The sequence below is a fragment of the Ylistrum balloti genome, unplaced genomic scaffold (assembly GCF_031769215.1).
Source record: "Ylistrum balloti isolate Yb309-2 unplaced genomic scaffold, AGI_CSIRO_Ybal_v1 Utg370104, whole genome shotgun sequence".
Classification (NCBI taxonomy): Eukaryota; Metazoa; Mollusca; class Bivalvia; order Pectinida; family Pectinidae; genus Ylistrum; species Ylistrum balloti.
This window is the reverse complement of record NW_026782129.1, coordinates 1,137,926-1,261,067: the sequence shown is the minus strand read 5'-3', so window position 1 is coordinate 1,261,067 and position 123,142 is coordinate 1,137,926. Positions and strand designations below refer to the sequence as shown.

The window sequence follows — 123,142 nt, the reverse complement described above, 5'->3', positions numbered from 1 at the left end:
TTCATTTCTCTTTACTGAAATCAAAAATATTTCCCCACTTATGTTGACCTGTAATGTTTACATCAGTTTTAATGAGAAGTCGATGAAAGTCTTGTGATCCTTTTTTTCTCTTTAAAATCGATTCAAGACTCAAAGGGATAGAGGGATACATCAACAATCCACTTAGAGGAAGAACAGGCCTTAAGTATTTCTTTATACTTTGGATTACTCCATAGTACTGTAAATAATTAGTTACTAGACCATATACATTACAAAATTCATTAAAATCATAAATTAAAAAAATTCTAGAATCTTTTGGTAAATCATTTACTACCCTTACTCCTGCATTAAACCATTTTTCATAAAAAAAGCGGTCTATGTCAAAGATTTTTTAAGGGCCTAAATTTTGAAGCCGAGAAGGCGACTGAGGAAAATCCATAGTGATCGAAATCAAAATCTAGACAGGGAGGTGCTCTAGTCCTATAATTAGATAAGCTTCATACTTTTCATATATCATTTATAACAGCGTCAAGTGAATGTGTATATTCAAACAATATTAATCAAGCTGGAAACGATATTGATTGACGCAGGGATTTAAGATAAATTATTCACAAAGGTAGCAATTGTAATCGTGAAGAAGGTCTGATTCAAATTCAAGATTTTTATTTATTGTCCGCATATCTGCATACTGACTCATAGAAAACATAAAAAACATGCTTTTATTTAACTTCCTTTGTAAGGTATTATGATCTCGATATGAAATACCAAAATTTGTGTGTGTGGTATTGACAGAGACGTATATAACGTTATATACGTCTCTGGTATTGATAAATGAAAAAAAAATTAAGTGCTTCTGTTTTGACCCTGAATTTAACCGTGGAATATTTTTTCTGTATATCCCATGATTTAACATGGATACATAACTCTACAGTACACCTTTTAGCCTCAATCGTATTCATTGGAGATACACGTGAAAGTCAAGAACGACAACTAGTTATTAAATTCATGCAGAAAAATTAATGATACAAGACTGCATACATAGTTTTCATCAAAATCCGTACATATTTACTAAGGGTTATAACTCTACAGATAACAATCTAATCGGTCCCGTCGTCCAATATATTGATATAAGGCTGCATGACAAGGTTCGTAAAAATCCGCGCGTATTTAATCAAGTTATTGTGCTCATAGGAAAAAGTTAACGCACGTCGCCTGACGAAGAAATATCGCTATCGGTCACCATGGCGATCTAAAATCATCTCCAATATCACACAGGTTAATGAAGCCGGGGTATTTATTAATCTTATTTTTAGCATTATCTAGCTCGCGGTCTCAAGTAATGCAGATTGTGATAAACGTCAACTTGATCTTGACGCTAATGCCAGATGGGAAGCAGCTTGACTGATGGCATTCTACTCTAATAAATGTACCTCACTGTCACTCGCGAGAGATGTCCTATCAAATATAACATCACTTTACCATGTGTTGGAGTCTTTCTAATCTCGAGTACACCGTAGTGACATTTCAGTCGAACCTCACTTTGAACAATTTGCCTGAAAAAAATAACGCCTTCAAAGGCAGACTATAGATAGTTCTTCAAAGATCAATCGGTCCAAGCTGTTCTCAAACCCCTCCTACACTAAATTCCTCCTCTGCACATAGTTTTACATTGTTTATTAAATAATACAAAAACATACACATATTTTTCTGCACGTACTTTTAGCTAATCTTCATTGCTAAGAAAAGTCTGGAAGAAGAAGATTTTTTATAATTTTTCTACGAATTAAGACTCTTATGAAAACCAAGAACGTGCCAGCCAAGCGATGAACACCGTTTAACTTTGGACACTCCAGTTAAAACGCCGAGGAAGCTTTAATGAAAACCAACATTTCCGGAAAAGTGTTGTTTCTGTATTTATAAACTACGGTGGAAAAGGAAGTGACGTTTTACACATACGCATTTTGGGAACCACATGGGCATGTTGATATCTAAATAATTTCTTGTCTTCAAGACATTCGTCCAAAATGGGGAAGAAGTCAAAGACAGGAAAGTCGAGGAAGGACAAGTTCTACCATTTAGCTAAGGAAACAGGTATTTACGTTTTAAATCAACGAAGGAATGCCTCTTAAAATCATATATTTTGATGAACATCATAAGCTCGGCATGTCAGTGGGGGGGTTCCACATTGGAGGCAGGGGTCTAACTGGTTAATTCACAAATTCAAAGCGCAATGTTCTGCGGTTGTCAACACAACAGATATTTAATTCATCACAGTTTGTAACAAACCCGCATTCCCTTTGGGCTGAAAACCTGTCAACGGGTGCTAAAATGTCAACCTGGTACTTGATTTTGGAATGTTCTACTGTAGTTCAGAATTCGGGCGTTTTATTGGATAACTAGTTAACAAATATATGAATGGTACTTAGGGCGATATGGGAGTTTATGGACTGGTCAGTCAAACAAAATCATGTATGTGGTCAAAAACGATTGTCCAAAGAAACATGTAATATTTGTTTATACTGAATATTAACATGCTGTTGTATTCACACGGTTCTTGTTTTATACAAATATCACATTTATAAGACTATATATGACCTGAGAATGACAATAAAAATATTCTGCTTTTGTTTAAACAATTTGATGAAAACAAACAATAAAGTCAATTGTCAGAGGTCTCGCGGTATATACGATTGAACTTTCCATTTAAGGTAGGGTTTAATATCTTTGCATACAATCATTAAACAGGCAGGTGCCAGACTTTTTCACTGTATATTTCACTGCTTGCTTGGCGTTTTCTGGGTCCATGGTATCAGTAACTGTAACCAGTTCTGTTTTGTACGAGGGGTCAAATCATTCAGATGACATTTTGGGTAGGACTTTACAATATATCACTTTGGCCTGTTGTCCTTGACTCCCAGCCTTATATACTAAAATGTTGATCCTAGTAACTACTAGAATTATATAGACACTAAATAAATGAGTTATGATATTAGTGATTATGTGAATCTTGTGGGTACTAGCTTATTTTTGAGGGAGGCTTTTCTTTGGCTATAGCTCATCTTTGAATATAAAACTAGCAGTATGAGGTTCCAGGTTTGATCCCTAACAAAGACATTTAAGTATAATGACCTCTTTTGTCACATTTATGCCACTAAAATAGCTCATTTATAGTAAAAACACACTTAATTTTTTATATGTTGAATTCTTCCTATTGTAGTAATAACTATCACTTCAAATCTAAAGGTATTCTGTTTAAGTATTTTCATTTGTAGAGTAAGAAAGTTGATTTGATATATTAATATCTTTATTTGTGTTGTAACTTGAATTTACTCACTTGCAGAAATTCAATACCATCAAATATGTTTTTTTGACAATATTCTGTGAAAGGATAATTTGAATGACTTATGATTATATATTTTGATTGTTTTAATATCACCCAAAACTGTTTTCTATTTTAAGGTTATCGAGCTAGATCTGCATTCAAATTAATCCAGTTGAACAGGAAGTATGAGTTTCTTCAAAAGTCAAGAGTTGTCCTTGACTTGTGTGCAGCCCCTGGAGGCTGGCTACAGGTGGTGGCAGAAAACACACCAGTCTCCAGTCTCATTGTTGGTATGTATACCATCAGATATGTGATTTTTGACTGATGGTCATGGAAGAAGAAAAAGGCACAATTGGCAACATAAATTTGACCAAAGAAATTTAACGGAAAATATTTGTGTCATTTACAATTAGATACAATTTGTATGTAATTAGGGGATTTATAATTGACAAAACACTTGTAAAATATCTTGTAAATAAAACACAGGTGGATGTACATGGTTAAATTATGGAAAAGGTTTGAAATAGATATTTAATGAGAAGTATTAAGTTTTATACTTAAAACTTCACAGGCAATTTGAAACTTTACTCTAGTTTGAACCATATTTTGACCCTCCAAGAAATCAGTTTGCTCAGACAAAGTAGAAAGGTTTTCAAGCTACGGTATTTTACCCTGATTTGATCAAATGTATATGTGAAATGTTACTGCTTTGGAGCAATAAACAGTGCTTATATTGCAGGTGTTGACTTGGTGCCAATACGTCCAATCAGAAACTGCAAGACGCTGGTAGAGGATATCACAACAGAAAAATGTAGACAGGTAATCTTTGAACCTGGCTGTCAGTTGATTTGCTGGCACATCTTAGAATTTTCATTCTGATAGCTTTGTGGCAGTGATGTTGGAAACTTCATTGAAAAGTCTTGCATTTTATGAATATTTTCCCCTTAAAGCCTAATTTTGTTGCATCATAAATGTATAGGATACTTGTTTAAGAGCTGATTTTTCTCTATTTCTTAGAAATCTGACCTCATATCACTATTTCTTGGACGTCTCTATCTCAAATTTCATATGTAGATTCCCTTGTTGTGCCAGTTTGATTTTAAGATTGATCTGAAAGACAAGTAGCCAACAGGTGATCATCTTGGCTTTTCCCTGATAAAGATGGTTATTTCTATTTCTTGAGAAGTACAGGATAGATCCTCCTTAAATTTCATATGCAGGTTCCCTTTGGTCCCTGGTTGTGTTCATATGATTTTAGGACTGATCAGAAAAACAAAATGACAGACAGAAGGCCATCTCGGATTGCAACAAAGAAAGTTTTTATCGCTATTTGTTGAATAATGTTTGATGGGTCTTTCTCAAATTTCATATGTAGGTTCCTCTTTCTCCTATGTTTTGGAACTGATCAGATAAAAAATGGCAGAGGCGGCCATCTTGGATTTTGACAATGACAGTTTGTTTTCTATATTTTCCATAAAATGATGTCTTTGTTTGAATAATCAGTGGGTAGGTTTATCCCTGATATAAGTCTATCTGTATTTTAATCAAAAATTCTTTCTACTACACAGGCATTGAGAAAGGAACTACAGACATGGAAAGCTGACTCTGTGATTCACGATGGTGCTGGAAATGTTGGAAAAAATTGGCTCCATGATGCTTTTCAACAAGGTGACTTACCTATGACAATGCTTCTTATCTAATTCTTCAGTTCATGCTCACCCATTGTGCACATATAATTAATCAGTTAATGTTTCAGTTTATTTCCATTTTAGATGTATATTTGAAGTGAAATACTGATTTGATATGTGAATAAAAATAGTGTGAGTCTTTATTCAGCTTTCAAAATATCCTAATGCATAGCATTGATCTAAAGTATTTGTTTTTATATGAAATGTTAAATAGTGGTTTTTGTCTAAGAAATATGTTATATTATTATTATTATTTTGTTATTTCGCTTGTGTTAGTGATGAATTTCCCCTCCGTACTGACTGTCCTACTCTGGTTAATTTCAGCTCAGCTCACCCTGCAGGCTCTGAAGCTGGCTACAGAATTTTTGAAGAAAGGTGGTTGGTTTGTCACTAAAGTATTCAGATCTAAAGACTACAACTCCTTACTATGGGTTTTTCAGCAACTCTTTCAGAAAGTCCATGCCACCAAACCTCAAGCTTCTCGTAACGAGTCTGCTGAAATATTTGTCGTCTGTGAAAAGTTCCTGGCCCCTGACAGAATAGATCCAAAGTTCTTAGATCCTAAGTTTGTGTTCAAGGAGATTGACATGGAACCCAAACAAATGATTAACCTTATACATCCAGAGAAAAAAAGAAGGTAGGTGCTGGAGTGTGACAGTTTTAGACAATACCTCGGTTTTATATTTGTATTGTGCTAACAATATCTTTATTCTTTTTCACTTTTCTTAATGTTTAATCAAATATAATCAGATCATTATGAAATGAACTTTCTTTAGTATGAGAAGACATTCCCATAAATAAGTTCATTAACTGTAAGGAAATTTGGGTTCTCAATACATTTTATGAATTTTGTAAGTAAGTACATAAATAAGGGCTATCACAGGGCAGACAACTCAGGGAGGAAGGATAAAGCTAGTCTTGTACCAATTTTGTTAGACCTGTTGTAGTCGATTGGTTGTAAATACCATAAAACTCAATTCTATTTAAAAAGCCACTTGAGTCTCTCCATGTTGAGATGAATTGCTAATAGAATACTGCTGTGAAATTACATTTGATGACTTGTATTGTATTTGTGTCGTTGCAGACAGCGTGACGGTTATGCAGAAGGAGATTATACCTTGTATCACACACTCCAGGCCTCTAAGTTTATAGATAGTGAAAACTTTTTAGACTTGATGGCCCAGTCTAATGCCGTGAGTTAGATTTAAGTTTTCTCTGATGTTTGTGATGTTCTCTGAAGATTTTTGATACATATAATTGATTTATGATGTATACTATGAAATAGAACATGGCTATTACATGCTGAAGTCATGATTTTCACTTTCACAGAACTAAATTAGTAAGAGCATGTTTAAGTTTGTAATTTATCAGTACACATTTATATTATCAAAATTTCTCATTGTCAAATTTGTAATTTTTTAGATTAATCATGAAAAGTTTTCTTCAAAATTAAGTTTACTTGTACATTAAGAAAGATCTCTTTGTTATGATAAGGTAGTTAGAATTCTTATATTGTAGTTACTTGTTGTTTGTATTGTTAATAACAGTTATTACTTGATTGAATTAAGGACGAAGTTGATAGCATAAAAACAAAATGTCTCATCTAAAGCTAAAATTGTTTTGAAAAATTGACTTCCTTTATTAACAACAGGTGGTATTGGATGATGACAAAATTACTAAATTACCAGAGACTACAAAGGAAATTAAGGAATGTCTTGCAGATTTAAAGGTGCTTGGAAAGAAAGATATAAGGTATAACTACTGCTGATGAGACAGATACTTGGATAATTTTAACATTGAACAATATATTTATGTCCAGCTGTGCTCCGAGCAGTGTTGAAATACCGATTTACTTGATACAGTACAGGTATGATGGGAATTTCACTGTTGAAGGAAGGATATAAATTTTCAATGGGATAGTGATTAATATAGCTTGCATCAAAAGTATTTGTGAATTGTTTTGACAGATCATTTGTGTTACTTTGACAGATTTTTTGTGTTATTTTGAAGAATTACACAACAGTAATAATTTATTTGCATCATTCACCCTGGCCAATTCTCAAAATTTGTGTCAATTTCGAACTGAAATAAAGCTAACTAGCAGAGATGCTTCTTGTTAAAAGTGAACTCGATGATGTAAACCAATTTGAATTTCAACTTTATTCCGGTGAAAAGACCTTGAGACCTAAAATGTATGTAGTTGTATAATTAAGCTGCTTGAGTAATTAATATGTTTGCTGGTTATTTTCTTCTTGTCGCAATTCAAAAATCAGTTTTTCCCCACTTCACTTTTAGAAGTGCAAGTTAAATTTCCAACGCCATTCTGTGTACATTGAGAAAGTTTCTAAACAAGTAAATCCATATCCCTATGTTGTACAGGTCGCTGATCAAGTGGCGCACACAGGTCAGGAAAAGTTTGGGAAAGGATGAGGAGGCTAAGGACGGCAAAGGGGAGAAGTAAGTTTGTGCAGTAATATCATTATAACATACAGTCAATTCTAACAACAACCTGTTATAGACTAGCATGAGATATTGTCCATGAATAGCACATGTGTAAATATTACCTTTCTATAGAAATCACAAGTCTGTAAATATTACCTGTCTATAGAAAACACATGTCTGTGAATATTACCTGTCTATAGAAATCACAAGTCTGTGAATATTACCTGTCTATAGAAAACACATGTCTGTGAATATTACCTGTCTATAGAAAACACATGTCTGTGAATATTATGTACACAAGTCTGTGAATATTACCTGTCTATAGAAAACACATGTCTGTGAATATTACCTGTCTATAGAAAACACATGTCTGTGAATATTACCTGTCTATAGAAATCACAAGTCTGTAAATATTACCTGTCTATAGAAAACACATGTCTGTGAATATTACCTGTCTTTAGAAATCACGTCTGTAAATATCACTAATGTGTAATGTTTGCCTGTCTTTAAAGTTAACCTTGCATCTGTCTTTCCAGATCAGGTGTGTATCACCTGTCTTCTAAGGTCATCTTTCAATAAGGACCACATGTCTGTAAAACCATGACTTTAAAGATTATCTATCAGTAAAGACTGCTTGGATATAAGGATCTGTCTGGAAAGACCTTTAAAATACCAGCTATATATAAAAAAAATAAAATTAACTTTATTTTACAGCAGTTATGAAACAAGCTCTTGATGGGTAGGATGGATGAGCAGGAGTCTTGACAGCTTTTACTGCGGCCTATTCATTTGTGCTGACAAAGCTGTTTATTTGCACTTCAAATATAATATTTCAGGCATAAATCTTGATAGACCCAGATATATTGATGCAGACCTCATAAGGCATAAACTTTTAAAAAAGGAAGATATGTTCTGTAGGTCTGTCCTTACTTCATAAGAGAAATTCTTGGTCCAATTGGTCATATTGCTGTTGTTTTTGCTTAATCAGACCTGTCTTTACATGTAACTCTATAGGGTCGAGGAGGTGGCAGAGGACAGCGAAGATGAGGAAGCTCAAATAGAGGCTCAGTTGGCAAAAGCCAAGGATGAGGAGAGAAAGGTTCTGAAAAGGTAAGAGGTCAATTTCTGAGGTCATTTTTATCAAAGAGTGAGGGGTCATATCCTGTCAATCCTATTAAAAGGTGAAGGGTCACATTGTGAGGTCAATTTTATCAAAAAGTGGGGTCATATTCTGAATTCAATGTCATGAATGAGTGAAGGGTCACAATCCAAAGTCAATTTATTGAAGAGGTGAGGGATTACATTCTATACTTGTAATGTCAACATAACATTCTGATATACTGATGTTTGGCTTTTACAGGAAACTGAAGAAGGTGAGGCGAGAGAAGGCCCGTCTGCGACAGAAGATGGATATGAAAATGGTGATTCCAGGAGACAAACATGACTTCACAGATGATGTTGGTTTATTCAACTTGGACAAGATGAAAAGCAAATCGGTCAGTTGATTTTGTGTTGCTTTATAGATTATCTGATAACAGATATAGCTACAAAATAGCACCACCTGCTACAGGCCAAGCTACAAAATAGCACCACCTGCTACAGGCCAAGCTACAAAATAGCACCACCTGCTACAGGCCAAGCTACAAAATAGCACCACCTGTTACAAGTAAAGCTACAAAATAGCACCACCTGCTACAAGTAAAGCTACAAAATAGCACCACCTGTTACAAGTAAAGCTACAAAATAGCACCACCTGCTACAAGTAAAGCTACAAAATAGCACCACCTGTTACAAGTAAAGCTTCAAAATAGCACCACCTGCTACAAGTAAAGCTACAAAATAGCACCACCTGTTACAAGTAAAGCTACAAAATAGCACCACCTGCTACAAGTAAAGCTACAAAATAGCACCACCTGCTACAAGTTGCATGTCATTGATGCCTGATTTATTATGATGATTCTGTTACTTCTGGTCAGATTTGAACTCTAGCTTTGTGGGAAAGATATTAAACTTAATAATACTAGCATTGTTTATTGTAGTGGTATGTTATGGTACAGAAGATGTTTATCTTGAACACAAACAGTGATTGAAAATTGTATTCTTCCATCTGTATCTTCCATAAAAAGATGTCTACACTGATGAACCTCATTCCAAATATTATGTTATGTGTTTCAATTACATATTGATGGCACCAAAATGATCAACTTTTTCATTGCTACAGCAACTTGACAAGGTGGAAGCAGGCGAGAATCATTTTGCTGACGAGTTTGTGTTGGAGGAGCTGGAAGCAAACACTGAAATAACATCACACCAGAAACGGAAGACTTATGACCGAGATGGTCAGGATCATCTAGATGAACTGTACTCCTCATCTGAAGACGAAGAAAACCTAGAGGAGCCCGATTTAGAGGATTTGGAAGATGATGATGATGATGAAGATGCTGAAGAAGAGTGAGTTTTATCTTGAGCTTGGAAAAAAATTTTGTTTGAAAACATGGTTTTATAAAATTGTCAGATATAAGACATATATCCCTCTGTCTTTACTGATGTTCATTCATGTTTAAAATGATCTCTGTATTCACCTAGCACTCCTCTGTGACTGATTTTTGACATTTATTTCAACCAGCTTTGACCTTTCTCAGTCACCTCCTAGGTTTAGGCCTTTAGCATCATGGACAAGTACCAGAAGGACTAAACAGCTGTATGATACACTTAAATTCATTATTTGGTTCTACTGTATCTAATTTTAAATTTCTATTGAAAAAATGTTATCTACTTTTGTTGAGTCTATAAGCTCATGCCTGGTAATAAGCCCACCCATATAGTTTTTCTGTTAAGTTGAATTACCAACAAATGCTTTTTCATTATCCTGCAATTAGCCCATCCCTGATTGTGAGATAGAATGTCTTCTTACTCATTAAGATTGTAGCAGGATTAGAATGTTAAATCAGTTTAACATTACAGTGTCAAACACAGAATAATAGAATATGACTTAATCTGGGCTTGCTTAATGTTAAGACTTCCACATGTACTTCCTCTTTGATAAAATCTATGTAGAGAAAATGCTTTAATTTTTAGGTAGTTTGGTCATATACTGTATAGTTGGTAATATTTGTGGTGTTTAATTTTCCCATATTTCACAGTCATTTAAGACAGCACAAATCAAATACTAAACAAACATTTTTACTGGGAATGAAAATGAAAAATGCCATCTGCATGGACAAACTTTAATTCCTGTGAACTAGCCCAAACAGGGACAACCAGAAAATATTAGCGCAGAGAAATTAGATAACTATACAGTAAGACAATGTTTACCATAATTCTGAATGAAAGCTGCAGATGGAAGTCTTTGCTATTGATATGAAAAGATTTGAATTTATTTGGGTGAAAATAAGAGTATCGAATTTGAAGATGAGTGACTGACGTAATAGATGTAAATTAATTTTGGTGACAATAGGGATATGGAGTTTGAAGATGATGAACAGGTGAAGAAGGATGCCAATCCATTGATAGTCAACTTAGAGAAAGTCTCTACACAAGTGGAACGTAAACTCAACTCCTGGTTCAACAAGGTAAACAAAATTCCTCTCCAAGGATGGATTGGATTTATCAGTGTTAGTTTGTGATTTAGGCTTGTCGATCTAGTGATTATGTACAAGGTATGGGGTCACCTGCCAGATCATTTTAGTTTTCTTCAAATTTCTACTCTCATGAAGACCCCCAACATTTTTTCACCCAAGTCAACAAGATTGACTGGTAAAAGTGATTTGTAACAACTTTTTTGATAATTGCCTTTAAATAAATAGGGTCTATTTATCTTTGTCAGTTTTAGGTTGATATCATGACTATACTTCAACTTAACATCATCGCTATTTATTTATTTTAATTAGTTTTTTCGTCCACTTTTACGGCCTTTCAGTAGATGAGTACGTCCTTGTCAATCTTAGTTGTATAAGTGAGGTTTCTGCCATAGATCCAACAGCTGAGATCATCTTTTATAGCTCTTTTCATTGATTCTTAATCCTTTACTGGTCTAGGTGATGAAATTATTGTTTATTATTGGTAGATATGGAGGAATTGGATATTTTATGTACAGGAATTCTTTTTTGGATGAAACGGTGATAACTGTGTGTATCATTAGATATGAAGGAATTTGATATTTGGTGTGTGCAGGAATCATTTGCTGGCTTAGATGATGAAGTTGACGAGGATATAGAGATCGAGAAAATGATGGAGGACTATAAGCGACGAGGAGGCACCATCACAGGTAACTTGTGAGACCCTTGTTCTTACATCAAAACTTGCCATTTTCGGGTTTTAAAAGGCTTCAAAATTCACCCAACAGCTCTCAAATTTAGATTTCAAGGAAGCTGTTTTGCAAAAGCTGCTTCCAGTGAGATTGACAAACACTGATTATAATAGGTATGAAACATGCTGCAGGTTGCTAGGGGATTTGTAACAGATATATTGTTTGTTTGCATTTGAGGTTTTATTTATATTGAGATTTAAATGGGGCACATTAAGTTAGCAATTTCTAACTGTATAATTTGTGTGAAATATGTCACTTTACTGCTATCTGATTAAAATGCTTTCATATTTAACTTCATTTACATTTAAGTATAGCAACAAAACCAGAATTTTGTCTTTTCTTTTTTAAGGGAAGAAAGAGATAAGGAAAGAAAAAGAGGTAAAAAAGAAATCAAAAAGAGTTGACACTGAAGAGGACGATAGTGGTGTTGATGAAAAGCAGGACTCAGATTCAGATATGTCTAATGTAGATGACAGTGACAATGAAAGTGATGATGATGATGAGGAGGATGAAGATAGCGATGAAAGTGACAGCGATAGTGATGATAGTGATTTAGATACAGCAGAGATGAAGAAAAGGGCAAAACAGAAACATTCAGACACAGCAGGGTTTGAGGAAGTCCCTGCAGGTATGTATTCGCTCAAACTCAAAGTCACTCAGGATAGGTTCCATACATTACTAGTTATAGATTTGTAAAATTTAACAGTGATTTCATTAAGTACATGTCATTTATTCTTTAACACTAGCATTTGTGAACGTGTAAGATTTAAACCAGTTGTAGACAGAAGGATATTTAGAAACCCTTTCAGTCTCTGATATTTGATTCCAGTTTTGTTACGTCAATATTCTGTTTGTGTCGCCAACAAAAAATGTACTCTAACCCAGTAAAAGTGACCCTGATAGTTAAGGCGTTTGTTTTTCGTAAGTTCACTTTCAGATAGAATTTTTTGTGAAATAATGTTTGGTGGGTTCATGGACAAATATAGCTCAATAAATGTACATGTGTTTTGATTTAAGGACTCATGAATTTACCAAAAAATGAGTTCCCCACAAAAATAACTGATTTTACAGTAAGCATTTGAAAGCATACAACTGGTTGAACATAAGAAAAAAATAAAACAATAAAATTATGGAGAGATATTTCTCCAGATGAAAATACAGGTAAAAGTACAAACATAAAAAATTCATACGATTCATGTTATTTTATTTTGTACAGGTTATCTGGACCCTACAGGACTGGCTATTGGAGCTGCCATGGTGCAGTCTCGGAAACGTAAACGGGATATAATCGATGGTGGATATCACAGGTATGGTCCTAACAGGCCAGATTTTAAGAGACATTAAGATCAATGATACTGTCTTTATTCTATGTCATTTAATTCTGTTAGGATTATTTCACACTTTCAACTTCAAGTTTTCTTCATAAAGGAGGGCAGTTTTAAGATCGCAACTTTGTTTCTTTTGCCTTGTATAAAGGTGTTCGTTTATTTTTACCCTTTCTTAAATTTACCGTAGAATGCATAAAAATTTGTTCATTCTTATGAGGCAAAAGATAAGCTCTGGTTGAAATTTCTCCACACTGTATAATATGGGTACCTCCTTTCACAGTTTAAAGTTTGGGCATCATTTTAAATGTAAAAACAATGGTGATCTCATTTGTTGCACTTCATGATAGCTCAGTGGGTTAGAGTGTTGGGCTACATAACTTCAGGTGAGGATCCAAGGTGTACAGTTTAATTCTCTCTGATGGTTTGTGTTTCTTGGGAAGCTGAGAGCAGACTAGTCTGCTGATGTGGTTGTGTCCTTGGACAAGACACTTCACCAAGTAACCAAAAGCAACTTCACCTCAAAATGATCCTGGCTGTTGATGGTACAATAAAGCATACAAACAAACAAACATAAGTAACTTCTCATGTTATAAAGTAATTAAAAAATATCTTGTCACTTTCAGATACATGTTTGATGATGATAATTTGCCAGAATGGTTCATCAAAGACGAAGCCAAACACACCAAAAGAGAAATGCCAGTCACAAAGGTATGTTCAATCCTGGCTCATAAGGCGATACACCAGTTTAGCAAGCTAACCATGTTAGATAATGAAATTTTTAGAGTAATATTTATTGAAGGATAACATCACTTCTTGATCATGCAAGAATACATGCACATGTGTCTGTGAATGTCGTCGGTTGATATATCTCCAAGATGTTTTTGGAGGTCATTCTAACATTGTATTATGTGCACCATATGGTAGTTAGTGAATCGTTTTGCAGGTGCATATCCATAGTTTAGTTAGTGAATAAACCATAGCTACTCAATGGATAGTCCATAATTAGTCAGTGGATAATCCATAGTTAGTCAGTGGATAATCCATAGTTAGTCAGTGGATTATCAATAATTAGTCAGTGGATAATCCATAGTTAGTCAGTGGATAATCCATAGTTAATCATTAGATAATCCATAGTTAGTCAGTGGATTATCAATAATTAGTCAGTGGATAATCCATAGTTAGTCAGTGGATAATCCATAGTTAATCAGTAGATAATCCATAGTTAATCAGTAGATAATCCATAGTTAATCAGTAGATAATCCATAGTGGATAATCCATAGTTAGTCAGTGGATAATCAATAGTGGATAATCCATAGTTAGTCAGTGGATAATCCATAATGGATAATCCATAGTTAGTAAGTGGATAATCAATAATTAGTCAGTGGATAATCCATAGTTAGTCAGTGGATAATCAATAATTAGTCAGTGGATAATCCATAGTTAGTCAGTGGATAATCCATAGTGGATAATCCATAGTTAGTCAGTGGATAATCCATAGTTAGTCTGAGGATAATCCATAGTTAGTCAGTGGATAATCCAGTGGATAATCCATAGTTAGTCAGTGGATAATCAATAATTAGTCAGTGGATAATCCATAGTTATTCAGTGGATAATCCATAGTTAGTCAGTGGATATTCCATAGTGGATAATCCATAGTTAGTCAGTGGATAATCCATAGTTAGTCAGTGGATAATCCATAGTTAGTCAGTGGATAATCCATAGTTAGTCAGTGGATAATCCATAGTGGATAATCCATAGTTAGTCAGTGGATAATCCATAGTGGATAATCCATAGTTAGTCAGTGGATAATCCATAGTTAGTCAGTGGATAATCCATAGTTAGTTAGTGGAAATGAATCTTGTGTCTATGCTTTGAAATCTTAGCTGAATTTTGAGTTATTATTAAGCTCAAGATTAAACCAATACAGCCATTCTGTACTGTAATACCTTCAGGGAGACGTCCAGGAATACCTGATGAAGATGAAATCAATTGACGCTAGACCTATCAAAAAGATTGCCCAGGCTAAAGCCAGGAAAAAGAAGAAGGTAAAATATTCATCTTTTTATATATGTATTACAGAATGTTTCTTTTATTTGTATGCCATCATGCTTGTCAGTAAATCGATTCCTTTATAAAACAATTGTTTGTCTGTTTAGAAATGGAGTGTACTGACAGTAAAAACTGTTCAGAAATGGAGTGTGTGGACATCTGTGATCATCTTGTACTTTTGATTACTTTGTTAAGGTTCAGGATTTAAATAATCATTCAACCAGAACTCAAACTTTAAAATCAAACATTAGTTATGCCTTGCTCAGTGAAGTTAGTGGAGGATATTGAAAAGGTTTCATCCAGAACTACAGAATTTATTTAGAGCTCTCCAAAACCTTTATTATTATTTAAAGGAAATGAGGCGTCTTGAACGAGCAAGGAAGAAGGCGGAGGTGATATCCGACACGGCAGACATTACAGACAGAGACAGATGGCAGCAGATTAAACAGTATGTATTATGGTTTAAGATATTATTGAGAGCATACTGTAATGACTGTCAATAGACCAACAAATTAATAGGAACTCTACTTCATACCATTTTCACACATTAGCTATTTCCCTAATATGCTTGTTCAGAAACCAAATCTTTAATTATTTACCCTTTTATGAAAGTCATCATTCTGACTTCATACAGGACTTGGCATCATCACATCTGACCTCAATTCACTTAAACATTAGAAATTTACAGTAATCCAATATACTTTATATAGGAAAATATTTACCCTAGATCTGTATCTGTGTTCTGTATAACTTTAAACTTTTTTATTCTGTCTACAGAGTTTACAAGAAGGCTGGCCTGCTATCAGCTAAAAAGAAGGAAGTTACTTATGTAGTAGCTAAGAAAGGTGCTGGCAAGAGGGTCCGTCGACCTGCTGGCGTGCAAGGACCATACAAAGTTGTAGATGGCCGCATGAAAAAGGACATGAAAAAGAAAAAACAACAGTTGAAAATGCAAAAAAAGAAAGGCAAAAGCGCAGGAAAGAAGAAAAAATAAATTTTTGTTTTGATTCTTTTGTAGTTTTTGGTTATTGTGTCGATATTGCAAGGATTAGGTCACATGTTTACATGTCATCACTTCAATACTGAATACCTAGGTTGCTATTTTCCTTTTTTTTTTTATTGCTGATGGAATTAAATTTGCTAAGCATGGAAAATGTACCTTGAAAAAATGACCTTCTACTTATCCCATTTAAATTACAATCGTCAAAATCCAAGATGGCTACCTGTCGACCATTTTTGTTTTCCCTATCAATAATCAAGATACATGATTGTGACCAAGTGGAATATATGAAACTTTAAAAAGATTAATCTATTATTTCTCTCATTAGTCTCTAAATTGAAATGACATACTTGTGACCAATAGGAAAATTTAGGAAAGATACCTCCAGTATCTTTCAAGAAATAGCAATAACAAACTTTCCCGGTCAAAATTCAAGATAACTGCTATTCAGCTATTTTGGTTTCTCTGATCAGTCTAGAAAACTAAAAGCATAATTCTTAAAAGAAACAGTATTATACTGACAACGTGATCATTCTGTGATTGAAGGAGATAGTTCTAATTATATTGACTGAACTAGATGACTAAGGTTGGAAATGAAGGTGTCTTGATTATCATGGATCCACTGTAAATTTCAACAAAGAGATATCACAAATGATTTAAGGACAGATAGATCACAAGGACACATGGCAATTTAAACATTTCATTGAATAATGGTAGGCTGAAAATTCCTTTTGTCACAGTTTTTTGGTCATAATTAATGCTGTCACTGTATGTCCATGTTTCTCTTGCGTCTTGCCATTTACACATTTCCATCACAGTACTTTGCTCTGAATACCAATGGGCACAGATAGTCTTCTATTGCACACTCTAGCACCTACTTGGTCATAGGTTATGATCCTGCTCTGCTTATCCAGTCTTTGGGTGTGTGATGGGGATCAAAGTTGTGTTTGTGTTGATCAGTGCAAGGATAGTTTTGCGATGGAATATCATGTGGATCAAATAGATAAAATATTCAAAACTCCAACGAAAATATTCACCTATACAGATGCAGTATCAAAAATTGTATATATATTTCTAAATTCAAAATATGAAACGACTAGTTTTCTCTGTATACACACTCATATAGGTCAGTATCGTTATAGGTCTTGTTGTCAGTTCAGCTAAAGGTCTTTTTGTTGTCAGCTCAGGTGGGCTAAAATGACAAAATTGTAAGAACTGTAAATTTATCAAGAGGGGATTGAGAGCCAATGCCTCTTTCACAAATTTAATTTCAACCGCACTTTCAATATACTATGTAAGCTGATGCTTAAATCCACTTTTTCTCAAGTTTAACGACTAGAACACGTTTCAGAACGAAGTACGCTTACTTCATTCATAAAATCAGTAATTCAGAACAACCCATAGCATTCTATAGTGTGATGCCCATCTCAGAACCATCAACTATTGACATATGTAGTCCAGACTCAGTTCTTATATTCTTAGTTTAAAACGGACCAATAGTTTCAAATTACCCTTATATGAGAAAGTCTGATGGCTATCAGAGAAACATCAACTATATTTAATTTAAGACTAGACAACAGATACAACAAAACAAAGATAAAGATTTATCACAGATTTTATTGTGATTTCTCCATGCTTCATCATCAAGAGACATTACACAACAACTTCATTGCTAGTTTCCATTATGGGGTACAAGTGTCAACCATCCATTAGAAACAGCTAAAGTTTTTGTTCCTAATTTCATAAAATCTTGCCCTCACAGAAAACTAGCAAGACAAGTCATTGTCTGGTGAATCTCGACAACATCTTTCTTCATGATGGAAATAAATACAAATTATGCAATTTTACCTGTTAAATAATTCTCGCACACACATGCATTCAAAACACACACTTAAGACATGTTGAGAGATTATCAAACCTGAATATTTCTAAAGGAAAACATGTTTATTGCACATGTACATTGTGTAGATATTTAAATAGATAAAATTTCATTATGAAAATAGTAACTGATATAAAATATCTCATTTCTTAACAAGATAGAAAGAATTGAACAATCACACTAGAGCCTTCGTATCAAGACATTCATTCTAATCAATCCTTGTCACAGGTAGTGTAACAGTCTACTTTCAACTTCTAAATAAAACACATTCAGATTGACCTGTCAATGATAACAGCAAGTAAACTATGATTTTGAACGAAATGGAATGCCCTGTATTAAAAAATATAAATGTATTATATAAATACATACAAGACTTAATTTCAGTTTTGTTTTATGAAAACATTACAAATATACCCATTTATCCTGAGATAAGTCTCTGCCTGGTAATAGGTCCACCCATATATATTGGTAAATATTGCTATTCATTAAAATTACTAATAATTGCCATTTCAACATCCTAGATTAAACAAGCATAACTCTGACTTTGTCAGTGGTATACAAAAAATATGTGATGCTACTGGGCTTAATTCAGGATAAAATCATTTTGACACGTCAGTATATATAGCTTCAGTTGCCTCAGAACTCTTCTCACATGGGACTAAAATCAAAATCACATATATGCTTCTCGTTTTTCTACTGAATCTTATTTCTTAAAAAATTTTGTAACATGAATATATTGATGTTTACATAAAAATACATTCCATTCATTACTCGTCCTACCAGAGTATAAGTAATGATATGAATTCTAACAGGTTTCTCTCTAACTATGTAGGTTTTTACAAATCTTCTTTATCAGTTACAACAGATTTTTTTTCCTTTCGCTTGAAACCCTTTTCTTCCATGAGCTTTCGACAGGACTCCAAGTCATGACTTTCCAAACTGATTCTCTGTAAAACAAACATTTACAGATTAGATAACTTATGATACAACTGTCAAAATTTTGATATATTATTAAAGTTTAACTGTAGACTGCTGACATCCTGTGTTTAGGATATTGATTAATCTCAATCAGGGGCTGACTTTCTGATTAAAAATCTTTCAGAGTGAAGCCAAGAATGAAATATTACAGAATGTCAGCCCAACTCTGATATATCAATTACCTCCTACAGGCCACCAATGTACTATCTTTTTTCTATTTTTAGACATCTGAATCTGAAAAAATTATACAAGTAATGAATTCTATTTCTCGAACATAACTCAAAATTACATACAACTTTATCAGCCAGCTTCATTTCCAAACTTTTTTGATTCCATTAGATTACCACCATTTGCAGCGTTATGTTGGAAAAACATGAGAATAACGTCATTTGGCACCAAGTATTGTATTAAAGTACCCAACAGATCAGACACGACCAATAAATTTAGCATTGGGCAAGATAATCCCGGTCTCCTATAAGAGAAAAGTGAAATCCTTTTCTACTCTATAATGTGATCAATGATGTATTGTGAACTACAAATGTTATTTTACCTCCTCATTTTCCTCGCCCTCATCAAGGATCAACACTGGCGGAGCTCCTGACTTCCTGCGGAACTCAACACCTGGACTTCAGCTCTGTCAAGGAATTAATTTTATATAACTGTAGACTGTCCAGTCTACTCTCTAGGGTCGGAATGTTCAATATGTACACACGTATTGACGTAAACAGGAAAAGTAAGAAAATCAAAAGTTATGCAAGCGGACCAATAAAGGGAAGACAACTTTTAGTGAAGATATTTTTCATGCAACTTTCAATAATAGTTCAAGCTCATTCCCTTGAACTAAGAAAGCCCTACATCCTCCATGTTACAAACCAAATATCGCAACCTGTGCCTGTTGACTTTTGACATCTAACCCCTCAGACATTTAAAGTGCGTCGAGGTCATTTTAAAAGAAAAAAGAAAGATATTTCCTTCATCTACTTGCAATTTTCATACCTTATTTTAAGGGCTCAAGTTAAATTTTTCAAACCACTTGGCACTGTGTCTAGTGTCAGATAATATCCACACAGCATTCAGAATATTTTACTGTACACCAGGCAAGCAGATATTATATAGCAATATATTTCTATCTACAATTATCAAATGTATTGTGTTAATTTTTTCAAAGTAATATTTACCATAAAACGGGAAGCAGTATTTCATGGCCTTATTGTTTCTTTTAAAACCAAGTCACTTAGTACAGTATTTTATGGAGTATATACCTATTGTTTTCACAAGGTACTGGGTTGAGTGTGGTTGTACTTCCACTCCTTTTTTTCAATTCTACTCCATCAGTATGTGTGGTTAGCCAGTGTGGCTTTTAATTTGTGTTAAATACTGTACTTTTCTGTATTCGGGAATATTTCCAAAGCAGATCTGGTTAAATGCCTGCAGTAAGCCCTTGTGGCCAAAGCTTAAACTCTGGCTCAAAGTAGGGAGGTGGGCTCATCATGGATGATAAATTTAGCATCTGTTTACCTTACAAGTACAACTGAAGTAAGGGGGCTTATAATTGCCATACTTAGGCTTATAGGTGGAAAAATATTATACATATTCCTGAACACCTCTTCAAGGCAACATTGGCGAAATAAGTGACATATTCAATTTTTTTTCCAGTATTTGAATTTTCATAAAGTAGACTACATAATTTTATACTACTCAAAGGATACTATAATCCTGCATCAACATCTTCATATACAAATCTTTTTATGGCAGGAAAGCGGTTCAAACGTCATCCACTGCAACTCTAAAATGTAAAACAACATTCCAGTAAAAATCCAATCCCAAAAACAGCACAATATGATTTTTTAATTGTACATGATGACATGGTCTTGTCACTTTCCACATCATATAGATATTTTTCTTTTCATAACCTTCACTTTTAAAGACTCAAATTACTGTAAATGGTCAGTGTCTCAAAAATATCAGCTGTGGTGAGGATAAAGGATGTAAGGAACAGGCAACATTTGTCAATCAGATTTCTGTCCTGAACCAAAAAACTTTTTAAAAGAAACTGACCATGCATCCTGCAACACTGATTGAAACTTCACTCTGTTTTTGTGTTCAAACTGTTTCCCTCATAGAACTAGTCACCTTGACATACAAACAATTCAGTGAATTGCTCTGTGCAGAAATGTAGTCCAAACTCCTCTTGATACCATGGCAGTTTTGAGTAACTGTCATAAACTACGATAAAAATCACTTATTCAAACAATTTTTAAAAGTTATATGTTAAAAAACATTTTGATACTTCAGAAAGTCCTCTACATCCTACATTCATGGTGCTACAAATGTTGCAGTACCAGGCTGTCAAGGTTTTAAACTTCCATACACTTCAAAGGATTCAATAGAACTCTGATGCATACCTTAATTCAGAGGAAAAATTTCTCAGAAACACCCAGTAATAGTCGGCCAACCCCTTCAACTGTAGAAGTAGGGAGTTCAGATTGTCTTACAAGCCTTGGCTAGTGGAAATTTCCCTACAGTCCAGCAGTAGAATGTCAAGCTAGAGACCGAAGGGTCACTAGTTCCCACCCCAGTGGTGGCAGGGTGCTTTTTATTAACCCTTCCTATTCCACTCCAAGGGTAGAAGCTACAGGAGATTCAGATGCAAATATTGAACCTCTCTTATCGCTTTCTTCAGGATCAAAAACTTTTATGACTGAGGGAGAAGTGTAGAAGTTGAGAGTACAGGTAACTTTACTAGCCTCGGCTGGTAGGAATGTCCCTTTAGTTCAGTGGTAGAGTGTCTAGCTTCAGATAAAGGGTCACTAATGCAAACCCCACTGATGGCAGGCCTTGGTTGTTTTTCATTACTACTGCCTATTACACAATATCAATTTTGACTACCAACAGCTGTAGCCCACAATTTTATATACCTGTAATATAAACTTTATTCATTTTACAACAATTGTGAAACAAGTTATTTCAACTTAAACTAAACTCTTGATGGCCCGAATGTAAATGTGCAAGGGGTCTCATTGTGGGAGGAAACCAGATTATCCAAAGAAAACCCATGTGGTCGGACAGGTGACCCCTTACCATTTCAGGTCTGTTGCGGGAATCGAACCGCGGACAGCTAGGTGAAAGGCGAATGCATTACCACTGCACCATCCAACCACTTGTGTTGAGTCCATCTACCTCATTTCTGACTGAATATTCTGGTATATCTTAGCAGATGTGGTCAAAACCCAGATACTTCATCATATTAGTAAGAAATATTCAAATGTTTGACATTTTAATATTCGTCTGGGGTTCACCAGCACCAATCCCTAACAAAAATCATCTGTACTTATAATGAGGTTGTTCTTTCCAATGCAACCTCGCAAACCTCGTGATGTTCGAATTCCCAATCCGATGAAGAAGCGATTATCAGGTAAATCGGGGGGTGTATATTATAAATTTAAAAACGGTACAGCTGTACCAATATAGGAATAAGACAAATAGGACACTGTATACGTTACTCCCAAAGGACGGTAGGCAGGTAAGTTTAACCACATCCATCTGTATTTGGAACGTAAACAACCCAAGCAAATATCCAGTCAACTAGGCACAAAAATATGCCTGTGATTACAACAGGCAGTAAAAGCTCAATCAACAGACGACAACGCAACAACGATTACCTTCTGTCTACAGAAAGTATATATGCGCTTTATAATTGACTACAACATATAGTACCTCAACCACAGCTTTCCTTGTTCCTGTTTCGCCATCCGACAAAACTGCCGTGATGAAAATCGGCAACAAGAGCAACGCCGCTAACTTCATGTCTACCATTTTCGTTGTCGTGTTTCTCGTGGAATATCGATCGTCAAAATGCTTGAGTACTAAGTTTAGGGCAATAAAGCGTGCTGTTCACACCGAAAGCCACGTTGCAATATTAGAACCAATCACGGATCGTTTGTTTGCGGTTCATTCCCCCCAGCTGTAATCTTTATAAGCTTGTAATGGACTAATGTAACTGACTTTTCCTGAAAATCTGCATTATATTTGGAAATTTATTCATAAAACTCTGTCACTTCCATTTTCCTTCATTAGAGTCTAAGACTAAACAAAGGACTTTCCTACGGGCTATAACAAAAAAAGTATCCAGCATAACACCATGTGTGTTTAAATGAAGTCAGATCTGTGTGTCTCTGGGAGAGAAAACTTTCTGAATATCTACATACATGAACACATATTGCTGAAAGTTTGTTCAATAAATTACCTTGACCTTGTTTAAAGGTCACATAGGTCATTTACAATTGTGAAAACAAATATCAACCAGTCACCTGAAATATGTAATGGGTTTGCATCTTTGATTGTGTGAATGTCTGTCAGTTTTGTCCAAATGAATATTTCATTAACTTTCTATGTTTGTGGTGATATTATGGGTGTTAACACACAAATCTGTATCAATTTTACAAATTATGAGGTTTAATATGATAATCTCATGTAGACCTAATAAATGTTTTCAATCTTCAGGTGCCTAATTCTTCCTTATATAGTTTTCTCTGTCCTGAAAAGTACTGTCCTCGATATTTCTTTCTGCTCTCACTAACTCCACTCTGTAAGTCCACTTCCTCTAAATCCACTTATTAACTGACTTCTTTTTCACAGCCCTCACATACAGCGACCCTCATGGCAGTTGGCCAATGACCCTCAAGAAGTCACCCCTCAAATATATGGATACCTACCTACATGTATGTGTGACCTTTTTACTAAACTTTAAACTGTTATATAAACAAAACTAGAAATCTGCAACCAGATGATAAACGATGGCATTGTCTAGTTTACAACAATATCATTAACGTTACAAATGTAATTACACACAATTGTAATTTTTTATTGGTATTACAGAATACTGTTTAACCAATTTTGTTTCAAAATTACTAAATGGTTTGAAATAATAAAACCAGCTTTGTAAACTCCTCATCCTACACAGTGGGTATAAACATTTTTCTAAAAAGATATCATCTATCAGAAAAAGTGAAAAAAACTTGTATACAAGTACATAGTGTACATATCTGCATTTAGTGATGTGTCAAGCACATCTAGGTCCCAGTGGGATATCGCCCAACTGACCATCACCCATAGCTATAGAAAGAGGAAGCTCACAAATGGTGACACTTCCAAAATGTCCATCTCAGCTTATTGTAGCACTTGGGTATTTCAACTGAATATCAGATCTCCATTTCTTCTTTGTACTTTAGTCTAAAAGGTTCTGATAAACAATTTTGGTTTGAGGTTCGACATTTACTGTGACAAAGTATTGCAGATTGATGTAACAGGAGCGGAAAAATGCGCGGCCAGACCGGGGTTCAAACCAAGGAACTTACAAACTCTAGATGGATGCTCTACCTACTGAGCAACTAGTCGCTGATGATCAAACCCCTCCAGTTCCACTACACTGATATTGAATACTTATGTTCTACATTTTCTTTCAACCATAGTTATGTAATGTATGGGGAGGAAAGGAGCAAAGTACTTCTTCTCCTAAAGCTAAAACATTTTGACTGTACAACAAATTGGTCAGATGATGATTAACTATATACACAAATGTAGCAGAATTTTTGTTGTTTTCCTATCATTTACAGTATACATATACACTCTCTCTTGATGTCTTGGACACACATATCCGACACCTGTTACCGTCAATCAATGCAAAGCTGGGTCAAATTTCATAAGTAACATTGGTAACATATGAGCATACTAAGCATGGTGGACTTCATATTTAAGTGTTATTTTTCTGGTCATGACTGTTTCTTATGAAGGGTGAGGTTGTCTAGTCACGACTGTTTCTTATGAAGGGTGAGGTTGTCTATTCACGACTTTCTTATGAAGGGTGATGTTGTCTAGTCACGACTGTTTCTTATGAAGGGTGAGGTTGTCTAGTCACGACTGTTTCTCATGAAGGGTGAGGTTGTCTAGTCACGACTGTTTCTCATGAAGGGTGAGGTTGTCTAGTCACGACTGTTTCTCATGAAGGGTGAGGTTGTCTAGTCACGATTGTTTCTCATGAAGGGTGAGGTTGTCTAGTCACGACTGTTTCTCATGAAGGGTGAGGTTGTCTAGTCACGACTGTTTCTCATGAAGGGTGAGGTTGTCTAGTCATGACTGTTTTTTATGAAGGACAATATTCTCTAAAATATAAGTATGGTTCTATTCCATGATTAAAAAATATTGTGTTAGTGATGATGTTTTTAGCTGGCAAGTCTAGCTGTCATCAGAGCATCACTATTTATACAATCCTCCCTGAGGTTAAAATTATGGCTCAAACTGAATGTTTGATAACCATAATGTTTGAAATGGAAAACTAACTTAAAAAAAAAACGCAACATATTTGTATGAATACATACTATATGAATAATATTATTCAATAATCATAACTATTGTTTGTGGCTTTGAAATACTGTATATACACAGTGTATTATGGAATAGTGCTGGACTCCTTTTGTGCTATTTCTATTTCACTGTTCTGGAGGTGCAACTTTGATTTACCATTTGAGTAAAAAGACAAACATTTTTCATTGGTATTCATCAACTTTATTTTCTTAACATAGTTACATTTTTAACCTGTAAATGATTGATCAAAATAAAATATACTGTAATATTTTTTATTTGATCTATATAATAAAAAGAGGGTCACAGGCCTTAACGGTCATCTGACGACAAAACTTTCAACAGGGAGAAGGGTTATTTTTTCTCCTTTGAATGTAATCTTACTAAGAACTTGTTTTCCGTGATGCAGATGGTAGTTTTGGTGAGAGTAGGTAACTGTTACAAGTGTTGACAGTAAAGCTTGAGCTCAATCCCACTGGTGAAACCTGAGATGTTTGAAATAGGCGTTGCACAGGAAAACCATGATTGCACAATCATGTTACAAAATGGCCTCCCTGACTGCCATGTCGAAGTTTTGACAAGGTCGAAAAATAACCACAATTTGTTGACTACCTTTCCTTAACATTCCCACCAACTTTTAGGTCAATGGCACCAGTGGAACTGGAGAAGAATTTTAAAAGGCATTTTTCAATATGGCGACTACATTAGCCATCTTGGATCTCAGATCAACCTGAAAAAACAACACTTAGTCAGGACCATCTCAGGATCATTTCATACAAGTTGGAGCTCAATCCTGGTGGAACTTGAGAAGAAGTTTAAAATGTCAAAAGTTTACGCATAATGGACGGCACATGACGATGGACAAAGCACAATATCTTAAAATGAGAGTGCATCACTAAGATCACAGGGGAGATAGCTCCTGTTTATTTTTTTTTCTACTGCAGTACAACGGCTGGTTTCATGAATTAATGCTGTACAAAACTTTTTATCCAACATCATAGTTATAGGTATTCCAAAGGTTTTATTGCCCTTTTAGAAAAATACGTAAAACTTTAGAAACCTTCAATACCACCAAATTTTGGTCCCAATCTTTAAAACAAATCACATAATTTGTGCGATTTGTTATACAGGATCTTTTGTGAATTGTAATTTCAAATGAAATTGATGAAATGAGTTAGAATTATTCAAATAAGCAAGATTCTGGTAAAATGAAAACTTTGTAACAAGTTTTATAAATAACAAGAGATCCCAGAGGGATCTTGGCACCCACCATTTGAGGATCTGTTTTCAGTTCTTGAAGATTTTTGTTTGTTTGTTACAGGTGTTGTAAATGTTCATGAACTGGTCTTCATTGAATGTACTCAATGATGGCACAAGATATTTTTATTAAGCACCTATTAGCAAATATCATTTGAAAAAGATCCCAAAGTATTATTAGATAGCAGTCAGTTACAGGTGGATAATGGACAATATGCTTGTGCTGTATTACTGTCGACATCCAGGATGGCTGCCTGTGGGCCACCTTGATTTCAAATCAGTCCAAAAAAGGTACAATGCACAACTAGGGACCAAGGGAAACCAATATCTATGAAATATCAGAAGGATCCATCCTGGACTTCCTCAGATATAGCAGTAACAAGATTTTACTCTCAAAATCCAAGATGGCTGCCTGTCAGCCATCTTGATTTCGGATCAGTCCAAAAAGGTATAATGCACAACTTGGAACCAAAGGGAACCTGCATATGAAATTGGAGAAAGATCCATCCAGTACTTTCTCAGAAATAGCGGTAACAAACTTTTACTTCAAAAAATCCAAGATGGCTGCCTGTCGGCCATCTTGAATTCAAATCAGTCCAAAAAAGGTACAATGCACAACTAGGGACCAAGGGGAACCTGCATATGAAATTTGAGGAAGATCCATCTAGTACTTTCTCAGAAATAGCGGTAACAATCTTTTACTTCCAAAATCCAAGATGGCCACCTGTCGGCCATCTTGAATGCGAATCAGTTCAAAAAAGGTACAATGCACAACTAGGGACCAAGGGAAACCTGCATATGAAATTTGAGGAAGATCCATCTAGTACTTTCTCAGAAATAGCGGTAACAAACTTTTACTTCCAAAATCCAAGATGGCTACCTGTCGGCCATATGAATTATGAGTCCAAAAAATGTACAATGCACAACTATGGACCAAGGGGAACCTGCATATGAAATTTGAGAAAGATCCATCTAGTACTTTCCAAGAAATAGCAGTAACAAACTTTTGCTTCCAAAATCCAAGATGGCTGCCTGTCGGCCATCTTGAAATCAGTCCAAAGAATGTACAATGCACAACTGGGACCAAGGGGAACCTGCATATGAAATTTGAGAAAGATCCATCCAGTACTTTCCAAAAAAGGTAACAAACTTTTACATCCAAAATCCAAGATGGCCACCTGTCGGCCATCTTGACTATGGACCACAACTAAGGGGAACCTGCATATGAAATTTGAGGAAGATCCATCCAGCACTTTTCCAGAAATAGCGGTGACAAGAATTGTTTACGGACGGACGGACGGACCACGGACGCAGGGCGATTTGAATAACCCACCATCTATTTGAATAGATGGTGGGCTAACAAATGAAGTGGAAATGAATTCATTTCCTTTTATCGTACGATCAATTATTTAGCAAATACTGTAGAAACCTAAGACTTGCAAAAATACAAATAAATTCTTAAAGACTCATTTCATAATTTCTGATATCAAACAAAAACTCATGTTAGATGCTATTTGTATCACACATATATATTCGCTGAAGAACATGGTATGCATGTGATAAATGAATATAACATAATGCCATTTCAGGCATAGCTCATAATACTCCTACATAAAGGTCATAGTTGCACATTTTATCAGAAGATGGAAGACAAGTTACTGGTTTCTATACTACTGAATATATTTGTCAAATAAAAAATTCAAAAGAAAAACAAGTCTTTAACATTTATTTAAAATATAACAAGAGGCACAAAGGTTTTAAAATTCACTTGACATTTTATGAATTCTATAAAAAACATGAACCATAGAATTCACCTATCTTGTTAACAAAAATAAATTAATTTGAACTATATTATAGAACATCAACTGCCATCCCATGTTTAGGATGTTTAGAACAAAGTCTGAATTAAAAGAATTTATGCTCAAGAATGTAGCTTTTATATATATACTAAAGTAAAAGGTATCCCTCGGAGGAAAAATGTGAGATCCTGGGGGCATGAAATTCAATTTTGGTAAAGTATCTTCAGACCCTTCCATCTATGAAGAAGAATATTTGATTCTACTGTATCTGGGTGTTGAGAAGAAAAGTTTCAAAACTTGAGTAAATTTTCTCCAACCCTCAGGTCCCTGGAGGGTTGGTTGTGAACCATACAATTCAGAATTTTGGATTACATTTGGCCAGGAAAAGTTTCTACAAAATTTCATTAAAAATGGTTCAGGGTTTTTTGAGAAGATATCAAAATGCCATTTGTTTACAGATGATGCACACAATGGCTTTTACAATAGGTCCCTGAAATCTTCGTCTCAGGTGGCATAAAAATCTTATTGGAATCAATACGTTTAAGTTTCACAAATAGTCAAAAATTGATTTTAAAGATAAGTTCTGAAGTATATTTTATCTTTGAAATGAGAATGATTTCTAAAATTACACTCTTCTACTTTGCACATCTGAGATACATATCAATATGAGATTTTAAAGATCTGATTTTTTTTCAGTTTTAATAAAAAATGTGTTCAGTTCTAATCTCACAATTATCCCATCACACATTCAAACATCCTGTTTATTCAAAGAATAACAAATCTTAATAAAACCTTAGCAAGGAATTTTCCTGTCGTCTATTTTAACATAAACAGAGTATTTTTCTCATTCCAACAGTCAAAATCAATTTACCAATTTAGAGAGATAATTTTATTCCATCTTTCCGGCTTTAATGGTTAAAAGGTTATTTCAGTTTCTAACTTCAAAACATCATTGCAACATATATAGACCAAATGCTGTGCTGTGAAACTTTGCATGATTTTGAAAGTGAAAATTAGACATTCCATTAGACAAGCGCTTATAACCAATTTGATCATTTCAACTGTGCTACCTTTTAAGCAATTAAGTATAGACAAAAAAAAAATTTATGTTAATTTTTCAGTTGATGTAGAAGAATATACATACAAAATAACATGTAACTGAAACTGAACATAACAATATCAATCAGGACGTTTACATGCTTTCACTCCTGATGGATCTTTCTTAGTAATGGCTGCCAGTAGGTTTATTTGTATAAAATCACATATATGTTTAAACTTTTAATTCAGATCATTATTAATACATTCTTACCATACATTCATATAATCCTTCAATACTAAATCACACCAATGAAAAACAAAGCTATGTATTTATATATATATAACAAAACAATATCATTATCATATATATATATATATATATTTGAAAAGAATAAAATCAACATGACATATATATATGTGTGTGTATAAGTATAAACAAGTAATGAAGAAAATGTCGATAAGGTTGTTTCGTTTAATGACTAGCATCAGCAACTTGTAGGGGCGATAATCCAATGATTACGGTAATGTCCGGCAGATGGAGTAGGAGTAAACTTTCGATTTATGAACCAATGAAAACGAAGTACTGATACTCAGGGCCAAGGGCGACAGCAACATGCTGATGAGCATTGAAAATGCTCTTAGCATAAAAATAAGTTTCTGATATCAAAAGTGACAATGTAAAAAGCTGAGAAAACCAACAACATCTGCAGACACTGCCATTTCTTCAGAACAGGAAATTGACAACTCCTTTGATGGGTCAGAAGGGCCGCAAAGCAGGCAAACAATATCATTAATACAATTAGGAACTAACACAGAATGAGAGAAGAGGGAGAAATGAGGGTAAACAAAATAATATCATTAATACAATAAGGAACTAACACAAGATGAGAGACGAGGGAGAAATGAGGGTAAACAAAATATCATTAATACAATAAGGAACTAACACAAGATGAGAGAAGTAAAACAAAATATATCATTAATACAATAAGGAACTAACACAAGATGAGAGATGAGGGTAAACAAAACAATATCATGTTTTTGGCAGTCACATTGAACAATACCCACTATGAGATGGTTTATATTCAAAGGCAGCAGTAATCATTATAAAAAAAAAACAAATTATATGTGATCTCTGGATGATGTAAGAATCATTGACAATTGAACTACAGTAATTGGTGGTATGTTCGTGACTTGTTAACTAAATGTAATGAATTTGGCACCAATGTTGTAATGTTATATAATTACCAGCTCTTTGATAAAAAAAATAAGCACATTCATTCATCATTATAATTATACAATTTGTTTTAAAAAGTTATGATACAATGGTTTGAAGAAATTGATGTTTCCTTCCTGTTTACTCAGGATTTACAATTTGTTTCTAGTAGTTTTACACAGCATAGTACTTCTCCAGAAATAGCAACAACAATCTAAAACTTTCAAATTACAAGATGGCTGCCTACTATTCAATCAAATTTTCTAAACTGTTATAAAAATAGACAATACATAACTAGGGACCAGGAGGAACCCACATATGAAATTTGAGAATGATCCATCCAGCGCTTCTCTGGAAAGAGTGCTAACAACAATAGTGTAAGGATGGACAGACGATGGATGAGGTACAATTTGAACTTTGACCTCTTATTTCAACCATAATATTTAGTTGCAGGTTAATAACGTATCATAGGCTACACACCACAAAACAGTGGCAAACATATATCTGAGTAAAAACTCGCTTTTGAGCAAACTTGTAAATAAAACAAAATTTTGTGATTGTAAGTGATCATGTCGTTGAAGGGATTTATATCAAGTCATCCCAAAAGTGACCTCTGCCATGCATACTGGAAGCATCACTCAATATACAGACATCTTTAACATACTGTTTGTTTTGATGGCAGTCAACATTCCCTATTACTGGTACATCAAAAATTGATTCCCGACATAATATTATATAATTTTAAAAAATGTACAACTGTAAAAAAAGTTCTTTAACTCTCTGTCTGTATATGTACAAAATTCAGCTTTTAACTCCATGCATGTCTGGAGAAGATTCAGCCTTTAACCTATATGCCTACCTAGTATAAAACAAATTCAGTCCAATATCTCTCTTTATACATAAAAGAGCTCATAAAGAATTTAAAAATGTATAAAAAATGCCCCAAGTAGGAATCAAACCTTAAACCCAAATCTTCACTGAAGTTGCAAACTTTGATGCTCTACCAACTGAGCTATCACAGTTTTTTTCAACGACAAAAAACTCATTTTAAGTGTCTTTGAATCTACGAAGAGCATTGCGATGAGATTCTTCTTGTTCTTATACTAGATGGACTACAGCTCCTACTGCGGTTAGACAACGAGACTAGCTTGGCTGCACTCATCACATAATCGTGCAAGTCTTTTTTGTAGTCCTCTACGTCTCCTTTGACCAAATCTATGACAGACACCCCACGATCTGTCAATAAGCTTTCCATGTAGTTTGGGTTTCCTTTAGCCGACTCTTCACATACGACTCGAGCCTCAATAGCTTTGTAGCAGTCCAGATTCCATGACAGAGCTGTATAATGGATACAGTGCATGCCAAATTTATCTTTAATGGATAAAAGAGATGGGTACTGTGCACACAAATACATACAAATAGCTTTGCTGCCAAACCAGCAAGCTCTATGTAAAACTGTACCGTTATAAAGACTTGTGACATTCTCCATGAATAATTCACGCTCCGAGTGACTCATACCTGCAAGAACCAAAGATTCTATATATTTGTAAAATTCTAGATTACCAGCCTCAGTTGTGTAGTGTAGACAGTGGCGGCCATTTTTGTCTCTCAGAGACAGCAGGGATGGATAAGTAATACAGAGGTATTTAGACAGATCCTGATTACCAGACTGACAAGCAACGTGTAGGACTGTTCGCCAGTCATTGGTCATCAAATTCGCCATGTAATGTTGACTCTCTCCTTCTGTCTGACCTTGCAGAACACATTTGGCTAATGCTTCAAAACAGGGTAAATCAGACGCCACAGCTGCAAAGTGAAGACTATGGAGTCCATTTTTGTCCCTCTGAGATAACAAGTAGGGGTGTTTGTGACATATGTAAGTACACAAATCTCTACAGCCAGACTCACTTGCCCAGTGTAACACCGTCCTCTGGTATCTGTCATCAACCAGTGCCACCAGGAAACTTTGACATTCTCCCTGTGTCTTGCCCCTCAGGGTCAATGCTGCTATATATTTGAAGCATTCCAAATTTCCAGACATGGCAGCAAAATGCAGACAATGACGATCATACTTGTCCATCTTTGACAAAAGTGATGAATATTTTTCGCATAAGTGTTCACACAGTCCCAAGTTACCAGAGGCACAAGCAGCATGGAGCAACGTTTTACCTTCAATATCTAGGAGAGATTCAATGTATTGGCATTCTGGTCCAGTGAAACCCTTCAACATGAGTGGTTCCACTTGCTTGTAAAGTGATGTGTTTCCTGTCCTTGCAATGAAATGGAGACTGCTGTAACTGTGCCTGCCATCTTCGTGTATCAGAGATGGATATTTCTCCAGCAAGTAATCAACAATTTCATCATGCTGGAACAGACAGGCCTCGTGAAGCAAATTAACGTCTTCTAACAGATAACCTGATCTTGATATTTTTGCCCTGGATGTTGCAATAATTCCATAGTGTTCTAATCTGCTTAGCAGGGTTATTTTGCCTCCTTCTACTGCAGAGAAGCAAGACCTGGAATCAGGGGTCACACCAGTTTCTAACAAAAGAGAAACACATTCTTCACTTCCTGACCTAAGTGCTTGGTCTAAAGCTTCCTTCAGTTGTTGAGCTGAGGCAAGACCTCTGTCAATTAGTTGTTTCAATAAACAGTAAGAGTTTACTTTGGCCACTACAACAAAGAAACTGCCTCTTTCATCTTCATTCATTTCCTCATCAAACACACTTTCACAGTCTTCAATCATTATGTTTCCTAATTTCCGACGAAAACGGAAATCTTCTGGCACATCAACTTGTTCATGGATCCAATCAAAAAATCCTGATACAAACTGTGAATCATTCCAGGGTATTAGTGAGGCTATAACACTGTACTTTGTACAGTCTCTCAACTTCAGCTCTTCAAATATTCGTTGATAAACAAATTCATAAATGTCTTCATCCACAATGATCTTACATGATGTTTCCTTACATTTTGGTGTCACAATGTAGCGTAAATATTCACAGTTACAATTCTTCAAGAAACCCTGTGGTGTTAGCTCTCCATACAGTATGGCTACTGCATCATGTATCGAATCATGAAAGAAATAAAACACACCTTTCTCTTTCCTTACAAAGGAACCGCACAAAGATTCTAACCCTTTCTTAATACACCTCAGTTTTGAACTAAGATCACCATTTAAGCTTACCTGATTTTTTTCAGACATTGACATACTGAAAACTTTTTCTACAGTTAATTTATCAATGTTTTCATTTTCAACATCAAGTTGTCTAACAGGTGCTTGTCCGTGAGACAGGAAAAGATATAGGAGTGCTTTTTGTTGCTCTTCATGAAACTTTCCTTTGATTATGTCTCTCATATACTTTAATGGATGTCTGAAAAAGTTTACCCTTTCTATGTGCAATTCAGAAGTAGAAGCAAAAACCCTACAGCACTCAGGAAATCCAATCCCTGGGGAAGTTCTTAAAATTTCAGCAATTTCCACTTCAGAAAACTGTTGAAAGTTTCTCAGTGTGGTTGTGTACATTTGTAAAATACTTCTTTTCTCATCCTCTAATAAAAATTCAGGAGAGCTCAGATCAATAATCTTGTCTGGAGAAAATAAACCCTGTCTATCAAAAATAGACCTGTGTTCATTATAAATGTCATTTCTCATGGTAATAATCAAACAATTTCCTTTCTCATGCATTTCCCCCTGTAAACAAGGTAGAACAAAACTTTCACGTTTTTTCCACCAGTCTATCTCTTTCTGAACGTCACATCCATAGCCAAACATATCATCAAACAATATGGCTAAGCGTGAATTTGGTGTTACTGTGGTATCCCATGTCATCAAGTTTGTGAGAGAAACAGGTTCTTTCAGTGAATGACTTGTTTCCTGACTTTGCCTGATAGCCATGTCATGTCTGTCCATCAACCAGTGCAATAGTTCTACAGCTAAACGTGTTTTGCCATCCCCAGAATTTCCTCGAACAATCAAGAATTTGTTCTTTAAAATTTTCTCTTTGGCAACTCTGATGGCTTTTGTTGGTACATAGGGATGCTTTGCTCTTTGATCCTCGATCCAAGCTTTTGTTTGGTCTAGAAATAAACGACAACAGGTAAGCATACTGATGGAGAAAATAACAACAAATAAGCATGCTGTGGTAGTTAATATAACACAGGTAAACTTATTGTTGTAGTAAACAACAATAAATAAGCATACTGAGGTAGTTAATATAACACAGGTAAACTTATTGTTGTAGTAAACAACAACATGTAAACATACTGAGGTAGTTAATATAACACAGGTAAACGTACTGATGTAGTTAATATAACACAGGTAAACATACTGATGTAGTTCAGAACAACAGGTAAACATACTAATGGAGCAAACAGCAACAGGTAAGTATACTGATGGAGTAAACAACAACAGGTAAGTATACTGATGGAGTAAACAACAACAGGTAAGTATACTGATGGAGTAAACAACAATAGGTAAGTATACTGATGGAATAAACAACAACAGGTAAGTATACTGATGGAGTAAACAACAACAGGTAAGTATACTGATGTAGTTAACAACCACCAACCACAGGTAAACATACTAATGCAGTAAACAACAACAGGTAAACATACTGATGTAGTAAACAACAACAGGTAAACATAATTATGGAGTAAACAACCACAGGTAAGTATACTTATGGAATAATTACAGTCTAATATGAAAGCAAAACCAAAATGTAGTGATTTACAATTTTGCTTTACTGGTCCTTGTACAATTTTGCTTTTCTGGTCCTTGTACAATTTTGCTTTACTGGTCCTTGTACAATTTTGCTTTACTGGTCCTTGTACAATTTTGCTTTACTTGGTCCTTGTTATTTCAGTGGCACAGTTTTATCATTGATCAATTTATTTTGCTAAGCACTGATTATCAGGTAATTCTTACAAAGATTTGAGCAACTGGGGACAGATCTTCTTACTTCCTCAAATTCAAACTACTTGAAACTCTAACCACAAATGTATAACAGATATTGATTTCTAATACAAACATACCTATCAAGCAGATTTGCTTAGATATATCCACATTTCTTCTATCTGTAAACAAAGCAAAAGGCACAAATGACTGATAAAGATATCTCACCCATGTTATAAATTAAGAGAAACATAAATGACTAATGATTCTAGGCCCAAACACTGAAAGCTACACAGATATCTGTATATATGCTAAAGTTTTTGTAAACTAAATAAATTGAAGTTTTTTTCTTCTTTGCGACATCAAAGGAATTTTATTTCTAAACCATCAACAACACTAAAGTTTTCATATCACTAATTCAGGCCATCTGACATCCAAATTACTTATAAAACTCATATTGTTATGCCCATTTAATAAAGCAAACATTAAATATAGCAAAACATCTGCAATATGTATTTACTAAAAATCAGGCTCTTTTTTAAAATATACTGTGTTTAGTGTTAACCAATGTTTCAGATGTGCTGTCAGCAAAATGTTTATTGTTTGTTTGGTATTGACCATAATCAAATTTATTTTAGTTTTGAATAAATGTCAACATATGCTATTTCATTTACTGTAACCAATAACCCAACATCCCATCTTAAATAAGCTATGGTCAAAACTGGATCTTATTGAATTTCTAAAAGTGTTTTACAAATGATTTTTGGGTACAAAGCAAAACACTCCCTTTTTTTTCAAGAAAGTGACATCTATAACATCATAACAATACTGAATATCTCCAACACACCTCCAGCATTGATAATACTGCCTCCCTCACCAAATACCAAATTTTCTGCATGGTCAAAGTTGAAGGTCATCTGGACATTTTCAACGCTTGAAGATTTTTGGAACACCTGGTTGGAAATCTCACCAATATTGATCACTGAAAAAAGTACAAATATTTCAGTCCATTTTTTTCTGGTTTAATCCTAACTTTCAGAAAGACATTAAAATTTAACATCTAGGATTTTTAGATCCCTATCTACCCTGGGAATCTTAGCCAACACCTCTTAATTTCAATGGATGGAATGTACCAATCGATGGTTATGGTCTTTCGTTATAAATGACAAGGAAACTAAAACAAAATATTTTTGATTTTCAAGAAAATTTATCTAAAGATGGAAAGACAAAATCTTCCATATATGAAATCTATGTAAAATATAAGTCACCGTGACAGAAAAACATATTGCTATAAATGAGTCAAACTACAAGGTTTCATTCATTTTTTTATACCATGCAATGAATTTCCTTTTTCTTGTACGAACATTGAACAAATTTACCAGTTTGTAAATGCTGTGAAGTTGATGATTTCCCATCTTTATGTTGTCCATTAGGAGCCTTCAGGCATCCATCGTCAACACCAGTCGTCTGGACTTCACGTTGTCCTTCAGGAGCCCTCAAGTCTCTGTTGACAACTTCAAAGGGTTCACCTTGTTTCGGTCTTTTCTTCCTACTGTCTGCCATTACTCATGAATGCTAAAATTGGGAAAGATTTCCTGATTTGAAATAAAATACATGATGTATCTATATGACTGACCCATCTATACTAAAGAATTTGTACCCGCACATTGTGGTCATACCAGGAAGTTGAAAAATTTTAATAAATAATCTACGAAATGAACAATTTACCTCTGGACATCTATAGTTTGTAAATCTAGTATCAGTTCAGTATCATTACACAGCCACATGACAGTGTTATGTATTCACTAGTCGTTCATTCATTTAAAGTTTAAATAATTTCTTAGACAATTTAATAAAGTATTGTTAACAAAAACAACACAGCAGCATGTGCACTCATCCAATAATTTGTTAAACAATACTTCAGGACTCTGAATATTGAAATTGTTCCTGGTATTTTCCTTTAAAGGATATTATTCACTTTATCCTAATTTGTATCCTGTCTTACACAAGTCTGTTTTTACCTAAGATTTATATTACATTGTATAGAACAACTGGTGTGTATCTCACAGTGAAGGAAAAACATTAAAATCAGGCTCCTTTCCTTTCTTTTCCACAACATTTACACAAGAATGCACAACCTGATACTTCAATGTCATTTATAAGGCAAATAACTTCTCAAGCCACATCACGTTCTCAAGTTAAACTAGGTATCAAATTACTTTCTGCAGTATACAAGCTGCACAAAGTTAAGTATAGTCTTGCCATATAGATATTTAAATGAAGTCGTTGGAGTTTCACTTGATCTGACTCATGTCTGTTAGAAAATGTAAAGGTTGAATTTCATCACAAAAATTAAGAACAATGGAAATTTTTTTATTATTTTAGACCATAAGAAAAAAATAAAACTCATCCACTGAATAGGTAATGATAAGTAGTATCAAACAAAAAACAGTAAGTTTATAAAGGGATACCATCTACATTTCATCCTGAGAGTTTGAATAGCATTTTAGGTAGGCATCTTACTTCCCTATTCTCTGCACACATTAAATTTCTTGTATCCTACAATCATAGCCATGATAACAACACTATACAGTGTAAGCTGCTAATAATCATGTTGCTCGTCACGAGAAAATGGGATATCAACATATTTATCTGCAAATAGGCACTTCCTTACAAATAAGCCTCTTGCACAATATTTTGCAGAATTATCAATATAAAAAAAGGAAGCCAAAAGTGGTTCATAAATAAGACTTTCACAAACTTTAATAGTAAATGATTACACTAGGTGAGGGGGCTTATCTGAGAATTTTTTTGACAACTATAACTAAATTGAGCTTCTTGATGCACCAATCTGAATTGTTTTTGAAATAAATTGCTTAAAGACAAAAGTGTGTCTGGATCAATTTCATGTGAGATGGCATTTAGCAGCATTGCCATGCAAATATAAATACAGGACAATAAATTATTATTTGTTAGTACAGAGTGAGCTTACAATCAGACATGGGCTAATTAACAGACATGATTTTTTTACAAGACAATGGCTAATTACCAAATAAGGACTTATTACCAAACTTGGGATTATTACCAGACATGGGCTTATCAACAGACATGGGCTTATCACCAGACATAAGCTAATCACCAGACATGGATTTATCACCAGACATGGGCTTATCACCAGACATGGGCTTATCACTAGACATACGCTTTTTACCAGATATGGGCTAATTACCAAATATGGACTTATTACCAGACACAGACTAAATACTAGACATTGACTTATTACCATACATGGCTTATTACCACACATGGGCTAATTACTAAACATAGGCTTGTTAAGAGAATGAACCCAGATGAATCATTGCTACAAATGACCAAGAAATGGGTCATTGAAAAAATCCTAGTCTAAAACAAAATTAAGAATTTAAATTTGAAATTCAGTGCTAATTCAGCATCTGCAGTATATGATCAATAGAAAAACACCAGTTGCCTCATTAATAGTAATATTATCGTTGTAACTTGATGTAAGCAAAACAAGGAGAAAACAGCATGCATTTCAGTATATAGGCAGTTCGTCAATAAATGTATGTACAATCCTTGTCAAATCAAATTTTGAACCCTCAATTCACATTACTTAACCATAAGTATATTCCATGTTATCAGGATTTAAAAGATAAATTTTGGGAAAATCGTCTTCAAAACTCATCCTTGATACTCCAGAAACTAAGCTCACTATCACTCTCTCCGCCACTGGAACATTTGATGGCAAAATTGAAGGCACGAGCAAAGTTGTCTGATCAGTCTAAATCAGGTTTCTGGAGACAGAGACTGACCAATCACAGACTCAAAGATTACAAAGGAATGACATCGAACTTCAAATCCATTACAACAAGCAGTGGTAACACACTCACTTTTTACTTAGGCTTCCGCAGTTCAATTCCTGGCATGGACTTTGAAAGGTATGAGGTCACCAGTTCAACCACGTGGGTTTACCCCAGGTATTCTGGTTTTCTCCTACAGTAATTTCCCCAATGCACTTCCATCCAGGCCAACAAGAACGATTAAGCTTAAAGCTTGTTTTGCAATTATTGTAAAATAAATAAAGTTCACATTTCAATGATTAAGCAACCATGAGATGTACATCAAAGGATAACAATATCTACTTATCTTATCCAAAAGGTGTTACACATAGAACCTTCAATTTTGCCATGAAAATTAATACTGGTGGGAATCAGTGAGTGAGAGTGAATGTAATCCCTGGAGTGTTGTGGATTAGTGAGTGTAACCCAGGAAGAGTTGAGAATGTAGTGAGTGTAACCTCCAGAGTATCGAGGATTTAGTGAGTGTAACCCCAAGAGAGTATAGAGGATGAAGTGAGTGTAACCCCGGGAGTATCGAGGGTGCTTTAGACTTTATCATGGATGTAAGTTAAATCTCTGTGGGATTAATGTTAATTACTCTACAAAACTTGACTATCCAACTGTATAATGATCCATTTTATGTTACTATCAGACCGCAGAATCATCAATCTTATGTTACTCTTCGACTGTATAATGATCTGTGTTATATTCATCATTTAGTTAAATGATTAAGACAAATAAGAAGAAAAGGGCCAAGTTAATTAGGTTAATCAATTTTATCTTTAAACATGCAATCACCAATTAGGGACCCAGGAAAACTTACATTATCTTTTATGAAATTCTAAAAAGATCCCTGCAGTGCTTTATAAGAGATATTATATACAAATTTTGAATAAGGTTCTGCTAACATCCAAGATGGCTGTCATCATAGTCTCAAAATTAAGCAGGCCTAAAATCAAATCCAGGAAAACCTATGTTAGAAATTTAAGTAAGATTCACAAAATACCAACAATAATATTCAACTTTGAAAATTGGAAATGAAAGTCTGGTGGCCGTTTCAATCTGAACACTCTGAAAATGTAAACCACATATCTACAGTCCAGAGAAACCTAAATGTGAAGTTTCAAACTCATATAATGCAGAGCCTAGATGAAATATTGAGATACCAATTAAATGTTAAGTCAAAAAGCAGACTGCTCATTCAATACCCTTGGCATCTTGCTTATTGAGCAGAAGTTGTTTAATTACAGTTTAAACATATTGGAATCCTGTGACCTTTAAAGTAGGTCAAGGTCGTTCATTTGAGCAACTTGGTATAATCTTAATATCAGCACCCTCAGCATTTTGGTTATTGAGAAAAAGTTGGATGATGGATGACAAATGCCGCATCATGGCATACGTACTTAACATAAACTTAAGCCCTTGGACTGGTGAGCTAATAATGGGATGAAGCTCAATCAACATGGCATATCGTTTCGTTTCTGCAATTTTCCTCATGGTTTCCGTTAAAGTCAAAACATAGTAATTTTCAGTAAGAATGAACTGAAGTGCTACACCTGTTTTCAGGCTAAATATAAATTGTATTTAATTGGTCAAGTAATTGTATAGATAAGACAGCAACTGTATGTGGTGATACTGATGTCTAAAATACTAGACACACCCACATCTAATTGTAATTCTACTCATATCTTTACGGCATTACTAATAGCTTTACATAGTAACATTGGAGCTGCAAAACGCCAAGAACGATAACTCTTGAGAGGCTGTCATCTACACATGTATACGACTGAATTCAGTAATAAAATTCTGAAATTTGAAAAAAAAATGAACCTACATAATTAATCAGTTTTGTTTTAAGATGTGCATCGTGGAAGACTAATTGCGAAAGGTACCATATTGTACTGAGGTAGACCATATATACTGTACCAATACTAGCTTTTATTGTACTTAGATGCGGAACTACTGAGTACTGAACAAGTTTTCGATTGTGTCACAAGATCTCAGGCGATGCGGTTAACAAGGAATTAATTCTCTATTCAGATGAACAACTTAAACGACTCACCGGACTGTTAACGCCAGACTTCATTTAACAACCTTATAATTAAGGTTAATTACAATCCGGAGTTATCCTGCTTTCGGTTCCCCTGTTAACATTATTGACAAAGTTACGCATGCGTAGTGGCGGACTTTCTTCTGCAAAACGAGTTGTGTAAATCGGTCTAGTAAGTACAAAATGTAGTCCACTACTTGGCGACAAGACTCAAGTGAGCCACATAACACGTGATATTGCTGCATCTACAAAAGTATATGTCCAAAATTTGCCCACTGCGAAGCAAGATGCACAAGAAAAAAATAAATTATGTGGCGCTCCGGTCACAACGGTTCTCAGTGATTGCAATATGCTTTATTTTTCGTTTCGGAAACCAAATAGCTTCTCTTTATATTCCATGGGTTACGATCTCTAAAGATCTCTTCAGAATGCGAAAGTGATCGTAACCCCAGGAGTATCGAGGATACAAACAGGCATTATCTTATTGTGAAATACCATAATAACCATTTCTCTCATTGGTTATTCAAGAGAATCTGTTTCTCATCACACTGGCAGCAATCTGGGATGGGCTTGCCATTCCAGAATAATTGACCCACTATTGTATGAAAAGTGATGAAAAATAAAAAAAAGTTTTTCTATTCAGTAAATGTATTTAAAATCGAAGTAGAGTATTACGGGAGTGATTTAACAAGTTTTCACACACACGATTCTTATCAATCAAAAAATATCTGAACCACACAATAGTTAACAAAATTTGTCGTTACGGAGGTTAGAAAAGATTTTATTATCCACTGGTGAGAAAAGTAATGGATTTATCGTACCTTTCTTTTCTTTAAAGTACTTGATGTGAATAAAGACTAGAAAACATTTTATACATATCGTTCATTATACACACTGTGACAATGAGAAATCGCATGAAACATTACAACATTTTTCATGTAATTTTATTATTCGTCAAAATAACAACATCATGCACGTTCATTATGCCATTATTGGCATCAATCAATCCATTATTTCACTCTTTGATATCATTGGGTATTTTAAAAAGTGTCATAATTGTGCAAAACGATTATTTGATTGCGCAACAAGTTTTATATACAGAAGGTAACAACACAACCAACCGGTAAAGAAACTAACGGAATAACATAAAGTTCTTTAGAACAACTGGAACGGAAAAAATGCATTTAACAGTAACTGGAATTTACAAATTTTCAGGAAAATTATATACGTTTCAAAAGGATATCTTAAAACGTTACGGAAGTCAGATTGACATTCGATAAAGACATTATATGTTCAAATTATATGCTTCAGAAACATACCAAAATCTTACTTTTAGTTCATATTTGTATATTTATGAGATTTACTTTCTGTATTCACACTGCAAAATTGTTGAAATGATTTTAGGCCAACAATATGCTTTCGTTACGGAAGTTAGAATTTGCTAATTCCTATACGAGGCAGATCGAAACCATGAAAGCGCCACAAAATCTCACGTGCACTGATTGGTTATATTTCAAATTTTTGATTAATTAGTTCCAAGTCAAGATCATGAATTTTTAGCGATCTCCCGCGACTGCCAACGAGGACTGGCGGCGTGCATGGAATATGCAAAATATTCTGCTTTTTAATCCATATTTGATCCAGTTTGGAAGGCTTTTTGAACGTGGTTGATACTGTGCCAGATTTCTCCAACAAGAACATCGCCGTAGTTTTCATCTACTTCGATGACCTGACCAATGTACCATGTTGTGTTGTAAATGGCAGCAACCCAATCGTCTATTGAAATTTCAACTGCCAAGTCGCCATCATGTTCACCATTCTTTGTAGACCCCCCTGGTAGGTCTTGCTCGTCCATGACTACATCGGCTTCTTTAGGTTCGTTAGTTCCAATTTTTGTATGTTCTGTTTCCTTTGTTGGTTTGTCGTTTGTTTCTTTGGTAGTCGTTTCTTGATTTGTCACTACATGGACTGTCGATGTTTGATTTCTGTTTTTTACTGGAGCAAGATTGTGTTTTGTGTAACCGTCACATGAGGTTGAGACAACGTCCGCTAGACATTGGTCACAATAGCAAGATATGTTCCTGGTATACACTTCCATTGGTACATATGACAACACATAGTGAACTTTAAAAGTTCCTGGGACTGCACGTGCAGTTGGACGTTGGGAGAGTAGTGCCTGGGCTTCGTCGTAGTCTGACTGCGTGTAGAGAACGTACAATACTTTACTGCCGCATTCCACAGCAGATTTTGACCATTTGAAAAAGTCATCCGCATTTTGGATAGAAGATCTGCCTTGTTTTATGGCGTCACCAGCAGCTCTTTTTACACTAGCTCCTAGGCCGTCACACGGCCCTTTCCCATGACCACTTTCTAGGTAGTTCCATCGTGCATTGACGCCAAATTCCTCTTCATGCTGTGAAATGAATTGAAATATTGTTTTATTTCTGTACTGACTGGTTGGAGAATCTGTCAGGAAATGTATGGTTTCAAGGTCTGGAACAAGTTCCTTTATCTTAGGAATAACCTTCAACAGTATAGCATAAACGGCAGTTGCGTTGTGGCACAGAACATCGGAAATTGTGACGTAACTTTGCATGGATTTGGCGTTGTCTTGCTGATTATCCGGAAAGTATACCACCATTGTGTGTAGGCTAACCATCGCAATGTTCCAATAGGCAGATTGAACTTCTTCAACTGAAGAGCACTGGAAGTTTTCTGCGAAGTCCATCCATACCACTGCATGCTTTTGGGGGAGGTTTTCTCTAAGTTTTCTAAGTTCGCTGTATTGATGTTTTACTCTTTCTATGTGATCTTTAAATTCGCTGAGATCGGTCTTCATTTTGTCTAAGAAATCGTCCTTCTTTTCCTGTACCCTCTTCCATGTTTTGTATGTTATTTCAGTTACATCCGATTCCCTTATTTTGGAATACATGCCCGGCGGAACCCCGATACGGCTTCAACAAATTTCTGTTACGGATGTCAGACGTTACGGAAGTCAGATTTCAGCATTGTTATTTCCATTTCACATATCATAACAAATAATATCAGGCCAGTTTCGTGTTTTTTGTAAACTGTACTTAACTTTAACTCAAATATATGCAAAACTTTTGCTCTCTGTAGTTTTATATTCAATTTAAAGCCGTTACGGATGTCAGGCCCTTAAATGCGACATTGCAATGTGTTGTATATATTGATCAGCAGAATGTGTTTGACAAACCTTGTTTTAAAATAAACGCAATGGCGATCGTAAGTGATGTATAACGAGTGATTTTAGTGAAGTTATTCAGCAACAAATCCAGAAAATATAGAAACACCGGTTATAGTTTTAGGCGTTACGGATGTCAGACCGTCTAAGGCGACAATGTTGCATTAGGTTTTAAAAACAGTAGCGTAGAGAGGGCTTGTAAAAAAGTATTTTGTTGTCATGTAACGTATTTTAGCAACCGAAACAGTACTTGATTTATGCATACCTCGCCACAACATTGTGAGCTTCAACTGTCAATATCAAATACAACTAAAGTGACATTGCAACATCGTTTATTATTGTCTATTTACCATAATATAATGCCATCCGCTTCTGAAAGATATAAGTGTTAGTTGTGAACAAGGTAATTAATTTTGTCAGACAATACCTAGAACAAATTGTAGGAACAGGAAAGTTGTTGTAAAATATTTATTTTGTCGAAACAGACACTGCGACACAAGGTAGTTTCAACCTCTTCTAAGTGGGTCAATTATTCTGGAATGGCCGGTGCAGCAAACTACATAGCTTCTTATCCTTACAACTTATCGAATTGTCCTGACCTCCAGGCATGGTATTGGGTCAAGGTCATTTAGAGTGAACAAACAAACTTCGAAGTCCTTCATCTGAGTGCATTGCTTAATATCCTCTGAGTCAGACATTGAATATATAAGTATTTATCAACATATATTTTACCCGGGACGTAGTTTTACCCAGTAACGTATTTCTTCCGCATTTTGATTCATCATTCACAGGGATTACGAGTAGAAAGAAGGGAATGGACAAATACGTGCTTTTACCCTTTCTCACAAACACGCGTGCAAGAAGCCCTTGAAGTTCAAATGTAAAATTGTCCACATACATAATTAATAATACTACCAGTCTGGTTAGTAACATCGACGGTATGTTCCAATATTGGTACTTGATCGACAAGTCTAAGAGCTTGTATTAAAAAATAGTCTGTTGTCATACCGTTTGTGATTCTGTGATGCACGTCACGAGTTTCTCTGTCCTTCCAACTGCCGGGGTAGAGGTTGGACCGTCTTTTCCTTTACAAATAATGTACGTGTTAACAGATCGCTTGTTGCAATATCTGTCACTCGTCAAGCTTGGTTTCGATTTATTTCGGGTATGATACAAACTTCTCTGTTAAACAACAAATGACGCTGAATGTCACCTCAAAATAGTTGTCGTTTTGCACTCTTTCAACGGCCAAAACATTTTTAATAGTTTTTTTTATTGTTTTTTCTTTCCGCGCGAGAAAACGAAAGGTAAACATTACCGCTAGCAACCATTACAAGAGCCGTTATGACTATTTAAATTGTCTCCATATGTTTGCTTTCGTGAAATAGATACTACTCTGTATCCATAATTATAACAATAAGGTATTAATTGTGAGGCTGTTTTCATTGAGTTTGGTATATCTTTTTCGTACTCTGATAAGGTTTATGCTATTTTAAGCGTTGTTGGTTCTGTTTTTAATAAGTGGTTTCTATCGAGACACACAGCAATCACAGTGTAATTTATAATAAAAATGGATTAATGAGAAAGTCGATCAAGGTTAAGCAAAAAGAAATAAGAAACAAAAAACTAAGCATGCCTGGTAACCATGGAAATTCTACCAAAGCAATACCCTAAAGATATATACCAGTTAATATAGTTTCTCTAAACTGTAGATATCTATATATCTGTAAATCTCCGTGACAGATATCGGTGGGGAAAATACACAATCTCGAGGTTAGCGGAGTTAAGGAAATTGTATACTCACCAGTATGATCTAACTGGAAATTAAAAAAAAATAAGTGATTCTCGCATAATATTGAGTTAAATGTGTTATATGTTCTTTAGTCTCTGAGTAAATCTTTCATTTGTTCATATTTTGACCTAGTTTAATCAACGTTGAGTTAGAATTAGGATTTTGTTGAAATGTTAACGTTTTTTGGTACATGGTGCCTGTTAAAAGCACATCACCACTAATGTCGATACTGTTTAAGACATTTTTCAAGTGTTGATTGCTTATGTTGATATACTTTATACTGCTTTAAATACAATGATTTACGTCGTAACTATATAACGCTTGTAAGTAAACACTTTATATATTATAAATTTTTCAGCGAATTCAAGTACAATAGGAAGGCGTGATGGTTTATATACTAACACTACCATGAGTATGAAGAGATGACTAGGAAAGCTCCACTTGACCTCAGCTATTTACTGTTTAGTCCTTTGATATATATACATTCGATAGCTCATATCGTAACATTCAACATTCATATTTCCACTATATAACCTTAACAACTGTAGTTACGCAATAGCTCTTCATAACTGCCAACTGGCGTATGAATTTAACCCTAAAAGTTAAGGTTATGTTGATTATCTTACATGCCCAAAAATGGAAATAAGAGCATTTGTTCTCGTCCCTTTTGGAATACTTATCTTAACAGGCATTTAATACTAATTTCTAACCGAACGGTCCATATAAGCACTGTGCCAAAACCCTGTGATCCTCCCTCACATCATGTTTGATGGCAGGCAAGTGTTGTTTACTTGTTTACTATCCCCTACTAGAAAAACAATATTGTAAAATTGACAGTGCTGTTCAGACAGATTTCGTTCGTCTGTCCACATGCACTTGTCATCTGACATCGAAAACCGTCGATGAATTTTCACTTGAGTTGTTCAACACGAGTAAGTACCAGCTGGTTTCTCGATAACTTAATGAGAACATCGTTGTAAATAACTAACACAATACAGTTTTCAGAGTTTACCTCAAACTGGTTTTAAAGATAATATTACAAAGTTTCTAATCTTGGAAATAGAGTTTCCAGAATCATTTGTGTTTTCGCAAAATATTTGAATTACATAAACTTAGATTAGTTATAACTTCAGTCTGATTAAAATACAGATCTTAATTTAACATTCCAATACTTTCATTAAGATCTGACGAAACCCGATAAGAGGTCATGTCCAGTTGACCCCGTGTTACATATTGATAAATAAATCAAATCGTTTCTATCAGATTTCCCGGCGTCGTTCGGTAAATGAACGGAAAGTACTGGAATGGTAAATTATGAGATGTATTTTAATCAGATTGTTAAAACTTCCAATCTAAATCCAGTGGTCTAATAGTCTTCTTTGCTATAAGTGGTTTCCCCACTTCATTGAGTAGGGGAAGATATAACTTTGATTATTTATGCGTGTCTTGCTTGTGCTGTGTTCTGATGGTTACATAAGCAAACCAGAATGATAGTATTTATATAGGTAAATACATGTAGATGACTGGTTATTGGGGTCCATTTTCTTGGAAGGTCATTGGGAGTCTATACCTTATCCAATGCCACTAGTGGCACAAACAGGTAAAAACTTTGCAAGTTTTCCTGTTGTGCGTTTCAAAGTGATAAATTCTTCACCTACCCACAGTATTTCTGCAATGGTTCACCTTATCCGCTGCAAAGATATCTGTCCCTGTTTACCTCCTCCACCCCCTTCTCCTATAACAATTCTGTCATAGTTCAACTAATTCTGTCACAGTTCAACTCATCCACCACCAAGATTTCTGTCACTGTGTACCTCTTACAAGAATTCTGTCCTTGTTCAACTCATCAACCGCCAAGATTTCCGTCAACTTTTACCTCATTCACCTCAATGATTTCTGTTACCATTTTCCTCATTCACCTCCAATATTTCTATTACCATTGACTTTATTCACCTCCACGATTTCTGCCATCTCTGACCCCATTCACCTCCAAGATTTCTGAATGCCTTTTGAGATTTTTACCTTAATTAGTCTTAACTATAATTAGAATAAAATGAAATAAAAGCCAGACTTTAGAACTGGATCCATTTTAATAATTTTTCCAAAGCCAAAAAACTGATGAGCATGGACCTAATGATAGGTAACATTTCCATATTACCATCTATATATAATGAAATACTACTTCTAGTGTCATGAAAACCAAGCAAGATTACAAAGTTCCACAAAAAATATACATATATATGTTAAATTATACAAGGCTTTTGATAAAATAAACTTTAATTTTAGAACTGTTCCCCATCTTTCATCTAACTTAACATAAATAAAATCTAAGGCATATTATGACATTTTTTTTCAAGAAATCCTTTTTTTGATTTTTAAATGTCTTCATGTTTGTTTGTTGATTTGTTTGTAAACATTCTGATACAAGAAATATAGCTGATTGAAAATTTAAAAAAAAATGAAGTGATAGCATTTTGTGGTTCATGTTATACATGGTAAATATGTCAATCTAATTTAAAAGATTCTGACAAACAGTCAAAGAAAAAAATATAGATTCTTTTAAATGAGCAAAAGGGGACAAAAATCCAAATCAGCAAATATTCGTATTTTAAGTGAAAACATCTTAGCTAAGAATTTAGAATTTTAAGAAATAACATTTTGACATATTTTAAAAGTCAATGTGATATTTTATTTGCATGGAACATAAATACATGTAACACAACAGTAGTTAACCAACATTTGACTGACTTTTGTAGAGAAAAAAAAGATCATAATAGCCCTTATCAACTTATCATAGCAACAACATAAGCAAACATATTGAAAAAAAAATATCATGTTGATACAATTTAATGTCACAGAAAAGAAATTTGAAATTTAGATCTGTTTATACTTCTAAACCTGGAACACCACATTTCCTTCACAAGTAGTAATTTCAATGACTTCCACTTTCAGGTTTTAATAGATTACCCATTAGAAAGCTTAAAATGTATTTTTTTCCTGAACAGCCGATGGAACTTTCATAGATTTTTTTATCTTGATCACTCATTTATGCAGGAAAATAATTTGAGTTGTGAACTGTTGTGAAATATACAGATTTAAAAATAATTAGAATACTTCATTTTAAGCAAACATTTGTTAGAGAGGCAAAGATAGAAACAAAATACAACCATTAAGATTTCACTATCCTTTGACTTCTTTATCAAAGAACATGAATTGGGAAAGTCTTATCAAGACAACCTTTATTTGATCTTTGTTCATCACGTTTGATTTTTACCTTGGTAACAGCATTTCTATTAAAATTTATACATATTAATCTATGCCGAGGTAAAACATGCTTAACTGACCATCCCACGGAATGAAAAAGATCAAAACTGGCAAAAAAGTAAACATGTCATAATAAAATCATCAATACTGGTAAAACCAAAAAAAAATAGAAAACATACGAGCAAAACATGTGTTTATAAATTTTGGATTTACATCTTGATTTCTGAAACAGCTAATTCTAAATCTAAAATGACTACACCACACAGGAAACAGTTTCTAGTTTATACACAATACACTAAATACGATGATATTGTAAGCCCTAGCTACAAATTAAGTCACTAAGTGGAGTATATATAGATATATATGTAGTGGGGGGAATAAATGGATATTTATGTCGTCACTAAGTGGGGTATCTTTAGATAATTAAGTAGTCACTAGGTGTGGGATCTATAGATATTTGTCGTCACTAAGTGGGGTATCTTTAGATAATTAAGCAGTCACTAGGTGTGGGATCTATAGATATTTATCTTGTTACTAAGTGGAGCATACAAAGACATACATGTATTAAACAACACATCTTGATTAATCTCAACTACTGACATATACGCCATCAGATGATCCTAATACACTTGTAATGTAGGACTTCCATATACAATTCAGTCTATAGATGTTATTTCCTTTAAATACTAAACAATTCAAAAATGAGATACGTAATATTAAAATAGAAAACTACAGAACATATAAAACCAAAGCAGTATTTAATATTTCCCAAAGTGCACTGCTGTACCCTCTATATAAATTGTAATGAACAAAAGGTCTGGTAGATATTGAGCAGTGCAGTGTTGATGTAAAGATAGATAACTCTAATCACTTTATCTCTGATTCAAAATTGATCTATAAAAAAAAATGATCTGGTAGTTGTCAACACCATTAATCACAAACCTTACACGAGAAATAAATAAGAAACCAGAGGTATCAAAGGGTTTTGAAAATAAAACATGGCCAAAAACAATGATAGCTCAAAATTAAAATAGTGCAAAATTTATCAAAAATTCAAATACTTTTAATACTGCCTTCTAACAATTCATTTTTTCTGTAATTTATTTTTCTTCGTATTTGATTGTGACACAGACAATGCATTAGTGTTTCTTTTGAGTTGAAAATTGTTTTTACAACTATGTGCAATTACGAGAGGCCTAGCGGCCTTGACGGTCACCTAATATAAGCAATATAGAATATAAAGGTTAAAGGAAAGTTATCAAGTGTCATGAAACAGAAATTCTGACACTGAATATAGACAGGGTCAATACATGCATTCCATCAAAACTGTCATCCTATACTGATAATTCTTATAAAGTTATTTCCTTTGGGAACCAACATTATGCTGAAAAATATAATTTTTCTATGAAAATTACTGATCATCAAGGGATCACCCTTCACTCTTAATTCTAATCAAGTTTGAAATATACCTGGGTCTTGAGAAAAAGATTTTTCAAATTTAAGTCAATTTGACCACTTTTGGCCCTGCCCATCAGCCTCTGGGGGTCAATCAGGATCAAAATTGGCATACCATCAAGCTGTCACTCATAATCTAATCAAGTTTGAAATATTTCAAATGGAAATTAAACACATCTTGCTTTAAATTCTCGTTTTCCTATATAAACTATTGTAAACTGTACCCCCTCGAGACCCTAGGGCCATGAAATTCAGAATTTTGGGAAAGCACCTTAAGATGCTTCCATTCATAAAGAGTATTTGATTCTACCATACGTGGGTCTTGAGAAGAAGATTTCAAAAATAAATTTGACCTCTTTTGGCCCTGCCCCTCAGGGCCCTTGGGGAGTGGGGACTGCAAAATTAACAGTTTTTGTTCATCTTAGGCCTGGGAATTTCTGCAAAATTTCTTTGAAATTGGATCAGGGGTTTTTGAGAATAAGTCAAAAGTGTTAAATTGTGTACAGACACACCATGCACAACGCTGATGCCAGATGAAGGGTATTAGAATAGGTGACCATGAGACTTTGTCTCAGGTGACATAAAAAACAGAATCTAAAGCTTCAGTGTATATATTTTGTCCAAATTAGGTGGAATCACAGGTGAAAATGAAAAATATTTGGAAGCACAAGTATCAGAATATGGAAACAAAGAGAAAGAGAGAGGGAGAAGTAGCCTACAAATGGTTTTTAATTAATTGATTTCACAGGTTCTCAGTGGTCTTTGTGTTTTTCAAGAACAATAGATAAAATCTCCCTTTTCACTTCGAAGTTCTAAATATACATGAATTTCCATAGCAATACTGCAAACAAAGGTACATAATAGAAGTAAGAGACTGTGGTTCTTATCAAAAAGTCTATGCATGTCTTTCAGGATTCAGTGTAAGCTATTTGGCCTTTCAAACACCTTAATACAAATTCTTCCACAATAGTGTTTATCTTTTCTGTGAAGCTACATTATAAAATCACAGCAATCAACAGAAGCTGTGGAGCAGTGAGTTTAAGACTCTTCATGGTCCCCTTCAAGATCCTCAACTCTCTGGCCCTCTTGTTCTACAACAGAAAAACTCTTGTCAGTGCAGTTATACAATGCTGTCATATGATTTATAAATTTAAGGAGTGTATAGGGGAATTTCACTATTTGCCCCTGCAACAATGTCAATTTCCGAAACCCTTGTTATGTCTTTTTTTGTCTTATCATGTGTGTAGGAACATAACTAAGCAAAGATTACAAATCAAATAAAAACAATCAATTAAAAACAAAATATAAGGTTTAACTCTCTTATACAAAATTCAGCAATCAATTGAAAACAAAATATAAGGTTTAACTCTCTTATACAAAAACAATCAATTGAAAACAAAATATAATACTCTCTTATAAAACAAATTCAGCCCAATGTCTCTGTTTATACCTGAAAGACTCACAGAGCCTGTATCACTCACCTGGTTTAAAAAGTGCTTCATCTAAATATAATGAAAAGCATTTAAAAGATATCTATTTCCCCAACTGGGCCCTGCTCCTCTTTCCCCATGGAGTTCAGACCCCTAATTTATTCAAAACTGATGTCCCCTTTACTTATGAATGATTCAGATAATCTTTTTTTTTTTTTAATTTGCTCTATTTTCCCAACTGGGCCCTGCTCCTCCCCTTCCCCATCCCCTCCCCCTATTTTCCAAAACTGATGTCCCCTTTACAGGGAGTCCTTTGATTTTTTTTTTTTTAAATTTGCTCTATTTTCCCATATTGCAACCCCCCCCCCCCAGAAGGACTTAAAAGAATTTACACTATCTCCTTTTGAGGGCTCCATCCCTCCCTTAAAGATGATATTAAGTGTAAAGTGATATTACCTTCTTGGTTAGGCATATCTGTTGTCCATAAAGTCAAGTTGTCTCTCAAAAGCTGCATGATTAATGTAGAATCCTTGTATCTGTCGTCAGACAGGTCATCAAGCTGTTGAATGGCCTCGTCAAAGGCCTCCTTTGCAACTTCGCAGGCTCGCTCTACCGACTGCAAGATCTCAAAGTAGAAGACAGAGAAGTTGAGGGCCAGGCCGAGTTTGATTGGATGTGTAGCTACGAGAACCTTTGCACATTCAGATGCTGATTTGTATGCAACCAAGCTTTTTTCAGCAACTTGTTGTCGTTCATTTCCTTTTGTAAATTCAGCAAGATATCGGTAGTAGTCTCCCTGTCTGTGGAAGAAAGAATTAAAAAAATCAACAATGTATCAGAGTACAGGCTTTTCTCGATAAAAATAACAAGAGGGTCTTTAAGGCCCCTTGAGTTCACTAAAAAACTTTTGCTTTTGTTGTAGTAGGGCTGCATTTGTTGGTAGAGCATTGTCCTATACATAATCTCAGTTGAATTATGAGGATCAATCCTCCATGTCTATGGCCGTTTGCATTTCTAAGGCTGATGAGATACAATCTGGCCTGTACTGTCATGGTTGTGTCCCTGGGCTAATCATTTTAACCCAGGTGCTCTTGCTGACATGTGACAAGCCTTTCATAAGTTGTTCATTGTGGTATCCTTCAGCTCCTACAAGGAGACCCCATCTCAAAATTACCATAGCTGTAAATGAGGCAATAAACCAAACCATCAATTGTTGTGAGGAATTCCAAACAAATATATCTGCCCTGTCAAACATCAAGTATACTAATTAAGAACTAAAGAACGTTTGATTCTTGCATCTATGGATCTTAAAGAAGAAAGCTGTCAAGCATTAGCTTTCTGTTAATTTGACCTCTTTTGGCCCTGCCCCTTGAGTCTCTGGTGTCAGTCTAATTTAAATCAATTCCAGAGGAAATTCTTAAACAGATGTATTGAACAAAGGGCTCAATGGCTCTGAATGTCCTGCAGTCAAAACAGAAGACTTTGTCAGTTAAGTCAATTTCTATGCCATAAATACCATGAGCCAGGCCCTATTAGTTACAGAACAGAAGAAGTTTGATGTTTTATGATCCGTGTGACCTTTAAAGTGTGTCAAGTCATTCATTTAAGCCAACTTGATAGCCCTTCATTCCAGCACGATATTGGTCATATATATGAACCCTGGGCTATATGGGTATGAGAAGAAATTGTGTGAAGATTTCAAGACATTGAAAAGTGTCAAAGTCATTAATTTAAACAAATTTGTAGACCTTCATTCCAGTCTGCTTCAAGTGCAATATCTGTACTCAAGGCTGTTTAGAAGAAGTTGTTTGATAAAAGTAGGCACAAGTGACCTTGGAAGTAGGTCAAGTTCATTCCTTTCAACATACTTGAAATGTCCCTTATCCAAGCATGCTACAGGCCCAATATCATGACCTTTTGCCTCTGGGTTGATTAACAGATAAAAACATATTAAAAGTCATGGCATTATGATTTATATGTCATAGTCTATCCAAAATTATGCTAGATATGCGACTAGATGTTGGCACAAATTTTGTTATGAGCTACTATGGAAACCAGAATTTCCATCCGCAATACTAAAGGCATAACAATCACTTTCCCTCTCTTCACTCCTAGAACTTGAAAAAAAAATTGAAGGTTCCATGTGTGACACCTTGTGGACAGATGAAAAGTCTAGTTTGATCGTTTGATATTACATCAAATGAATCTCGAAGTCGCATAACAGTATATTGTAATCGTTTTGAAGTTGGGTGTCGCTCTTTTGTAGTCTTCAAAAGGAGCATATCAGCCTGTGATTGATCAGTTTTTTTCTACTGAATCAAGTCAAGTTACTTAGCTTGTGCCTTCAATTTTTCATGACCACTTCCTGGGTGCAGAGAGCAAAAGCAATCATAACTCATGGAGTATCGAGGATGATGCATAGTGAGAATTCTGGTTTCCATGGTAGCTGTTACAAACATTGTCAGCTTCTTCAAGTTTTTTTTCCATATTTGAATCTTGTATGAAATAGTTTTGCTGTTTATCTATAAAATACAGTATAATATTATGGTGTATAATTGTATATGTCTTCTATTGCTTGGCTGGAGAAGTCAGCAGCAACAATCAATTACCTTGTGCAGATAGTATTAATGCTGTCAAGCAACCCATGGGTCATGCTATGTAAAATAGAAAAGTGAAGGGGAAGGGGAACTAATGTTATACCACTCTCCAGGATTATTCCTTAGTCTGCTTACTGTAATATACATGGGTGGGCTTTACATCATATATGGACTTATTGCTGGACAAGCACAATGTTAGTTTGTTGAGCAAAGCTGGATAATTGGAAAAAGGAATTCATTATCACTTTAGTACTATACAAATTTTCTCCTATCAATTACCTTATACCTAAATGATTAAGAGAGTAGTGGTATTAGTTTCAGTGAAAATTGACCAGTTCAATAAATCAAGTGCAAAATAAAACAATGCAAAAAAACCCAACAAAACCCAACAAAATATGGACCAGTGTAACATAAACCTTTGGAGTGGAGATTGAACCACAGTAACATACACCTGTGGAGTGGAGATTGAACCACAGTAACATACACCTGTGGAGTGGAGATTGAACCACAGTAACATACACCTGTGGAGTGGAGATTGAACCACAGCAACATACACCTGTGGAGTGGAGATTGAACCACAGTAACATACACCTGTGGAGTGGAGATTGAACCACAGTAACATACACCTGTGGAGTGGAGATTGAACCACAGTAACATACACCTGTGGAGTGGAGATTGAACCACAGTATCATACATCTGTGGAGAGGAGATTGAACCACAGTATCATACACCTGTGGAGTGGAGATTGAACCAAAGTAACATACACCTGTGGAGTGGAGATTGAACCACAGTAACATACACCTGTGGAGTGAATACTGAACCACTTTAACAAAAGAGTTTTGTGAGGCATTACATGATACATCCGTCATAGGTTGAAAGAGCATTTTGCAACAAAAAAGTGATGCTTCATGTTCATTCATCTACAGACCGTGCCAGTTGTCTCATTGTGGAGGAAACCAGAGTAAACAACTGAGAGTCATTTATTCCTGAAAATACTCCACTTGTTTTTACATCAATTTTACAAAGGCCGTTACTCAATAAATAACTTGTTTGAAGTTTATCTGTCGAAGCTAATTGAGATATTGAGCAGAGACTGTTTAGGTAATTAAATAAATGGCCATGGTTGACACAGTGTTAACACATTACTAACATGGTTGGCACAGTGTTAACACATTACTAACATGTTTGACACAGTGTTAACACATTACTAACATGTTTGACACAGTGTTAACATGTAACTAACATGGTTGACACAGTGTTAACACATTACTTACATGGTTGACACAGTGTTAACATGTAACTAACATGGTTGACACAGTGTTAACACATTACTAACATGTTTGACACAGTGTTAACATGTAACTAACATGGTTGACATAGTGTTAACATATTACTAACATGGTTGGCACAGTGTTAACACATTACTAACATGGTTGGCACAGTGTTAACATTTTACTAACATGGTTGACACTGTGTTAACATATTACTAACATGGTTGACAAAGCATTAACATATTACTAACATGTTTGACACAGTGTTAACATGTTACTAACATAGTTGACCTAGCATTAACACATTGGCCTTTCAACAAAGCAATATTCAGTTTGGACATGAAAAGGTAACAGGTCACCTGCCTGACCATGTGAGCTTTCCCTACGTACTCCAGTTTCCTATTACCTCCAGATCCCCTATACACTTCCACCCAGGCCAACAAGAGTGATTAAGATGTGTACATATTGTTATGGTTTTTTTAAAGGTACTAACCTTGTCATTCACCGAATCAGTTTGAAAAACAAATTCTAAAGCCAGTCAGAAATGTGTATAATAACTATAGGATGCTTACTTTTGGTTCACATGTTTCAAATACATTGTAACTAAATTAGCTAAAGAAGGTCAGTTAATTTCTAAGTTGGTTAAAGCTTAAGGTGATGTTCTGAAGTACACGTTTTGAAGCTGTCTATCCATAGACGTTTGTTTTTTCTAAAGAAGCTGAGGAAATGGACTGGTCTGTGCTGACAGAGTTGTGTCCCTGGGCAAGACACTCCATCCTATCAGCTCTGGATGGCATGTGATAGGCTGCCATACATTGTATATTGTTCAGTGAAGTAGCCACCAGGCTGGAGCAATAAACACAGCACACACACAAATGAACAAACAGAGGGTAAAATAAGTAACTGAATGGTGTATCATATTGATAAAAACAAAATCCATCAGATTAATTTTGTAAGATGTTTAATATCCAAAGCAGTACAGACCTCGGACAGTCTAGCTAGTATAGTCAATTCACAGAAAATAATTCATTTTAAATATGGAAAGATAATTAGTTCATGTATGTATGTGCGAAAATCTTATATTAAAAAACTGATGATATTTATCCTTTATAGATAGAGGAAAGGGTAAACAAAAGCACACTTGATAAATCGTTCCAATTACAATGACAGCAAAATCATCTCAGTTATTTGTTTATTCCTTCAAAAGAAATACCAAATCTAGAATAATACCGACCACATTTTTATTGTCATCAGCCTTACATGTAAAGGTTTTCTGTTACCAAAGCATTGTTCATGTCAAAACATATCAGTTATTTAAACAAAAACAATAAAAGAATTAAAAGGTTTTTATATTACTGTTTTTGGACCAAATACCAGAAACGACTTTAGGTTTTAGAATGTTTGTATTCATTCGATGATGATTTCCCTAGTGATACATGTATTGATGAACAATCAAAACATCATGTATCAAGAATTTATTGTGCGCATCTGATTTTTGTGATTTTTAGCAACCCTTTAAAAACGAGGCAAAAAAAAAAAAAAAAAAAAAATTCCAAACTGCAAAATTTGCATGTTTTCTTCTTTATATCATAAATGCATGTGTCTATGTCTATAAAGTTAACATGCCTTCCTAAAACTTCTTTCTGATAAAAAGATTTAACAGTCTGATAAACTTATGAAATAATTTTAAATTGACCTATATCAATGTTTGAAAATCTCCATCTTAATCTTATATATTACTCTAGCTAAGTGGCTTTCTTGAAGGAAATTTTGTGATTGCTGATTTGTATTAATGTTATTTCAAAGATTTTTTTCTGCATTTTGTATTGAACAAAAACGAAAAACAAAAAAAATAAAAAATCCAAACATAAGAGAAATGTCTTCAACTTGGAGAAGGATGGGAGAATTTTATGCAGGTATACAAAAAGCAAATCTGTGATCTACACAAAGAGTATGATGTGCTATGAAAATAGCAATTGAAAGTATTTTCCTTATGGAAATAAATTTGTGTTCTAAAGTAACCAAATAAAGTAAAGAAAAAAAAATAATAAAAAATTATGATGTCACTATCTTTATATTTCCTATGTTGTTTGAGTTAACACACAGCAACAGGGTCTGCAATATTCTGATGAATTCTTTCTGTATCTGTAGCACAATCAATTTTTCATTTTTTTGTTTATTGGTGACAAAAGAATATCATTCATAGAATCCTAGAATAAAAAATAATATTCAAAACCATTCATGACTATTTAGCATAATTTTAATAAGATACAAAATATTTCACAGCAAGAAATAAATTGGATTTTCCTGATTCCTTATCCTGGCATTGAACAAGATTAACCATAAAAATTCAAACCAAAGTCAAAATGTTTTAAATCATCTCTAGAATTAGAAAACTTTCTTACTCTTCAAACTTACTAAGGCTACTTGTAATAAATCTAAATTCTGAAACATATTTTGTTTGTTTGATATTTGTTGTCTTCTTACTGATAAACTTATCATCAGGCCCATTGCAATTAGGCCATCATGAAAAATAGGTATCAAGCATCCCTTTCTCTTTAAGTAAATACCTAGATTTTCTACTGGATCTATCAGACTTTTAGAATAAAAGTATATGTAAATATCAGAACAGAACAACAAGAATACAACAACAATAACATGATTCAGTCATACAATAATGGAAAAAGTTGTGTAACACTCAACAGTGTTTACTTAAATACATTGTGTATGTCATGCTTTTTGTTTGAAATTCAGTGGGGGTGGGGGTGGGGGTGGGGGTGGGGGGAGGTGTAGTTGCATCAAAAAGATACATTGTATCTTATTTCTTTTCTGGTATAAAAGTTCAAACATATCAAAGCAAATTTTCTAACACTTTTAAATATTTTCAATTTTGGAGGTCTGGCAATGTTTGGAGATTGTGACATTTTCTGCCTTAGTGTTGAGGCAATATGTTGAATATTCAATTTTTCGCTTCTCAAGGGATCAAAACCCCAACAAACAATAAACTTGTACCTAATTGAAAGCAGTAGCCTGTACTAATTATGGCCAGTTACCTGTACTTCATTGTGGCCAGTTACCTGTACTTCATTGTGGCCAGTAACATGCACTTCATTGAGGCCAGTAACCTGTACTTCATTGTGGCCAGTAACCTGTATTAAATTGTGGCCAGTAACCTGTACTTCATTGTGGCCAGTTACCTGTACTTCATTGAGGCCAGTTACCTGTACTTCATCGAGGCCAGTAACCAGTACCAAATTGTGGCTAGTAACCAGTACCAAACTGTGGCCATTAACCTGTACTTCATTGTGGCCAGTAACCAGTACCAAATTGTGGCTAGTAACCTGTATTAAATTGTGGCCAGTAACCTGTACCAAATTGTGGCCAGTAACCTGTACTTCATTGTGGCTAGTAACCAGTACCAAATTGTGGCCAGTAACCTGTACTTCATTGTGGCTAGTAACCAGTACCAAATTGTGGCTAGTAACCTGTACTTCATTGAGGCCAGTAACCAGTACCAAATTGTGGCTAGTAACCAGTACAAAATTGTGGCCAGTAACCTGTACTTCATTGTGGCTAGTAACCTGTACTTCATTGTGGCCAGTAACCTGTACTTCATTGAGGCCAGTTACCTGTACTTCATTGAGGCCAGTAACCAGTACCAAATTGTGGCTAGTAACCAGTACCGAATTGTTGCTAGTAACCAGTACAGTACCAAATTGTGGCCATTAACCTATACTTCATTGTGGCTAATAACCAGTACCAAATTGTGGCTAGTAACCAGTACCAAATTGTGGCTAGTAACCTGTACTTCATTGTGGCCAGTAACCAGTACCAAATTGTGGCTAGTAACCTGTATTAAATTGTGGCCAGTAACCTGTACCAAATTGTGGCCAGTAACCTGTACTTCATTGTGGCTAGTAACCAGTACCAAATTGTGGCTAGTAACCTGTACTTCATTGTGGCCAGTAACCTGTACTTCATTGAGGCCAGTAACCGGTACCAAATTGTGGCTAGTAACCAGTACCAAATTGTGGCCAGTAACCTGTACTTCATTGTGGCCAGTAACCAGTACCAAATTGTGGCCAGTAACCTGTACCAAATTGTGGCCAGTAACCTGTACCAAATTGTGGCCAGTAACATGTACTTCATTGTGGCCAGTAACCTGTACCAAATTGTGGCTAGTAACCTGTACCAAATTGTGGCCAGTAACCTGTACCAAATTTGTGGCTAGTAACCTGTACCAAATTGTGGCAAGTTACCTGTACTTCATTGTGGCCAGTAACCTGTACCAAATTTGTGGCTAGTAACCTGTACCAAATTGTGGCAAGTTACCTGTACTTCATTGTGGCCAGTAACCTGTACTTCATTGTGGCCAGTTACCTGTACCAAATTGTGACCAGTAACCTGTACCAAATTGTGACCAGTAACATGTACTTCATTGTTGCCAGTTACCTGTACCAAACTGTGGCCAGTAACTTGTACTAAATTGTGGCCAGTAACCTGTACTTCATTGTGGCCAGTTACCTGTACCAAATTGTGGTCAGTAACCTGTACTTCATTGTGGCAAGTTACCTGTACCAAACTGTGGCCATTAACTTGTACTAAATTGCAACCAGTAGCTACTTGCCAGATTGTAGTGGCTTTCAGTTAAATATGTGAATCAAAGAGTTTAGAATGGACTATGAAATTCTGTATTAGTGTTGGGTTAGATCAAATTGATGTTATTTATATTTTTCTATAGACATTATTTATGTAAATACATTCATCATTAACAAAACAGAGTTTTAAAACATATTCTATAAACATTTTGAAACTGAAACCTACAAATACTGACTCACAACAATTAATTAACAGAACAACCAACTTAGATTAAAAAAAGTTTTATATAAATATTTCTTACATATAAATCTTACTTTTTTCAAGAATCATTTGTCATGTCATAAATGATCGCCTTACACACTACCAGTTACTTCAAAGTAATCCATTTAGAGCCGAATTACTTTTTTTATTATTGAAAAAAAACCAATAATAAATGTATACACATTATCACAATATGTCTTGTCAATTATCAGATCAGTTTTTCTTGTATTTGCACCTTTTGAGAGAAATTTTCCACAGAAATTCATTTGAGACATGTCTCCATTACTCAGCCTCATAAAGATGAAGATATTACACCAGCATTTTACTTTAAACATCTTTGCATTACAACAAAATAATAAGTCTCTTTGGAAATGGTGAAGAAAAAGGCCAATCACATTTTCAATTGTATTCAAACAAAAAAACACCCAGATATAGCATCAATCAAAATGTCTAAAAAATAACAAACTCTCATATTGCTTGGCAAAATTTCAAATATATAGCATGTTTATGAAGTTTTTGTTTCATTCTTTTTTATAAAAAAAGGAGAATCAGTATATATATATATATATATATAAAAAAAAAAAAAGCAATGTTGACTTTATTTTTTTCAAAGACAAGGAAACAAAGCACGATTACAGATCTGTGATTCCAGTATATCTAAAACTGTTGTTTGCCAGGCAGATACTGTTCTATCACGAGAATGGAGATGATGATAGGTGGTCCCATGATAAACTTTATCATAGTTTTGCAGGCAATCATTCTTCTTATTCAATGTCTTCTACTTCTACTTGTTCTTGCTGCTGCAATCCTGTGAACAAAAAGGAAAATATTTACAAAATTCTTCCTACATGAAGACATAAAGATTTTGATAACCTCTATCCATTGCCTGTTTCTTTAAACTTCACTGATAATGCTTAAACTAAACTTGTGTAAGTCCCTTTGTTATCCATGCAGTGTTGTAGAAATAAAAATGAATGATCAGGATTAAAAAATTTTGGAAGATTATGTTTCAAAATGATAACATACCATCTAATATGTCTTTGAAACTATTAATTTATTATAGGAAAGACACTAAAATTCATATTTAGCCCTATTTAATGATGCCTAAATACCATAAACTAAGCATACCTTATTTGGTAAACAAATGTAAAATTGCAGTTTTGTTTACTTCTTATGTTCTTATCACAAGGTGTTTCAAAGGTTCTCTCACAAAAGCAGAGACCTATAGCTTTTGGCACAAATAAATACCAAAAATATATATATACTACATTGAGCTTTCAATAGCTTTGAATTTCTAAACTTGAATTGCTGTCTCTAGATGCAACTTATTAACCCAAATGTGTGTAACGATCAATATCCACCCATGATAATTAAGCTTGTGCAAGAGTATACAGTCTTGTAATTACTTATACCAGTCGTAAATGTGTTATATTTGTTTACATCCCTTAATTTGATTATAAACCATATTCAAATGTGAAGAGACGTGTAAGTGATGTTATGTTAATTGATATATTTACTTGCAAATATATAATAAAAATGTCAGTTTAATCATTTATTCTTGGAACTATTATAAGAACCCGGTAAGATATGCAGCCACACCTATGCAAGTACACTTCGATGCACGAAGAGAAAGAATAATTCTTTAAATATGAGATTTTTTTTAATTATCTGGTTTCATTATGTTATTAACTCTCCAAGCAATTTTTCATTACACCATTAATTCAGAGGTACCAGAGTTTCAAATCTTTATTAATTAATGTTTAATTTTGTTTTTAAAATTTTATCTAAATAATCTACAATACAAGTCTTAATATAACCTGTAACCAAGTCTATATTATTTGATCTAGTCTAGCAATGTTTTAGAATCAATTTCTTTCATTTAATCTAAGCTTGCAATTCTCACCTTCACCATCATCATCATCCATTTTGGCATCTGATGTCCACAGAGTGAGATTGTCCCTAAGCAGTTGCATGATCAGGGTAGAATCTTTAAAATTTTCCTCCTGGAGGGTATCCAGTTCTTTGATAGCCCCATCAAAGGCTTTTTTGGCAACCTCACAGGCTTTCTCTTGCTCGTCGAGTATCTCGTAGTAGAAAACGGAGAAATTGAGTGCTAGCCCTAATCTGATTGGATGGGTCGAGCATAACGTATTACTAATAATGGTGGATTCCTGGTAGGACTCTTGAGCTTCTTGCACAACTTTCTCTCGTTCTTTATCTGTTGTGATCTCCGCCAAATATCTGTAGTAATCTCCTTTCCTAGAACAAACACAATTGAATACATTGAATTGTTATTTAGGAAATCAACACATATATCTCAATTAGTACCATACCAAAGCACAAATCTTGAATAGAAAAAAATCCATACCGTTGTATAGAAATAGATCAGACATACAACAAAAATAGCACACCCACCAAATCACTTGGTCTTTTGTTTGACCTCTGAGGGTTTTTGTAATCAGTCTGGTGTTCTTGTTTTGTTTTAAAGAAAATAGTGATTATAATACCAAAGGCAGAAATCCGAAATTCAAACACAGTTATCACAATAAAAAAAACAATTATTAGCAAAAAAAAATTAACATAAAGCAACAATGTGTATCTATACTCTGTCAAAATAGTAAAAATAAACATCAAGTGCATCACTAACTTGATGATATTGAAAGTAAAATTAAATGCTTTTACTTTACAGATTGGTAAGGGAGGCAAATGTAACAGCCAAATATCAGTGGTAACTTGTGTTGTTTCATGTTAGTTGAATGGATACTCTCTAAACATTTAACATACTCTCTAAACATTTAACATACTCTCTAAACATTTAACATAACTCTCTAAAAATTTAACATAACTATAAACATTTAAACATTTCAAAGGAAAACATCTTTGACCGATTTGTGTTTGTGTCTATTTTTGAAGTATCTCAGTTCTACTTCGCATCTCATTACAGGCATTCCAAATCATTCATGTGCATTCTTGCAACAAGATGCATTGAAACATGAAAGTATTACAGACATAGATGATCATACATAAGTTAACATTTCATACGAGATTTAAGAAACAACTTTTCATAGCCTCTGATTCAAGGTAAAATACATATTCTTAACAAGTTTCATAAATCTCGTTTGAAATGGGAACAGATGTCAGATTCTGTTCATCACATAACTTAGATACTTTTGCAAACATTGGTTAAAACATTACTTATAACAGTATTTTATTATACTGATACAAAATCTCAGTTGGAGATATTCCTACATTATGTCTCTGATGTCACAATGAATGGTGCCGTGAAAAAAATCAACAATGACCTTTACCATAACTATAGAACACTGAAATTAAAACTTATCTGACATATATTAATGGTCCTTTATTAGTTTATGAAGTCTGATAAAATCCCTCAAGAAATGAAGTCGCTAAAGAACTGACAAGAATTTTACAAAAATAGTAACAGTGAATATGACCTGGACTCTACAACCAAGAAACTCAAATCATGTTTGAGATACAATGTTCCTTTATAAGTGTGTAAAGCTTGATCAAAATCCTTCAAGAAATGAACCTGCTATAATACTGACAGGAATTTCACAAAAATAGTGACAGTAACCTTGACCATAAATGAAATGAAATGCTAAAGCACTGACAAGAATTTTATGAAAATAGAATAATCACCTTGACCTTTACCCTACAACCTAAAAAATTGATCATGCTTGAGATATTATGACCCTTTATCCACTGACAAAAATTTTACAAAAATAATAACAGAGATCTTTGTTCCTCAAACCTTGAAACTCAAACTTGTTTGAAATATTAAAGTCCTTTTAAAGTGTGTGAAGCCTGTTCAAAACATCTTTGAAAAATGAAGCCAATGACGTGCTGACAAGAATTCTAGAAATGGTGACCCTGACCTTTACCCTTAAACCCAGAAATTTGAACATGATACGAGATACATGATTTTCTTTTAGTGCGCAAAGCTTTACAAAAAATTCCTCAATTCCTCAAGTGATGATCAGTGTTACATGACATCCATGTGAATGTTGTGAAGGGATGGTTATACAAATTTTAATCACATAAACCGCCTGTTATTCAGCGAATTCTCCCATGGAATGTTTTTGTACATATCATTTGAGTATATACCCTGGAGCATTTTTCATTGACTTTGGCAGTCAGAAATCGATTGTGATGTCATTTTGCAGACACATCATGAATTGAAAATGGCACAGATAGCTTTGTGTTCAATTTTGTCCTCCACTTTTTACTTTGAATTCTATCAAAACAACTTTTCAGAGTCATGTGTAAGGAAAAAATCTTATTGTTTTAATTTCATATGAGATATTGCAAAACTTATCTTGAAATTTTAATTCCTGCAAAGGCTTGCAAAAAATTATGAAAAACTTCTCACTCATTCTAAACCAGAGAATGCTAGTTTGAGATTGACGCAAATCTCAATCTAATATTTTCATGCACACCTTGTCTGTCAATTTTGGGAAGTTCATAGTATAATACTTGATTGTCTGATAGCGCGAGTATGCATGCAAGACAATGTTTTGAAAGATGGTGGCATTGTTTATATAGTATACAACTGCCACTAGAGGTCACTGATAATCTGTTTGAATATTCTGACCAATCAGATTGGTAGTAACAGCTAGTTCCAAAGACTGTGTCACAAATATTGGTAAGCATATCACCAGTCAGTGCTTCTTGCGGGGAAATAACAATACCATTAATGCAGGATACTGTAAAACCATTTTTTTTTTTTATGGGGCTTAATTTTTGTGGTTCCTTTTTTTCTTTTTTTTTCTGACTGTTGATATAACATAGAGTTGGTTATTTTCACAGGGACAATATTTTTGCTATTTTCCTGTACATCAATATGATTGCAAAAATTGAATGCATTAAATAATGTGATGTGTGTATTTGATGTCCTGATGGCAAAATTTTGAATTCGTTCAAATATACATGTAATTGGATTATTTTAAAAGCATATCATGAAAATTTCAATAAGCGAAAATAAACAGCTATAGGGTACTCAATAAATCTACTCCTACTAATTTCAACAATTTTATCGATTTCGATAAAGAATACCCACAAATCATCAAAATTACATTTTGTACAAAATTATCTTGATCGTGTTAAAGATAAATTCTTAACATAGTTGCTGGTAGAAGACAAAATTATAATTCAATGTATCTAACGATGTTTATTGATAATAGATTTCAGGTACAACATTCAGTATCCTCTACACAAGATTAAAAAAGTAACTTGTTATAAATATGAAGGTTAATTGTAATGAGAAAACAGTTTGTAAATTGGCTGGTGGAGGGTGAATTTGTAAATCAATGTATTTGATGATGTTCAATATTGACAGACTTCTGGTATAAGAAAAAGTATATCCTCTACACAAGACTCAAAATACAGTAACTTGTTCTAAATATGAAAGTTAATTGAAATGACACTACACAAGTACATAAACTAGCTTTGAAGTTATATAGTAAGTTTACATATTACTATTGTTCAGACCATTTTTGAAACAGTTCTAATTATTTGCACACACAACATTTTCTACACATTATTCCACATTTTTGTGGATCTTAGTAGAAAACTACTTCGTTTCTTCATTTCTGTACACTGCCAAGGATACATTTTCAATGAATATCTATTGTTTTCTAATTGATTTTTAAATATCTTCCCATAACTTGAAATAAAACAACTACTCCATGGCTAAATCTTTCATGGATTATCATGAAGTTCAATAATATCTCCTCACTGTCTCCTGTAAAATATCTCCTGTGCACTGGTATTTAGAGACATTGGAAGGATGATGTCAAAAGCTGTCCATCATAAGTTAAGAAAATCCCCAACCATTTTGGTATTGTTTGATCAGTTCCATGCCTCGTAGATTTGTGACATGCATCAATAGAAATGGTTAAGAAGTATTGAACTTGTGAATCTGGAAACCGAGAGACAGAGAACAGAGATGTAAAAGTCACTTTAGGAACAAGAAACAGAGGTTTTTTTGGAGTGTTACGCTATTCAATACTTGAATAGCGTGTGAAGTCTAAAGATGCCTGTCTGATGCCAACTTCCCTCTTAGTGACTCAAGAATAACAATAATAAAGGACATGATCAATGGCTGAAGTATTTGTACAATTTGTACAGAAATGTCAAGGCGAAGAATGAGATCAGTAATTACTGATATTTCCACACGAACAAGTCCCAATTACCAAACAACCATAATTAAAACAGCAAAAGCATAACCACCTGAAGTTTTGATCATGTGCAACTTGTTGTGGTCTGAGAATCAATGCCTGTCATGCTGAATATAATACCAAAGGGACATAACTCCCAAGATATCATTGAATTGTAAAATATAAGGTAAACATAATGTATACAAGATTTAAATAGCTGGTCATCACATATATACCCAGTTTCATGTATAAGGCTGAGCAAGTTGGCAGCACTGTTAAGAATGATCAAGACAGATGGAAAACACCAGTATGTCTCCCCGGTTTGCATGCCTGATCTAACAATGTAATTTGGTATAATATTACCTCCGTGACCATGTGGGTTTTCAAAAGTTATTCGTTTTTCTTTCATTAATAATCTCTGCACTATTTAGCCTCAATGCCATAATGAGTAATTTGAGTGTTTTAAATTTTAAGAATTCATTTTAAAAAGAAATATTAAAAATATTTGTACAAGATTTCCTTACAAAGCAAGGAACATATAATCGTTCGCACAATGAATAAGTGACATTGTTGTAGTTTGAACTATATATTTGTAACAAGTAACATAGTCAGATGTTCTGTTGTAAGATTACAAGTATATCATTGTGAAAGAACTGGGAAAATACACATTACTACAGAATGCCTTCACCAGAAATCAAATCCCAGTTTCTAGCATAATCCATGACTCTACTGACTGAGCCTTCGGATAATATTCTGCCTGCCAAATGGCAGAGGCCATCTTTAACATTACCTACAAACCACGCTGACCCCCACATTTTACATAATAAACTGGCAATCAATCTGAATGTTGCTAGCAAGCAATTTCCATATCAAATTATCTTACTATTAACAGGTCAAATTCAGATAAGTGTTTTATCTTGAAAATGCAAGCTCTTTCTCCCATCTTTAAGTAGTTTCACTTTGCAATGCAAAACTATGATTTGTTTTTATAAATTGGTATATTACACGTACCCACAAAATGAAGGAAGACAAATCCCCACAAAAATATACTATCTTACAGTATATGATCCTTAATGAATTTATAGACATAATTCACACTTTGTGATCAATTGAACCTCAGCATTACAGCCTTGCTTCACACTGTGATCAATTGAACCCCAGCAGTACAGCCTTGCTTCACACTGTGATCAATTGAACCCAAGCATTACAGCCTTGCTTCACACTGTGATCAATTGAACTCAAGCATTACAGCCTTGCTTCACACTCGTGATCAATTGAACCCCAGCATTACAGTCTTGCTATACACTCGTGATCAATTGAACCCCAGCAGTACAGCCTTGTTTCACATTGTGATCAATTGAACCCCAGCATTAAAGTCTTGTTTCACACTGTGACCAATCGAACCCCAGCAGTACAGCCTTGCTATACACTCGTGATCAATTGAACCCCAGCAGTACAGCCTTGCTATACATTCTTTTGATTAATTGAACCCCAGCATTATAGCCTTTGCTATACACTCGTGATCAATTGAACCCCAGCATTACAGTCTTGCTTCACACTGTGATCAATTGAACCCCAGCATTACAGCCTTGTTTCACACTGTGATCAATTGAACCCCAGCAGTACAGCCTTGCTATACACTCGTGATCAATTGAACCCCAGCAGTACAGCCTTGGTTCACACTGTGATCAATTGAACCCCAGCAGTACAGCCTTGCTTCACACTGTGATCAATTGAACCCCAGCATTACAGCCTTGCTATACACTCGTGATCAATTGAACCCCAGCATTACAGCCTTGTTTCACACTGTGATCAATTGAACCCCAGCAGTACAGCCTTGCTATACACTCGTGATCAATTGAACCCCAGCATTACAGCCTTGTTTCACACTGTGATCAATTGAACCCCAGCAGTACAGCCTTGCTATACACTCGTGATCAATTGAACCCCAGCAGTACAGCCTTGTTTCACACTGTGACCAATCGAACCCCAGCAGTACAGCCTTGCTATACACTCGTGATCAATTGAACCCCAGCAGTACAGTCTTGCTTCACACTGTGATCAATTGAACCCCAGCAGTACAGCCTTGCTTCACACTCGTGATCAATTGAACCCCAGCAGTACAGCCTTGTTTCACACTGTGATCAATTGAACCCCAGCAGTACAGCCTTGCTATACACTCGTGATCAATTGAACCCCAGCATTACAGCCTTGTTTCACACTGTGATCAATTGAACCCCAGCAGTACAGCCTTGTTTCACACTGTGATCAATTGAACCCCAGCAGTACAGCCTTGCTATACACTCGTGATCAATTGAACCCCAGCAGTACAGCCTTGTTTCACACTGTGATCAATTGAACCCCAGCATTACAGCCTTGTTTCACACTGTGATCAATTGAACCCCAGCAGTACAGCCTTGCTATACACTCATGATCAATTGAACCCCAGCATTACAGCCTTGTTTCACACTGTGATCAATTGAACCCCAGCAGTACAGCCTTGCTATACACTCGAGATCAATTGAACCCCAGCAGTACAGCCTTGTTTCACACTGTGATCAATTGAACCCCAGCAGTACAGCCTTGTTTCACACTGTGATCAATTGAACCCCAGCAGTACAGTCTTGCTTCACACTGTGATCAATTGAACCCCAGCAGTACAGTCTTGCTTCACACTGCGATCAATTGAACCCCAGCAGTACAGTCTTGTTTCACACTGTGATCAATTGAACCCCAGCAGTACAGCCTTGCTATACACTCGTGATCAATTGAACCCCAGCAGTACAGTCTTGCTTCACACTGTGATCAATTGAACCCCAGCAGTACAGCCTTGCTATACACTCGTGATCAATTGAACCCCAGCAGTACAGTCTTGCTTCACACTGTGATCAATTGAACCCCAGCAGTACAGCCTTGCTATACACTCGTGATCAATTGAACCCCAGCATTACAGCCTTGCTATACATTTTATCAATTTAATAATATGGATTTCAACAGGACTGGAATTAAAAATAATAAATCAATGAACTTGCTACAACACATTTTTAGACAAGAATGATATATATTCTAAAAGATAACATAAAAACAGATGGCAGTATATAGTGTCTTTTTAATGTTTTACTGTTAAAAAAACACATTACAGAAACATATACTTCATGACATTCATTCTACAAAAACAGAAAGAAATTGCTTCAATTTGCTTACTACTTGTGTGACAGGAAAACCGATGTTGCAATCAACAACATCTAGAGAAAATGATGTATAATGTATTTTATCAACCTGGACTCTTCAAATAAGTTATTACCATATAATAAATACCAGCTATTAATCCCGTTGTTGTAAATTATCTCAATCCTGGAAGAGAAATACTGCTTTAACTTTTTTTTCTTCATTTTTGCGAATTATGGGTATACCGGTAATTAAAGCAACAAGGCATTGCCAAAAATACTCAATCCCTTGCTCTCATAGCAACAGGATGACAGAAAGGAAGAACAGATTAATATAAATTGTAAGGTGACCTTGACCTTAACCTGAAAATTGAAATTTGCTAATGGTATTCCTAAACATAACCATTGTGTGAAGTTTGATCAGAACTCCTAGAAATGAAGTTTCTAGAGGTCAAAAATGCGGGACCATGTATGTATGAATCCATATATGGTAAGTAACAGCACTATCTACCCGTTCAACTGTGAGGAGATTTGTCTATCCCATGTATGCACTCTGGGGTCAAACAGTTTTTAAAAAAAAACGAACACAATAACTGTAGTGTAGTGTTAAAAAAAGAATCACAAAAAATAGGACAATGTGACAGCTATAAAAATTTGGCTCTTTCTATGACTTCATATCAGGACATAGACTGTTCCAAATTATCTGAATGAAACCAAAAAGAAAATCCCTTTCACAAGAATGAAAAAAATTTTCGTTAAATGATGGCATGCATTTATTAAAACAATACAACCTCTTTTTTGTTTCCTTACCAAATCTTTATCACTCCTAGATTGTTTCCCAAGCCTTGTGATAATGGTAAATGGACATGGTGGATTTGTAAACAGTAACACATACTACACACAACAATGTTGAGCAACAATATTTGATCAGTCAATGTCTCAAGTTCATAAACATTTTTCTTTCTTTTCGGAATAAAGTGAATTTGGAAGTATCAATTAGCCAGGATTTGTTACATAACGTTGGTTATCAATAAATGGGAAATAGATCGTTTAAACAGATTCCAGGTGCAAAATGCTTAAGCTGTGGAAATTACAAGAAAATTTTTTGTCATTGCTTTTCTGCTTGTGGATCTTTACACCCGAGATTCTAAAGACAATGTATTACTACCAAAATCAACAATAATTTTACAGACTTGCCCATAAAATGATAATAGAGGTCGGCCCTGTCCCCATCACCGATATATCAATAAATGTATCCGAATTGTTTTAGTATACTAATATTGTTAAATCATTTACGTTCTACATTTTAGCCTTATATGATACATGGGGAATATTCTCAGTGGACATCAGGGTCCATTTCTCCTCACCAGTGTTCCATCTTTCACTCGCCAATACAATTCTAGTTAAACTAAATCTGGGGTTGTCTGCCCTTTACAGGGTCACTTTCTACAGGGCCTCAAATAACAGGAATGGTTACTATAGCAACAAATCCTCTCCATAATCTAATTTGATGTAACAAGTACAAAGTAGATGTAGGTATACTGTAATTTCAAACTACATACATGGAACAATTTAGATTGGCCATGATATATTTGAATTAAATCAGGAGCCGTAAATTATTTTTTAGAAAATCTACAAGATAATCTACCTCAAGGTCGTTAGAATTAAAACTCTTTTACAACAGTGCTGTTCTGCAAAATTTACTTAAACATGATACATGTACTTCATCTTGTATGTCTTTTAGTACTACATCTTGATAGAAAACATTGGACTCTGATCAGGAGTCCAAAGTTCTTGTGCCAATATGCTAAGTACTCGTTGCATCAAATGATTCCTTTGTTTTAAGTCATATAATAATTAAGACGTTGCTACTAAGCATCCAATACAGCCATATTGCTAGAGTCACACGAGGGCTTTTCCTCTTCCTGCTCATCAGGGTCCACAAGTTCTGCAAATAAAAAGAAAGAAGTTTAAATTTTCATTTGGAAATGATATCAATGTAGGACAGATACACCCTCTAATTTCTTATAGATTAATACCTAGAGTTACATTAGAATGGTGTCATGATACAATAAAGGTCAATGTTATGATTCATTCTTAAAGCTAACATTTCACTTTAACAACTGCAGAATTTGAGGAAACTTTGTACAAGATTCAGGAATGAAAAAATACAGATACAAGATTTATTTTGTATAACTGCAGGCAACCAACATACAAATTGGACTAAAAGTCAGGAGGTGGACTTGTTGCAGGACAAGAAAATTAAAGTATTTACTTGTTTTTCAATTCAACATCAACAGGTATGGGAGTGCTTATAACTACACATGGAATTATTGACGCATATGGAGACACCAAATGTCTTCACATTTAACAGAATCAAGCTTAAGGTCAAGGCAAGTTTCAGCAGAAAATAATTAGTCTATTAACATTCAAATGACTTTACTACTATTTCATATTAAATTTGTTTTTGTAGAATGAACCAAAATTGTTAACTTTCAATGAACTTAATGTAATGTAATGAAAAGGTTAATTCTACATGTTTTCTTGTCTACACTGGATGCTCAAGGACGACATCTCCAGGGCCGGATAGAGTTTTCAGTAATAAGTTGGCATTAAAATTTGACCTTATTAAGTAACCAGTACTGCTGGCTTTGGACACTAAACCATGTCATGATATGACAATTATCTCCATTTAGATCAACCTTAGTGGTATATTATGACAATGCTGTAAGGTTTAGTCCTACATTTTGCAAATGTTTTTTCAAATGTTTTTAGATCAGCATGTAGAATTTGTGACACTTATGAACTTTATCACTGGGTTTGGTTGGACAACAGACCTGAATCAAAGCTACTGAAATACTACTCATGACATTATCTTCAAGTTCCATCACTTGAAATCATTGTTAGCCATCTTGATCTCATTGGGAAGTATTCTGATTCCTTGTGCAATATGAAGTTTAACGTGTCAGATTATGGTATGAATAATGACATTTCTATCTTATCTAAATGAACTGAACTGTTTATTGGAAATGATCAACGATAACATGCTTTTTCATAACTCCACTTGGTATTTATCAAATCACAGATGAATTCCATAATGGAGTATATTCTTTCTACTTTAGTAACTTCCCATGAAGACAATAAAGCATTCTGAGATGGGATTTCCATTTGGACAATAATAATGCCTGGGCACTGTAATTGTAAAAGTACAGGACAGATGTAAATTAGAACACTGATGTTGTCCTTGACCTAAGGACTCATCTACTAAACCTGGGTCCGCTTGTATAAAAAATCTCAATTTGAGATTTCTTTAACTTGAGATTTTCCTTAGTTGAGATTTCCTCAAATATGACTTGTATAAAGATTCCTCAATCGACTTGAGGACGTCCTCAGCTGAGGAAAAGTTGAGTAGAATTTGCAACGGCGTTAGCGGTCCGATTTCGAACTCTTTTTGAAAAGAGGTAAATAACGCTAATACTTTTTCGTGCTTTTTCCCGTAAACTGTCAAAGCGCGAGCCGGGGTGAAAGTAAGTTTCACATAGTCGTCTGCTTGTGATTGAAACTGAAATATGGCTGAATCAAGTAAGAGAGTGAGGAGCGCTAACTGGACAGAAAGAGAGAAAATTTTGTTGATGGAGAGCGTGCGTGAGAGAGAGGAAGTGTTGTTCGGGAAGTTTACCGGGAGTGGCGTACAAATGGGTTTGTCAAATAAAGCGAAGGACAAAGGATGGGAGGATGTGGCTGCAGCTGTTAATGCTTACGTATATATAATTACCGGTACAATTTTGTCTCGATAGTGTGTTCAGATCTGTACCAAAACGACTAGAATTCGCATTATAAGCATAAAGTTATCTGATTAATTAGACGTCAAGATTACGTACATGTATAACGTGTGCATTACAAACACTGACAAATACATCCAGTAGGCAATACAGTGTAGGATTTACACAGAGCAGTTGTTTTTGCTTGGAGTTACTCAGATTATGACCATTTTGATAATCTTCTCGTCTTTCACAATCATTGTTTATGCAGACGACAGGTGTAACACTAATAAACAATACCAAATCCGGAAGCAGAGCCATCCAGAGTTATGGATAGGCCTTTGTTAGATTATTTTTCATGAAACAGCGTACAGTCATTCACTTTATTTGTTTACAATAAAAGCAGACAGCAACATAAACAGAAGTGGCAAAATCTGGAAATTTGGGAGGGGTGTGATATCAATTTCTTGGTCTGTCATGACTCCTGATCAGGGCCAATATCAATCATAGTCCATTCTAAGTCAAAGTTGATACCATGTATATATTCACAAACTTTATTGATAAAATAAACCCATATAGACACATTTTCAAACAATGTATTGCAAGTAAACACAATGAAAAATTATCCAATATCCTCAATGAAATTACATCTGTATAATTTCACTTTTTATGTATAATGAGATTAAAAAATCACCACTGGATTTTAGTATGGATAATTCCTTGGATGTTTAGGCAATCATGCCTAAGGAAACAATTGTATGTTGTGTGACACATTCATCAATATAACTTTAAGTGTGATTTTTATTTTTGCAACATTCATAAGGTCATGATAACATTGAGTTTCTGACATATTCATCATGAACTGTAATAAAGAGCAGTGTTAACAAGCTGACAGTATGTTGCAACTAGGATCCCCAAGGTTATATCTGTAAAATATTTGATTACTTGGGAAAAAGACATGTATAGGTTGCCTAAATGTGGGTACATGTACATTTAATTTGACTATTATGATTTTTCCAGGAAAATTGGCAGCCAGAAATAAAGGGTTTCTATAAACGATGGGTGGATCAGGGAGGGGACTTTTTTTTGCCAAGCATGAACAAAGTGTAACATTTCACTGTATTATTTTCAGTGTTGGGGTAAAAGTCTGATCTGTGTTCCAGATTAAGAAACAATATGACAACATTAAACAGAGAGGTATGAATGTCATAATGTACTTACAAGATAATATTTTTTTTTTTTTTTTTTTACGTACCATGAAAATAAAAAAGAGTTTTAAAGATAAATATTAACCATCTTCAACTTTGAAATATAAATATTGCAACATAAAAATCCTTCATTATATTGTACATATATGTGCAGAATTGTATTTATTTCTAGCAAATAAACGTCAGAGTAATAATTCTAATCTAAATATATATTATGATGAGTGTATATACATACATTGGGCTGTGGTTGGTTGGTGTTTGTGGTTATGTGGGTGCCTGCAGGATAGGGGTGGGTTCAATAAAGTGCATTTAGCACCTCATGTTGAGTTTGTCTGTGTCTGTATCCCATGAATGCCGACCGGGAGCAGTCCAATGCTTATATATATGTGCATATTTCAATGCTTATATTTATACCTTTTCAATTTTCATAAGGAAAGACATACTCAGTTTCTGTACAGTACTTGCAATATCATATGCTGTTGGCAGGTCATAAGCTGGTAATACACAACTGATGTTAGTAATGTTAAGTTAGCATTGTCATACAATGGTTATTGTACATGTGCCTGTCTGTTTAGGTATTTAAGGTGTATTACAATACACTTCTATAATTTCTGGTATTGTACTGTATTTACTATATATTGTAAAGTTTGTAACACTTTAATACCCAGTGTAAGGGTGTATTCAAAAGTAAAATTTTAAGTAAATGAGACGTTAACCTAATCTTGTTTTTCACAATAAAAACTTTATTGCATAATACATCGATAAATACTAAAAAAATGTATTGTGCCATTATTCAAAACTTTTCAACATTAATTAGTCTATCATTGTTTTAACTGCCCCATGTGAGCCTCAAACACGTGACCCAGAGGTGGAGGGCTACAGTGATGAATGGCAGTAACCACTCTTCCATTACGGCCCCTTTGTTTTTTTCTTTTTCTCAGTATTTTACACAACGTATATATATTGTGAGCGACATTGTAACAATTTTGCTCCTGAAACTGTAGATTTCTCTTTAATTCTAGTCATTATTTCCTAAAAACAAAAGTAAATAATAATAATAAAAAATTATGTTTCAGTTTTTCAGTTGATTTCTGGAGAATTAAACAGTGCACACCTGACCGCTACGGACAAAAGTTGCGGCTATATATAAGCATTGGACTGCCCCCGGTCGGCTTTCATGGGATATGAATGTCAACCGAACACAGACAAACACAACATGAGGCGCTAAATGCACTTAATTGAACCCACCCCTATCCTGCAGGCACCCACATAACCATAAACACCAACCAACCACAGCCCAATGTATGTATATACACTCATCATAATATATATTTAGATTATAATTATTACTCAGACGTTTATTTGCTAGAAATAAATAAAAATTTCTGTCCAGTTAGCGCTCCTCACTCTCTTACTTGATTCAGCCATATTTCAGTTTCAATCACAAACTTACCTTCACCCCGGCTCGCACTTTGACAGTTTACGGGAAAAAGCACGAAAAAGTATTAGCGTTATTTACCTCTTTTCAAAAAGAGTTTGAAATCGGACCGCTTACGCCGTTGCAAATTCTCAGCTGAGGACGTCCTCAAGTCGATTGAGGAATCTTTATACAAGTCATATTTGAGGAAATCTCAACTAAGGAAAATCTAAAGTTAAGGAAATCTCAAATTGAAATTTTTTATACAAGCGGACCCAGGTTTTCTTGTAGATACCTTGTTTTGATTTTCTGTCAATCTATCATGATTCTTTCATACCATGAGAGATTGTATGCAAAGTGAAAATTTATTTAGTGTCTATCAGTTTATAATTTTTTCCTATACAAGCCATGTAAAAAACATTTCCCGATCAGCAGAAATGGTTTGACCAAGCTGTGTGTCTATACTAGGTGGCAAAATTAACTATCAAGTAAAGATTCCCCCCACCCTTCCCAATCCACCTGTGTATCATACATGAGTGCACGCATCCCCTCCACCCTTCCCAATCCACCTGTGTATCATACACGAGTGCAAGCATCCCCTCCACCCTTCCCAATCCACCTGTGTATCATACACGAGTGCACGCATCCCCTCCACCCTTCCCAATCCACCTGTGTATCATACACGAGTGCACGCATCCCCTCCACCCTTCCCAATCCACCTGTGTATCATACACGAGTGCACGCATCCCCTCCACCCTTCCCAATCCACCTGTGTATCATACACGAGTGCACGCATCCCCTCCACCCTTCCCAATCCACCTGTGTATCATACACGAGTGCACGCATCCCCTCCACCCTTCCCAATCCACCTGTGTATCATACACGAGTGCACGCATCCCCTCCACCCTTCCCAATCCACCTGTGTATCATACATGAGTGCACGCATCCCCTCCACCCTTCCCAATCCACCTGTGTATCATACACGAGTGCACGCATCCCCTCCACCCTTCCCAATCCACCTGTGTATCATACATGAGTGCACGCATCCCCTCCACCCTTCCCAATCCACCTGTGTATCATACACGAGTGCACGCATCCCCTCCACCCTTCCCAACCCACCTGTATATCATACATGAGTACAAGCAATACACAAATATCTATAGTAAATGTATGTTACCCATGATGTTATATAACTAATCAAAGCTACCGTTAAAAAGTTAGTTTTTTGCAGGAGTTCTAGTTTTCGCTGATTTAAAACCACATTAAATTGCATTTAATGGATAATTCTGAAATGAAAGATACATCTTGTATGTTTTAGGTGAAAATGCATCCCTCTTGGTTCAAACCTAAATTTTTCATACAGACATCACTGAATTAACTGTGAATTTGTTAAAGGCCTGTTGTATTTTCAGATAGATCATAAATTTACCATCCTGATCTATCAGGTCAGTGGTCCATAGTGTCAGGTTGTCTTTCAACAGCTGCATGATTAATGTAGAGTCCTTGCATTTGTCTTCTGGCAGGAGTTCTAGCTCTGCTACTGCTTCATCAAAAGCAATTTTCGCAATTTTGCATGCCTTCTTTGGGGAGTTGAGAATTTCATAGTAAAAGACTGAGAAGTTGAGAGCCAAACCAAGTCGAATTGGGTGGGTGGTTTCTAAATCAGTGGCTTCATGCTTAGCCATCTCGTATGCCTTTAAACTTTCTTCAGAGGATGTTATCTTGTCTTCCCCTGTGGAAAATTCTGCTAGATAGCGGTTATAGTCGCCCTTCCTGTAAACAAAACCACAACACATGAATCTGTCACAGCCTTACAGATTTTTCACACATAAGATTTTGGAGAGAAATATATTGAATCTCTCTCGTCTTTCTATAAAACAATTTTCATGCTGAATTTTTCTATACTCAAAAAACAAAACCATATACAGAATTTTTTTCATCGAAACTGTCCCATCAAGGACATGTTATAGGTTACATCTACACAGTACAACACTTAAAAGCCAGAAAATTTTGGCTGTAACATGTTGATAAGTGAATCAACATGCACAGAAGGAATGAATGTTCACTGTACAAATCTATAGAAATAGTCATTAGTTAGTAGATATTCATCTGTCAGCAGAAAAAGCCAAAGCAAAAATGCCTTGATTTACCATTAGTTTTATTCATCAATTAGGATAGTACAGTGTGTTTTAGTCAACTGCAATGTTGTTTTAACGTGAAAGAGACCCTTGAATTGTGGACTACATACTTTTTTCCTGGTGCTTTGTTTCACTCTAGATGTAAATCTTTTAAAATTCCATACTCCATCACATGTCCAAAATAGAATAATTATAAATCAGCTCAAATAAAAAAAACAGGAATCACATTACGCCTACATCGCTGACCTGTTTGCTGTTTAGTAACATCCAGATAATCAGTGGAAAGGGTGCCATCGTAAGATGTTATGAGACATCCCAATTAAAATTACCACATTGAGCTTTGGAATGACTACAAGATCCTGCAGCTCAACAGAAAAATTACAAAAGGAAATAATACTCTGTTTACATCACATCCTACTCAACCATTTCAAACCAATAAGTTTCTGTCCAAATTTGACTTCTTGTGCACTATTTGCTCCTAATGAAAGCCACACTCTTTATTTACAATCTGAATTCTCGCCTGGGTAATGAGGTTTAATTTATAGTGAAAGTAATCAGCACACAACTGATGAGTAGATTTTTAAAGATTTTTCAAAGATCTTTATCTATGGGAATCACCACTAGGTCCCAAATCTTTATTTATTCTGTATAGAGTATCAAATCCTTAACAACAAAGACAGATTTCATCTAACTTAAGCTCAGAATAATAAAAAACAAATGTTCATGTTTTTAAAACAATAAGTTATCTTGACCCAAGGATACTTATAATCAAATTGATCATAATTTTTTCCAGCCCTGCGGTTTAATCCCTTAGACTGAATAGTGTTTGCATCATAATGTTACAGCTCTAACTGCAGATAGAAATCTATTGATAGGGGTACACAATTTGCAAATTTGCAAAATAAAGCACATTGTTTGGCCACCATTTTAAGGTGCTTGGCTACCATTTTAAGGTGTAACTGAATCTTCACTTCTACATTTCAGGGAAGAATATGTTTTGATAAAACCAGAAATATGTATTTTGCAGAAGCTATGTTATCCGAGAATCCAACTAAAACAGTTCTCCTAGCTTTGCATATATAAAAAAAATAAACACCAATGATCTTAGTTTCAGTCCAAGTGACCTGAAATATCTCAATATATATATAAATACATATGAATAGTGACCAAGTTACTGAAACAATGGAAATTTCCAACAAAAAAACCTAAGCAAACCTGCAGCTACATCTACATAAGGCTAATAATATTTCAGGTTAGCTTTTATTGAAATTTGTATAAAAGTCTACAAAAAGATTCCTCTAATCATGGGTCATATTTTAGAACGCAAAACCTTTCTAGGTATAAGGTATGGTAGAGAAAAATATAACACTCAAGTTGTGCGTTTATAATCAAAATGATGGTTGTATTTAAGCATTTGAAACATACATGTTAACACTGCAAAGCTTTCTTTGTTGTATCACTTGTCTTTGGGCTAACTTGTTATCAATTGGTATTTTCATTCAAACTTGTCAAGATGAAATTTCATGGCCATTTGTTTTCTGTTCAATTCATTTGTACTTGCAAGAAAGACAGATACTCTAGAACCACTAATTTTGCATATATGTACAGTAAACTCACTTGTGTTGGACACACTTGAATCAATACATCAGATAAGTCAAATGTTTTCTTTGGTTGTGATTTTTACTCTTCTTGGTCTTAGTAAATTAAACACGAGTGAGAATGTTCACCAGTATGTGTTTACGGACATTTATTTTAAAAACATTGTTGACGTCACTTGTTACTCTTAATGAAACTATAGCGGAGGAGCCAACGTCAGGTGGATCTCGGAGGGTATTTGGGTGGGTAGTTCGCTTTGAGTATGGATACCTGAGGTATGCAGGGCAGTTATAGACAAATAAACTAATTATAATCAAAGAATAAAAACCGCAACATACTCAAGCTTATATCATTAATAAGAAACTTTACTGTCTACTAGTTTCGACCTTATCGCAAGGTCTTCATCAGGACAATATTTTCAGTAAACATACCCCCTGAAGTACTCTTCGGGAGGATAACTTAGAATTATGACGTATGTACAAAGATAGAAATAGAACGGGTAGATAACTGCCTTGAATATAATTGCTTTTAACCAGTCTTTGTTGCTAAATAAATTGTAATGTAATAACAGTGTTCATTTCTCCTAGTACTCTTTCTCGTCTAAACAGATAGTGTGGGTTGAACTGGATAAATAGGCTAGGTCTCGGTGGTTCCGACTCCCCTGCTTTCCTTCTGCTTCTGACTCCGAATCAGATGAATCACTCAGAAAAAGATCTTGTTTAAGTTGATTTACTTAAACAAGAGTACTAGGAGAAATGAACACTGTTATTACATTACAATTTATTTAGCAACAAAGACTGGTTAAAAGCAATTATATTCAAGGTTGTTACTCTTAATGATATATTGTAAGTACAATATTTGTACTTCAGGTATCAATTTCAGTAATTTATGTGTAAGAGAATGGGTGTGTTTCAATGTGTGTGCTGCCATGTCGGGTGTTTCACATTACATTTTTCATTTTACATTCATCCCTATAACTGTTTATTTAAATAAAAGATATCATTAATGTATAAAATTAACATATTTTAAAGATATTATTAGTGTATACCATTAACATGTTTTTATTTATATTTATTACTTATTCATTACTGTCACTCCATGCTACGGGACAAATATCCGGTAAACAACCGATGAAAATGGGGTAAATCTCCGATACACGTTCTCGCTGTTCATAATAACACGGCCAGAATATTAAATATAGTGTATGTCAGCAAATTTGACATTATCTTCATCATAATATTAAACACAGCCTCTATCAGAATATCAAACACAATCTACATTAGAATATTAAACACAGCCTCTATCACAATATTTAATATAATCTACATCAGGATATTAAACATAATCTACATCAGGATATTAAACACATCCTCTATCAGAATATCAAACACAGCCTCTATCAGAATATTAAACATAATCTACATGAGAATATTAAACACATCCTCTATTAGAATATTAAACACAGCCTCTATCAGAATAATAAACACAGCCTCTATCAGAATATCAAACACAATCTACATCAGGATATTAAACATAATCTACATCAGGATATTAAACATAATCTACATCAGGATATTAAACACATCCTCTATCAGAATATTAAACACAGCCTCTATCAGAATATTAAACATAATCTACATCAGAATATTAAACACAATCTACATCAGGATATTAAACACAATCTACATCAGGATATTAAACACATCCTCTATCAGAATATTAAACACATCCTCTATCAGAATATCAAACACAGCCTCTATCAAAATATTTAATATAATCTACATCAGGATATGAAACATAATCTACATCAGGATATGAAACACAGCCTCTATCAGAATATTAAACACAATCTACATCAGGATATTAAATACAATCTACATCAGGATATTAAACACAATCTTCATCAGAATATTAAACACAGCCTCCATCAGAATATTAAACACAGCCTCTATCAGAATATTAAACACAATCTACATCAGGATATTAAACACATCTTCTATCAGAATATCAAACACAATCTACATTAGAATATCAAACACAGCCTCTATCAGAATATCAAACACAATCTACATCAGGATATTAAACACATCTTCTATCAGAATATTAAACACAATCTACATCAGGATATTAAACACATCTTCTATCAGAATATCAAACACAATCTACATTAGAATATCAAACACAGCCTCTATCAGAATATCAAACACAATCTACATCAGGATATTAAACATATCCTGTATCAGAATATTACACACAGCTTCTATCAGAATATTAAACACAATCTACATCAGAATATTACACACAGCCTGTATCAGAATATTAAACACAATCTACATCAGAATATGAAATACAGCCTTTATCAGAGTATTTAACACAATCTACATCAGGATATTAAACACAGCCTGTATCAGAATATTAAACACAATCTACATCAGAATATTAAACACAGCCTGTATCAGAATATTAAACACAATCTACATCAGAATATTAAACACAGCCTGTATCAGAATATTAAACACAATCTACATCAGAATATTAAACACAGCCTGTATCAGAATATTAAACACAATCTACATCAGAATATTAAACACAGCCTGTATCAGAATATTAAACATAATCTACATCAGGATATTAAACACAGCCTGTATCAGAATATTTAACACAATCTACAACAGGATATCAAACACAGCCTCCATCTGAATATCAAACACAATCTACATCATAATATCAAACACAATCTACATCAGAATATTAAACACAATCTACATTAGAATATTAAACACAACCTACATCATAATATTAAACACAGCCTCTATCAGAATATTAAACACAATCTTCATTTGAATATTAAACACAGCCTCCATCTGAATATCAAACACAATCTACATCAGGATATTAAACATAATCTACATTAGAATATTAAACACAACCTACATCATAATATTAAACACAGCCTCTATCAGAATATTAAACACAATCTACATTTGAATATTAAACACAGCCTCCATCTGAATATCAAACACAATCTACATCAGGATATTAAACACAACCTCCATCAGATTATCAAACACAGCCTCCATCAGAATATTAAACACAATCTTCATCAGAATATTTAACATAATCTACATCAGGATATTAAACACAGCCTCTATCAGAATATTTAACACAATCTACATCAGGATATTAAACACAGCCTCTATCAGAATATCCAACACAATCTACATCAGGATATTTAACACAATCTTCACCAGAATATTCAACATAGCAGACATCAAAATGGAAGTTTTGATGGTTATTTGCAAAATTTTACAAATCCTTTGATATGAATGCAATTTTTCAATATACTCAGCAGTCTGTCAAAACAAGTTAGGGTGGGCAGTGATTCAAGTTAATGCATATTCGTTTGAACAACTTTCTTTCAGATTCTTTATTGCAATTATCAATCAATCAAGGCACAATCATTCCAGTAACAAAACAAAAGACAAGACATGAAGAGATTATTTGTTGTACATTTTAATGGTTTCACAAGTTTGTTAAAACAATGAGAAATACATAAAGATTAAGTGGATATTGAGTAATTTAACATAAAACAAGCACAATCTATTTTACTGCCAGCTTTCACAAGAACTTTATTTGGTTTCAAATTGCTTTTGGTCTGTGTTCATGTGCAATTTCATTCCAAAATTCTTTGGCCATATTTTTTAATCTAGTCTGTATGCAAAGAGCTTAACCAATGTAAAAATATCATTCTTAATTTTACATTGAATTTGATCATAACTCCAGAATATTCAATAGTTTGTTGAAGCAATCGTGCAACCCCCGAGACCATAAAATCTGGAAAGTTTTCAGAATTCAGATTGTCGTATTTGATTATCATACGTGTAGTAAATTGTCATGGCCTGTGAAAATTAATTCATCCTTTTTGAGAAAAGGTGTCCCAGAAGTCCATCCTGTTGCAATGCAAATGTGTATTTCAATTAATGGCAAGATTATACCACAGTCACAACATTCAGATTGAAAACTGGAATAGCAAACAACACTACAAATGAGGATACAAATCTTTTATATTGTTCATAGACATTTCCAAGCATTCTACTTCTTCAGTGCCATCCTTCAAGTTCTGCACTAGAATACAATTTCGTATTTCTCGCTTTAATTTACTATTTCAATGTTTACACCTTCACAAAGACTTTCCTGCCATTTTGTAGTACGAAATATTCTGCTACTTGTCCAAAGCAGAATTATACCTGCCCATTTCCAATGAAATTAAATACTTTTGTTTTTCTTTTAAATTGTCAAAAGTAAAATCCTACAATCTTTTATTTTCAAATATCCTTCATTAATCACAATTTCTTAAGAAAAAAAAAAGAGAAAAAAAGGAAAAAACGATGGAAAAGAAAAAAGAAAGAAAGAAAAAGAAAAGATGTGGGGAGGGGAGTTAGATGAAATTTTGACATTTCAAAACTTAATGTGATCAATCCTGAAATATACAGAGAAACCCCTGCTCATCGTCTTTCGATTTCATAGGCACAACATTAAACACATTACAAGTTTTACAAATACCAAACAACAGTTTCCTGTTTGAATTATGATACACAAAGTTTACCTCATACAATATCAGACAATAACAAAACCATGGGATACTTGTAATTATTAGGAAAAGCAATGAAACACAATGAGAGGAGAATGAAGGGATTGGCAAAAATATTTCAGGTAGCCGAGATGAACATAACAAATGACAGCCATTTCATCCTAAAATAATGTTTTGTGCATTATTCATATGTACTAAAGTGAAGTATCATATCCCATTAAATAAGTCACATTTTCATAATTCCATGTACATAACAGATTTTAATTTCCCTTTTTTCCTGCATTTTTTTTTTATTACTGGGCATCTACTACCAATATACAGATGCTCTGTACTTTTAACATAAGACAAAATTCCACTCAAAACTTTGAATTTCACGTAAAATTAATTTGATTTATCTCACAATATGTAAACTTGTGCTAATGCTCAAGTTTTGTTCAGTTACTAAACGTAAACATTACATTCCCATTCCAAAATCCATATACTAGTCCTGTCTATTTGCTAGTTGATGAAGTGAATGTAATAAATCAGAAGTATCCTCAGCAATGAGGGATCATATGATGTCTTCCAGTCAATTCTGTTCTTGCTCTTGTTCAGCATCCTGCTCTTCTCCTGTTAACAAAACCAAAAAATGGTCAAAACTCTTCATATAAAGCAACATACACTATAGATATTCTAAAATGTTCATTCAATGCATATGGGTGCTTATGGTTTTGATCAAACAGTTGTTGCTTCCATCAGTGGCATTATTACTGAAATTATTGCCAAGGGTATAGACATGGAAGTTAAGTGTGCAGATCTTAATTTCTTACAATGAATTGGAAATAAGAGTGCACTATTGCACCAAGTTTTTGACAAAGACTTCGTGTTGTAATCATTGCAAATGCTTTTCCATTTTCTAGTATGGTTCTGTGAGACAGGTCTCTAAATGTGGCTGGTTAAAATACTGTATAGTTGGCAATATTTGCAGGGGTTTTAATTTCATTATATAACAGTGCGAAATCAAATACCATTTAATATGTTAACACTGAACCAAAATCTTAAAAGACGTATGTTATAATCTCTACATTAGTAATGATCTATAGACAATTGTGAAATTTGGATACTTATGAAACTCCCAAACATACAACATCGATGAAATTTTCGCAACTACCATCTATACTATACAAATTATATCATTAAACCAAATATTTGATACTGTTCAGATATTTATTCTTGAGAGAAGAAAAATAAAAGTGCTCTATATAAGGATTAATTTTTGTCTGGTAATTTTCATCATTTGCCAAAGAGGTGAAATAGAAAATGTGGGATAATTTTGATATCAAGATTTTAAAAGTGAATGAACATGATTCTTTCCCTGTAGACAACAACTCAAAATCAAAATAGGTAGAGCAAAAATGTTATTTCTGGGGAAAAAAAAAAAAAAAAAAAAAAATCTTTGCTTCAAAACTTTCAGTAATATGTAAATCATTGAAAAAATATCGTTTTATGGTATGTTTCAACCTCATTATCATTTATATAGTAATATTTCTTCCAGAAGAAGTGGAAATTTGATTTTGTCATCATCCAGAAGAAGTGGAAATTTGATTTTGTCACAAGGAGTTGAATACCGGGTAACATCAGAAAGGCTTACAATACTGTACATGATCATAACATTATTTGTTACCCTTAGACCATAAAATGATTGAATATACTATAAATCAACATTCCTTTCCATTTGAATTACTTGTGCAAGTTTCATGACAGAAACTTGCCAAAGGTAAATGTCACGTAAACATTATGACAGAAATATAATTTGTTTCATGAAAGTTTTTCACCACACACTTGATGAAATGCAGAAATCTTACATTAGCTTACATTATACCACCCATATTATGCCATTATCAGTAGTTCTAAAGACAATTAACAAAAGTCTGGGCTTTTTTCATCAATTTGGGAAAGAGTCTTTTTTTTTCCTTTTAGGAATTGATCAAATGGGAAGGAAATTTTGAGGAGAAAACTACCTACTGTATCTTCTTGGAATTTTATAAGTTTATAAAATAAATTCAATTGGGAATGGGGCTTATATTAATCACCACAGAGCCCTCCAAAAATGCCCTGAAGCTACAGAATAAGAGTGTGAGATGTAGATTCATTATGATAGATATATTCTTCTGGCAAGTTGCAAATATTTAAATCATTTAACTGCATTATTACAGTGTGATACAAGTTGACCTCCATTTCATTTTAACCCTTCATAACTTAAATACCAAAATTGACACATTATAAAAGTGTAAATCAGTTTTCTACAAAGTTCATATATAAACAAGGTGCTTGAAAACCTAACAAAAACTGATCTTTCCTGGACTACATAAAATCTATGAAAAAAATTATATACAGTATACTGTCGAACTGATCTACAGCATACTGCAGAAATATCTCCTCCCATTTTTAAAATATCTCTAAATTTTTCAAAGAATATAATTATAAGCATGGCTATCTGAAATACAGGTTAACCTATCAAAATAAGATGTCATACCATCTTGCTGATTCCAGAGTGTTAAGTTATCTCTGAGAAGCTGCATTATTAATGTTGAATCCTTATAACTATCCTCCTCCAGTGTATCCAGTTCGCTTATAGCTTCATCAAAAGCCTTCTGAGCAGTTTCTTGAGCAACCTGGTATTTCCCCTCAATTTCATAGTGAAACACAGAGAAGTTCAAGGCCAAGCCCAATCGGATTGGATGCGTTGGTTTCAATTCCTCTTTTGCTACTTCCACTGCCTTTTTATATGCCTCTTCACTCTTTTTTGTCACAGCAGCCTTGTCTTCTACAGAGATTTCAGCCAAGTACCGGTAATAATCTCCACACCTGTAATATGAAAAAACCCTCAAATATTCTACAAAACCAGTGGAAATCTACAGAGGTATGTTAACACTGGGTGCTATATTTTTTATTTACAAATTACTGAAAACTGGTGCATATCAGCAAAGATGAGTATTTCTCATTTGTAAAATTTTGAAACAAATACTTTTACATGAGTAACCCGAGGGGATTTTGTGAATACAAGAAATATTTTCAAGACCTTTTGATCAACAGAGTAGACTTGTAAGTAAGTAGGGATTAGTCACACATCTATGGATATCAGAAGAATCTAGATTTGTTTTTGGTTCAAGCTTATTTTTTTTATCATAATTGTCAGTTAGTATGACATGGTGAGCAGGTAAATGGTAGTTGGAACTCTTGTTGAAGAAATGAAATGGTGGGTAAAGTGTTATACAGTACACACGTTAGGTAAGAACTGCTACTAACACCAAAGTAAAGCCACTTCAGAACACAGCTAGTCATTCTACTGTCCCAGGACATATGACACGTACTTCTCTTAGTTGTCCCATCAAAATTGGGAAACATAACTAGCTATGTATTGGAAATGTCTTATTGCTTGCTTGTTTTTTGGTGGAAAAAATGTCCAGGCATTTTAAAATGTATATAAATCAGTTTGTCAGGAGAATTCATCAAGCTATTCCTAAAACATAAAAATTTGCATATCCCATTCCTAAAAAATTATTAATGGTGTGAAAATGCATACAATGAAAAGTCCATCCACATTAATAATCTGTAGAAATCTGAAGCCTGTGAAATAATATCAATCATTTTTTTTTATTGCATTCATCAACATGTATCAGCTATTTACCTACAAATTCACTACTATAATAGTTTCTGTAACAGATTTGCTTATAAATATTGTCCTCTGATATGGCTATAGAAACACCACAATTTGAGTTTAATGAAACTAGTAAAAATGGATGTATTAACTATAACTAGTACATTGCAGGTGGTCACCGATATTACCTTTCATCCAAGAAAGTTGGCCAAGATATCTACATGACTGACTTAAAACTGAGATAAATGTATTCCAATTTTAAATGCTTGTCTATCTTTAAGTAACTCTTTCTCTGCCAACTGAATCAAACTTGTTTACAAAAAAAAATGACTGAAGGCTTATTCAATTCATAAAGTGGTAAGAATGACTTCTTTGGACCATTAAGGGTGCTCTTTATTGCAATATGATTATGACTTAAAATCTTTGCAGTACATATTTTTGGTGGAGTCAAATCACTTTTTTTGGCCAAGGTAAAGGAAAGCCAAATCAAATTTCTCTAGAATTCTATTATCTTTTTGAATAAAGTTGCAGTTTGAATTTACCACTTTTGTTTACGCATCAGTACACATTAAAAAAAAAAAACAAAAAAAAAACAATGAACCCAAAAATTACTTCTTAGTTAGCTTTATCAAGCAGCTGCTAATACACCCTTACTGGACGTGCTGTCATGTTGCCACAATTGGATAGAAATGGTTTCAAAAAAGTGCTTTGAGCATGTGACCTTGCATAAACCTGTGAGCTGCCAAAGTCATTCATTTAAACAACTTCGATCCTGCAAGCTTTATGTACATGTCCAATATCATGACTTTATTTTAAAGCTTACTTTCTAACAAATTTACAACAGAAAGACTTAGAATATGTTGGGTAATTAACAATGGAGGTCCTTTTCCAAACTGGCTTTTTATGACAATGTATCCTGTATCAAGGGAGATACTTTATTTTGAAATATTTCTAATTTCCTCATATTAATCTTTAGTTTATCAAACAAACATTTACCTGTAGGCAATCTACTTTTACAGGAGTTGCCAAGAAACAAGCCAGATTGGACATTTGATCAAGGACTACCATTAGTAAACAAACAGGCTGTGCTTGCTAGCATTAGTGTTCAGTGCAAATATACACAGTGCTGCTGGTGACAGGTGTATGTACTAATATATGAATTGTGTACAAACTCAATCATATATTGACCTACAATGAAGGGTGCCGCTGATACAATCAAGCATACATAGGTAGTAAACAAATATCAAAATATTACAGGGGATAATTTTCCAATTTCCCAGATAGTGTTGGAGCAGTTGTACAGAACTTGATGAATGGTTGTCAAGACTGAATCATATGTGAAATGAACTGCTTTATAATGCAACAATAACCATATCTAGCTATGTGATACAAAGTGGAGGTTGTACTGTAGTATGTTTGTGAAATCACTGTTGTTGTATGCTTGACTTGTGGAGCAAGCCTCCTGTCAGTGTAACTACAGCTAGAACACTATCCACTTCTGATGTCAGCTTTTCATGTATTGATTTCTCAAGCTTGCAGTACAAGTCAGCCACACACGCTCTCAACATCACATTTAGTCAACTAGAGTATCACTGTTACTACCATGTTACAGGTAGTAAATATTATCAGACAAAGATCTAATTGGTTTTAGAAATGTAATGTTTATAATTACAGACGATTCCCTTAATAAGTTACTAGCATTATCAAATTAAAATATGCATGATTGAAACGGTTTCTTTCAGACCTTTTTTTTTTATCCATTACCATAATTCAATTTTGACTTCAAAACTTTTTCAGTGAGCATAAAAAATGTTATAAGCATAAGATGCAAGTAGAAAAATTGTCAGATTTAAAGTGATATTTATCGAAAAGTGAATGTCTGTGAATCAAGAAATTGTGGTAAAGTTTGTCCATAAGAAGTAAATTGGAAGAATTTGACCTAAATCTTCATACATGTTACCTAACACTGACAGCTAGCACTGACCACATTATCTTCAGTATTGATTTTGTTTCCAATTAGTACATATTGATTCTTCATTTACACATTATTGTGTGTGTACTAGAGAATTTTTACAAATCTGACAAAGCCAGTCCACTGTCTGTAGTTGGGAACCAATGATAATCCGACTCCTTTATAACCTCAATCGAATATTTAACTAATTGAAAGTATTAGCAACATAGTAAATCTTGATATTTGAATAGTCGGATAATTCTGTCGGATTAAAGAATCTCAGATTAACTTTGCAAATCATGTTAAATCTAACTGATACCTTAACTCCAAGCTAAGCTATTAAAGATTTTGTGACCCATATGGCAAAGGACAATGGTAAGGTATTTTGGTGCAGATTTGTAAAAAAAAAAAAAAAAAATGGTACCGTTTCATGTTCTATAAACAAGAGGCCCATGGGCCTTAACGGTCATCTGACATTAGATACAAGATATAAAATTTGAACTCATTTCACCTTGATTTAAGAATCAAGGCCACTCAGCCATCCCCTTGAAAGTGGATCAAGACTTTTCATTTCAACAAACTTGTTTGAACTTCATCCCAGCATGCTAAAGGTTAGATATTAGCACTGAACGCCTTTGGTTAGTCAGAAGAAGTTTCTTAAAAGATTTCAAGACTTTTGACCACTGTGACCTTGAAAGTGGGTCTAGGTCATTTATTTGAACAAACATGATAGCCCTTCATCCCAGCATGCCACAGGCACAATATCAGCAATCTGAGCCTTTTGGTTATTGAGGAGAAGTCGTTTAAAGATTTTAACATATTTGGCCCCTGTGACCTTGAACGTGGGTCAAGGTCATTCACTTGAACAAACTTCGTAGCACTTCATCCCAGCATGTCACAGGCCCATTATCTACACTCTGAGCCTTTTGGTTAATGAGACCCCTGTGACCTTTAAAGTGGGTCAAGGTCAATCATTTGAACAAACTTGGTAGAGCTCCATGCCAGTATGCTCTGTGCCAAGTATTAGCCCCCTAGACCTTCTAGTATTTGAGAAGAAGTTGTTTGAATGAAAAGTTTACGCACGGCGGACGACGACGGACGAAGCACGATGACTATAGGTCATCTTGACCCTTTGGGTCAGATGACCTAAAAATCTAATGACAAAAGCAATGTTGTTAGCATTAATGTGAAAATTTGATCTCGGGTCTATTGCTCCCCTTTCTCTATACAAGAATACAAACTTGCTTTTAAAAGATGCGAATTTGAATATTTAAAAGCTCTCATTAAAAACTGTCACCAGTCAGTTCATTAAAAAAAAAAAAAACAACAAAAAAACATGAAAATAAACATGACAAAACAATTCAATGAAGAAATCCTTATACACACATCAGACTACACCAACAGATTATTTGTCAGTAACTATTTGGATTTCCTGACAACAGTAGAGGAATTTGGAAAAGCATATCTATATGAATATAAGCATAAATCTAAAAAGCAGAAATAAAACAAACTGAAAGTCTATCGACAGGGAAAGGTCAGATTATACAAGCAAGAGGTAACATGCATTCATATCTAAAGTGATGCTGAAAACTACAACAGCATTTCAGGTATAGGATAAAATTTCCTCATTCTTTTTTAAAGGATTATTGAATTAGTATTGAAATTGTGCTGGACTTTATTATTAGTCACTGACTTCTAATACCAGATCAATGAAGAGCTACATGTATACTCAAACTGGTTTCACTTTAATTCCTGTGTCTGTCCAAGAAGTTGATCTAAAGCTCAAACATGACCAACAACTTTTACTAATAACTTGAACTGCCATCCTGACAGTAACTAAATTCTCACCTCCTTCCCCATGCAAATAAAATTAATTTATACATCATTTTTAATTTCAGTGCAAGTGCCCACAGCATTTTTTGTATTTAATGTATGATCCTGACTTTCCTTTGATATGTACCCTTTTCATGTTTCATCTCCTTACCATTTCTCCATGTGATGCAAAAGCTTTAGGTTATTAAACAGAAATCTGTGTTTAGTACATATGGCAACCACAATTTTTGCTAAAACCTGCATTGTTTCTATACTTAATGTCTAAAGCAGTGTTGTATTATCATCAAAATCACTGGATAAATATTTTCAGAATGTCGCAGACAAGACAACATCAACATTCAGCTGCTGTGACATTGACCTTTGATCTATGACCTTGACAGTAGAGGGGACCAAGAGTCTGGCATATTACAATCAGCTGTGACCATCACCTTGGATTTATAACCTTAACATAAATGGAACCCTGTATAATGAAATAGGAAAAGATTTCCATCAGAATTTTTGTTCTCAAATTTTCATATAACTGAAGGTACATTTTATATCCTAAAAAACAAAAAAAAACTTTGTCAAAAATGATAGAAACAGATTCACAAATATCAGGCCTCATCCATCCCTATAATGTTAAGTCTGAAGTCACTTTCAGTTAAACTTATCTGCAGATTACAATAATCTTTGTATCAAGCTGCATCCAATTCAATAATACCTCCAATGTCATGTATTACAGATTCAATACACAACCTATTTATATAATTCATGCGATCCAAGTATAGTACATCTGATTACCGACAGCAAAGTCCTTTATAGACTTAAATAATTCAGAAATCAATTATTTACATGATATCAGAAATGAATAAACTATGATGAGGTCAAGTGTTCTTTTTGATAATGTCATTTGCTAAAATTGCCTTTGAAACTGTTATAAGACAAATGATCTTCAAACTAAAAAAAAAAAAAAAAAAAGCAATCAAAGGCCTCACTTAAATTTGAAATATATACTTCCTATACCTAGTACCAAAGACAAAAACCTACTTTCTATACCTACTACCAAAGACAAAAACCTACTTTCTATACCTAGTACCAAAGACAAAAATCTAAGTAACAAAAATCTTTGAATATTTATTAATTCCTGATCAAATACTGTGCTCTAAAACATTTGCTAGTATTGCTAGTAGAAATCAAACTGAATCTTAATTTAGATACACTTGTTTGAGACGAATGTTTCATCTATCTGTGCATCATATGGATAATATAATCTGTAATTCATTTATCATTAATGAAGGTTAGAATAACTTGGCCTACTTGTATTCAGTTTCATCAACACATTGGTACATTGAAATTTGTTTAAAAAATTTGATCTCTAATAATATAAAGACAGTGAAACTGTTTACACATGATAACTACTTCATAAAGACACCTTGTAATTTGCAAAGTTGAACCAAAATATGTTCCTGGATTCAGAATTAAACAGCAAAGGTTATAATTATAATAACTGATCTACTTCAATTTAAACAAACTCAGTGATTCCTGGAAAAAAAGAAAGACATAACATAATAACAAAAAATCCTTACGTATTAAATTCTATGCAAAAGAGAGTTGGAAATATTGTGGATCAGTATATTTGATGGAAAAATGGTGAAATGTTTAAATTCATTTACTTTTGTTAATGCAAACATTATCAACATAATTATGCCATATTAATATTGTGCATGTGATAAGTTTTTGGAAGACCTTTTTTTGGTTTTGTGTGATGGTAGGTTGACAGTGAAGATGTTCATTCCCAATTCATTAAATTATGATCAATTCTTTTTCATATTCTCCCAACTAAACAAGTTTTTTAAACACTTTCTGATGATTTTCATTTCTACTGTTTCCATGAAGTTAGTATTACATGTTACAAATTAAAGATTTTTCCAAGACCACAGCAACATTTACCAGCAAATACCACAAATTAAGTAGCAGCAACAGGGCTTGATAATGACAAACAAAGAAGATTACATATAAATGAAATTAGGAAGACTAACACTACAGGCTTGCAACCCAGGAAACGTATGTTGTATATTTTGTCAAAGGAAAATATTACCTGCTGGACATGTGTCCACATCGTGTCAGCCCGACTCAACGACACGCGACATCCAAAACCCACGGTATTGTTGGTGTCTGAACGACCAGTTTCTACGATTTCGCGCATAAATGAAGTGATTACTGTTTAAAACAGTAAAGTCTTGTTTTCAATTGTCTAAATGAACAAAATTACAAAATTTGTCATGCCATTATCTTCATTTTTTGTAATCCTCTTAAGGATATAGCATCATCTCTAAGTTTCAAACTGGTGGAATTTAAGTTTTAACTGCTCACAATGAAATAAAATACTAATTATTATATTTTTTTTTTAAGGAATCACAATCATTAGATTAATTCCAATCGACATTGAAAACAGCACACAATCAGTGGTATTCTTTTAATATCAAAACTACATGTAATACAATTTTGTTGGAACACAAGACCTGATGTGCCTTATCACTCATATGGCTATTTTTGCAAAGCAAGTTTTTTTTCAATCTTGGCTACCTCTCAGTGTAGCTTTTGGACACCAAGCACAGGGAGAACAAACATCATGTATATAACACTTGATAGTTTGTCTTAAGGATGCTTCAAGACAAGTCTGGCTGGAATAAAACCAGTTGAGTAAGAGCTGGTCTTCAATGATTTAAACACCTTAATTATCACTGTTCCAGCCATGGCTTACCTCTCAATCACTGGGGGCACTTTTTTCTATCATTATTTAATTCAAAGGACATAGGATAGTCAAGATTGAGACTCTGACTCAAAAGTTTAAAGATCTGCGAACATGACAACATCAACACAAGGGCCTGAGTGGTGATCCCGAGATTTAGTTCTTCGTCTGTGACTTGACCTTTGATCTAATTCTGGTCACAGATTACATCCGTAATTGCGTTGGTCTCTTCAGTTGGTGGGGTCTAGAATTTTAGGCCTGAGATCACTACATATTCCATCTTAATGTTTAAGAATGAAGTTTCCACCATGGCTGCAGCAGAGTTTAAGGACCAAATATGGAATTTTTCTTTCATGTATAGCAATGATACATATAGCTTCCTTATAAGGTAAATATTACAACTGTTTCAATGTGATGACTTGAGAAATCTGTTTGGAGTGATCTCCAGTCTACCACTTTTATCATTTGACATCTCAAACCAAGAATAGATACAATCTATGTTTAGCTGAGTAGGATCAGATTTCAATTTAATGTGTTACAAACCCGATACCTGAGGCTGACAGCCTATAGCACCAACAACACATTCAGCTTGGCCAAAGAATATTCCATGCTATATTTCGTAAACCATCAGAGGAGCAGCTATTTCAAAGAATTACATTGATTTGATCTAGCCCTATCCTGCCAAACAGAGCAGACCCATACCCTCATTTTAAACTTTGATGCCCTCTTATTGAAAAGTTTATTTAGTCAAACCCTTAGTGGTAGCCTTTCAACTAGCAGGAGTTTATGAGAGAACAGATAGACGACTGCTGACAGACGAGGAACCACAGCATGAACTTTCTTGGCCCTAAGGAATCAGCAAGAGGTTCTGACTTAAACTGACTACAATCTATGAATTTTGTTTATTTTTCTTAACCATGTTACTTGAAATTGGTAGTAATAAGGTATGGATTGTAAGCTGAAATAACATGTCAAGATGAAGCAAATCCACTCTTTGTCTTTTGTTGAATGAAGCAGAATTTCTTTATTGGTAAGTTACAGACTTGCGTCAAAATTCAATCCAAAGTTGACGACAAATTACCATTTTTTAGCATTCACAACATGAATTTGCAATAGAGTACATTAACCATAATATACTTACCAAAATTACCTGGGATAAAAGATATTTTCTGTGTCTTCAATAATTCAAATGACAACTGGAAAGCTTCAAACATCCTGGTACTTTAAGAACCTGGTTAAGTCTGCCTTTTATAAACATCTCGCGTTTTTTGTGACGGGACTTTTAAAAAGTGTCGTCATTGAAGAACAAGTCCATAGATAATTTAGGTGCAAGTACCAAAACAAAAATCTTGCCAGAGAGGGATTCAACATACATCTCCCTTAAGTCTGGAAGTGAAGAGAATTGGGAACAAAAAACCTTGGCACAGTCACAAATTATTTGAATCATGCAATGGTGAGTGAAATTTTCCAACAAAACGTTATCGATGTAGAAATATCTATATTGATTACAAGCAAAGCAACCATTTCTGCAATATTCAATATATACCAAGACTTGGAAAGTTCTCATCTACCTTCACATGGTCTATGATGGCTTTCAGAGTTGGCAACCACTTTGTAATTGAACATACATAAACCGTAATTTCTTGCGTATTATCAGTGGACTATACAAATTAAAACTGTACAAAAAGATGTCTTATGCAGGCTATCTGGTGAAACGGGCTATATGATGAAATGTTTTCCAAAACCACAGAAAATTGTGGCCTTTACAATATCTATGTAATGCGAGAACTTTGAAAATAAGAATAACAAGCAAAAAAGGCTACAACATATATAAACAGAAACATTTAATTATCAAACACTTGGTTGCAATTTCATAAATCAATGATTGCAAAACTCTTGTTCCATCTGTCAAAATTGGATAGCTCTGGATCACTCATAAATAGTCCAAGCTGTTCATGATCATGTCTAGTGATTTCAGCCAGCGGGAGGTCGAAATGTCACTACTAATGAGTTCATCATTTCTCACACTATTGTTACACATCTCAGATTTCCAGAAATCATTTTGAATGATATTAGGCTTGATGTTGTCTCATGCAGTTTTCACCCACTATCAAGACTTCTGCATGCATAGCATGATGCATTTGACCCATTTTGGTGTAGGTGTGAATGTCTTCACTCATCAACCTTTCCCGCATTCCCAGTATTTCACCTGCAGCGAAATGGTAGTGTCAAAATATTTCACTGTTCACTTCCATACCAGACTGAAATACATATTGTAGTTGTATTTCCTAATAGTGATTAAACAATATAAATCTGATTTGGTTTAAAGTCTTGCCCTCAAATCAGCACGAGTTCGGGATATTATAAATGCCCGAACAACTCAAGAAAATAACTTGACTGGTCATAAGTGTATTTTAGTTTCATAACCAGTTTACCAGTTGTTGTTAAGATGAGGGTAAGCTTATGGTATCTATTACATGGTCTTAGCTTAAACACCCAGTTAACTGTGAAATCTATTAGTTGATTTCACAGCGATTTCTGTATCAATTTCTTAAGGTTGTTTACTTTTAACACGTCTTGTTTATGGGTGGCCCTACTATTCATTATAAGCAGGCTTTTTGCATCCTTTTTGGTGAAAAATCCCTTTGGGCATTTTTATGCCACGCCTTGTCAATCTTATGCTACACCATGTCAATCTTATGCCTCACCTTGTCAATCTGGATATGCCGACATTTCACATTCATTCATCCATGTCTTTTGATATACTTTACAACACCACCTGATGGGAATTTTTCTTTTGGAAATGTGAACCTCTTGAAAATCACTATAGAATTCAATTATGACCATTTCCCATACAAGATAAAAACAACAGTGAAACTAACATTGATTCTTCTCCCAACAAATAGCTTATTCCATTTCATAGAATGGAAACAACAAGTAGGACCGTCTGTAAAGTTATCAATATTCATTTCTTGCAAGAGATTGCGATTTCAGTCGTATCATAACAGATGAGAAACATTGTCCACTGCCTATTAGAGCTGTAATCCATTTCAAAAGTTCATTTTCAAAATCTGGTCACACAAGTTTTCCACATCGTTTAGCACATTTCAATTGGGGATATTGTGAAACATCTCTTATTTTTTTAGGTGCCATTGTCTCATCTATTTTCCACCAACTTCAAAATGTCGTTCTGCCTCCCGTATTCCATTTTCTTCAGCAAACCTTATAATATTTAATTTAAATCAGCAGTGACTTTACCTTTCCCTCTTTAGTGGACTTTCTCCACTTCCTTGCCGCATGTGCCATAACAGACTACAGGTACAGTTGACTTAACTTCGCTCGGTGACGACATGCCGATATCTCGTTCGCAAATGTTAGGGATACTAAACCTGTGTACATGTATGTACATTTCAGGTAATAACAACTCATCTACTGTTTAAAAAGGCATTTAATAAAACTATTCAAATGCCCATGTTATATAGGCGAAAATGTGACCGCTTCTTAGCTCGACAATCGCAACGTAAAAACACAATAGCCTAGTCCTTCATCGCCGACGTATAAGCAACGTATAGCAGATAAGCCAGAGAAAATACTACGGAGCGCGCGATCTGCAGAATTTAGGTTTGTGCAGGCTATCTACAGGGTCGGGCAATACGCAAGAAATTACGGTACATCACACTTTCCTAGTCAAAAAAGAGAAGTTGTTACTTTTTCCATTACATCAATTAAGGTTTCGCCTTCTCCCAAAACTTGCTTTCTACTGCTGTCCACAGCATGTCAAATTTGCAACAAGCTGATCATAACCTTACTAACTGAAATTGTAGTTTTATCCTATGCCTGTATTTATTTAAGTGCCTACTTCCCATTCTTGACCACAACTAGAAACCATGATGATAGCCACAATAGTGTGAATTGACAATTTCTTTTAGTTAATAACCTGTTGAAAACCCTTCTCAATAATGAGAGTTTAAAGACTAAAATGAAAAATTTATTTTAAAAGGATAATTTTGTTGAAGGTTGACTAAAAACATTCATTGATTCAACATGTTAAATTAAACAATTTTAAATAACAGTGAACTTTTAAAGAAAAATTGGTAGACAAATGTTTGGTACGTTTTTTAATAAACCTTTGGCAAGGAAATGGTTAATGTTCAAATATCCATGGAAATTATGAGAGAATGTATGTACATTCTGCAAAACGGACTCATCAATTACTTTTACTTATCTTTAACCTTGTGCAAGTTCAATTTCAAGTATAGACACACAGGAAACAGCTGATAATGAACTATGTTTTAGATTTTCACCTTTCATTACCTCATTAAAAATGTTATGGATTTTCTATTGATGAGAATGTATTCAACAAATGCATACAGAAGGTATAGGAACATGTAATGTTGGGGTGGGGGTTGGGTTGATCATCAACACTATCAAAAATGACATGTAAATAGCAGTGGCTTTATCAGCTTTTTATCATCTCTAGTATATCAGCTTGTTTCCTTTAAAAAATGTATGCCTTTATATAGAAATTTTGCTATATAATATCCAACTAACTACAAAGGTGGTTATTTGGATTTATCAGAAATTTGTAAAATTACAGAATGGATCTTGTCCAGTGCATACATGTATACTACATTGCCTTCAGGAGTTGGTCTTTTTTTTCATTAATTCCCTAGCATTTCCTTTGCATGCTGAAGCATATTGTAATGAAGTATTATTGCATTGAAAGAAAAACTGGAGAAAAAAGTCTTTTTAAAATTGAGCATTTTGTCTAAATATTTCAGTAATATATGAACAAAATGTCACAGAAACAAGACAAATCCTGAAGCAGGTACCTGTATGTGCACAACTGTTGTTAATTATGCAATAGTTAAAATACAATAGCATACCAATACAACAGTATTTTTAGAACCACAAACATATTTGCTAAATATACATCATATTTATCAGGTAATAAGCCCACTAATATAAATTACTTTAAAGTAATATCTGGGACCAATGTAGCTTCATTGTCCTGTCATAAACCCTAGCTCTGAATTTTAATAATATTTTGACCCTTTAGGCTTATTGCTGGATAAATACAGTAAGCTACAATTTTGTATCACTAAAATCCCAAAGGAAATGTATGAAGCAAAATTAACATTGTCATCATGTCTTAAGCATTCTTATAGGCACACACTGATCCATGATGTAGTTGGACAGTAAAGACTAAGCTTTTCCCTTAGCAAAGCTAGACTCTTTAAAATTCAGAACATGTACTTATTTGGAACAGAATATTTGGAAAAGAATTATATGCTCAAGCCCAATATATATTTCAACTTTTGCTAACAGGAGAAGCTCAACCATTAAAGTCTTCATTACATCATTGTGAAACTAATCATATACTTACCTTATCAACAAAGTATTTTCAAAGAAATTCTTCCGTATGTTTGTAATCCAAACTGGCTCTTTCTCCTCTGCAGCTATGCAGTTGCACGACTTAGTATATCCGTATATTTTCACGATATTATTTAAAAATGTAAATGCAAGTTTGTTGTCAATATTAGTTTTCAATTACACGATCACATTTTTTATGTTACCATAATTGATTTTATGACATATCAAGAAGAAATTCAATGAGTCTAGACAATCATCCACTTTCTAAGCTTTTAGGCAGTGAACATGTTAAGTATCGGTGGAACAACAACATTTTGTTGGCAGTCATCACTTTGAAAATGCCATATACTTTTTACTCAATCCCTATGATTTGAAAAACATTGCCAGGATGGCAAAAAAGTGGTTGTCAGTAATAGTCCAAGTACATGTAACTGATAATAGTGGTCATACCCTTGTCATTAGCAGCCAATGAATTACCATCAGTGGTCAAGATGATGTAAAGAATAGCATTTGAACTTAAGTGGTAAAAGAACTATTCAGTTAACAAGAGGTGAAGGGTCTTAAAGAGTCATATGACTTACAATATTTCTTGTAATATGTAACAGGAAATGATTTTATTAAAAATAGCAAGATCATTTTGTACACATATTGCAAATGTTCAAAGTGCATAACATTCACTGCTGACCCATACTAAGACTTTAAGAGAATTCCATCCATTATGAGTATCTGATTTTTTTTTTCTGGTTTTGAGAGGAAGATTTTTGTAATTTCAATCAATTTGGCCTTACTCCCAGACCCCTTGGGGTTGTGGACCATATGATTTGCAATTTTGGTGTGTCTTTATTAGCCAAGGAAGATTTTTGTAAAATCGGTTGGGGAGTGTTTCAGAAGAAATTGAGGCACCACAAAAAAGGATCATGAGACCTAAGATGTCAGGACAGGTAACAGTGTATTGGTCAATATCAATTTGTTAGTAAAGGTCCAGTGGTGCCATCTTCAGGCAGTGTAGTGGCCAATATTGGTTACAAGTGGTCTGGTAATACTTTGGTTAGACAGAGCAGTCAACATTGGTCAGTAAGGGTCCAGTAACACTTTCTTTAGTCAGTGTAGTAAGCAATTTTGGTCAAGGTGGGCCATTAACACCTTTTTAGGCAGTGTTGTGGGCTCTTTTGGTCCATAAGGGTCCAGTAGTGCATTTAGGCAGAATAGTGGTTAACACTGGTCAAATGTATCTTGATGTGAAAGTGTAGTGGGCAATATTACTAGTGGTCCAGTGGCACCTTAATGATATTTATCAGTTATGGCTCAGTGGCAGTGGTACCTTAGACAGTGCAGTGGCCAATATTGGTCAGAATGGGTCCAGTTGTGCATTTAGGCAGTGTAATGAGCAATAATATTGTTCAGTAGTTGTCCAGCGACACCTGGGTTAGAAAGTGAAGAGAGCAATAAATATTGGTCAGTAGTGATCTAGTAGAACCTTAAGTTAGGCAGTACATTGGTCCGTAGAGATCAAGTGGTGCGTTGGTTAAACAGTGTAGTGGCCAATATTGGAAAGATGCGGTCAAGCAGTGAAGGTAATGCGGATGAAATATTGAAAGGTTGTCAAGTAGTAAAATAACAAGGTCAATATTGGTCAGCAGTGATTTAAAAGTGTGGCAGTATGTTTAGTTAGTAGCAAAAACATTTGTTAATAGTCATATCGTGAACTAGATCTGCAATACATTCAATAGGGGTCTTACTTTCTTCCATCTACTTCCCATCCAGATGCTCCAATAGTGACACAAATTTCAATTGTATTTATATGTTGATCTTCTCCAAATGTTCAGACCAAGTATGGTATTTGTTCTTAATACTGTTCAAAATGATAGATTTTAAACCAAACCTCCAAAACCTGAAGCATTAGAATGCAAGTAATAATAGCATCATGTGATTCTCTTATTTCTTGGTTGGGCATTGTCTGAATATTTTGCCGTCAAGAAGAAAATTTCAATATGGCGAGTTTATGTGATGCCACTTACCCTGCTAAAGGGTACTTCAAAATGTATTTCTCTGTTCCTTAATTGCATTGCCTCGATGAGATTTTCAACCAAATTTGGTTCAAATCTATGCTAAGCCTTCCAACTGACTGTCTACATAGCTAAGTTGCATTAACTTTGTTTAAATAAATATCTTCAGCCAATGGTAATAATCTTTATTTTTTAACCATCTGCACTCTCTTTAGCAGGAGTCACATTTTAAAGAAACACTTAAAACTTCCCCTTTCTATCTTGGGTCTCCTCACCTTCAGGTTTTCAAAATAAATGCTTTTCTAAGGGATATTTCAGACAAAACTTCACTCAAATCTGTTTTTCTACTTTCAAAAAGGAGATGTTTAAACAAAAGTTGACGTTACATGTGGTAGATGATAACAGATGAATCAATAAGCATCAGTCATCCTGACCCATTGGATCACAATAAGACGAAGTAAAATAAATTTATTTCAGATGCTTGAAAATTGGTAAAATGACCGTTTCAACCATAATCTTTAATCTTTGTTATCTTTCAAAATAAGACTTTGTGTAGCAGACAAGATAATATACATAGAACTACATGCAGGCATGTGCAAATATGAAGTATAAAAAGAAAATAAACTAGCAACAAAAAGGATATTTTTTCGTACCACTGACTGGTTCCAGTCTAATGAATAATCAGTTTTGTAAATTTTGTTGTTGTTCTCTTGTATCTTATTCAACAAAACAAAGAAACCGATAGAATCTGTAAAGCAATGTTATTCTTCAGGATCCTTTCTAGAGCCTCATCATGTGATACACTGTCAATTTGTCTGCAATTTGTAATTTGGGTGAATTTCCTGAGCCCCTGCATAATCAAAGGGTGTTACTTTGTCTGTGCATGTGGTTGTCAGTGTTCTTTTAAACATAGCTAATGAGTAATTAATGTGTATAAACTTAGCAGTTCAGTTGTACAGCAAAAAACAAAGCAGTTTGACCACTGCTCCCTAGATCAAAACTATACAGTTGCTTTATTTATTTAAAAATGTCACTTGCCTGAAATAAAATCAATTTAATTTGCAATATAGATAAATTCTAAAAGTAAAAAGGATAAAACTCTTTATTGCATCCAAACAACACTATCCAACAGACTGTCTGCAACAATACCACAGAATAACTTTGCAGTCTCCAGATAAATTCATAAGCTGCTACAGAGCTTCATTCAAAGCAATTCCCCCCACCACCATCACCTGAACATTTAAAATCACTTTTACTTTTGTTTTTCAAATCTTCGAGGGGAATTACACATTATCAATCACAGAATATAACACTATTATCTATCAAATAATATTGCATGCAACAATATTCAAATTTTACTATTCCCCCAATTAAAACCTTCCAGTGTGAATATTTCACCGTGTGACAACATTGAATCTTCCATTATGTATAATCTATTAAATGCTACTACATACTCACTACAGACATTAAAAAGCGATAATTCAACACCGAGTGAACAGTCTGATTTTCACAATCTCTATACCATTATACATATTTTTGATGTACAAAATTATCTAATGAATATTATATATACACCTGTACATGAAATATGCGAATTAAACATGGTGGCAAGTCGGGTCTGGCCATTTAATAGCAATAGGCCTAAGTGTGTACTGTATAAGATGTGTTTGAGGAGGGGCTTTATACAAATCTCACTGTTTATTTTCCTTCCAGATACAATTGTTTCAAAACCAAATATAAAGTTGTACATAAAAATACAACTACAAGATCTGCTTTTGCTTTTGAAAAGTTTTGTATCCAACACAGACGACAAATACTTTAATGTATATCTACATACAAACAATAGCGAAAGCTATTGCATCAACATGAACCATGCTGTTCACAGTGGTAAAGGTTGTTCTTGCATGCTACATTGTACAACAATTGTAAGTGAAATAAACTTCTCTGTAAAAAGACATGTTTTTTGTAGCATTTTCAAAGTGGTTAGTGAAAAGAGTACTTACATTTTATAGTAGAACACTTTGGATTCTGAAGCATTAGAATCTTCCTTTCCCAAGATTGTTGTTAAAATATCTAACACTTCATGGCAGATATGTTTCAGTTCCCCCTCAACCTGTTTAATGAAAAAAATACAAACATTCACATTTGCCTTTTACAAAATACAGATGGATACAAATTTAGAATCAAATCATACTGAAATACTAAATAAGGCCACAGTTTTCTATGTTTTATTTATATGTTCTGGTGTTTTCAATGGTTGCATACATATGATGATCTAGCTATCTACTAAATCCAAATCTCATACATGACCTAGTATTAAAGCACAATTTTCGCAATATTATCTACCGTCTTTCCAATTCCTGATTTTATTGTAATTGTTTATTATTTGAATTATTTTATGTTTCTGAATACATCAACAACACAATTTGCATATAAATATTTCTACATGCTCAGTACTGTCAGGGTCACCTCAGCTTGAACTATTACGATGGATAGTTTACCTTGATGGAAAATAAAGTTTTTCTCATGAAAAATAAGATGCATCTCCACACTTGATGTTACTTAACATATTTTAAGCTTAAATTCATAAGGGAATATTATTGTTTATAATTTCTTTTAAAAAAAAATGGGAAAGAAAAGAAATTATTCTGACAATGACAAGTTTCTTCATGACTAAGTTACACCAAATATGACCGAAACATCTCTCTACAAACCTTATTTTGGTAAATCGCTTTGCATTTCTTTTCCTGGACTTTTTCATTTTTTTCATTTTTATCATTTTTATCACTTCCTTCATTTCCTTGTAATATTCTCCATGATGCTCTTTTAGCTCCAATAACATTTTTGTAGGCAACCGAGAACAAGTTACGTTCTTCTATCGACATAAGTGGATCCATATATGCCACCGTCTTCATAAACTTTACCATATCTATTTGAAAGAAAAGTAAATGGATTAATTCATTTTTCAAGAATCTCATCAACAGTTTACTTTTTGGTATGTTAACAAGGAGAATTCTAGAAAGATTCTGTATTGTGGCAGCCATTGTAAATATGCTGAAAAGCAAAATTGTTTAGGGAATACAAGTTCGAAATATTTCATCTAAAGCACTTAATTGCTTGACACATGTGCAAGTTAGTAGTAAAAATATTTATCTTCATCAGTACATGATTTGTAACTTTTGCACTGTTGTAGAGTTTATGAAACATTGCCTGAATGTCGACCATGTACAGGCAGGGCATTTATTAACCTCAGGTGAAATACACAGCAAAATATTTTGAAACATTTTCTTCAGGTTGGTAATGTCAATAGAATAGAAGTTCTTACGACTACACGGTCACCTTCATCAGACAAATGACCAGTGTGGTGTGATTATAGCACTGATGGTTCCATACCATCTCATACACTATATACGCCAGTGCTAGTACTATCCACACTGGTCATAGGCCTGTAGTGAAACATTTGAAGTGATCTTTCTAGATTAGTTTGAAATAGACAAAATTTGATTTCTTTTAATTTCAATTCATTTAATAAAAACCAACCCAAATCAAATGAAATTAATGCTGAAATATTTAAACTTATGAAATTTTTTAATCTCCAGGTTTGACATATGGACAGGCAGTATTTCGATTAATTATCAGGATTCAAGAGTTGAGTCATTGACTCCTTAAAGTTTGTATCCAACCGAATGCTCTGACAAGTCCCTAAAATTTGGCCTTATAATAGGAGTTATTCAGACAAAGACAAAAATAAAATTGCAGATCATCAGAACTCTTCAAACTAGTGCTAAAGGCAAGAAAAACTACACTCTTTATTACTATTTTTTTTTTACATTATGCTGTATTATTTAGGTCAATTAAGATCAAAATTTTATCATTTATCAACGCCATTTATATGGAATAATTGTGTTAACAGGCACTACTTTTTACCAAACATTACAGATATAGGGATTTAGAAGGAGAATTGTTTGATGCCACTTCCATTGGTTGCCTAAACAACTGGCCATCCAAAGATTATTCAGGTTACATAAATGATACGATTAATTATCATGTTCATATCTTTAAAATTGTTCACAAATTCTGAAGTTGATTCAATTTTGCATGTTGTTATTCAGTTCTAGATTGTTCCTGTTTTTTACTTGCTTTCTTTGATGTTTTCGTTGAATTGCATATGTTACTCATAAATATTTCAGGATGAATAACATGATCATTGATGCTCAGGTAGTTATAAAATTTCATATTAACTTAAAAACTTGATTTGAAACAAAATGTTCAATGTATTCAATTAACAAATATCTTTTATTATGACTTAATGTAAAACTTAAAGATGGACAAAAGTTCATTTGATCATGTATATACTAAATTAGAATAAAGTAATGTTTGCTACAAAACTGTCTGAACTGAAGATGAATTTTCAATTCTCTTTTATAATTCAATTATTTTAAATTGTTGAATAGACCAAATGTAAGTTACTCTGAAATCATCATAAGCATGTCACTTTATTACACAGATTATGGTGTAGAGCAAGTAAATGTGATTGTCAGCCATTTTAAAGAAACACTCCAAAAGGCTGGAGTGGATGTGACAAACATACAAAGAGAATGGGCACTACTCAAAAGACTTTGTACAAGAGGTAAGGTATACCATATAGATAATAAATTTGCTGCTTTACACTTGAATGCCTTGATTAGAGACTATGAATTACATAGTGTTAAACATGGATTTTACATTTTATTTAAGATTTGGCTCCAAGGATTCTGACTGGGGGGGGGGGTGGGGGGGGTATACACAGAACATTTCGGAATAGAGGTGTGGATAACATTCTGCATGTGATGGACCTTCTTCATAGCCTCCCCCCCTACAAGTGTGTCAAATGAATCTAGTTTCAATCAAATGAAGTTAATTAAAACTAACTGAGCGCCACCTCAACAATGCCACGTTAGTACGACTGGAGAGTCTGTCAGTATCGGAGTTTGATCCAAAGTCAGGGCTCGACGTTAACGGTTGCCCGATTGCCCGGGCAAGTAAAAATTGGTGTCAAACAACATGATTTTACCAGTAATTTGATCGGGCAAGCATAAAACATTCAGCCAGATACGTGATCAAAGTCCGGTAGAAATATTGTATTTCGCTGTTGACTATGAAGCAAGTATGCAGTATGTCGTTACATAAATTTTGGTTTACTAGGAAAAGGCATGCTGGCCACAATGTTGGCGATAAGCAAAAAAGATATACAGTATGATCAAACGACCATTTCATAAATTTGAAAACTTGGCTATTAAACACTCACGAAGGCCTAGTTGTTACTTGTTACTTCATTACCTTTTAAGAGACTGTAAGTAAAAGGCAATCGACAGGAACATAAGATAGTCTCTTTTTTTATTCAAACATATAGTGCAATGTTTACACTAGAGAAAAAACTTAATCATTCAATATCATTTGTATGGTCAAGTTAATTTCGGCAACGGGCATGTTGAAATTTAATAGCACTTGCCCAGCTTGGCAAGTACTAAAAAACAGTTAACGTCGAGGCCTGAAAATCAGCAATTGACGGATGGTATGTAATTTGTATTCAATTTCTTCATGATCAAGATGTATCTATTTACATGTTTTGTATCAGTGCTCACTGCTTGTAAATTATGACTGGCTACCATGTGTATAATCACAACATGATATATCAAATTATTTTTTCTTCAGATTTCACCTAAGGGACAGAGAAGGCACATGTACTAAAAGAGGAAGAAAAGTGGTAGACAAGAGGAAACAGATGGTGCAGATAGTACAAGAAGATTTAAATGTTTATCAAAAGGAGAGTGAAATAGTTCAAGAGAATGAAATAGAGAGGGATAGGGAGTCACAGAATGAATGTGAGAGTGAAAGTGAGAATGACTGTGAACTGCAGGACAAAAGAGAGAATGACAAATGATTATAGAATTTGTTTATGAAGTTGAAACAGAAAATGATTCAATGTAATGAAAATATCAAAATGGAGTTTATCTTATATTATCGCAGCAATTTTTAAAAAATTATCACAATATTCATATATTTTTGTTCAGACCGACAGATTTTCATCTGGACTGACAGAATGTCTGAAAGTTTTCAGCATCTCTGCATATTCCTGTTTTATCGTGACAATAAACTCAGTTATATGTATCTTTATAGTTTTTATCATTTGAATTTTGCATTTCTTGTCATACTTGCCTCCCTCAAAAATCGAAAGCAGAATTGGAGTTCACCAATTTCTACACACAACCATGCCTAACTGAAAAGTTACACATTCATGTTTTGTGATGTCTCGAGACACCACAAAGAAAAGCAAGCAGCGTTACTGTAACAACTCGAGATGTCATGAATATAGCAGGAGTTAAATGCAGTGTTGCTTGAATATTTATTCAAAACAAAACCATTTCACAGAACCTTATCGGAATGCTAAAATGCAATCAGTCCAGTATATATTATACAGAAACCAAAAAATCTATTAGGAAATTAGTACTGTTTGAATAACTTGGAAAACATAACATGGCTAAATTTTCACTATCATCACTGCTGAAAATGATATTTCTGTAGTGGAAATGCCGGTCAAGAACAAAAAGCAAGCAATGTAACCCTTTCATATCCAGAACCATCAATGTTTATAGCAATTATGATAATTTGATGTTCAGGGTTAGAAAAATCCACTCGTCTGCTCGTCTAGACGAGTCAAAGCTACTTGCCAGTGAGTGATTTGTTTCAGCTGCTTGTCCTGCAGGCAAGTTAAATTTGTAGTTCTGACTTGAATATTCCATAATAATTGACGTTTATCAACTTAAACACTCTTAAAACTAATTTAAATCCACAGATAGTCGATCAAATACATTGATGTAGTATCCTTGTTTACACCACGTGTCAAGACTTGGGCTGATCAAGACTACACGAAAACCTATTACATCACCACAAATGTTGTAAACAAGGTTGTTTTTTGTGTACGTAGTAACTGTCAAAAAGCTGATGTTCTCGCTCGCGTTAACAGTGAATTAGATATGAGTAAAACAATAAAAGCAAGTGTTTTGTACAAACATTTGATATAGAAATTGATAATAAGATTTGTGTTCCTTAATTTATGTTTTGCTGCCTTTTTTTCTTCCGGTGAGTGAATATTGGATTCGGGCAAGCGAATTTCAAGTTTCACTTGCCTGACGGACAAGTAGCTGAAAATCTTTTTTTCTAGCCCTGATGTTTGAAGAACAAACGCATACAAGACATAGAATGAAATTCCAAAGCTATACATTTCTTCAATGGTGTACGTAACATTTCTTAATTTTGCAAAGATACCAAGATTATGTTATTGGGTGTCTGCTTTAGTCAGCTTTACAATGTCCCTAGTTAACTGGCATCTGCTTTTTCTCAACATTACCATCTTCCTTGCATGAAGGAAAAGTAATTGTCAACAACTACTTTCTTTTATTATCTATTTATTAAGTATTTATTTTCTAACAATAGCTCTAGACATGATGAAAAATGTTACTGAAGAAAAATGCATTTAAATTACTTGCAATTTTATTTTGCTTACGACATTTTTCCTACTGCTAACCCAGATATGGATCTACACATATATACAACAGATGGAAGAGAATGTTATTACGATATTTAAATCTTAAACACATTTTCTTCCTATAAAACATAAGTTTTCAACTGGCTACGGAAGCAGGATCGAAGTGACGGAATAATGCGATAACAGCCCGACCGAAGAACTATCGCATATTTGAAGGATGAGTCAGAGCATGATTTTACACAAAGTCAACAGCGTTCAATTCGTTCGACGATACAAAATAAAATATTCACGGGGACAAGAAATGACGGATTTTAGAAGTACTGAGATCGAGAGCAATTAAAAGAAAATATGCGGGAATGTGTGTATTAGGACCTACTGCAAGTGCCCTTCCCATTCCAGCACCCCCTGCCCCCTTTCGATTTACCTTTGTATATTGTGATTTTCCAAGTCAATAAACAGAAATGTATCGCCGATTACTTAGAATATGTTCACCCCGCTACAAGACAATGATACATATGAAAATGAACAATCTTAAATGTTTATTATCCGAATTTGTTTTCTAAATTCATGAATGACAGTTCGTATACTCATTAAAGATGGTGACTGTCAGTTACCGTAATAATATTCATGGACACACCAATTTTAGACATTTGTTTCGAGAACAGTACAATGAATGCTAATAACGAAAATGTTGGAATGACACAATGGGTACAAATAAACGATTTTCAGCGTCATATTTGACAAGCATTTCTATATATTCTGTCGCTAGGCGGAGGACTAGGTTTCATCATGTCGCTCCTAGTTATGACATTCAACAAATCCCTCCGAACATTCTTTACCTTCATATCTCTCGGCCTGTTCAGCCAATTTACTTTTGTATACTAATTCTTCCCGTTCACCCATTTTGATGCTCTAAATTCCTCGATGAAGCTGGATTTCCGATGAAATCAACAGGAAGTTCGCGATTAAGAGGAAATGGCCCCTAAAAAGTAGTCCACCTGAAAAATTCAATAGGTAATGTATTCATGCGCACAGACGCAAGTCTGTTCATGATAGTGACGATTTGCGCCTAAATTATGTATCGCATATATGCACTGCCTGCCCTGTCCGGTATTTTCATTGCAAATTTTGCACAGTCGATGACACCTGAGAATGTATTTATTTGTTACATGATACGAAGCTCTCTTTGCAGAATTCTAACATGCGTCTAGGCCTACGCGGCCGATGTATTAGATAACATTGAATGTTAGACTTACTAACAATGTCTAATCGGTTTAAACTTTATTCTCTGTATTTTCCGGATGGAAAATTAATCAAAGTACTGAAAGTACTGGTATGCTAAGACCATTAAAAAATAAATTCTTTGTTATTAGCTTGCTGAAACCAACTATATGCAAGCAGTAAATCATTGCAGCCCATAAAAAATGACCAGCAGATATCAAAAATAACAAGCATAGTAGTATTACTTATGTAATACATGTCCCAAGTAGGCTCCAAGATGCAATGATAGGGAAGTTGTTTATTTCTTTGGATACATTGTAGGAAATGTTGATCTTGGACACCATATTATCACTTTAAAACCTGTGTATCTTATTGGTTTAAGACCATTAGTTTGACCATCATGCAAATAACATGCTACATACAAATATTGGGCAGCTTCATTTTCCAGATTGTCTGTAAATGACTGCATAAGAGTGCCAATTTCTAAAACAAACATGATATGTCACCATAACTTAAAATAAAAGATGCCTATTCTTTTGGAACACCTGGTCTTATTCTCCTTGTACTTTTTCAGGGAATCTTATTGTAGATATTGTCTTTGTTTCAATTTTACACTTGTTTTGCTGGTTCTACAATTCTGTTGACATGTTTATATATTCTTTGTTCTCTAAAACTTGTCGCAAGATATTTTATTCCTCTTGTATTATCATTTTTTAACATCCTAACAGTGACCTTGAACCTTGAAATTTGCAAGATGTGAAGATCTTTTAGGTTGTGAAATTTTATAGAAAAATGAGGGTAATGCAAAGAACACCCCCATGCATCTTTCCGTTTTTTGACTGTGACCTTGATCTTTGACATCTGACCCTGAATTTCTAAAGAAACCAACTTCTCATAAGGGATACATGTTCCAAATTTGATTAAGGTATACTGTCTTAGTCTCAATGCGTTTACAAGGTAATCATATAGTACTTGTGCAAGTACTGTGACCTCTACATTCAATCCTCAAAATCATTACTATATCCTCTCCACATTGCCCAGGGATAACTGAAACTGTAATCCAAATGATAACTAATACCCCCAAAACCCACAGCCTTAGCTATCTCCCCATGGTGACCTTTTGCACAGAAACATCCTCTGAAACACAGCGGCATGTGCACGTTCCCTAACATTCCTGCAAAGTTTTGTTGAAATTGGTCCACAGGTTTAGAAGTTGACTGACAAGCAAAACCCATCTATATTGACCAGTTGCCATGGCAATCAATATTTCGAGGGAAAATGGTGCATGCACATCTACACATTGTCCTGAATATTACTGAAAAGTTTCATTGGAGTTGTCCAGACAAGATGTGTCTACAGACAGACAAACAGATGGTGGACTGATAGACAACCTGATTCCAGTTTACCCACCCTTTTGGTGGTATAAGAATGCACAAGAGTGCTTACAAATTCCATGTGGACAGACATTATGGAAAAATAATAATAATAATAAAAAAACATGATACAGGTGCTTATATCTTGTTTTATTCAGTTTTTAGATACAGTATTCTTTCCATGCTTTGATCAGCAATGTAATCTTGTCATGTCAATATCCTAGTACAAGATTGCATACACAAAATTGTTGTAGGTAGACTTTTAAGATACATAAAAAAATACATGCCTAAGTTTAAATGAAGGTTTTAAACAGAAGTCGTATTATGTTCAGTATACAGTGATTTTTCTAGACAATTGTAAACTATAAACTCGGTATACAGCGATCTTTTCTACACATTTGTAAACAACAAACTCAGTATGCGGTGATCTTTTCTACAAAAAGTTTTTTTTATATATTGTATACACTAAACTCGAAAAAAAAAAATAAGTAAACCTTTCTATGTACACTACAAACTCTGTATACAGTGATCCTTTCTACACAAACTTGGTATAACTAGTGAATCTTTCTACTCAAGTAAATTGAAGATTGTATACAAATTTACTACAAATGCAGTATACAATGATCTTTTCCACATTTTTTTAGTTTCCGCAATCTGTTGATTCTTCTTTTGTGATGGTAAATATACTGCCGCCTTTAGAGAGTACTGTGACATTAAAAGGCAATATGGTTGTTAGCATCTCCTCAAGTGATTAATCATCTTCAACATCTAATTGGAGGCCGGAAAGAAGGACGTTTTTCTCCACCATAAGGTCCTCAAGTCCATTGTTGGTCACCATGGCCAATTCCAACTTAGAAGAATCAATAGAGATACATTCTGCCATTCCAGATTTCATTTCTTCAGGGACATCCACTTGCTGAAAGAGAGTAAGGGAAATAAATAACTATATTTCATTATTGCTATGATTATGTGCAAGAAATATACACTTCTGTATAAGCTTATAGTCTTCCCAATAGGAGTCTATATTAAATATACTGTAATTAATTACTTTGACGTTCAGGAAAGTCAAATTATTAAGCGATGGACAGCTAGCAAAATGATAATATCTTGACCATGGTCATACAGAGATTGAATCATAAAATTAAATTTGTGTGATAAATCTGTGCAGTATGATAATTTATTTTGACGTTTGTATTTCAAAAATCATTTTGACTTGAAAAGTAATGTGTAATTTAATTAATTACATTGGACCGTCATGTAATGGTTATTTAATTTTGAAAATACCTGTAATGGCAATGCCATTTTCATACTGTAATTGTAATTTAATTAATTACATCATCATGTAATTGAACCCATGCCTGTTACAAACAGTAGCTGTCCTAACTGATCCTAAAATTAACTTTGACTACGTCTATCACAAAATTAACTTTGACTATGTCTATTACAAATGCCTCATTTAGCTACAGTAGAGGTATTTCAAAAATGTACATCATCGTAGCTGAAAGGACATAATTAATGGTTACTTAACCAGAACTACAGTTCTGAACAAACCACTACAAAGCCTGGTTAACTGTACTAAGAAAATGTCCTCTCAATTAATCAATTTCATTGATTATCAACATCTTATTGTTGTACTTCCGGTCACTTGAGTTTCTTAAAGTTACAATTTGACTTTTAATAAGGCCCAAAGTGATAATACTGCAATGTCTTAATAAGCTCTCGAGGGGTATTGGTTAGACTATTTATCCCATTTCATTCCATTCACCATGGAAACAAAACTCTAAAACGCTTAAAAACAGTCGACAATTAATGACAAACATTGAGCCAAGGGCTGTGTAAAATTGATGAATCAAGTGTTGAACTGACAGTTGATGCAGTTGACATAATACTGAAATTTCTGAGATGAACAAATACAGTACATATATTAAAAGTTCAGGCATAATAAGAATTGTACCAATTACACTTTACACATTCACACTGGGACCTTACACTTTACACATTCACACTGGGACCTTACACTTTACACATTCACACTGGGACATAACACTTTGCTAGGTTTATCCTAATCTTCATTAAAACACTTTCCGGGATTCAGATGTTAATTGACATCTTCATCATTCCCAATCTTCATATTGTAATTGTTCACATGCATAACTCTTCAACAGAATCAACAAGCCATCATGTCAGAAAGACAAAAACTAAATTTAAGCTAAAACTATATATATAAACTTCATATGTAAACCTTACAATTGGCATAGCTGTATAGTTCCCCTGGCCTTGGGGTACTTATAAATTATCTCCGATCAGAAATTTTAAAGTAAAATCGATATATTACACAGATAGATTCCTAGATCTATTCACGGTAGCGTAAGTAGTACAGAACAATATTACGGATAAGTTTTTTTCTGTTTAATTTCCGATCTGTTGGGCCACGGACAGAAGTGACTGCGATGAGACCATTATGAAACGATCATTCAAAAATAAATTCATTTCAAAACACTGAAATACTTTACGGAAGCAACAAAAATGTGCTAGATGCTTACATAACATTTTTCAAATGCATACTGCTTCAAAAGAAAAGTGCCCACCTTGCGCGTCGCCGTCGAGCCTAAATTCAATACATGCGATAGCTCATTTCAAATGAGTATTTTGCAAAAAATGCAATTGCTAGTTCAGTAGAAGTATTGACTTTAAATTCAGCTTATATATATATATATAGTGATACTTACTTACATCAAATACCCGCCATCGTCTTTCTACCGCCGTCTTCTTTCAGGGTCCAGCAGCAAAGAGCACCCCGGCTGTTTCCGTCAAAATTTTATGCTACTCTAAATCATTCTTATTTTAGTTTCATTCTTATTTTCAACTACATATTTCAGTATTTTCAAAAGTTTTCAACAGTATTAAACGGGATGAAAATTTTCGAAAAAGAAAAAAAAATAAAGATACATGACACCCACAATGCATCGCGCGGAAAAGAAAGTTAAGCCACCATATTGGCATCGCCTCGCAAAATTCACCACCATAAAACGTGAGTCTTTGTCATTGTATTTACAAAATTCGATGTCTGATTATCATTAATACAAAACACAAAACGTTTTCTTGATGTACAAGTAATGAAGAAAATGTCGATAAGGTTTTCATTTAATGACTAGCATCAGCAACTTGTAGGGGCGATAATCCAATGATTACGGTAATGTCCGGCAGATGGAGTAGGAGTAAACTTTCGATTTATGAACCAATTAAAACGAAGTACTGATACTCTGGGCCAGGGGCGAAAGCAACATGCTAAGAGCATTGAAAATGTTCTTAGCATAAAAAAATCAAAATAGATTTGGTAAAAAAATTGAATGCTAATCGTACAATCTGTACACTAATTAAACCTATTTTTTTTATATTTCTTTCATTTTTCTTTCACCAATCATCCTTTTTTAACTGTACATACACAGTGCTGCTTAGGCGTCAATCTGTTTATGGCAACGGAAACCCGAGTTCGATTCCTGGCTTAGCGCTCCACAGGAATGCTTCCACTTACCTCACTATTCTACCTTAATTCGGTGCCCATAGTGTTATTACAAAAACTTAATAGGTGATATCCCCCAAATTTTAAGTGATATCTCCCTGACAATTGGTTATATCGCCATAATAAAACAATTTCATGGTAATATCGCCTAATCGTTTTGTTATAATCTGGAGCGCCCTTTTTAAGTTCAATTCAAATTAAAAGAAACAGTAATCTTATTTTTGTCAAATATACAAGAATTACCTGTGACAAACTCTCATTCACACACATATATATATATATATATATATACGCCGAGCTGGTTGTCACTTTATGTTCTACATTGTTGTAAAATCGGTCCTTTTTTGTATGGAAGTTAATACTATCACTCCAAGAGAATAAAGATGATTAATTTAACATATTCATAATATTAACAGGTTACAATAAAAGACATCCACTGCCAATTTATGTATGAGTAAAGTAGATCTACAAAATTATTGCCAGAAAATGTTGACTATGAACAAAAAGAATTAATTAAATATAAAAGATTTTTCCACTGTGAAAAAAATCACCTATTGATATTGTAATATAATTTTCTAAATTAAAGGTGAGGGACACCAAATTGTATACAATCACTGAATTGTCTCAAGTTGTAAATAAATTGTAAAGTTAGCTAACGATTAATGTAAGTCCTGTATCAACGATGCAAATTACAAGCAATTTTACGTTATCGGATTGAGTCGAGAAGAGCGCGCGTTTAAATCGTGGTTAAAAAGGCATTCTTTCGGTAGGCCTAATTGCAATAGGGAGAGGAAATAGGAAATTGTGACAAGCTGCTACATATTTACAATATACAGGCAACTTTCACAGGTTAATTTATCAGCGTCACCATGGTAACAACACAGACTTGGTTTCATCTTTATCTATATCCGTGGTTACAACTGTCGTTACTTAAAAAGAGAAGACGTTACTACACTTCATTTCTGGATATGAGTTACATATCGTCTGAAATACACTATATTTCTTATCATTATTTCACGCCCCTGGTAAATAGCAATTTGCAAAATGCAATTAAATGTACTCAATAGTCCCATAAATCTGAATTATATATCCCTGATTCCGTCTCATAACTAAACATATGTTTTTTTATAGCTCTAATAATAAATAAGATTGTTTTCTACATATATGTTGGGAAACTAGCATGTATTTGTAAATAACAACGCACATAATACATAGATTAATAAATATATTACGACACGGGTAATCTTCGACTGAGATATTCTGTATTTCATATCTTCAGTGTTTCGTGACTTCGAAAATCAATATATCATCCCTGATTGTCAGTGATTGATGACGTCATCTTTGTCGCGGAAATATTTTCTGACATTCGATTATGCTTCACAACGTTGATTTACACGTAGTAAGAAAAATCACGCATTTCCATATGTACCAACATAACACACGTTAACAGAACATTTCGCAACTGTTGTAAATTTAGTAAAAATCGTATGTTTTATACAAATATATTTCGGTAGGTCTTTTCACTTACAACGAAATACATGTAGATTTCCATCCGTCTCCTTCACAATTAAGACGTACTGTGTTTTTTTCCAACATACCGTTTACGGATTTCTCCCGAAACCCCTATCACTGGACATTACATGTGTGTCATTTCTAGTGTTACAACAGCTTGCCAGGTGTCTGTCAACCACGACCGAAATATTCTACATACTACCTTGGTGTTCAGCGATCTAGGATTATATATCACTACCAATAATTAACTTCTTGTCTAAGTAATGTGTTGTGGAAACTTGCTTGAGTTTGAATTACTCGATAAATTTCGTCAGGTATTGCATATTTAGAAAAGCGTTGTAGGAGCCAGCTTCAATAGTTAAGCGTTAGGATTTCACTTGTTCTAAATGATGATTGTTATTTTTCATGGCAGTAATTTTGCAAGGTTATCTTTCTACTGGCGTATTATGTGTACTGTATCGGAAATACACAGAAGCATTACGTTTTGTAGATGAAAGATTTTATTTTTTTACGTCCTTAATTTCCGAGGCTTTTCTTTACGTACATTACATATAATCAATATATAATTTGGATGTACGCTGTACGGATGTCTGGACTTTGGTCGTTTGTTTACGAAACAAGGATGCATCGAATGATATTATTGTAAATGTCAGTAAAACACTAATGAGGACTTTCAAGGTATGTTTTAACACCTACTTAAAGAAATCCGATACCTATATATATATGCAGTTGATGTCTCTGAAATGTAAGTAAATGAGGCACGTGTGTTGCCAGGGATCACGTGACGTATATTCAAGGAAGGGATAAGGACCTAGTATTGGTCCTTGATGTATTCTTTTTTAACAAAAGATGTGTTTGACATGTTGTCACTTAACACCAAAGGCTCTACAAGTTTAGTGATATTAGCATTTTAAAACTAAAATAGAAATTGAAGAAGAAAAAATTGTTGGGTACTTTTTGATATATGGAATAATAATATATATTTTTATATATAGAATATTGTTTAAAATTCGATTTTGAAAGTCAAACTCAGATTTTATTTGATGTAAATCAAAGTATACTTCTGTACTAATGACGATGTTTAAATTTTTAACCAAAGCCTTTCATTGGTACTTAACCTTCAAGATATTCCATCTGTAGTATGTACTATATAAAAAAGTATCTGTTCATATATTTTATATACTAGAAATCCTCCCTCTGTATTTCAGCCTTTTGTTGGAAATCTTTGTACACAAATTCATACTCGGCATACAATGAAATATATAGAATAATATTGTATTAAAAAAAAAAAACATTTTCAACTACAATAGAATTATACTGCTCCCTCTTTGAATGGCTTTGGCCCATTTTATCAAAATTGGAGTATTTTGTTTCAAATTTAAGATTCTGTAAAATATCTTGATAAATTCTGGCAAAATATTTAAAATTTTGGTGAAATGTTAGGAATTTTGAAGTTTTTGAAAAAGGAAAATATGGATAATTTAGATCAATCTGTACTAATATGATCACAAATTACTACTTTACCTGATGCGCCCCATAAATTTTGTGGAGCAAATAATTGTATTTTGATCATATATCTGTTTACCCACCCATGATGCTTATCTGGGTCAGAACCTTCTGTTTTGTGAAAGAAGTTCATAAGTACTAGCTTGGTCTGGTGATACACTCTTTGTATAATGACAGTCAGGTTTGTACCTCTGGGTAGGTCAATATTGAGGTTACATTGATGCTTAAGGTCAAATTCATCATCAAGAACATATTGATGAAGTAAGGTCAATGAAATTCCATGGATATCCAAGGTCAAGGCCACATTAAATTAAAGGAAAAAAATTGACATCCATTTCACGGATATTTGTTGGACAAGTGTTGTGTACTTTTTTCAGGTCTGTGTAATATATGTCATACATTTGAATTCTATGGCAAAACATTGCAATTTGTGTGTGTGTGGTAGTGGGTGGGTGGCGTGCTGTCTGTTTTTTCTTGCCTTTTCACATCACATCAACACCTATTCATAAACAAAATACAAAGTCAGTTTTGAAAGTCAAGCTCAGATTTTATTTGATTTTTAATCAAAACACACTTCTGTATAATTGACAATGTTTAAATTTTTAATCAAAACCTTTCATTTGGTACTAAACACTGGCGTAGGCAAGGGGGGCAACTGCCCCCCCAATTGTCCCAGAGGTGATTTTTGAGAAACGTGTAAATCCGTTATTTTCCTTCAAAATACGCTCAAAATGCAGGAAATGGAGCCAAAATTTTCAAAATTTTCTGGAGAAGGGCCCCAAGACCCCTCACCAAAGCTTTGCACCTTTGGCGCTCGCGACGCACGGCTTCGCCGGCATTGCCAGATTTTTGCCCCCTCTAAATTTAGATCCTGGCTACGCCACTGGTACTAAACCTTCAAGATATTCCATCTGTAGCATGTACTATATCACAAAATATCTGTTTCATATGTTGTATATACTGTGGATTCATTTTATTTCGTGGGGGTCCAATTTTCGTTGTTTTCGTGGATGAGCAAATCCACGAATTTAAAAACACAACGAAATATGAACTACTTACTAAAGTAATTTTGAAATTTGACCAAGTAATCTTTGCCGACACCGGAAACGTCCACCGGTAATGACAGAAGCCCCATAATTAGTCGGGAGTCGGGTAGTCTGAGGCTCGACATGGATACGCTAAATTGGTGTCAACGATATATAATTATATATTATTAAACATAACAAAGGGTAAGTACCCATTGTGATGCTAAGTATGATGGGATCGCAGTCGTTAGCGACACTGTGGACATTAGGCTTGATCGGACCATCCTGTCGATTGAAGATTGGATCCGTATTTCTATCCGACTACAGGTTCACAATAATTATTAATAATGCAGATCTTGTTTACACACCTGTTTACACACATGGTCCAATCGATACGCGTGGTGTTTTCATATGACTGCGGTACACCGACTGATCAGCACACAATGTTTATCCACTGAAAACAATTGTTTCTGATAATTACCGATTGATTACACGCCAGGATATATACTGATTTGTGGTTTGATATTAATGCGAGACTGTTGTAAACAGCGTTATAAAAACACAGGACGCCATCTTGAAAAAAAACGTTCTTTTATTCTTGTCTTAGCCTTAATACAAACAGAAAAAATTTCGACTGGAAGCAAAAAGAGAAAATTCTAACGTTTTTATTTTTTTCCCACAGAATAAAAAATCCACGAATTTATGAGTCCACGAAACTGTCTAATTTGTAGAAACAACGAAAATTGAACCCAACGAAAATAAATGAATCCACAGTAACTTATTAGATACAATTTCAATACGTACCAATGCTGCTGAAGAACATAGTACTATATTGATAGAGGTGTTAGTTTCAGACACTATCTGTAGCTAAGAATAAGTAAATGGTACTAAGCCAAATCATTTGTCAAAATAATCTCACATATGCATCGTTAATGATTTCGGTAGGCCTATTTCTGTCGATGGATTTGTCACCTTCGGGACTTAGGGTACGCAACCTCTCTGTCTGTCTCCTAATTGGAAATCGAACCTGTAAATATGCACAAGTCGCAATCAGGAAAACCTGTGAACAGATTACACGGGGAGTTACTAACGACATTCAGACAGTGGAAGATAAACTAGGAGAGGTTTCAGGCTGTCCTTTGTTTTCGCCGTTGAAGACAATGATAAAAACCTATACCAGTTACGATGTGTTTTACGAGACAGTATAATTTGTGGTACGAAAGCACTGGATCAGATGTTGCTGTGTTCTTATCCACCATTTCCTGCGATAAATACATTACTCACTTAATTAATAAGAACATATCTATTCATAAATATTATTAGATTTATTCATTTGACATTGATATTTTGATATTCATTATTTCTAAACAACTGCATAGCGATTCCATATACATTACTTCAAAATAACAGGATATCCATTAATTTGATATATAGTGCAATAAAGTTTGTATTTGAGTTAGTGGCAACTAATTCAAACGCCAATCAAGTTTTTGTTCTGGGTAATTTTGCTTTGCTTTGACCTAATGATATTGTTTTATGGTAAGGATTTGTTTTTAAATGGTTCGATAACATTTTCCTTCAAAAAACTTAGATGTGTCAGGGATGTGTAGGGTTTGTTCTTGCGCTAATGACCGTAGTAATTAGAAATAACTTATTTAGATATTTATGTAAGTGTTAATTTCTCTGTGTTTGTGTTGATTTATAATAATTATGCTTATGTGGTAAAGGTCAGCAACTTTAAACAAATGCACAGTACAAAGCCCTTTGGAAGCAAAGGAAAAGAACAAGAGATGTACGTGTTTTGTTTATACGTTGGCGATAACGCTATATTCAACCAACTTTCATCATGAAAAGCTGTCCCCAAATCACAGATCCATGTGTAACGTGCAGACCTCACTGTATATACATAAAGAATACTGGAAATGCATCTGTATTGGTTTGCAAAGGAAGAAAGTCAAGAGAATATTTCTGGGATACACATAATGTTTCAAAATAAGCATTTAAAAAAAAACCCACAGTGTTTTAAAGTTAAAAGAAAATACAACTATTACCCTTACCCGTATGTCGATGCGATATCTAGACATTTAAATGTTACCGTTTCACTGTGATGATAAATCGCGAATATCATTGGCCAAAATGAGGTATAATGATATTCAAAATCAAATCCATCAATATTTATCGCTTTGATCACTTTGAGATAGTATCGCATGGACATTTATTAAATACTCAATACGGGTGGGAAAATAAAAGAAATAAATAACCTTATTTGTAATCAAATTGCCATAATAAGTGAAACAGAGGTCATTTATATTGTCGGAATTGAGCTTCATTGGACAGACGAGTCGTACTTCTGGTCACACGACTAACACTACTTCCGGTCACGGAAGCCTTCAAATGAGGTTTCGAATTGATTTGTCTGTAAATTGGGTAGAAAAGACATTAATTATCCTTCAGCAGATGACGTCATTGTTAGGTTTGATACAACAACTAGCTGTAAATTGAGACTTTAGAGTAAATGCGCATGCTTGATTTAATTTACATGTATCTATG

The 123,142-nt window shown here is 34.2% G+C and overlaps 3 protein-coding genes and 1 long non-coding RNA gene across 8 annotated transcripts; 1 reads left to right on the top strand and 3 right to left on the bottom strand.

Moving 5' to 3' along the window:
* The first annotated feature begins 1,958 nt into the window (after positions 1-1,958).
* Positions 1,959-16,127, top strand: LOC132550076 (pre-rRNA 2'-O-ribose RNA methyltransferase FTSJ3-like). Its single transcript, XM_060214085.1, has 19 exons — positions 1,959-2,070; positions 3,439-3,591; positions 4,041-4,120; positions 4,870-4,969; positions 5,314-5,626; positions 6,074-6,182; positions 6,641-6,741; positions 7,369-7,446; positions 8,446-8,541; positions 8,792-8,927; positions 9,653-9,882; positions 10,889-11,003; positions 11,605-11,698; positions 12,090-12,368; positions 12,957-13,047; positions 13,692-13,776; positions 15,021-15,113; positions 15,471-15,565; positions 15,895-16,127. The coding sequence occupies exons 1-19, from the start codon at positions 2,004-2,006 to the stop codon at positions 16,109-16,111; spliced, it is 2,532 nt and encodes an 843-aa protein (XP_060070068.1). The 5' UTR covers positions 1,959-2,003; the 3' UTR covers positions 16,112-16,127.
* Positions 16,128-17,716: 1,589 nt separating this feature from the next.
* On the bottom strand, positions 17,717-22,791 carry LOC132550075 (uncharacterized). The gene is made up of 4 exons (XR_009554208.1): positions 22,692-22,791; positions 20,684-20,760; positions 19,525-19,600; positions 17,717-18,943 (listed from the first exon to the last, which is right to left on the bottom strand). It is a non-coding gene; the product is annotated as an uncharacterized LOC132550075 (long non-coding RNA).
* A 7,601-nt stretch (positions 22,792-30,392) lies between these two features.
* LOC132550137 (uncharacterized) lies at positions 30,393-37,098 on the bottom strand. Its single transcript, XM_060214154.1, has 4 exons — positions 36,915-37,098; positions 36,383-36,517; positions 35,676-35,717; positions 30,393-34,721 (listed from the first exon to the last, which is right to left on the bottom strand). Exons 1-4 carry the CDS (start codon positions 37,096-37,098, stop codon positions 31,705-31,707), a joined length of 3,378 nt encoding a protein of 1,125 aa, XP_060070137.1. The 3' UTR covers positions 30,393-31,704.
* Positions 37,099-48,510: 11,412 nt separating this feature from the next.
* Positions 48,511-111,446, bottom strand: LOC132550107 (14-3-3 protein 2-like). 5 transcript variants are annotated; one of them, XR_009554209.1, is made up of 6 exons: positions 111,272-111,446; positions 105,619-105,833; positions 104,908-105,017; positions 63,220-63,575; positions 60,134-62,124; positions 57,401-60,061 (listed from the first exon to the last, which is right to left on the bottom strand). XR_009554209.1 is itself a non-coding variant. In XM_060214125.1 (5 exons), the coding sequence occupies exons 1-5, from the start codon at positions 111,333-111,335 to the stop codon at positions 52,197-52,199; spliced, it is 786 nt and encodes a 261-aa protein (XP_060070108.1). In that variant the 5' UTR covers positions 111,336-111,446; the 3' UTR covers positions 48,511-52,196. The 5 variants fall into 5 exon arrangements, 4 of the variants coding, with proteins under 4 accessions (XP_060070108.1, XP_060070107.1, XP_060070106.1 ...); XM_060214125.1 differs by lacking the exons at positions 57,401-60,061; positions 60,134-62,124; positions 63,220-63,575 and adding exons at positions 48,511-52,249; positions 53,045-53,388; XM_060214124.1 differs by having other exon boundaries at positions 57,401-62,124.
* Between the last annotated feature and the right edge of the window lie 11,696 nt (positions 111,447-123,142).

Bases quoted from the DNA above. Each gene is read 5' to 3' on its own strand.
- LOC132550076 (XM_060214085.1), top strand. From the start codon at position 2,004: ATGGGGAAGAAGTCAAAGACAGGAAAGTCGAGGAAGGACAAGTTCTAC. The intron at 13,777-15,020 runs GTATGTTCAATC...TAATACCTTCAG, and splicing joins GAGAAATGCCAGTCACAAAG to GGAGACGTCCAGGAATACCT. The intron at 15,566-15,894 runs GTATGTATTATG...TTCTGTCTACAG, and splicing joins AGATGGCAGCAGATTAAACA to AGTTTACAAGAAGGCTGGCC.
- LOC132550137 (XM_060214154.1), bottom strand. From the start codon at position 37,098: ATGGCAGACAGTAGGAAGAAAAGACCGAAACAAGGTGAACCCTTTGAA. The intron at 35,718-36,382 runs GTGTGTTGGAGA...CTTTGTTTACAG, and splicing joins CAGTATTATCAATGCTGGAG to ATAGAAGAAATGTGGATATA. The intron at 34,722-35,675 runs GTATGTTTGTAT...GTTTATTTCTAG, and splicing joins TAAGCAAATCTGCTTGATAG to ACCAAACAAAAGCTTGGATC.
- LOC132550107 (XM_060214123.1), bottom strand. From the start codon at position 111,335: ATGGGTGAACGGGAAGAATTAGTATACAAAAGTAAATTGGCTGAACAG. The intron at 105,018-105,618 runs GTTTGTAGAGAG...TTCATTAAACAG, and splicing joins AAGCGATTTACCAAAATAAG to GTTGAGGGGGAACTGAAACA. The intron at 72,608-78,474 runs GTAAATTTATGA...TTTTATTTGCAG, and splicing joins TGACCTGATAGATCAGGATG to AACTTGTGGACCCTGATGAG.